At 43.9% G+C, this 144,179-nt stretch overlaps 4 protein-coding genes, 2 long non-coding RNA genes and 1 pseudogene across 9 annotated transcripts; 4 read left to right on the forward strand and 3 right to left on the reverse strand.

Moving 5' to 3' along the window:
* Window positions 1-1,180: 1,180 nt before the first annotated feature.
* LOC119918168 (deoxyribonuclease-2-alpha-like) lies at window positions 1,181-6,183 on the reverse strand. The gene is made up of 6 exons (XM_038738756.1): window positions 6,022-6,183; window positions 5,746-5,923; window positions 4,543-4,621; window positions 3,618-3,782; window positions 3,338-3,523; window positions 1,181-3,121 (listed from the first exon to the last, which is right to left on the reverse strand). The coding sequence occupies exons 1-6, from the start codon at window positions 6,129-6,131 to the stop codon at window positions 2,610-2,612; spliced, it is 1,230 nt and encodes a 409-aa protein (XP_038594684.1). The 5' UTR covers window positions 6,132-6,183; the 3' UTR covers window positions 1,181-2,609.
* Window positions 6,184-29,115: 22,932 nt separating this feature from the next.
* LOC119896585 (DELTA-sagatoxin-Srs1a-like) lies at window positions 29,116-30,558 on the reverse strand. The gene is made up of 3 exons (XM_038710070.1): window positions 30,448-30,558; window positions 30,085-30,164; window positions 29,116-29,849 (listed from the first exon to the last, which is right to left on the reverse strand). The coding sequence occupies exons 2-3, from the start codon at window positions 30,150-30,152 to the stop codon at window positions 29,420-29,422; spliced, it is 498 nt and encodes a 165-aa protein (XP_038565998.1). The 5' UTR covers window positions 30,153-30,164; window positions 30,448-30,558; the 3' UTR covers window positions 29,116-29,419.
* A 10,393-nt stretch (window positions 30,559-40,951) lies between these two features.
* Window positions 40,952-63,330, forward strand: LOC119896586. Its single transcript, XM_038710072.1, has 9 exons — window positions 40,952-41,028; window positions 48,373-48,480; window positions 52,930-52,953; window positions 53,022-53,045; window positions 53,140-53,178; window positions 55,520-55,594; window positions 55,882-55,971; window positions 58,262-58,303; window positions 62,484-63,330. The coding sequence occupies exons 1-9, from the start codon at window positions 40,998-41,000 to the stop codon at window positions 62,699-62,701; spliced, it is 651 nt and encodes a 216-aa protein (XP_038566000.1). The 5' UTR covers window positions 40,952-40,997; the 3' UTR covers window positions 62,702-63,330.
* A 1,384-nt stretch (window positions 63,331-64,714) lies between these two features.
* LOC119918176 lies at window positions 64,715-69,586 on the reverse strand (annotated as a pseudogene).
* Window positions 69,587-72,829: 3,243 nt separating this feature from the next.
* LOC119896587 (Fc receptor-like A) lies at window positions 72,830-109,707 on the forward strand. Of its 4 annotated transcripts, none has more exons than XM_038710074.1 (11): window positions 72,830-72,872; window positions 74,525-74,566; window positions 74,667-74,909; window positions 75,647-75,895; window positions 85,074-85,316; window positions 85,424-85,563; window positions 103,773-103,836; window positions 104,067-104,102; window positions 104,676-104,699; window positions 104,780-104,818; window positions 108,861-109,707. In XM_038710074.1, the coding sequence occupies exons 1-11, from the start codon at window positions 72,842-72,844 to the stop codon at window positions 109,076-109,078; spliced, it is 1,329 nt and encodes a 442-aa protein (XP_038566002.1). In that variant the 5' UTR covers window positions 72,830-72,841; the 3' UTR covers window positions 109,079-109,707. The 4 variants fall into 4 exon arrangements, with proteins under 4 accessions (XP_038566002.1, XP_038566001.1, XP_038566004.1 ...); XM_038710073.1 differs by lacking the exon at window positions 85,424-85,563 and adding an exon at window positions 103,370-103,612 and having other exon boundaries at window positions 103,720-103,836; XM_038710076.1 differs by lacking the exon at window positions 85,074-85,316.
* LOC119896590 lies at window positions 99,933-103,289 on the forward strand. The gene is made up of 3 exons (XR_005443251.1): window positions 99,933-99,963; window positions 102,823-102,938; window positions 103,031-103,289. It is a non-coding gene; the product is annotated as an uncharacterized LOC119896590 (long non-coding RNA).
* Window positions 109,708-111,992: 2,285 nt separating the features above from the next.
* Window positions 111,993-112,528, forward strand: LOC119896589. Its single transcript, XR_005443250.1, has 3 exons — window positions 111,993-112,137; window positions 112,232-112,315; window positions 112,425-112,528. It is a non-coding gene; the product is annotated as an uncharacterized LOC119896589 (long non-coding RNA).
* Window positions 112,529-144,179: the final 31,651 nt, after the last annotated feature.

The following is a 144,179-nucleotide window of genomic DNA, read 5'->3' on the forward strand; positions in this document are numbered from 1 at the left end:
TAGCAGAACACTGGCGGAACCAAACGCCTCCTTGTCTTGTGCTCTTTGACCAAAAGAAACTACATATAAAGTAAATCAGTGAGTATTGTTCCAGTTAAGGGATGGTCACTGGATTCAATTCAATTTTAAAGTGCCCTTTAAAATTAAATTTGTGTCAAAACTCATCACAGAGCCTGAAACCCAGTAGAACAAGCCTTAGTGCAAAGGAAGCTCCCTTTACACAGAAAGAAACCGTGACAGAGCCAGGACTCTCTGCTTTAGGCTGGAGGTGGTGCAGATGAAGTTACACACACATCAGGATGGTGCATATTGGCATAGACACATTCACCACAGCTAGACGGTTACACACTGTGCTCATAGGGTTATTATTACAGGGATGGGTAGGAGGGAGAGGAAAACCCGGTCAGCAATGGCATCAGATTTTATTGCAGGTATACGGGTTTGCACGCAGGATGTAAATGTGCCAGACTGTATTTCAGTTGTTATCAGGATTTATATGTAAATTAAATGTAAATTAAAAAACTTGGATTTACTTACTCGTATTATCCCACGTGCATCAGATGCCGAGTCAGCGGTTACAACCTCGTAGACGCTCATGTTGGTGACGACACCTCTCCTGTGTCCAGCTGCACAGATCACCTGAGAGAAGCTGTTAAACAATTAAATAGTTGTTTCACAACATTCAAAGACTTGACGTGTGGCCATGGGCGCCGTATAGGGGGGGAAAGTTAGGACAATTGTATACTAATATCAAATTATATTATACATTATATTAACGATCACTGAGTATAAATATATTTCAAATATAATAATAAAATTAATGATTAATGAAGATGAGTCAGCAGCAGCCCAGCCTCCCTGTCCCAGTGAGGAAGGTGAGCAGCTCTGTGTTAATGAGTTAGCATCATTCCAGGGAGGCTGTGGGGATTTCTCTGGCTCTCTTGCTCTTTTTACCATAACAACAAAGAAAATGAACTACTTCTTAATGACAAACTATTTTTTCACATAATGATCATTATGGCTGTTAAATGATATCTATAGATGCAGATTTTATTATTCCCATCATGAAGGGCAATTTATTTGAGAAGCAAATAGTGAACTGCCTCCTGTATGCAGACTTGCACGTATCACCAGCAGTAAATATTGTGCTAGTACTAATATTGAACTGCAAGAAGCCAGACACTTTCAAGCCTTTAATTAGAGTTATGTAAAGCTTTTGATGGGACACTTAGGTCCTAGAGAAGTGGCGACAACAGCTGTGCAGAGGGGGTCCAATTTAGATTTTTTTTGTCATGGGGCCCAAAATTCCTGGCGGCCCCCCTGCATGTGGCACTTGGATTTTCTTATGCGGACATCTTGCCTGTGGGCTGTTCTTAAACTTTTTGTTTTGTCTTATCCACTGCTCCATCGCCACACCTCAAATCTAACCAAATTATTTTGGTTAGATTTAAAATAAGACATTACATTTAAGACATTGACTGGTTCAGCTATTTGTGAAAAACAGACTTATATCTTGTACCTGGAACATAATACATTCACAAAGACAAGTGGTCTAAAGAAAACACAAATACAGCATTTCCAAATAGAAATCAAACATTAGGCCTTTATCAAAGCATTTTATGGTCTGAAGAATAGTAAAACAAAGATACTGGTACTGATACCCCTCTCTAATTGGGTCATGTTCTATTATTCTGTCGTTTATTGTAGGCTAATTTAGTTTTGGCTGAGGATTTTCGTATGAAATGAACAATGAAAAAACAGCTGTATTGTCTCTCAGACGAGCATTTTTCTAGTTAAACACAATCTTATATTTAGGCTGCGTTGTTAACCTGTGAATGGTGAAATAGAAAGTGTTAGTGTAGTTTCTGAATTTAAAAGTTGACACGGAAATCAGATTTGAAAGAACGGAAAATAAATTCAGTCACCTTAGTTAGCTAACGCGACAAAGCTAATATTGCTAATGTAGCTAATGCTACTACGTAATTTCATCACCGAATCTTGTTTCACACGCGTTCTGCTCTTAACTTGAAAATAATAGTTGTGATATACTGAGAAATTTAATGTTGCCCAACTGAACCAGAAACTTGATACTGTGATTAGAGATATTGAGTTTACTGATGAAGTTTTGTGATGATCTAAAATCCTTTGTTCAAATCACATTAAGTATAATTTCTTTAATTCGTACTCTTTGGTTATTAATCATTAGAGATTAAAGATTCATATAGTCAAAATCAGTTTTAATTATAAAAAACATTGACTGTTGAGTAATATCTCCTTTAAATGACTGTTAAATTGATTATATAGAATATTTAGATTTAATATTTGTGACTTAGTTCCAGTAAATGTTTGGAAAAAGGTTTTAAACATGCTTAGCTAAGTAACGGCAGTCCAAACATGTTGATGTGATGGTTCATGGTGGTTCTGGACTCAGAGAGACCCGTGTACGATGTGATGCTGAATCTGTGTGAATATTATCTGGTCTCTGAGGGATCCAGACTTCTGGGGCGACGTGTCTCTGCTCTCTCAGCTCAGCATCACGTCTGTGTGTTGCTGTGAGTCCACCTGTTTTTATCAGCCCGTAGATTCAGAAAAGCAGGACAGGATTCACCTCAGCTTTGAAAAAGATAAATCAGCACCACAGAAAACAGGACAGAGAAGAACCGGACTTCAGAGTCCGAGCCTGCCAGGTGAGCTCTGTTCAGGAAAGGAACAAAACCAAGACCGAATTTCTCCCTCTTCTCCAAAAGGAAACATTCTGACTCAGAGGAACTGATTTTCCTCTTCCTCTCTGTAGTGGAACAGTCCTCAATGCCCACAACAAACTTAAGAAACCTTTTCTGCACTTGTTCATTCTTAATGCACAGCGCCCCTCCACGCCTCTGGTACTGGGTTTTTGCCCTGTTCATATCAGCAACACAGCTCCAAGGTGTACTTGGATTTGTAGCTACACACCACTTTGAATGATCACATGTGCCCCAGGTACCCAGAGGAGTTTCTATATTTTTAATATTTAAAACTTTTTGGTCAAATCCACAATAGGAACGGTCATTCTGGCAGCTCCAGTGTTGGACATGCAGATCACTGCCGAGTCCTTTTGCAATAGTGACGTAAAGATCTCCAACTGCAAGAAGAAGAAGAAGCAGAAGCTCAGGTCAGGTTGCAGAGACTTTAAACCATCATTAGCCAACAGAAGCTGATTCAGTTCTAATTTTATCCCTGAGTTTGATTTCAGCTTTACTGGCACCAGAGTAACAAAGACAACAGGAAGAGAGGAAAAAGGTGGGATTCATAAAATCAACGAAAATTAACAACAAAAAATGTGTTACAAACGTCTCACCTCCTGGCTCGTCTGACTGTTGTTTAGCAAAGCTGCGAAAAATCTGTCCCTTTTCTGATCTCAGCTCCTGGAACGTTTTGGGCGGAGGACTTTGGACCTTGTCTGCAGCGTCCCTCAGTTCTGGATGAAAGTTGCCTGGAACCTGACTGTCAAATGGGAAAGCTCTGATGTACTGCAGGTGTTTACCTGAAAACAGAACAACGTGACACATTTACTGACACATTCAACTCAACTACCGCAGTGAATATCTTCCCATTCACTGTGTTTCACAGCTCTGTACCTATTTGCTCGAACTCTTTGTAGGGGAACGTCACACAGATAAACATCTGAGCATTTTTCGCTCCGCTGTCAGGCCAGAATGTCTTGGTGTTTCTACTGAAAGGGAACTGTGGTGTGCTGTGCAGCAGCCAGACTCCTGTCTTGTCTTTCTCCACCATCACAACTCCTGGGGAACAAGAACAGTTAGACAGCAGGTCAGGAAATGCTGTACAGTTTCGCCCTCCTTCACACCCACACACTGACAGGAGTGAGCTAACGTGCAGTGTTCTGCCTCAGGTCCTCTGAGGACGGACTCACTGAAGTTAGATTATAGCCAGCTCAATAACCAGAACGTCTTAACAGACCAATCAACACACAGATCATGTTCCTCTGTTACAGTGTGCTCCAATCAGAGGACTGAACTCACTCAGTCAGTCAGATCCTGACCCATCAGCTCTTCCACTAAAACACTGAATGAATCTAAATCATCTGGCTCATTAAACCTTTGCTGTGTGAACCTGGACTTTTCCCTGAAGGTCAGAGAAGTCTTCTGACGTGAGCGAGTGCTCTCTCTGTTTTAGGGACCTGTGCTTTAATACGCTGAATGATCCGTCTGCATGCTCATAAACCTGCAAACTGTGAATTCATTAGTCTGTCCAGCAGAGATCTTCTCTCAGATCCAAATGATTCAGGACAGACGTTTTGGTTCCTCTTCCAGTCTTTACTGCCACCAGCTGGTGAGGATGCTCGGTGCAGAGGCTCACTGACAGTAACGTGGAAGACGACGCTCTCCGGCAGCATCTCCATCACACCAGATGATAGAAATCTGTAGATTGTCTGACTGTCTCTGATGCTGTCTGTCTGCCTGGGTTTATATGTTTCCACTCCACCTGGTTCCGAATCTGTCCCATAAATAATGGCGACATGTTCTCAGTCTGTTTTCTTACCTTTACTGTGGCCATAGTCAGAACCAGCATTACTCCCTGGAGGCTGGTCGCTGTAGCTGATGAATCCAAAGTTTGATGACTACAAATAGTTCAGAAGGAGGAGAAGGAAAAGGATTCATTAACACAGCAAGTCTGAATTACTCACAATGTCCAACCACAACATTATTTAACCTTCTACTTCTCATATCACACAATATTTGCATTGTTGCTCTAATAAGCTTTGTGTTTTATTTAAGTTACAGGGGAAATTTCAGCAGCAGAAGACGACCGCTGTCTGAATACTCCTGTGGTGTCTGAACAATAATGCTGCGATGATGTGTTGAGAAGAAACCCACTTGACACTGTTCTTGATCATAAAGGTTTATTAAATCAAGGAGTTCAGCATCAATTACAAGCTCTGCAGCAGCTTGGAGAGAGACCCAGCCCGATGGCCACTCTGTCTCTCTGTACATCGAACACAGCTTATATAGGACATGTTTAGTATCTGTTAGGTACCATAGAAGGGTTTGAGTCTGCAAAGTAAAAGGTCAAACCCATAGGAGGGTACAGTACTATTCTGAGGTAACAAAACAAGGGGTCAGAGGTCAAATTCTATAGAAGGGTTCAATCCCTACATAACCACCAATCACTGCTCTCCCCTTAGGAGGTCACTGACCCTCTGTCCTGCTGCTATATTGCTATTTTGAACTGTTATGAGTCAAATGCACATATATTGAACACTACACTCCCTTTGTCTTTGGTGCAGTCTTCTGACTTTGACAGCCTACAGCAGAGAGGCAGGCAGGGTGTGGAGAGAGAGGGGCTGAGTCCAGCACCATGAGCCCCCATCAGACTCCCAGGATAAATAAACCTGACCTTTAACTCAGAACCTGCCAGTCCAGCAGTTAGCAGCACACTCTGCATTTATTACCTGCCATGTTCACCTCACTGCCCATGTCACACAGACAGAGGTGGATCATTGGCACGAGGAACACCTTTCACTTCATCTGTTTTATGAAAGCTATATTCTGTCAGACCATCTTTACCCTCAGCTGGTGGAGAGCTGGAAACTGGAGTCACTCTGGTTCAGTCCCTGCGGGTCTGTGTTACCATACAGTTCTAGAGCTTTAATGAAGCTCACTCAGGTGGTTTACAGCTGGACTCAGATGAACCTGTCTGTGTTAGGTTTACATTTTGCTCTCAGAGATCAGGTATTAGGAGGACCGGACCAACGACTCTCACCATTGAAGTAAAGAGAGGCTGCAGGGTGTTTGCCAGGACGCCTTCTGGATCCTTGATGTTCTCATAGACAGTTGCAGGCAGTTTTGTTGTTGAATCAATGTAAACATACCTCAGACCAGTTCGATTTTTAGTTATATTGGGTTCCTTGTATAAGATGAACCTGATGACAAACAGATGACAGACGGTCAGAAAGAATCAGACTCAGACTCAGAGGAAATGTTCCTTAGATCAACCAAGGTTCACTATGAGCTGCCTCACCAGTCCACTTCACCACTGGTGATATTTCTGCAGGTCACTCGGCCCTCAGATCTCCAGCAGAGCAGACTGACAGTCAGGACCAACCTCCACATGATTCCCTGAAACTTCATGTCAGCACCTTTCACAGCAGCCTGATGTCTGACCCACAATCAGCTTTCTGTAGAAACTGCAAAGGAACTAGAATTTCTAGGATCAAAGAAGAACTTTAAACCCACTTTGAACAACTAAACGAGTATGCATGGAAAAGAGTTCTTTATTTCAGTGGGGGTGGTGATGGGGCAGTGGATGAGACACATGCTTTGGTGTGAGAGACTAGGGTTCGATTCCCCACTGTGACACATCCACCAATGTGTTCCTGAGCAAGACACTTAACCCTTAGTTACTCCAGAGGCGTGCGACCTCTGACATGTATAGCAATTGTAAGTTGCTTTGGATAAAAGCGTCAGCTAAATGAATAAATGTAATGTGATGGTTTTCAGATGTACTGACTAAGCAGGATTCTTCCAGCTGGAGCTCTGTGTTGAATTATTTAGACAATGAGGCAAACCTGTATGCTAAAGATACTGAACCGTCCCTTAGTTATGCTGCTATAGGCCTAGACTGCCGGGGGATTTCCTATGATGCACTGAGCTCCTCTCTCCTCTACTTTCTCTCCCTCTGTATGCAACCTCATCCCATTATTGCATGTTACTAACACAACTTCTCCCCTTTCTGGTAGTCTTGTGCTTTCTCGTCCCTCTCCTCTCTCCTCCTATCACTTCCTGCAGGTTTTCTGGCTCTGGAGCTGTGGAGTCTGGATCTGTGGTTGCGGGTCACCTGCTGCCCCCGTGTTCCTGCTCGACACCCTCTGCTGCAACGACTATTGTTGCTAGTCTTATTGTTATTATTGTTATTATAATCATTAACATTACGATGGTTACCATTAACACTATTATAAATATCTGTACCATTTTTCATTTAGTCTGTAGCAACATCACCTTCACTGTCTGTACCTCTGTGTGGATATTGTGTAGGCTGCCCCCCCTCTTTCTATCTCTCTCCCTCAATTCAGTTCAGCTTTATTGTCAAACTATTGCCAAAACTAATCCAATCCAATCCACCTTTATTTATATAGCACCTTTCAACAACACTGTTGACCACAAATAAATAACAACATACAATAAAGGCACAACAAAGAAAATGAATTAAACAATAAATCACAAAAAATAAATACAATAATACAAAACTGAAAGGACAACCCTCAAACTGTATTAAAAGCCAAGGAAAATAAATGAGTTTTGAGACGAGATTTAAATGACTCAGTAAGTCTAATATGTAGAGGCAGCTCATTCCAGAGTCTCGGAGCTGCCACAGCAAACGTCACCTCTAGATTTACATTTAGATTTGGGGACTACCAGCAGTGCCTGATCAGCCGATCGGAGCGAACGAGATGGACTGTAGGGCACAAACAGATCAGACAAATACTGGGGGGCCAAGCCATGCACGCAATTAAAAACAAATAAAAGAATTTTAAAATCGGTACGAAAGTGCACTGGAAGCCAGTGTAAGGATTGGAGAATGGGTGAAATATAATAATAATCGTGCCATATGTGATTTGCTATGACCACTATAGAGTGCATTACAATAATCTAAACGAGTGGTGATAAAAGCATGGATTAAAATCTCAAAGTCATGTCGAGATAAAAACGGTTTTACCTTGGCCAGTTGCCTCAGCTGGAAAAAAGTGGTTTTCACCACTGCACCAATCTGGGCATCAAGTTTTAAACGACCATCCAACTTGACTCCCAGATTTGTGACCACAGAGCTAATTTCTCGGGTTAGCCAACCCAGATCAACAGGACCCGCAGCAGCTGAGTCAGTCGGAGTAAGTAACATGAGCTCAGTTTTACTCTCATTTAAATACAAAAAATTCATAGCCATCCATGCTTTCACTTCATTCAGACACTCTAAAAGGGTTTATGACTGACTTAGCAGCACATAAATTTGACAGTCAACAGCATATAGATGGAACAATACATTGTATCTTCTGAGGATTGACCCAAGAGGCAGTAAGTATATTGAAAAAAGTAACGGCCCAAGGACAGACTCTTGAGGAAGCAGAGAGCAAAAGTATCACCAGAGTCTGAAGCCAAAAAAATGTTATTGAGAACCCTCAGCAGAGCTGTCTCAGTACTGTGGGCTGACTTAAACCCTGACTGAAAAATTTAAGTTATACAATTGTCATTTAAAAATGTGCTCAGCTGCAAATAAATGGGCCAATAATTTGAGAGCTCAAGTTGGTCCAGAACAGGTTTCTTTAACAAGGGTTGAACAGCTGCATGTTTAAAACTCATAGGCACGACTCCAGTAATTAGACTGACATTAACAATATCAAGTATGCAGGCCACTGTAGAAACAACCTCTTTAAAAAGACGAGGGGGAATCACATCATTGGGCGACCCAGTGATCTTCATTTGACCAATAATTTGTTCTAAAACAGGCAAACTAACAGGCTGAAACTGATTCAAAACAGTAGAACTAGTTACAGAAATGCCATGGTCGTTCAAAGGTGGTCTCCACCTCACGGATAAAAAAAATGAAGGAACTCCTCAAACATTTGTTGGATTCCCCAACCACTGAAGTTGTGGGACATTAAGAATAGTTTTGAAGGTATTAAAAAGAACTTTAGAATTTTAGAAAAGTAATCTTTAATTATTTTAGTTTTAATTTAATAATATAAATTTTTTGATAGGAACACCATCTCTCTCTAAGTAACTGAAATGACACTTGGATTTTATCCCTCTTCCAACATTCTTTTCGCCCTTCTACACGCGCGAGTGACATCGTTCAGCCAGGGATCAGTTCTCGGTTTAGACAATCTGGTTTTTACAGTGGCTATAGTGTGCTTGACAAGCAGCATTAAAACTAACACACAGATCTTCAACAGTTGTATTTGGACAGAGAGAGACACCATTTATATAAAAAAAACAGAGGAAAATTGAGCAGCAGTGGAAGGGTTAAGCTTAACTGTTTCTAATCTTGAAGTGATGCTTTTTTCTCTTAAAACCAGATCGAGAGTGTGACCACGTTCCTGCGTTGGGCCAGATACACACTGTCCAAGATCAAAACACTCAACGACATTTAGAAAGGCTCTTGCCATTGGTTTGCCAAAGCTACAAAGAAATTACAAAAGATTTAATTAAATAAAGCTAATTGCCTGTTTGTGTTGTGTGTAAAAAAATGAAATAAAAAAAAGGACATTAAAAATAATCTCTCTCTCTCTCTCTCTCTCTCTCTCTCTCTCTCTCTCAGGATGTGATTAAAGACAGTTTGTTGGCATCCCATTATCTTCAGTGTTCTTGTTTTACGCCAAATGTCATGTGTATTTTACAGACTCTTCATTTATGTGTAATATCATTAAGATGTAAAGGTACAACTGCGCATTATGTCCATTGTAATAAAAACAATCGGAGCAAGAGGAGCGAGGGAAAGAATTTCCATGATTAATGTGGCAGATTTAGAGAAACTAATATTCACAAATCTACAAGTTAAAACTTGTAGATTCTGACATTTATATAATAATAAATTCCTCTATGTGAACACTTACCTGGCAAATAAAACTGATTCTGATACAGTCAACAAAGCACAACAATAAATATACAGAACAGAACACTTACAGCACATCGCTTTCCCAAAAGAATAAAAGCAGCTTTCCCAATAGCCCAGTGCAACAAGGGGCCTAAAACGTGTGTCCTGTTAAAGTATCTTTGTATTTTCCATGAAGATAAATGGCTCAGTAATAAATAAGGACTTTAAATTAAGAAGGAAAAAAATGGGGGAAAAAACAATTTTGACCCTCATTAGAATGATAATTTGAAATATGATGTATGTTATCATTTCAAATCATATGACACCATATTTACATTTATTACCGTAAGTTGTTAAAATCGTTTGTATTTATTTATAATTATATATATAAAAAAATATTTTCCTTTATAATTTCATCCTGTTGTTTTATCTTAAGTTGCTTACGCTGAAATCCTTTTTCTTAATAAAATCTTTATATTGCATTTGTTTGGATGGGTTGCCATTTATGTTATATTTGAGTAAAAAGAATCCTTTAGCCGTTATTCTGTTGTCTATTAGAGGTTTACGTGAATTCCTTCTAAAGCTGTCTGAGTGATGACCAGTCTATTCTTTGGCTGTAGTTAACTTTTATTGACAGCCCAAATTCTGCCCTGTTTCAGCCTAGACGTCTGTTAAAGGTAACATTGCTTGCTGGGCAGCTTCTCACCTCTGTTCTACGGTTCCCTCCTGCTCTGCAGTCTCCCAGTCTGCCTGGCTCTTCCCCGGCTCAGCTTCAGGTCCCTTCAACCCTGCGCTAACTGTTCCTCTTTTATCTAAGTCCAGTCTCCTCCCTCTCTTAGCCCTGCACTTGGGACTACTAGCCCAGAAACGTTAAACACAACCTTTTGGTAATAATGAGGTGCTGTTGTAGTCAGCCTGCACTGTGTACATAACCATTGCCTTCCGTTGTTCTGCTTTAATCTGTGAAATGCATTGCCGTATCTGCTGAAATGACTGCTTACTAGAAATCTCTAGCGTTACATGTCAAAAGTTTTAAATCACATTCCTGTGACTTCTTACAGGCATCAGCTAACACCAGAGCCTTCAGGTGAGGTTGTTCCAGAGTTTCGCTTAATTTGAGAAAGAATTGGTCCATTAAAAGCATTTACATTTATTCATTTAGCTGACGCTTTTATCCAAAGCAACTTACAGCTGCTATACATGTCAGAGGTCACACGCCTCTGGAGCAACAAGGGGTTAAGTGTCTTGCTCAGGGGCACAATGGTGGATCGGTCACAGTGGGGTTGAACTCAGGTCTCTGACACCAAAGGCATGACATTCACAGGCATCTTATCCATTGCACCATCACCACCCCACCCATTTAGGTTAAACTGATGACCTATTCCATAAGATTTTAAATGCACCTCGTCAAACTGACTTGCGTAGGTGTCTGTGTCTTACAGATGACTTTCTTGAGAGCATGGCAAAAAAGAAACACAGAATTGAATCATCTTCTGCAAGATTCAGTGATGACAACCTGCCGGGCATTAAGAAAAGTTCTGACAGTAACCGTTACTCAGAATAAACACGACGTTTATTCAGCTTGCTCACTTTTATTCTCTGCACGGCAGGGACTCCATGTCCACATGTTACGCCGCCAGCAACAACAACAAGAAGACCAAGCGCTACACCTGGAAGCACCTTGTGCCGTAGTGAATAGAGTAGAGGAGAAACAACACTGACATTAACAATCTTGCTATACTTTAAACAGAGAAACAAAGAACACATAAATAAAGTGCTATATGAAAAATGTATACAACACAGGCCATAGTTATCTCAACAAAGAGTTGTTACATATGCAGTTAAGAGTGTTAGGTGCTTTCAGTTTTGTGTCCACATGAACTGAACTGAGTGTTTTCAGTAGCACCAGAGCAGATGCTTTTTGGTAAGGCAGTCAGCGAGTTGAGTTTCAGCGTCCGACCACAGAACCTTTTTTATCCTTTTACTATGGACGGACTCCAAAGACGTTTCTCAGTGAGCATTCAGTTCAGCATTTCCAGTTGTGAGCTCAGAAAAGAGAGTAGCAAGAAAAACAGCATTATCTATTCCATCTGACGGGGCCAGAGCTTCCCCTGCCAGCGCACTCCTCACCGCATGTCTGATTCTCTTTGATAGCCAACAGAGAGGAGAAAACTTCCCTCCTAATCCCGTGAGGCCAATCATTGTCCCTCCTTGTGTGCCCCCATCAGCGAGATTTCTGCCGGAAGCATCAGTGAAAATTATAAAGTCCAGAGCACCACTGTTCCCCAGATGCTGAAACCTGAAAGTCACCTTTTCAGATTTAAGCTTTCTAATTACCTTATTTGTCTCAGGCAGGTCTCCCACTCTATCCCCCTTTAGTTACTTAGGGACTCTAAACCTGAGGGGCTCTTCTTTTATGTGTAATATGATTAAGATGTAAAGGTACAACTGCACATAAGGTCCATTCTAATAGAAAAAATATATAGACTATTGTGAGGGGAAAAATTAATTTCCAAGATTAATCTCCAGGTAAAGAACTTGAATAGTCTCTGACGTTATAGTCACACGTTTATGAGAGAAACGTCACTTTGCAAGGCAGCAACATCACATGTTGTGTTTAACTTCACAATCAGATTTAGCAGTTAGGAAATACTCGTGAGTTTAGTCCATACACCTCAGAGACTTTGTAGTGGATTGGACGTATTCAGAAAGAAACAGCAGAGTGATTTAGATTTTGTGTCTTTAATTTCAGGAAATTTCTGTTTTTTGGGTCTGGAAAATTTGGTAAATGTGGTGTGTATTAATACTTCTCCTCAGTAACGCCGAGTACAGATGGTGTGTATTAATACTTCTCCTCAGTAACGCCGAGTACAGATGGTGCGTATTAATACTTCTCCTCAGTAAGGCCGAGTACAGATGGTGCGTATTAATACTTCTCCTCAGTAAGGCCGAGTACAGATGGTGCGTATTAATACTTCTCCTCAGTAACGCCGAGTACAGATGGTGCGTATTAATACTTCTCCTCAGTAAGGCCGAGTGCAGATGGTGCGTATTAATACTTCTCCTCAGTAAGGCCGAGTACAGATGGTGCGTATTAATACTTCTCCTCAGTAAGGCCGAGTGCAGATGGTGCGTATTAATACTTCTCCTCAGTAAGGCCGAGTGCAGATGGTGCGTATTAATACTTCTCCTCAGTAAGGCCGAGTACAGATGGTGCGTATTAATACTTCTCCTCAGTAAGGCCGAGTACAGATGGTGCGTATTAATACTTCTCCTCAGTAACGCTGAGTACAGATGGTGTGTATTAATACTTCTCCTCAGTAAGGCCGAGTACAGATGGTGCGTATTAATACTTCTCCTCAGTAAGGCCGAGTACAGATGTGGTGTGTATTAATACTTCTCCTCAGTAACGCCGAGTACAGATGGTGCGTATTAATACTTCTCCTCAGTAACGCCGAGTACAGATGGTGTGTATTAATACTTCTCCTCAGTAAGGCCGAGTACAGATGGTGTGTATTAATACTTCTCCTCAGTAAGGCCGAGTACAGATGTGGTGTGTATTAATACTTCTCCTCAGTAACGCCGAGTACAGATGGTGTGTATTAATACTTCTCCTCAGTAAGGCCGAGTACAGATGGTGTGTATTAATACTTCTCCTCAGTAAGGCCGAGTACAGATGGTGTGTATTAATACTTCTCCTCAGTAACGCCGAGTACAGATGGTGTGTATTAATACTTCTCCTCAGTAACGCCGAGTACAGATGGGGTGTATTAATACTTACTCCGCCTTTTGGTAGTACAGGTTAATCAGGAAGTTACACCTGAACTTACCTGGATAAAGTACTTCTCTTCGGAGTTCAGGCCTCTGGACTGAAGTTTTTGTTTGTGTTGTCAGTAAGCTGGTCACACCGTGTGTTGTGACTTCCTTCCCTGTTTGTCTCTGTTAGCTTTGCTTCCTGTTGTAGTTTGTAGTTTACGCTGCTCCTGCTGTGTGCTGTCATGTTTTAAGATAAGATAATTAATCCCCCGTAGTGGAAAGTTTGGTCGACAAAGCAGAACAAAGGAATGTAAAAGAACAGCTGCAGTGCTGTAGACGCATTAACACACTGTTTACACTAATCAATAAAAATGATTTACAGCAGTTTACAACCAGATAAATTAGATATTATCAGGTCAGTTGGTTGCTGTGCTGTTGCGGAGCCTCCAGAACCCTTTGAGGCTCGGGGCTGGATGAGTCTGTGGCTGAAGGGGCTCCTGAGCTGCCTCAGCTCAGCATAGAGAGGATGAGAGGGGTCGTCCATGATGGCTTTCAGCTTCCCGCTCAGTCACCGCCTTCCTCACCGGCTCGCCCAGTTTGTTGGCGCCTCATGTTCCGATGCCCCTTCCTCAGCACACCACAGCAGAGGAGAGGACACTGGCCCCTACAGACTGGTAGAACATCCATTTACTTCCTGTGCTTCTCTGATTGCTTTAGTGGATTCACCTGGGTCTCATCAGTTGCTTCCTCACCTGTGTATTTAAGTGGTTGCCAGTTTGTCATTTCTTGCCAGTTCCTTGTTGATTTGCATGCCTGAGTCCTCCAGTGTTTCTCATGCTTCTGTGGATGTTTATTCCCTTTTGGATTTATGGATTTGTTTTGTGTTGGACTTTGGATTTACTCCCCCTTTGTGTTTTTAGGACTGCCCACATCACCTGTAAGTTTCCCCATGTTGTAATAAACGCTCTACCTGTTCCACCTCCAGGTCTGCATTTTGGGTCCAAAACCTCTGTTTCCTGCGTCCAGCTCAACGTAACAGAAGTCTCACCACAGATCCAGCCACATGTTCACTTCAGCATCCTGGAGCAGATACAGAGCCACAGCTGCGTCATCTTATTCTCTCGCTAATTTTCAGCTGACTAGCAAATAAAGTGACTAGAGACTGAGGGACAGCAGAGAGAGCTGTAATGCTTTGCTGAAAATTATTGCCAGGGCAGCCCTGAAGCTCTCTCCTTTCTCTCTTTAAATGCTGTGCAACGTTCAACCTGCTGCTTGGACAGACATCAGATTATTTTCAAGGGCTTGAATGCATGATCAGAACGATAAATAAACAGATCAGGGGCTATTTAGGGCCCGGGCACGAACGGTGCGAGGTCCCCATTGAAACTGAAGGGATTATTTTTCCTTTTTCTGCAAAGTAACCTAAATTTTGGGGGCCTAAACATACTCAAAAAACTCACCAAACTTCAGACGCAGCGAAAACATTTCGTATTTTATGGGTTTCGCGCATGGGCGTGGAAAAACGGTTCACTAGCGCCCCCTACAGAGCAGCTCCCGGACTAAGTTTCACCTACGTGTACGAAATTTCTGTGGTATGTGTATCATGTCCAGACGCACAGAAAAGCCTCTTGGAGCCATTGCCTAATCCCAACAGGAAAACAGTCCGATCAACTTAAAATTTTCACTGTGTACTCTAAACCCATTGACGATTAAAAGCGGTTATTACCAGTCGACCAGTTTGCCCGTGGCGGGCTGTCAAAAATCGATGATTCGTCATGAAACAGGAAGTTGTTATAACTTCTGTATACATGCTGACATCTGGACCAAATTTGATCAAAGTCATAGCGCCACCTGCTGGCAACTGGAATGACATAATTTACGCTGTAATACTACTACAAATACTACTAACAGACATATCAACTTCAACTGTCCCAGAAAACCTTTAACACATTTATGAGGCCGTGATGTAAAACTTGGCATGGCGTGGCGTCCAAAATAGATGATTCGCCATGAAAGAGGACGTTGTTGTAACTTCAGTGTACATGCAGACATCTGCGCCAAACTTTGTGCTTGATAACAGTCCCGCCCCGAACACATCTACATGCAAATATTCAGTTATAGTTATAGCGCCAAGTGTTATGCAGCGCCACAAACTGAACGCAGGAAATGATGCACAACAATCTTTGTGCAGTGTATGAAGCACAACGCAGCCGCCTCACACCTTGACGCGCTGCACGTGCGAGGGCCCGCCTAACGCTGCTTGCAGCTTTAATTTGATTTTATTTTTTAAAATCTGTTTGAGATAATGATGCCTCTACATATCACAAACATCTCCGCTTCCTTTCACAGCATCAAGTACACATCAGTCCTGGATGTGCTTAGCTGAGCTGATAACAGCTAATAACAGTCCTTTCATATTAACATTTAAAAAGACACACAGAGAGAAACCAAAGTCTGCTGCAGGATAAATGTAGTCAGAGTACTTGTTCTCAATCTCTAAGGTGCACTGACGAGATTCTGCAGATCCCATGATGTCTGGAACCCAAGAGGGTCCAACTGCAGACCTCGGTCGCTCTCGGGTCGGCTCCACTGTCAGGACAAGAAGAAGAATACAAAATAAAATCAAGCGATTTGACAGGAAATGCATTCAAAAATGATAAAACTTAATCATGTAGACTTATAGTTGAGGGGATTTTTTAATTAGTCAACATTGTAACTAGCAGGCTAATTCCTTAAATATAGCATATTGATTTGAGCCTATTCTGTCTACTTAGCACTTAACGTGCCCGTGTAGCAACAAAGCTGACTGGATATCGCTTCAATCATTCAACTAGTAACAGATCTTTGTTACAGGCACCATTTATTTATTCTGTCAAAATAGGACGTTAATATGGAAAACTTGTTTAATTTAGCCTGTTTATCTTATTAATGTAAATAATAATTTCAATGAAAATATATTTGTGATTAAAAATAATGGTTGTTGGTAAATTAATTAGGCGGCGTGGTCGTCGCACCGTCCAAAGACATGCAGCCTAAGTTGATTGGTGACCCTGAATTGTCCTTAGGTGTGGATGTGACTGGTTGTTTGTCTATGTGTGGCCCTGCGATGGACTGGCGACCTGTCCAGGATGTACCCCGCCTTGCGCCCGATGTCAGCTGGGATTGGCTCCAGCCCCCCTGGATGCAGGATAAGCGTTTGACGATGGATCCTAAATTTCCACTTTGTAAAAATGAATGCAGACACTTTTCCTTTACTGTAAGTAAAAAGTACTATTCCAGGGCTCAACGTTAAACTTTTTGGCAACTGGCCCCATCAGGCCAGTGGGTTTGAGACTTCCTGGCCCCATGACCCTCAGTGTTACAACAAAACCAAAGACTTCTAAGTTACGTAATCCTGTTAACATGTTTAATCAGTTATTAAATAGTCCTGGATATAAAAATAAACTAAAATTACGTTTAAAACAAAACATACTAACAAACACGACGTGTTCTCTCTCCTGCTGACAGCCATTTATTAAAAATGTACACAGAGCAGCGGTTACGAGATTGACAGGTCGCTACCATGGCGACCTGTCAATCACCTTCTAGCCCCGCCCTAAAGCCTCTGGGGAACGTTCAATCTCAAAACACCGGTTTGCAACGTTTTCGGGTTGAACGACATGTTTCCTTGAAACGTTCCGCAACGGGCTTCGGGGTTAAAAAGGCAGGAAAATGCAGTGCGCTTGCGTAAACAAGAGGGCTAGCATACTTTCCAAAGTATTAAAACGGATTCTTTGAGATGGGCTTCAAGAATACATAATAACCACCGATAATCAATTTGGTTTTAAAAGCAGGCACAGTACATTTATGTATCTATGCACCGAAGGAGGTCGTAAATACCTACAAAAGGCACAACACTACAATATTTGTGTTTTCTTGATGCGTCCAAAGCATTTGACCAAATTAATCATGGTATATTGTTTGATAAACTACAAGAGCAAGAGGTCCCTCCATACTTGATAAGGATTTTGCTTTTTTGGTACATGCATCAAACTGTGCAAGTTAAATGGGGAAAGAGTATTTCTGCAGCCTTTCTAGTGACTAATGGGGTCAGACAAGGTGGAATATTGTCACCTGTTCTATTTAATTAATATATGGATGACCTTTCTAACAAGTTAAAAGAATGTAAGACGGGTTGTATTGTGGGGAATAGTCTTATTAACCATCCGATGTACGCTGATGATCTGGTTGTCCTGTCTCCTTATAGTGCTGGCCTGCAGCAACTGCTGAGTCTGCTCAAAGTATGGTGTGCAGCATGACACAAAGTTTAACCCTATTATGATTGCCAAAACTAAGGAGGATCAGAAACAAACCTTTCCTACTTTTTATTTGGCAGACCAAGTGTTAAATGTGGTGAATAAAGAAAGATATCTGGGTCATATAACCAGGGATGATTTATGTAATGATGATGATGATGATGATAATATGCAGCGCCAGTGTTGCAAAAAGAATGCACAAGCCAACATGCTTGCACGGAAATTTCATATTTGTTCTGATGATGTTAAAATAGCTCTTTTTAAAGCTTACTGTACTCCGCTCTATACAGCCCACCTGTGGTGCAGTTATACTAAAGGGAAAATGAAAAAGCTGCAGGTGGCTTTTAATGATGCATTTAGAATCCTGCTTAAATTAATAAGTAATTATATTATATATATATATATATATATATATATATATATATATATATATATATATTATATAATTAATAAGTCATATGTTTGTGACGAGTAATGTTCCCGGCCTTCATGCTGCATTGCGGAAGTTTATGCATAAATTTATGTGTCGGCTGATTAATAAAAAAAAATTGGTAATTTTAGCTTTAACTGAACCTACAAAAAGTGATACAAGTTATACCTCGTGTTTTTGGAAACTCTGGATCAAATGTCTATGTGTTTTAATTATGGTGGTATGTTATGACATGAGGGTGTCTTTTGTATTTTATTTTACTGATATGGACCTATGTGTCTGGAATAAAGTTAATTGATATGCCCTCGCTAAATGGTTTAGAAAAAAACTTTTAATGAAGCCGGGAGCCAGGACCCCCCCTGCATCTTCTTGCTCAGGGGCATGCATGAGAAAAACGCCTCGGACATTTCCACAAGAGGCTGCATTATTTCATTGTTCTGATCACATTTTATTCAAAACCTGCATATGAATGTTACACAAAGGGTTGGATAAATATGTTTCAGTAGTGATGTATACGATGTGATTGATTTTCATTAATAAATAACAGAAATCTTTTTATTTAGTTAATGAAATTCTCTAGTTTATTTTTTCACTCATACTTCCGTTATAAGCACATTACATGCCTGCTTATGTAAGATTAGGATCTTTTGAATCCATAGATACCATCTCCATTACATATGGTTTATAAGCCCAAATGTATAACTAGAGGAAACAGACCAAAATGGGCTTAGTCCCCAGAGGGTTTCTCTACCATGTTTACAGGAGTCCAGGACTGCAGCCTGCTCATGCAAACACTGAGTAAATGTCATTTGTTAGTATCTGTGAATAGCTCTATGGTAGTGTGAGCCACCAGTGGTTTTTGTGCAGCACACCTGTTGGGGAGATGCAGCCAATAGAGAACAGAGAATTAAAGATTTGTATACGAGAATACTCGCGTCTCATTTTCACTACAGTAAACACTGATAACAGTATGTAGAGAACAGAAAAACAAAACGCCAAGAAATATGCTATTGTGCTCCCAACGGTCTCAAATGGGAATGTTAGTCATCTGGGAAAGGTATTTATCCACAACCTAAATAATATATCACAATGTCTCGAAACCAGCTGAGTACTTTAAATCGAGCCAAACTCTGTGAAGCACTTTAATTTGAGCCATCCATAAAAAATGGATGTTAGAAGAAGTTTATCCCAGCAGGTGATCTCTGATATTTTGCCTTTAATATAGATTTATTAATTTGACCTTATTCCAAAATTCAATACTTCTTAAGAATATATAGGAGCCCCCCTGTTGTTATAGTACCTACCTGGGACAGAGCTGAAATCCTAATAAATGCAGGTATCAGGTGTTTGGCAGTGTCACAGTAATACCGTTCAGCCAGTGCTAGAAGTGGAAAGAAGTAGGTGCCTGTACTCTGAACTAGTATCAATAACTGTGTAAATATTACAACATTAAATACAAAGTATAAAATCATGATAATATTAATATATTTACAGGTCAAACATAGTATTTGGAAAGTCTGCCTACAGATATTTAAACAGTTTAGAAGCTGAGATTCAACAATTTAACTATTTCACAAATAAAACTGTGTTCTGATTTTACACCTCTGTGGTTAAGGTTTGATTAGGCCTAATGTTAGTGGATTCGATATACACTGAACAAAATAATAAAGACAACCCTTTTGTTTTTGCCCCCATTCATCATGAGCTGAACTCAAAGGTCTAAGACTTTCTCTACGTACAAAAAAAAAAGACTATTTCTCTCAAATATTGTTCACAAATCTGCCTAAATCTGTGTTAGTGAGCACTTCTCCTTTGCGAAGATAATCCATCCAAGATCAAGATGCTGATCAGACAACATGGGTATTGCACAGGTGTGCCTTAGCCTGGCCACAATAAAAGGCCTTAGCCTGGCCACAATAAAAGGCCTTAGCCTGGCCACAATAAAAGGCCACTCCAAAATGTGCAGTTCCATCACACAGCTCAATGCCACAGATGTCTCAAGTTTTGAGTGAGCGTGCAGTTGGCATGCTGACTGCAGGAATGTCCACAGAGCTGTTGCTCATGAATTGAATGTTCATTTCTCTACCATAAGCCGTCTCCAAATGCGTTTCAAAGAATTTTAGTAGTACATCCAACCGGCCTCACAACCGCACACCACGTGAAACCACACCAGCCCAGGACCTCCACATCCAGCATCTTCACCTGCAAGATGGTCTGAGGCCAGCCACCTGGACAGCTGCTGCAACAATCGGTTTGCATAACCAAAGAATTTCTGCACAAACTGTCAGGAACCGTCTCAGGGAAGCTCATCTGCATGCGTTTTAGAGTCGGACTGTGTCACCTAGACTTCTGTATTTCCAAAGTCAAAAAGCACTCACAGCTGAGTGGAGAAGGTGTCCACTGTCCTGAAATGATGCAGACTTTTTCGGGCTTTTCAGTACAATAACCTCCCGAATCACGGCAACCACATTCCTCTTCAACAGAGAGGCGAGAGATTATGGTGAATAAGAAAGAAAAGCGACCTACTTAAAACACCATGTGCCCACCACCGGCCAGCTACGGCACACATGGTTTAATACCCACAAAAACATCCACAATATCTATATTCAAGGATGCGATTCCATCAGCTCTTCATTATCAAGTCACAAAGTAACGGAGGACTCCTATGCTAATTTCAGTCCCTCCCAAATCGATCATCTTGTTGATAGTGCTGCAGGCTCGCTGCGCATGACACTCTGTAGCCCCTCTAGAAAAGAGAATGCAATTCTTTAAGAATATATAAGGTAAAGAAGATCATATATAAAGGTAAAGAATCATCGGTGCTGCTCTCTGAGGTTACGTTCTCTGACTGGAGAGGGTTTTACTATGTGTACTCCTATGACTTAGAGCCAATCAGCTGACCCTGAGCAGCAGTTAGACAGAACTCTGTCTCAGAGAGGATTGTGGGTATTTGAGTCTTTTTATCTCGAGGCTTTTCAGTGTGTGTTCTGTAGCCTTTTTAAAGTAGAACTTCCCATAGTGATCAATGGCTGTGGTGCTGTTAGGTCGTTTATTAGAGGCGTGCGTGCATTAGCAGGGCGGCCGTGGTGGAGTATACAGCAACCCGTTCTGGTGGGTTGGTCTGGGTCAAAGTCCATTTTTTACTCCCAGTCTGTCCCTGCATTGAACTGTTTCCCAGGAATCCTCCAGAAAGTTGTAGCGTTAACCCCCAGAAACTCGGCTCTTTCGGGTCCCCACCCAAAGACCCCAGCACATTGTGTTCAACCCTACACAGGAAAGAGAGGCCCCTGATAACAAGCTTGTTATCAGGGGCCTCTGTTGGCCTACCTCCAGGTTTTCCTCCCCATATTCCTCAGGGAGTAGGGCATTTGAACACAATCTGGAATAGAGTTCTGTCAAAATACCAAAAACTGCAACTTACACACAAAACCAGACAGGATGTGACAGAATATCTCATCACCCCTGTTTGTTGAGCGAAACTAATGAAACTTGCTTAGTTTTGCAGGAATTTGGAGGAACGTGTAGCTCCTCCTCCACTGCAGAGCTCAGAGAGTAGAACCTGAGGTGTATGGGGTGAATATCCTGCCATGTATCAAAACTGAAAATAAAGTTCTCAAAGGTTGAAATTAAGTGTTTGAAAACTCTTACAAAAAATCTTTTGCAAGATCGAAAACTACGATTTACAGGCCTGCAAAATGTTAAAAACTAAAATCTCTAATAGTCTCCATTGATAGTCCAGGGAGCCGTGCTTCTGTCCACGTCTTTCATTGGTGGAACAGTCTGTCAATCTCTCTGTCCAGTAAATACGACTTGTGAGTGGACTGTACTTCAGAGAGCAGAAAGAAGAGTGTACTTCAGAGAGCAGAAGGCCCTGCCTCCAGGCTTTTTTTAAGTTGTGAGGTTGCAAAGCTTAATTTTCGCTCAATCTGAGTTTCAGAGCTTCAGAGCAGAGCTGAATGACAATGCTGCCAGACATTATGTGAGTCGCAAGCTTGCAACTGTGTGGGCGTAAAATGGTCTGCAATACGAGTGCAAATTTAATATAATGTAATAAAGTTTTGCCCTTTTGAACCTCAATTTTCAGAGTTTTAAAACTTTTTTGACACATTCACACACCATTTACAAGGTTTCAAACCTGGAAAACCGACTAATACTGTTAGGAATGTGGTTTTGTGTTCATGTTTTCCTGCTTAGTCTGCTTTCATAGTTTTGGTTTTTTGTTCTGTAAGCTTTATTTAAGCTTTATTCAGTTCTCGTGTGTCCTCTTCTAGCTTTGCTCTCTGTAAGCCCTCAGTTTTGTTTAGTCCTTGTTGTTTTATGTTGAGTGTTCTGCCCTGTCCCTGCGTTTCTGGATTACCCTGCTTTTGCTTGCCCTTGCTTACCTCAGTATGGATTTACTTTTGTTTGGACTTTGCCATGTACCCAGTGAGAGCCTGTTTAGTTTATTGTTGGTTAAAATAAAATAAACCACCTGCATTGGATCCTGCTTTTGTGTCTTGCATTTGGGTCCTAACTAGCCTCTTCACTTAGCCAACCCTGACAAATACACCATCATTTCAGATCACCATTTACAAGGTTTCAAACCTGGAAAACAAACTAATACTGCCCACTGACACTAATTCCAGTTGGACAAAACAGCCATTTAATTTTAGCTAAAGAGCAAAATGTGTTCAGCACAGTATTTTTAAAATCCCATTGTGTGATTTACTGATTTAGGCTATAAGAAACATGTTGATATGTTGGGTTACTAGTGAACAGCTTGGGCCCAAGTTTAATTCCTGTCAACTGTTTACTGGTGAACACAGCAAGAACTTAATCTGGTTGATTCTTCATTATGTCCACCTCAGGTTCTACTTCTCTGCATAGATGAGGTGCTTACAGAGCTGCAGTGCTACAGAAACAAATATGTGGACTCATTTATGATTTAGATCATTTATGATTAATACAATCACTATACAAAGGGAAACCTGCACCAGTCGAAGCTACAGATGTAGCATGAGCATAGCATTTATCACACAAATATTTAGTAGATCAGATTCAACTTTATTGACATCACACACAGTCAGAACCGGAACAAGGGAATGCAGTTCAGCATCTAATCAGACAGTGAAGGTGGCTCTAGATGTATAAAGATAAACTAACGTAGAGAATGTAAAGGAGACACCTGCACCTTGATGACAGGTGTGTAACTGTCTGACATGGTGACGGCTTCACCATGGTAAGTCAGACTGTCTTTAGCTTTACTCCTGGCAAACCCTTTCTCTGCCTTATTATACATCTCTTCATAAAGGCTTTTTATTAACGTCAAAGACTCCCACTCCGTACCAGTTACTGTAGAAGTCGAAGTTAGAAGGAACAGAGAACATCACATTTCTTTGTGGAGTCCTTCAGCAGATTGTAAGTGAGGACTCCAACAACTCCCCGCGCTCTGTCAGGAGTCTTGATGAACAGAGCGCTGCCAGATTCAGAGGGACCGAGAGATGGTGGCAAAGACTTCTCATAGGATCCACTGTAGGCGTACACCCTGAGGAGACAGACAGAGAAGCGACAACAAGACTTTGACCCTGTGTGAAAGTCACATGTCTCAGATGGATATCAGTTTCATTTCACAGCATCCAGACATCAGACCAGGATATATTTAGCCTGGTGTTGGAACTGAGCCAGCTCAACATCGTTAAGCTGAACGTATATTTTAAATCCGTGCAAGCGTCCCATTTAAGGTGAGGGACAAGAGACTCTGGTCTGAAGGGAACTTTTAGTTGTCTGGATAAGAAAAATAAATCCACGCTGTTATGGGAAAACAGGGAGAAAGATAGTACCAAGAAAGACTAGGACTGTCCCGAGTAGGGATTGGTATCGAGACCCGGTTCCAAAAGGACCCGGTTCCAAAATTTCTGAAAACCCAAAAATCAATAAGGTTCGAGCTTATCGAGACTTGCGGGTCCTATGATGTAACGTTATGTCTCGAGCGTCAAATCTGATTTAATTCGAATCATTTATCACCATCGATCTAGCCCAAAAAGGATATTATAGCGTTTAAAGGCAGTTTTTTGGATCTGTTTCCCAAAAAGCTTTCAACCGCCAACAACAAACTTAGCCTGTAGAGAGAAACTCGCATTACTTACAGTGAAGCGTCCGCTCGGCAGGAGACAGTGGCGTTAATCAACATTTTGTGTTTTGTAAAAGCGCTGAATACTTCTCTTATAAATACATGTGCAAAACAGTTTTATCTCAGACAGAGGCATTAAAAACGTTCTAGGTTTTGTAAAAATTACACTAATTTATGCTGTTCTGAATACGAGATTAGTTTAAATAGTCGGGAGAGACTTGCTTTGTCTTTTCTATTTCAGCCAGCGAGGTTATGAAATGTTATGTACTGTAAAAATCCTACTCATTGATGCTGTTAGGAATACGGGATCAGTTAAAATGTCGGGAGGGACCTGCTTTGTTTTTCATTATTTTTAAATAGCCTATATCCATAGCCTGTACGGTCCAGCATCCTGTGGTCTGAGAGGCTGCAGTGTTTTCAGTTCGGCTCCTCAGGTTCATTATTGTTCCAGTAAAGTGGATTCACTTCTAAAATGTGCTGCTGAACAGGTTTTCCCGTCACTTTTAAGGTTGGGGTGGTTCAAAGTAATTGTAACGGAATGAGTAACGCGACTATTTACTTTTTAAGTGAGTAATAAGTAAAAAGTAACTCATCACAATTTCTGAGTAATTTACCCAGCCTTGCAGCTAGATATGCCAGGGGGAGAAAGCAGAGTGCTGCTTCCTGGTTGCGCGTGCATTTAGGTGATGACGTTGCACATAAACCCATCTATAGAATAAAATGATCTAATATTTTTTATTTCTCTACGTCTTCTTTTATTACGGCTGTGTCTCCTTCTCGCAACGATAACAGCAGCCATCTCTGCAGCACTTGGCGGTTTGCACCTTCCTTTCAAACGTAATAAACACAGAGGCTGTTGCACTCACGTGAAATTGCGTTTAGGCTTGGTACATCACATTGCGTGTAGTGAATAAACGTTTTTGCATATTACCCTCCCATTACTTTGCACAATAAAATTGAAACGCCCCAAAGATTTGAGTTGGTGTCAAGCCCTTGTAAGGAAATAAGGAAACTGGATGATTGTGTTTGCAGCCTCTCAGATCCGCTAGCCCTATATTAGAAGCAGAGGGAGGAGGAGTTTTCAGACTTGTCGCTGGTCCGTCAGAAGGTAACTTGTCTGGTTTCAGAATAGGCTAAATTCTTTAATTTTCCAAAAGCTCAATACTTCCAAATGAACATTGATTTACTGTTGTTATGATTTGGCTTCAGTCATCATCTCACAACCTTTATTGGTAAATATTTGTTATATTTGATGTTTTGTAAATGATATTCATATGTATCCTTTTGATATCAGTCCTCTGATACAAACATTTAAAAGATTAACTAAAAACAGAAACCCAGAAAGAAACTAAAGCAGACTCACTGCGGATCAGACAGGATGTACTCATTGCACTTGTTCTCAATCTCCACGGTGCACTGACGAGCGTATGCAGATCCCATGATGTCTTCAACCCGCAGAGCCCTATATGCTGCTGATAGTTTCTTAAATACAACTGCAGCTCACCAGTTTCTACTGCAGAGCATTTACTGGAGCTGTTCTCACAGCCCCGACACACAGTCCTGATGCTCTGTTCTGAACCCTGTCAAGTCTTTGGAACATTGTTTTGCTTGCATAATATACAGCCATAGTCAATAGTGGAACTTTTTAATATTAATAATAGTTAACAGCATATATTTAACAGATATTTTATCAGCCCCTCAGTCTAACCACGTACATTCCTCATTAGGTTTAATGCTTTCATACATTTTGTTTTTAGGTGCTTTATATCAGAATTCAGTTCTTTTCATCAAACCATAACCGTAGATATTTAAATTCTCACTCACTCTAAAGTTTGTCTATCTAGACTAATGTTTATTGGCACTTTCTGCTGTCTGTTGCTCTTCTTTTATTGACTGTCCAAAGTGAAAGAGACCTAGACAACGCCCCCATTTCCCCCCTCACAGTTACATCCTTTACATTTATTCATTTAGCTGACGCTTTTATCCAAAGTGACTTACAGCTGCTGTACATGTCAGAGGTCGCACGCCTCTGGAGCAACGAGGGGTTAAGTGTCTTGCTCAGGGACACATTGGTGTCTCACAGTGGATTCAAAGCCATGATTCTCACTCCAAAGGCATGTGTCTATCCACTGCTCCATCACCACCCACTGCTCCATTCACTAATTCAGCAGAGGTATGTTCCAAAGTCCTGTCCAGGTCCCTAAAGCAGGACCTGAGATCATAAAAACCCTTCCAGTGAGGACGAAAGAAAAATAAGCTGGGGAAATGTGTCAATGAAAGACGACCCAGGTGAAGCGCTGGAAGCCTTTAATCAGCTATTGGTCAAATAGATAAACATGCATCTGTGGAAAACAGAAGAAATATTAGTTCCACGTGGTGATGATGGATTCAAGGACTGTAGGAAACAGAGAGATCAAGCGAACGAAACGGCAATCGAGTCAAACTACATATCAGATTGGCAAATTTATGGCAAGCTAAGGAATTATGTAACTAAGTTAAATAGAGTTTTGATAAATAATATAAAGCATCAAAATAAAAAGCTGTTGAATACTTTTAATGATATCATGGGCCGAACAAGCAAACCGACTTCATCATCTCTGAAATCAGAAGGAAATTTTATGACTAAACCACCTTGATGTTGCTAATGACTTTAACAATGATTTAATTTGTACTGTAAATAAACCAAATAGATGGACCAAACAAACAATAAGCAATCATGTGACCTGATCAAAGATCACATTAAATAGATCACACAGATAAAAGTGGGAAAGGTCTTATCTGGATGTAAAGACAAACTTTCTGGTGTCGATAACTTGGATGGGACAGGATGACCATGTGTTGAACTTGAGTTTGAAAAAATGTGTTTGTCTGCCAGCTTGGGAAACTGCAAAGATTATATCATTGTCTAAGAACTTAAATGTACCATTTATATATTCCTGCTCATTCCCTCGTCAGCATAATCCCACTCTCATTGGCTCTTATTTAGCATCTGGCAGCGTAGTCCAGGAGGACATCGCAGCAAATACCAGGAGAGAAATCTCTGACAGTGGAGGAAATGTGTGGACGATAATGACTGCAGCTGGGACTGATATGGAGGCTTGACCTTTGTGTGCACTTTCCACGGCAGCAGGGCCCTCCTTTCTGTCCCCGGTCCCGCTGGAGCATGGAGAATGTGTGATATTCTACTATGCCACGTCATCATCGGGCACGGGTGATACTGATCAGGGACAGCTTTAATAGAGTTCTGGGCAGGTGGGTCTGTGCTTGGTGGTATTTTATGGGCCTCTAACCCACTAGCAATGGCTCTATGATTATAGACTTCACCTCCTAAACTATAGGCCTTTGCTCTGGGGTGAATATCCTGCCATGTATCAAAACTGAAAATAAAGTTCTCAAAGGTTGAAACTAAACGTTTGAAAACTCAAAATCTCTGCAAACATGTTGGTTTTGAGTAAAAACTGGTGTACAAATGTGTGAAAAAAGGTTTTGAAACTCTGAAAATTGAGGTTCAAAACAGCGAAACTTTATTACTTTACATTCCATTTGCACTCGTATCGCAGAATATTTTTTCAGAGTTTACAAACCCACTTTGCGAAGATACCCACACAGTTGCGAGCTTGCGACTCACCTGATTTGTGGCAGCGTTGTCACGCAGCTCTGCTCTGAAACTCTGAGGCTTCACAACCTTCTGCTCTTGGCCAATGCTTGGCTTTCTGCTGAAGTACAGTCCAATCACAAGTCATATTTACTGGATAGAGGGATTGACAGACTGCTCCGCCAATGACAGACGGACAGGATACGCGTTCAGGAAGCACGGTTCCCTGGACGGGCTACAGAGCGAGAGGCGTCCTTTAAGTGTAGCAGTGGTCCAGTGTGTTAGAATTTATTACAATCGACTAATGGAGAAAATAATCAGCTGATTAACGCATAATAAAATGAATCATTAATTGCCGTCTGATACAAAATAGTTCAACCAACTACATTAATGCATGAGGATTAATAATCTAACAGTATAACAGTCATACGGGCTGATTTAAACAGACATGTTAGTCTTGTATTTTACATTTAAATGTACAATATTTATTTTAATGGACTCGCCCGAAAACCCCCCCAATTCATTAAAAATATCGAGCCAGTGCACCTGCTCAGTTTGGATCAGCACTCATCCCTGATACTCATGCACATCCAGGTCACTATCATGCTGCAGAGAGAGAAAGAATATATGGAGGAACAGGATGCAGCTCCTGGTTTAGCTGCTAACTCTAAACTTGGAGCCACTGAGGGCTGAACAGACAGGTATCTAACTGAGGAGCTCGCTGTACTGCCAGACTAACTAGTGTCTAATGAAGGAACCACGGTTTTGTTCAGATTTATTGTTCAGTATTAATGTTCTGCAGCTAAATGCAGTAATCCATAACCCAGTCCATAAAGATCCACTGAGTCAACAACAGCTCGCCCAGCACAGTGTGTCTCGTGGTCCAGTAGGGCCAAAAATGTTACCTCGATAAAAGGTTTCATATCTTTCGATATCGATAATTATCACGATAAGCATGAAATCGTTATTTCTTTCGAGTTTGAAGGCTGATTTTTGCCCCTGAGTGAAAGCTGAAGAAACCTGATGGGAGACTGGAGTTCACACTTAAACAGTGGATCACTTCACAAACCTGAGGTAGAACACTGAAAACAATTATGATAAAACTTCGTCAACAAATATGTAAAAAGGAAATTAAGTAAACAACTTTTGAGTGAAGGGTCCGACTTAAACTGTGTTTGACACAAAGCAGAACGGGGACACCTGCTGGACCCCCGAGTGTCCTGCAGACCAAACAAACCCTACATGGCTCTGACGGCGTCCTCTGTCCATCAGTCAGCTGGCGTCCTGTCTCTGGGACAGGAAGTTTTCCTGCTTAATATCTGAGAACACTACACATTTTTTATTTGATGCAGTTTTTATTATTTGGATAGATAAACAGGCACACTTTGACAAAAGAACCCAGATCATGTAATGTTCGTGTTACAGAAAGAAAGCTGCCGACATTTAACCAACTGTTTCTGTTGTTTTATTGTGTATCCAGAGTTTTAAGATGTTTTATCACACAAATATTTAGTAGATCAGATTCAACTTTACTGTCAGAACCAGAACAAAGAAACACAATTCAGCATCTAAGCAGACAGCAGATATCTGAAGAGAAACTAATGTAGAGAATGAAAAGTGGCAGGATGAAACAGAACCAGCTGGGATTACTGGTGCTTGGCAGAAGCTGGGAACACCTGCACCTTGATGAGAGAGATCGTTCTGTCTGTCATGGTGGCTTTGATGGTAACATCTTTGCCTGTGTAAGTCAGTTTGTCTTTAGCGTTCCCTCTGGCAAACCCTCTCTCTGCCCCATAATACATCTCGTGATAAAGACTGTAGTCACAGTCTGTGTTCACGTCAAAGACTCCCACTGCAAACCAGTTATAGTACACGTTGTAGTCATAAGGAACAGAGTACATGACGGCCAATTTGCCATCACATTTCTCCGTGGAGTCATTCTGCAGATCATAAGTGAGGACGCCAACTGCTCCACACGCTGTGTTCGCAGTCTTGATGAACCGACCGCTGCCAGATTCAGAGGGGCCGAGAGACGGTGGCAAAGACTTCTCATAGATTCCACTGACAATGAACACCCTGAGGAGACGGACAGAGGAGACGTCAGGACTTTCACACTGGGAGAAATCCCCCGAGTCACATGCTTCACATCACATTCAGCATGTGTTTAGCCTAGCTTAGCACAAACACTGGAAGCAGGGGGAAACTGTTAGCTCTATGAAAAGGGAAGCATACAGCTGATAGCAGCTGATCTTAGTCCTCTCATGGAAACATTTAACTAAAGACACTCAGAGAGAAACTAAAGCAGACTTACTTCGGGTTACACAGGGTGTACACAGAGCACTTATTCTCAATCTCAACGGTGCACTGGCGGTTTCCCATGATGTCTTCTGCCTGCACAGGTACAGAGCATTACATGAGTCCAGGATGCAGCCAGCTCGTGGTGGACTGCATCAATCAGACTAGTTAGTTAGTGACCTGTGAAGCTCAAAAGAAGCCCTGAAGGAAAATGAGCGATATTTAAGTCTCCGTGCTGCTGAACAGCCTCGCAGTGCGGAAGAGGATTAGGGAGGTTCTGAGATTAAACTCAGAATTCTGACTTTAATCTCAGAACTCAAAAAAGAATTCACATGTGGCCCTAAACCTCTTCCGCATCTCAGAGAGGAGAACGTCCTACCTGCTGTGGAGCCTCAGAGTCTCTTGTTGATCTTCATCAGTGATCCGACTGAGTCCAGGACCGAGCTGTGAAGTGATGCTGATCAGCTGTCTGCTGGCTGATATTTACCGCTGGTCAAAGTGAAAGAGGAACTCTGGTGACCTTAAATCGCCCTGATTTCCCAATAACACAGGAGCTATTTTTTATCAGACTCCCAAACAGCACAGAAATCAAGTCTCTCAGAGGACTCGTCAGTATTTCCTCGCTTAAAGAGTTTAGTTAAAAGTAATAATACTTTCAGGAAACATGGCCGACAGTCTTCTTCATACCTGTCGCAGTTTTAGGTTTTTTGGTTAAAGGAGACCTGTCAGGCTTTTCTGTGTTTGATCATATCTGTAATGTTCCACTTTTACATGTTCATGTTAAACTTGGCCAAAGATTCAGATAATGAGCTGAAAGTCTTTAAGGCAATGCAAGTTTATTTGTATAGCACATTTTAACAACAAGGTCATTAAAAGTGCTTTACATAAAACATAAAAGCAACAGAAAATATAATAAAAGTTACAGTGTTACAATCAGGGTTAAAAGAGTTAAGTGGAAAATAATAAAAAGCTAAAAACAAAGAAAAACAAAACAGGACAGTAAAAGTTATCAATAAAAAGAAAAATCTTAAATATTTAATTAAAAGCAATGGTAACAAGAAAAGTCTTCAGTCTTAATTTAAAAGAACTGACTGTTTCAGCAGACCTGCAGTTATCTGGGAGTTTGTTCCAGATATATGGAGCATAATAACTGAACGCTGCTTCACCTTGTTTAGTTTTTAACATTAACTGAACTCATATAACCCCAGACGCATAAATCCTCCACCTGCCCCCCACCAACAAATTATTTTATCAGATTTAGAGACCAGCATCTGCATGGACGTTTTCCCCCCACCTCCACCGGCCCCTGTAGCTTTCCAGGTGATTTCTTTCCCGCGTGTTATATTGATGTACGAGTGTTTTCTGTAACGATTCATTTTGTGATTGGTAGGGCTGACCCCCAATTCGACTGTCAGTCTCACAGTCGAAGCTTCGCAGCGGAACAAAAATCCCGCCTCAGTGTCTGATTTTACATACAACTACCAGTGATTAGAGAGGCTGCTGTCAGTCATTTAAACGTTTCCATCCGTGCAGTAATGTCACAGCAAACAGAGACAAAACAGAAAAAAGCTGCAGTAATAAACTTGACAGGACAGAGAGAGGAAACAGAAGGAAACTTTCAGCCTCTATGATCCACGTTTAGCCTCTGATGGAGTTCAGCGTTGATCAGGAGGACGGCTGCTTCACTCCAAACAGGTTCCCTGGATGAACCTGGACTGAGTGCAGAAGAACACAGAACATGAATTAACACCAGATCCTGACCGAACCGACCCTGGCGGCGTGTCGGGAGATTTCTTATTAGTAATTTATGTTGCTGTGGCTCGTGTGTAAATGCGCACGGTGTCTCTGGGGATATCAAAGTGAAATGACATTAAGGAATGCGGTTAGAACAGCGCTTTATGAGGCGCTACACAAACGATGAAGGGCAGAAAGTTCGATCGCGCATTAGATTCTGTTTAATAGGTTTAACTGATGCAACTTGTGAATACAACAGGAACCCTGCAGGGTCCTGCTCCGGCTCCGGGTCGGTCCAGCTGCTGTAAACAACACAGCGGCTGAAAAGACTTCCGCAAAGGATACACCGATGTATCCTCGCTTATAGCTCCTCCAGCAAGCCTCCTCCACCCTCGATGTGCATTTTAAGAATTGCGATGTCCTTCGTGAGGGCGTGCTGAGATCGATTTCCGGGTCACACGCTCGAGGATCGAGGAGGCAGAAATTTGGGAAATGAGAAAGGCCCCTTGTCTGTGTGTCTTGTGCTGCTTTTACTTCCTGTCTTGTCCTTGATTGTTGCACCTGTTTTGTTTTGCTGACTGTGAACACCTACCAGCTCAACAGTAAAATGCCCCAGAACAAAGAAATATGACCACATTACTCCTATTTTAGCTTCATTACACTGGCTCCCAGTATGTTTTAGAATTGACTTTAAAATTCTATTGATCACTTTTAAAGCTCTTCATGGCCTCTCGCCTTGTTATATTTCTGACCTTTTAGTCCCATACGCACCAGCACGTACCTTGAGATCCTCGGGCAGAGGTCTGCTGTCTGTTCCAGAGTCTCGACTGAAAACTAAAGGGGACAGAGCGTTTTCTGTCAGGGCCCCGAGGCTCTGGAACAGCCTGCCCGAGGAAATCAGGTCGGCTGAGTCAGTGAACTCTTTTAAGTCCCTTCTTAAAACATACTTTTATAGGAGAGCCTTTCCCGATCTTATTTGACTTTATTTTATCCCTTTTATTTTATTCTATTTTACTAATTTTATATTAATCTGTATTTTAGTCTTTTCAATGTTTTCATGCTTTTATCTTGTATTGTTTTTGTGTGTTTTATTGTTTTTACACTTGTTAAAGTAAGTAGTAAAGTTTTTGAAAAGTGCTCTACAACAACAGATTATTATTATTATTATCATTATTATTCTTATTGTAGAAGTGAACATAATACAGGGAAGCAGTCACTGGCAATGAAATTCAACAATGCTCACACAGATATGTATAAAAAAAAAACACGTGTGTAGAAATACTTCATCACGTGTATTAAAATCTAGTTAGAATCCAAGATTCAAAGACATAAAGTAGTGCAGACAGCTTAGACAGCACACTTAAAACAACCTGCTTCACTGGTTAAAATACAACAACAAGACACTACTCACACAGTAAAAGTACAGCAATAAAACATTATAATGGACAGTACACGATATACAGTGATATTAAAATTGCCAGGAATAATAACAGACTTAACTGGAAGGAAATGCCAAAGAAAAGAGATGTGTTTTTTAAAACACTCCAGAGTTGGGGCGGTTCTGATCTGGACCACAGGTTAGGGGGGCAGCTACACTAAAGGCTCGATCGCCTCTGGTTTTAATACTTTATTGATCCATGAGACAAAATTCTTAGTTACAGATTCCGGGGATCAATACATATTTCAGGCCTTTTTTGTTTTAATCTTTGTGATTACGGCTGACAGCTCGTGGAAATCACAAATCCAGATCTCAAAGTATTAGAATAAAGAATGTCTAATACAGAAATGTGGGACTGAGAAGAGCCTGAAAATGTCAGTCTGGTTCAGACTGGTGAGAGACAGCGTCAGAAGAGTCTTACCTGGGCTAAGGAGAACCAGAACTGGACTCAGGCCTTTCAGATGAAGGGAAATTCTGCATTTCCATCCTCCGTTCTTGTTCAGCTAAAACCGGAGCGCGAGAGGCTGCCCTCCAGACCGCAACGCCTTTTGACAGGGAAATTTAAAGAGTTTAAGATTACTTCTGTATTGTAACAATGACTCTGGGCAGTAAATCTTATCCCATTGGAAAGCCTGCTAATGTCCCTTGTAAATGGGGCCACATTTGTAAGGAACATCCCGAGTGTTGGTGACAGCCATGAAAATAACTGACAGAGAACCAGAAGACATGTGAATAAACTCCTGGCATTTTATTAGGACTTTAAATCTATTTTATTTACTTTATTTTAAAGGAAGTGATTATTCTATGTTGTATTTCTGTCCACACAATCATATTCTTGGAAATCTGATCAACGTAAGCAAAACATCTGGTGAAGATGAAACTCCCTCAGAATCCATCCTGTTTTTCCATCAGCCAGGAAGACTGGAATATAATAAAACAGTCTTTTCAAAAGGACTGAGACTAAAACTCTTCATTCTTAATCATATAAACTATTTTATCAGTTATGAACACACGGCATCGTTTATTTAAATACAAAGTGACCTCGGACTCCACGAAGCATACGAGGAATACACTAAAAGACACAAAGGCCTGAGAACTTAAAAGACAGGAATGAATGAACTTTACAGATAATTTCTATAATTAAGTTCTCTGGTTGTGTGATTTCTTTCTCAGAACATGACACAGGACGAAAGACTCCCAAAGAGTTTTCAGAAGAAAGCTTTGCACAGTCCTTGATCACTCGTGGTTGATATTCTTGATACAAATAAATAAATAATTAAGTCAGATATGAACTAAACTTGAGAGCATCTGTGGACTTTACATGTAACACAAGTTTATGGCAAAACTATTGATCTGACTCGCCTTTTAAAAGAAGTCATCTCTAACACTTTAAATCTAACAAAGCACACAGTCCTCCTGTGCTTTATTTGGCCAGTTACACACAGTGTCAGGTAGAGGGCGCACTTGTTCTGTGACCAGTCAGATCCACAGAACCTGATGTTTAAACACTGCAGAATTAACAGTTAATCTGTGTTGTATTAATAACAGATCTGAATCCCTCCGTGCTGTCATCATGAGACCAGCGGAGATGGTCAGACATCTGCATGATAACAAATCAGCAAATGGAAAGAATTAAAATAATCAAATGCACATATTTTCTACCAGTTTGCCACGCTGACGTCTCAAAGGATGCAACAGAGAAAAAAGGCCTTTGAATCCAAAGTTGAATATAATGAATTAGTGACTGTTGAAATTGGACCAACTATAAATGATAGTTTTTCATTAATGCTGATTTCTGGCTAATAGTGTTTTCTATGATGTGCAATCTCTCTCTCTTTGTCTGTATTTGCTCCACAACTGCTTCCACTGTTACAGATATTCAGTGATGGCTAAAAAATGTAAAAACATTTAATTCACCAGTTGGGCTCCAGAAAAGAGACTGAAATCTTTTTCTGAATTTTTTTTGATTCATCACAAATATAAAATTTCAAAGCACATTTTCAGCATCAGTCTGTTTCCTCTTGTGGAAAAAAGTGACATGTGTTTAAAAACTGTTTTAACAGAAGAAAGTTTTTCTGTTGATGCTAACTGAAGCATGATGGTGGTCTTCCACGCCCCCTTTACACACAAACACTCCTCTGCCACATAACTCTGAAGAGTAGCTAGCTCTGGTACATTTATTCATTTAGCTGACGCTTTTATCCAAAGCAACTTAGAGGTGAGGTGGCACTTCTCTCTCGCTGGTGTGCTGTCACCAGTTATGTGTTCATATGTTTTGAGGGTGCGCTGTCTCTTGCCAGGGGCTGCCGTTGGCTCTCCTCGGTCTTAGTTAGCGCTCCAGTTGGACTGCCACAATGCGTGACAACCGTCCTTACTGTCCCCTCAACATAAGCCCGCAGTGTGCGTCTGTGCGTGCTCTCGTGCACGTTTTCTCCACACGCACAGCCCGTTGCCGTGATGTGTGTGTGTGTGTGTGTGTGTGTGTGTGTGTGTGTGTGTGTGTGTGTGTTGTCCCTCTCTCACACCTGCTCTGCTCGTTTTTGGGACTGGTTACAATGCATGACTCTCGCTCACAGCAGCAGGTGTAAGGAATGTGAGTGACGTGTTATCTGTTTTAAACACTTGCTGCGTGTTGCATTTTCTGCAGTTTAATATATTAGGCGCTCGTCTTTCGTACTGAAGGTCCCTGGTTAGAAACCAGCCGGAAACACTGACCTATATTTTGGTCTCTTATCATGGATTGTATGCTGGTTAATGCTTATGACAGCTGGGGGTCCAGGGGGCATTGACTCCATCTGGCTTCGCCCTCATCCCAATAGCGACAGCTCTCTGAGGGCGAGGCCTATACGAAATAGAACGTTGGTTACGTATTGTAACCCCAGATTCTATGAGTATAGGTGTGGCCCTCTAAACTGCGGCCCGACTGGTCCCACGTCGGCAGAAGAAAAAGAGCTGACCTATTGGTAGCGAATCTCTGGTCTGGCCGGTATTATATAGCCGAATTGCGGACCTGAGAGAGGCCCGTGCACGGCACATGGGCGCGAAAGAAATCTTTAGGACTGCGTATGCGTGCGGGGATGAACCCAATAGCGACAGCTCTTAGAGGCCTAGATGCCTCTCTCTCTCTCTCCCCTGAGCTTCCTGCAGCTGATAACACACACGTCTCCCACACACAAGCAAGCTCCACACACACTGCGTCAGTCGCTGAGCTGCTGTTGTCCCTACGAGAGGCATAGTGGGAAGCCCTCCTCTGTCCTCTGCTTCTCTGTCAGATAATCATATTCGCTCATTTTACAAATGTGCCACATTCACTGCCACTAAATGTCACACTAGAGCAGCAGCATCTCAGACCAGAATAAATGAGCGCTAGGTCCGGGATCAGATCAGATGCATGATGAACATCAACAGTGACAACGAGCTGACGAGCGATGGATCGAGCTGCAGCTGAAGAACTCCACGGTGAGGGACGGGCATTATTCTAGCTAGAATAAAACTGTCTTATGGGACAGGGAGTCTGGCGCATACTCTGCTGCGACAACACAGTCTGTCCACTCCACGTCGACGTTTTCTGTGAGTCTATTCACCATCATGGCTAACATGAACTACTTTCGAAAAGTGCTGTGGATTATGGTGATCCTTCTACTGATCACCCGTGATCTCAGAAGTGCAGCGTTACACCCGGATGGGTTGAGTGGCAACAAACTCACCTACTCCCGCCAAGATCTTCTCGCTCTCCGGGCTCCATCTCTCGGCCTAAAACCATTGGATATAATCCCAGCTGACATCCTACTCAACCCAACGAAACCAGGAAGCCGAGGAGGGGTACGCACCAGGTTACGGAGGCGCCCTTTCAATCCCTCCTTTCCCTCTGTTGTGATGGCAAATGTGCAATCTCTCCGGAATAAAATGGACATCCTACATGCCAGATGCCGAGTGGAGAAATCCTTTAGGGAGGCCAATGATTCCGGTAAGGAGAGGGGCGGAGGGGTCTGTGTTTACATTAACAACCGGTGCAATAACATCAAGATCCACAATAGGGTCTGCACACCTGACATTGAAATGCTGACTCTTTCGCTTCGCCCCTACTACCTCCCTCTGGAAACGCTGCACCTTTATTGTGGCGTTAACTAATTATGTAGTGCTGGGTAGACGTGGGTAAAATAAGAGCACGGGGACAACTTCTTCAGGAGAACTACATCCACTTGTTTAATGATCCATCACACGACCGCGACTGCAGAACACACACAACAACCACGGTCAGATCACCTCCTCATATCACTCCGCCAACCTTGGCCGGTTCTAACTTCTCAGGCAAGGTGTACCATGAAATGTAGTTCCGGTTAAAGCTCAGAAACAAAATACAACATATGTGTATAGTTAACATTAATTAAATTATGCAACTTATTTCCGTAAATGGAGTCATCTATAAAATAAATCTTAACAAAATAAATCTCATCTTACATTAGTAGCTTTCTTAAAGTCTATCACAGAGACTGGTCATGTTCCGCCCCACCTTTTGCGATGTGGGCGCAGGTAATGAAGGGAGTTTTCAGCAGCCTAGATGTTGAGATTCAGTCTTTCAACCACTATTTGGGCACATTTTATGGCATTATGAAGTTAATTTAGAACAATGTTGGGAAAACTTTTGAGTGTGTTATTTAAATTAATCTCATTTTTCCAGTTAGGAGAAGTTTTTTAAAGGGAGGTAGAACGACCACGTATTCAGTGCTCGAGTCTTTTAATGTGGAAACGCCGACACACAGCCGAGCTGAAAGGATAAGGCTGTTATTTTTATACAGCTCATAAGAACACATCAAATCAACGCATTCTTATATAGCCTACTTCGCCTGTTTTAGACATTCACACTGTCTGCGATTTTCTGTCTCTCTGCATGTGTCAGCTGCAGCCGTGCTACTGTCGTATTTCTGTAGTGTTACAGTTTAATCTTCGTTGGTAAAAATGACGCTCTGCTGCCAGTGGACTTGTTCATATCTGTGATTGGTCATCTGCTGCTAACTCCGCCTCTTTTGTGTGAATGCGCTCACGGCTGGATTGGGAAACCCTGGGTTAATTTACCGAGTTGATAACCAGCTTCGTGGTACCGCTTATCCCGATCGCGATTGTTAGGGTTAGTGAAGCCAGATTACATCAGAAAAGCTCTACAGGTACCATGATCACCTGAATACCACTCCAGGGGGCGGAGTCCACTGAGTCCATGATGGTCAGATTGTTCTGTTACGTTTTGTCAGACAGGACTCAGTCAGAGGTTAGTGAAGAATAAAGTCTTTATTCAGAACAGGGGAGTGGAAGCCAGGGTTGTAGATCCGAAGCTGGCAAGATGACGTGGGCAGAGGGGATTGGAGGGAAGCGTGGCTGGCAGACTGACAGGAAGTGAACTGGAGGCACGCAGAGCAAGCTGAGAGTTAATCCAGCGGAGGCTGAACAACAATCTGGCTGTGACTGAATGGAGGACATATACTGCAGGTAGGTGGGGGGGTGAGAGGCAGGTGAGTAGACTGGGCAGGATGATTGGGTGATGAAGACCAGGTGTGGATGCTGTGCAGCCAGGAGAGAGAGAGGGATGGAAGCCATGCCAACAGACTCACAGACAAACAAACAGAGAGGACAGACAAGGAAAAACTGACTGGCTAGAACTAAAGTGTCTTCTGGGACAGTCCAGTCAGTAAGTAGCTTCTCATTAGTTTTAGTTTTTGTAAGAAAGAGCCCCAACATTATAACAGATAGAAAACCGTTGAAAAGCGTTGTGTGGTCTCACATAGTAACAGTACTGTTGCTGTGTTGCATTGTTAAGATCAGTGTTATTGTACCAGCTCAGGGTCCTGATGTTGTTTTGAGGGTGAGAATGTGGTTAAAACCAGATGAAGACGTGCAGTAAAGACATGAAAGCAGAAGTGAGTCAGAGAAATATTTTCACACTCATGCTGTGGTTCGGCTGTTCAAACACGTTGTCACGGTTTCAAAAGTCAGATCATATTATCAATAACTGCAGTCAAAGTGAAGCTGCTGCTGATACAACTAATACTACAGTTAGTAGCATCAGCAGCATCAGCTCAGCATCAGAACACTTGATGTTGTCTTTGCTCTTCTCACTGATCACACTCTGTCTCTTCCTGTTTGGATCATTTGACCAGTAAAGCTTATTTTGGATCTGCCACCAAAAAGGACAGGAGCAGACTACAACGGACAGTCAAGACTGCAGAAAAGATCATCGGTGCCAACCTGCCCTCCATTCAGGACTTATACATGTCCAGAGTCAGGAAACGGGCAGGAAACATTGTGCATCACACCCTGGCCACAACCTGTTCCAGCTCCTCCCTCTGGCAGACGCTACAGAGCACTGTACGCCAAAACCAACAGACTCACAAACATCACTCTGATGAACAGCTGACACACAACTTCAGGAGTAATCCCTGTATAATAACTTATATATATAAGTATATAACTTTGTAATAAAGTAACGTAGTAACTTAATGTGTATATCCACCTGGATACTGTTACCACCTTATTATTTATTTGTCACTTTCGTAACTCAGTACTGTTCATATTGTATATACTGTCTATACCATATCCATCTCATAATGTACATAATAACCCCTGCACAAAAAAATCCTTTGCACTATACTCTCAGTTCACTGTTGGCTTACTGTCTTGCTGCCTACAAATGTTGTTGTTGTTGAGTGTATGTGTGTCTGCTCTGTGCTGAGCATTTTGTTACGCTGTCCTGTGAAGTCCAGAGTCAAATTCCTAGTATGAGCAAAAAGCCATTAAAGCTGATTCTGATTCTATAATGTTTCCTGTAGTTCTTCAGTCTTTTGCTGTATGTTTCAATTCGGATACCTGCGTTAATGTGCTAACATGCAGTACACTGTGTACACACTATTTACACACCACATCTTTATAAAATTAAACATGCTAGCGTTATCTCAAACCAAACACAGATGTGGTACATTTACAACATTTGACCGCTTCTTCTTCTTTTTAAAGTCTTCTTCTAAAAAACAGCAAAAACCAGGCAGATCGTTATCAGCCGCTGCAGCTTCCTCTGCTGCCATTTTCAAGTCTGAAAATATGTTGGTGGTCCCTCATCTTCTGCTACGTAGCCAAGATGGCGTAGTGCTTTGTGCCATACTTGTCAGTGTGAATGCACTAATGCAGTCACAGTAGTAAGTGTAAGTCTGGAAGGGCCGAATTGAAACACACATTCTAATATACAGAATGTTAGCAGCATGTTAGCATGATGTTTAGTCTCAGTACAGCCTCACAGGGCTGCTAGCATGACTGCAGACTCTCAGTCAGGTTTGCAGTGATTCACTTTCAAAGGTTTAATTTACTTACCTGTTTATCACTTATAATTATCCTTTTAAATATTTTCTAAATAGTTTTTTTATTTTAGCGCTTAAGCAGTGTCCTCATCTGACCACACCCATCAGTGATGTCATGGTGTCCTGGAGTACACCTGTACATCACTGCAGTGTTAAGTAACTCTCAAGCCCCCATTCCTGTTTGTCATTGAATGGCTCCTGCTATTTAACATTAACATAAACAGGCCGAGCATGTAGCAGTCACCTGACATGTGACTCTTTCTGCTGTGGGGATTGGTTGGTGGTGTTGAAGGTGGGGCTCCCAGGTTCAGTGGAGAGCAGCTTAAACTGAATCTCTAACTGTGTTAAAGAGGAAGTGAAGCTGAAGGCGTCACTCTGCTGTTCAGACTGACTGACAGTCGACATCCAGACAACATGAATTCTTCATCTGTGTCTCTGCTGCTCGGTGAGTCCAACACATCCATCCATCCATCCATCCATCCATCCATCCATCCATCACAGCTCCAACACACTTCAGTGTCTGCACTCATACAGAGGAACCAGAACTGAGTCTGAGACCTGATCCAGACCTGGACTGAAAGGTGGATAGGCTTTACCTGAAGTCTGCTCTCGTGACAATTTACGCTGCATCTCTAAACTGCTCCGAGCAGGTTATCTTTGTGGATAACTCGACGTTACCCTGTATACGTGGACTACACACCACATCTGTACTCTGTTAATGAGAACTATTTGTACACACCACTTGATCAAATATTTCCTGACTTGTTCCACTGGGTTTGCAGCTGACATGAAATTATTCTTAATCTTACATTCATACAGGCAGCCCTGCAGCCCCGGTGATTTAGGGAGATCTTGATTCATTAACCGGCCAATTTCTAAGATGTAGACCATCTGTATAGGCTAATTGAATTATTCTGAATGTTTTATATATTTAGATTTACTATTTTATATGTCCAAAAAATATGGAGCCAGGGTGGGGGTTAATGTTTCAAGGAAAAGATTTCCTAGATCAAAGTAGCAAGAACCAGATTCTGAATTTCCTGAAATTAAGGTCACAAAAAATCCACATCACTCTGGTGTTTTCTTCTGAAGATGCCCAACTCACAGAAAAGTCTCTAAAATCCCAATGTATGATAATATGGCGATGTGGGCTGAAATCACAAGTATTTCCTCACTGCTAAATCCACTTGCAAAGTATAACTTTCCACTGCATGTATAATACACAGCATAGGTGTGTGTGTGTGTGTGTGATGTTGCAGCCTTGCAAAGTGAAGTAATGTGGTTCTAAAAAAATCTACTTTTAGAGTGTTTCTGTCATGAATGTATGACTATAATGTTTTTAACTTGTAGCTTAAGATTTGTGATTATTAAATCTACCATAGTCATCAGATCTTAGTAGATTTCATAGATTTCCTCTCCACTGGCTCTATTTTTTTTTACAATAAACTTAATCTGCAATTGTATGTTACATCTTAATCATATTACACATAAAAGAAGAGTCCATGAAATACAAAATAGAGAATTAGCCTACAATAAGAACACGGCCGGCACGGGGTTAGATAGCCGTTAATGTTTCTTTAAACTCCTCAAATTCTGACCAATCAGTGTGTACTCTGCTAGGAACGCGCTGCAACTCCTATTAAGTTAACACAGACTCAACAAACTAACTAACATCTTATTCACTGCCGTAGTACCGTGAAACACCAGTGTAGGTGGTCAGAGCTGGTTGAATTGAAGAACAGAGAAGGCACAGGAGACATCAAGCCTAATCCGGCTGCTGGCTATCATGCTGGAGGTTGGCTGACAAGTGAGCAGGTTCAGGTGCAGGCTGAGAATCAGGGGTGTTATGGAAGTTATAAGCTCACTCTGCTAAACTCATCCTCAGCCAAGGTTTAGCTGACACTTCCCTCTGTGCCACAGTCAGAGCTTCCTCTTCATACCCTCTGCTAGGAGCACTCCTCCAACTACCATGGAGACACGAGAGAGTAATGTCGTGGGAATTGCGGTCAAATGTTGGCAACAATCATCCTCCCGATTGCAATTCGCCATTAAAAAGAAGAAGAAAAAGCAGACAAATGTTGCGATTGTCATTTGTGGAAAGCGTGTGTGGCGGCACAACGGCCGTGTTTGATTTGAGACAACCCTACCCTGTTAAAATGAACGTACACAAGTAGGTACATAGTGTACACAGTGTATTTCATGTTAGTACACTAGAAGAAGTATCCGAATTGACAGCCTCAGAGAGTGTTTAGCATGTGAATATTTCCGGTAGGCTGTATGTGTATCAGCGTAGACCTGTACGGATCAAACTCGTAGAAGAATCCTTACGAAGGATCAGTTTGTTGACTTTTGCAGCACAACAGACTCCTGTTAGCATCAGATGTGTTGTGCAGTGTGACCACGGATTTCTTAACATTGACGGATATCTGAGTTAACAGACTTTTAAAAGCAGATAGTGACTAAAATTAAAAAGATTTGTCCTTTTTCAGACTCCCCAAGTTTGTAGATACGATCAGAGGTGTTTTCAGCACCACTAAACTGAAGTGTGCTAAACACAGAGACTTATCTTGCTTTCATGTGTCACTTCCTGTGACATTTCCATGGTTATTAATGTGGACACTGAGTTTCACCAAACCTGATGAAGAATCAGAAAAACACTGACATCTCTCCGTGTGCTCCGGCTTCCTCCCCCCGTCCAAAGAAAATTGCCCTTAGGTGTGAATGTGAGTGTGACTGGTTGTTTGTCTATGTGTGGCCCTGCGATGGACTGGCGACCTGTGCGTGGGGTGTGTGTTCGTGTGCAGAATCGACACAGAGCAGCAGAAGCCGCAGCCTGATAATAAACGTACTGTCTTCAGCCCTGGGCCCATTTAACACAGTGTTTCAGTGCCATCTTCTATCTGATTATTACGTTCCATTACGATTATTATGCCTGTTCTGTTCTGTACAGCCGTTCTTTCCTGCTGCCCTCTGCCTCGGGCTTTCATGTATGCACATGGATGGGCAGGGAGACACCAGAACAGAGCCACACTGCCAATCATAACTACAATGCCGCAATTTCAGTTCTTTGATGAAAGTTGTCCTGACTGAACTGTGGATCCTGTTCTAACCTCCATGAATTCCTGATGTCTCTACTCACCTCTGTTTTTGGGTTCTCCTGGTGCGTTCTCTATAAAAGGGCCATCCGAAACCAGTTAGTGTGGATTGGAAATGGCCAACAAAATCCTCCTCAGTATCACGTATGTGGAGTGTAGACACTGGAACACAAGGGAGTTAAATAACAAAAGCGATTCACACTGTGTAGAAGAAGGCAAGTCCAAAAAAGGCTAACAAATTCAAACAGATGCAGGCAGTATCTAAAGTCCAGAAATCCACAGTATAAATCCAAACAGGCAGAAAAAGCTCTAGAGAGGCCAAATCCAAAATCCAGAACATAAGCACAGAAAAACAGCAGGGAGGCTCAGCAGAAGATGTAGACGACTTGGAAGTCAGCAGTCATTTTGTATTTCCTGTGTCAGTTTTTAAACAAATGTTTGAGGCCTTTAGTATGCTCAAGAAGTCACGAAACTTCGCACCCGCACATGAACCGGTAAATATTTCGATTTGATGGCTCTATAGTGCTTGATGCTTGAAACCTCACAAACGTGTTGCGCACTTCTGGAGGGGGGTACTTTGCTGTCTGATATGGTTGTGGGCATGGTTGTAGAAGAATGGCTCAATAGCACCTCTTACAATATTTTAGGGTGCCGCCGGGGACCTACGCATAACACCGGCCACCAGCCCTGAGGGGCTGGCCAGATTCAACGGTGTGGTCTGGACTGCGGTGCACTCGGAGCAGAGCCAGGTGTTGGGACAAGAAGTTCCCTCTCTGCTGGAGAAAGGGGCCATAGAACTCATTTCCCGGCCAGTCACGGAGTCCGGGTTCTACAGCCGGTACTTCATAGTTCCCAAAAAGGACAGAGGATTGCCTCCGATTTTAGATCTGCGGTCCCTGAACCAATCTCTGAGGAGATTCAGGTTCAAGATGCTCACCATCCCCGCCATCGTCAGCCACATCCAATCCGAGGATTGGTTCCTCACAGGAAGTTCCTGAGGTTCGCTTCAGGGGCGCGGCGTACCAGTATCAGGTTCTTCCTTTCGGCCTAGCACTCTCTCCTCGCACGTTCACCAAATTCATGGATGCAGCTCTGGCCCCGCTGAGGCTCCAAGGCGTCCGCATACTGAACTACATCGATGACTGGCTCATTTTGGCTCAGTCTCCTCGTCCTCGCCCACCTTCAGCGTTTGGGGCTGCAGCTCAAGAAGAGCGTGCTGACGCCCGCATAACGGACTACGTTCCTAGGGGTGGTGTGGGACTCAATGACGATGCGGGCCCACCTGTCGCCTGCACGCGTCGGGTCCAATTTGTCCTTAGTGACCAGAGTGAAGCTAGGCCGCACCATCACTGTGTAACACTTTCAGAGGGTGTTGGGTCTCATGGCGGCAGCGTCTGGCCTGCTGCACATGAGAGCCCTGCAGTGGTGGTTAAAATCCAAGGGATTCTCCCCGAGGGGAGATCCGCTCTGTCTGATACGGGTTATGACCAGGTGCCTTCGTTCCCTGTCTGTATGGAGGAAACCTTGGTTCCTGTCCCAAGGTCCCGTGTTGGGAGCGTCATGTCGCCGGACAATAATTTCGACAGACGCCTTGCGCGCTTTGCGAGAGGGTGGAGGATCAGGAGCATCATTTTTCTTGGCACATAAATTGCCTGGAAATGTTGGCGGTTTTCAGAGCTCTGAGGAGTTTTCTGCCCGCTCTCCGCGGCCGCCACGTCCTTGTCAGGACCGACAACACGGCGGTGGTGGCCTAATTGAGTCACTAGGGGGGTCTGTGCTCGCACCCATTATGCAAGCTGGCACATCAGATCCTCCTGTAGTCCCAGCAGAGACTGCTGTCTCTCAGAGTGACATATATCCCGGGGACCCAGCAACAGGGAGCAGATCTGCTGTCGAGACAGGGGCTGAGGCCCAGGGAATGGAGACTCCACCCCGAGGTGGTGGAGTTACTGTGCGAAAGGTTCGGCCCTACCTGTTTGCGTCTCAAGAGACTACCCACTGTCTACTGTGGTTCTCCCTCTCGCCCCCAGCCCCGCTAGGGCTGGATGCCATGGTGCAGACGTGGCCAAGGCGGCTTCTGTATGCTTTTCACCCAGTCGCTCTGCTCCCGGGGGTTCTGGAGCGGTTCCGTCAGGACGGTGTCAGCATACTGCTATTACCCCCATTTTGGCCGGCCCGAGTGTGGTTCTCGGACATAATATCGCTCCTCGAGGGCCCTGCTGTCTCAGGCGGAGGGCCAGGTCTTTCACCATTGCCCCGCCCTGTGAAGACTGTGGGTCTGGCTGTGGGCCCAGTTCCTTGAGGCGGGCCTGACGCCGGGAACAGTCGAGACGCTGCTCAGCTCCAGAGCCCCGTCCATGAGAAGGAAGTACGGCCTGAAGTGGAAAGTGTTTGCCACGTGGTGTAGAGAACGGGCGGTGGACCCATTTACCTGCCCGGTGACTATGGTACTGGAGTTCCTCCAGGACCGTTTCTCTACTGGCCTTTCCCCATCCACACTCAAGGTGCACGCCCCTCTGAGGGATGGGCCTCTGGGGAGGCTTCCACTGGTCGTGCACTTCCGCCGTGGTGCCCGGAGGATGAGACCCGTGACTCATTCCAGGGTTCCCACTTGGGACCTGGCGGTGGTTCTCGAAGCGCTAGCTGAGGCCCCCTTCAAACCCCTGGAGTCGGCTGAGGCCAAGCACCTGACCCTTAAGATGGCCTTTCTCCTCGCTATCACCTCTCTGAGGAGGGTGGGGGATTTCAGAGCCATCCTGCACACCTGTCCGGGCTATGTTCCTAAGGTTCCGTCCAGGTTGGCAGGGTCTACAGTGCTGCAGGCGTTTCATCCCCCACCTCATGTGACGGTGGAGGACGGGAGACTTCATCTGCTCTGCCCGGTCAGAGTGCTGAGTATTTAGACTCTGAGGTCCTCCCGGTGGAGGAAAGCAGACTAGTTGCTGTTGTTGTGACGTCATGAGAGGTTTCCCGAGCGGGGTACCCAGTGGCAGTGTCTCTGAAGGTGAACAAAAACGGTCGGCTTCCAAACATAAACACAGGCTTTATTGTCCGTTAGGAAAACAAACATAGGTTACACGTCCTCTTCTTTTACCCAAAAAGTCCAACGTAAAGTGTCCCGGTGGGGAAAATAACAGAGTTCAGATTTAACCAATCTCACTTCAGTCAACACACAAAGTTCAAACTTCCTTTGCCGAGTTGGTCTCTGAGCAGCCGATCTGGTAGCTTTCACTCCTCCAACCCACCTCCCCAGGCTTCATCAGGGATTGGACACACCTGCGGCTTCCTACGGTGTACGGCCTTCTGGGGTATGTAGTGTAAGTGGCGGCCATTTTGGGGTCACGAGGCTGCTGCATCCTGGGAGATGTAGTGGGGATGGCGGCAGCCATCTTGAAGCCTGACATCCGCCCACAGACTGGAATGTAACGCCCCCCTACCACCTCCCCTGGTGATGCCACAGTTTGTTTTGGGTACCCCAAGTCTGGGCTGGCATCAGTCAGCAACTGGATCGTTCAGTCGTCGGTCCGCCACACCTCACCCCGCCTGGAGTGCCTTGCTTCATAGCAAAGAGCTAATGTGTCTGGTGTGCCGGCGTGCTTATTTATGCCTCCAGTTACGCCGTCACACGCTACCGTTCTAGCAACGCCAATAGGATTGGTGTAGTTTCATTGATGATTTCAGTCCTGCCACGCCCAGAGGCGTTCCCATAGTGTCGTCACCGACGCAGTGTCTCGTTCCCTTTCTCGGGGAACAAGGGTTACATACGTAACCTGAGATGTTCTGTAGACGAGGACAGAACACGTATAAAAATATATATATAGAACACATTGAAGCTCTGGCAAAAAAACATAAATTTACCCTGGCCTTTTTATATTATACATTTTTTAAATCTACACATAAAAAACTGGTTGCAGGATTATTCCTGTCTTAGTTAGACTACAGTGATAACATCTGTTGATTTGCATGTCCATCTGCATTGTCGAAGCTAGACATTCTTTATCATGTGGCTCTCAGGTTCATTACAAATGCTGCACCCTGTATGACATGGTAAACTGTCATCTCTTAAAACGCGTAAGATGCTACACTGGTACTTACTCCCTCGTCCTGGAATGAATTGCAGTCTAAGATTAAGATTTGCATACCAATCACTTTAGCTGCAAAAAAAGAACATCAGACATTCTAACAGGCTTATGCACTTGTATTTAAATTTTTGAGCATTTGTAGTTAGATATCTACATTTAGGCTCTGCTTTTACTTTTGTTTATGTATTAATAACTCATTTATTTTGCCTATACAAATATTTGAACAAATTATTAGTCACTTCTTACTATATTTTAATTTTTGAATTGTTAAATGTATTGCATTTCAACTCATGGTTTAAAAAGTGTTGTTTTTATTTGTGATATACAGGACTGCCTTGCAAAAGAGACTTTTCTGTTAAAATAAAGGTTAAAGAGAAAAGCATTTGATTTTCTTCTATTTATCTTTATTTATATTTTATATTTTAATATGGATTTCAGTCTCTTAAGTGTTTTCTTGCTTTTACTGATTTGTTTTTATGTTTTATTGCCTTTGCACTTGTTAAAGCACTTTGTAACTTGTTTTTGAAAAGTGCTCTACAAATAAAGATTATTATTATTATTATAAAGAGGTCGTTCAAGGTCATATGAAGGTGTTTGTGTTTTCTGTTACAGCCATTCAACATCGAAACATATTGATTGGTGGGTTGATCTTTATCTTCCTGTTGGTGGCTGTCATCCCACCCATCAAATATTTAGGATACATCAGGTGTAACAGAAAAGGTATGTGTGTGTGTGTGTGTGTGTGTGTGTGTGTGTGTGTGTGTGTACGTCAATCCTCATGCAGCACAGCAAAAAAAAATGTGACCAGCACCGAATTGGATATGTGACACTGATAGGAATGCTCACTAGCCGATCGATCAGTGCATCCAGAGCTGGACTGTCCAATAGGCTCATTACTCTCAAATGGTCCAAATGAAGCAAGGCCCCACCTCACCTTGTGGCGATGGGCGGACAACGTCTTCTGAAGCTTTTGAGGCTTCTTCCTGATTGTACAGAAGCTTCAAAGACAGACACAGCACAGTGACATCTAGTGGTTTGCTGAAATTATAGCAGCCATGAACCCGACACTGTGGAGAAATAATGGATACAACACCTTGTTGTACATGTACATTAAAAGCCTGAGAACATTGTGTTAATTTTGATCTTTGCATCATTAAAGTCCTGCAACATATGTAACCTACATGTTGCTACCAGCGACAAATTATTATTTAAATTATGTTTAAAAAAAGTTTCCTTAAGTTATAATTATCTGCCATGACAGCAGTCGGTATGAAGGACGTCTTAGCTGCAGTCACCATTAACTCAGGGTGGGCACGTTATGCCGTGTTTCCATCACCAGTACCAGCTCACCTTGACTCGACTCTTCTCGACTCGGTTCGGCCCTGCTCCGTTTTCCACTGCAGATAGTACCCAGGAAAAAAACGAAAAAACGTACCTGGGAGCAGGTACAGGTCCAACTTTTCCTCAGTGGAAAACCAAAAAAGCGCGACTAGAGTCGAGCTGGACCGTGCAGTGGAAAAGGGGCTTTAAATTCAGTGTTGTCCCCTCAGAAAACCGTTGCGACCCATAAGTTTATCCATGACTTTATAACTACAGGGTTTACATGTCAAGATGGCTCTCAGAAAGAGTCTGCTGTTGAGAAGGAATATGTTACTGTTAATGTTGGAAGCAGAAAATCTTTTTTAAGGACATGATTCTACAACTCTTTATGGAAACAGCAAACAAGTGAGTTGATGATCTTGTTAAAGACATCACAGAATACAAATGAAGCGCAGGTGGATAATCAGGAAAAGACCAGCGATGAGATTTAAAATGTGCCGAGGAGCACGCGGGGACATAAACAAAGCAAATCAGCGCTATTACTGGATGGGAAATCTTGAGGTGAGGTCAAAAAGCAATAACGTTATTATTATTATAGAATTCTGAATACCAATGTCAGAGCGGGTAAGAAACTGAGAACAAGGTCCGCCGCATACTAGCTGAAAAGTTAGAAATGAAAGAAGAAAGAAGATTCTTACTAAAACCGGGGCCTATAATCTGGTTCAGGTTATTAATTAATAAGACAGAAACTGTATCAGCCACATGTATAGATATACATGTACACTGATGTTGCTGAACTCTGTTCTGAAGCCGCCACATAAATTTCTATCGGCTTTAGTGATCACAATCTAGTGGGCTTATCCAGGAAGACTAAAGTTTCAAAGGCGGGGCCAAAAATTGTATATAAAAGAATGTACAAGGGTTTTTGTTGTGATTCATATGTGGATGATGATATTAGAAATATCTGATGTCATTCACCAGAGAGCCCCAGATAGTATACCTAATGTGTTATGGAATTACTGGCCCTAGTTATGGATAAACATGCTCCTGTTAGGAGGCTGACTGTCAGAGCTGCTAGGGCTCCTCAGGTTGATGATGAATTAAAAGGATACATGGTTCAAAGAGATGGTGCAAGAGGAGTGGCAAAGGGATTCCTATCTGACTGACAAATATATTGGAAATTGAGGAACTATGTTGCTAAATTGAATAAAAAGAAGCAACTGTACTATGAATCCAGGAATAATTATATAAAACATGATGGAAAAAAGTTCTGGAGCACTTTAAATGATATCATGGGCAGACCTGGCCTATGTTTTATTGCCCTGTTAAATGCTTTATAACACCAGATGTGAACAGCACAGCCCCATAGATAATGTTAGATAGATAATATAAACAGCTTTAAAGGCTAATAGCTTAAATTGAATAAGACCCTAGTGCTATTAAAATTATTAACTTAATCATTGACCTTATTAATACAGTTTAAGAGTATACTATGGTATAATACTAGTACTTATGTAGTTTGTAAAAGTTGACCAGCACGGCTAAGGCTGATGTAAAGCTGATGATTATGTTTTGAACGGATTGCGGTGGTGCGGGGCAGGTGGCGAAGTGGTGGGGGAAGGGGATTACGGTAGTAATCTTTACTCATTACCACTGATGGTAACGTTGCCCAGCACGGTTGCTCTAAAAGTTGCTCCGTGTATCATCAGCTTAAGACTGTAATGTTAGACGTTTAGTGCAGACATTGGAAAATGGAGCCAGTTGACTTACATACCTTTATCTTTATAGCATCTCTTCTTCGAGCCTCTTCTTTGGTCTATGTCCAGACAAATATTCACGTCTCCTCAGACATCAGAGCCTCTGACTGACCCAGCATAAGGAGTGACATCACAGGGTCAGTCGGGGTCAGGAGTCGCGGGGATGTCCAAGCAAGCTGAACCATCCGGGCAGCTGATTTCCCATAATGAATAACTAAATTAATAACCGCTGTGCTGATTATGATAACTAACAGAGAGCTTTATTTCATTTTATTTAAAAAAACGTTCCTTATTTCAGTGAAGTTTTTCCACCCCTAGCTGGCAGTGACTGTAAGGGGCCCTCTGCTGGCCACGGGGCCCTATGCCACCGCAAAGGTCACTTATTGCTTACAGGCAACAGGGTTTATAATCTGCTGCTCAGAAAATATAACCACGCGTGAACTAGGGGGCCCGAATACTTGATCGTTGGGTACGCATTAAATTTTCAATCTTAGGATTCGAACATTGGGAGCATTTTCAAGTTAATCAGTAAGCTGTAGGCTACAGAAAAGAAACAAAAAGATTGTAGAAGAACGTTTAGTAGTTAAAAGTGAATTTAGCACAATAACGTGCTGTTTAGTTAGCGTTCAACCCGTCTGCTGTCCCTGGCTCAGCTCAGCCTCTCTCACAGACTGGACTCTCAGCTACGAGTCCCCCCGGCTCTGCACAGAATTTACTTTAAAATGACTTACAATCACTAATTATGTCAGAGGCCGCACGCCTCTGAAGCAACAAGGGGGAAAGTGTCTTGCTCAGGGACACATTGGTGGATGTGTCACTGTGGAGAATAGAACCCGGGTCTCCATTATCCACTGCAGCATCACCACCCCCCAACCCGGTTCTGCACGCATAGCCTTCCAGTCTCTGGAACAGACAACAGACCTCTGCCCGAGGATCTCAAGGTACGTGCTGGTGCGTATGGGACTAAAAGGTCAGAAATATAACAAGGCCAGAGGCCATGAAGAGCTTTAAAAGTGATCAATAGAATTTTAAAGTCAATTCTAAAACATACTGGGAGCCAGTGTAATGAAGCTAAAATAGGAGTAATGTGGTCATATTTCTTTGTTCTGGTTAAAAGCCTGGCAGCTGAGTTCTGGACAGTCTGGAGTCGATCAATAGATTTTTGGGTTAAACAGGTGAAAAGGCTGTTGCAATAATCCAGGCGTGATGACATGAAGGCGTGTAAAATGGTCTCGGTGTCCTTAAAAGTTAACATAGATCGAATTTTTGCTATATTTCTAAGTTGATAAAAACATGATTGAACAAGCTTTGTGGTGTGCTGCTCGAAATTTAAATTACTATCAAACCAAACACCAAGGTTCTTTGCCACAGGCTTAATGTGATTTACTAGGGAAGCAGCAGATGGCAGTATTTGATTTGCCATCTGCTGAGACCCGATGACCAGGATTTCTGTTTTGTCTGAGTTCAGCTGGAGGAAATTATTTGACATCCATTTTTTAACTTCACAAAGGCAGTTGTTAAGTGAACTCAGCCTTCCAGGGTCTGTGGATCTGACGGGCAAGTATATTTGTGTGTCATCAGCATAAATAATTCGCTCTCTCTTTTTCTCTCTGTGATGGCACTCCTAACAGGCACAAATCATTTAAAATAAGTTTTGACTAATGCAAGATGGAAACCAGTGCATTGACATTAAATATTACAGTGTTGATTAGTGGGGCACACTGGGCAATATGGATGCACATCTCAGTAATAACCGTCAACAGAAGCTCAAAACAAGAGTCAAAAGCAACAGCAAAGAAAAGCTGTTTGGTATTGTCAGAGAAGATCTGGCAGATTTTTCATGGGTGCAACCGACATACTGAGCTCTGCTGCTCATCCCACAAATGCATGTTCCTTATAAATGTGCACCATTTAAAAGGGAAATAATCAGGCTTTCCAATAGTTTAAGATTTATTGCCAAGAAGCATTGTTACAACAAAGAAATAATCTACACAACACAAATTTCCTTACTTTTTGTGCGTAATTATATATTTGAATACAAAGTTAACCTGCTGACCTCTGACCTTTAGTAAACCTTGTTCTCCTTTTGTAGGTCTGGCTGTGCTGACTGCTGCAGGTGAGCTGATGGAAGTCTGTCTGTCTGTTGACCTCTGACCTTCAGTAAACCTTGTTCTCCTTTTGTAGGTCTGGCTGTGCTGACTGCTGCAGGTGAGCTGATGGTCTGTCTGTCTGTCTGTCTGTCTGTTGACCTCTGACCTTTAGTGACCTCTGACCTTTATTGACCTCTGTCCACCTGTTGCAGGTGTGGCTGTGTTGCTGATTGGACTGGTTGTTTCTGCAGGTGAGCTGATGGAAGTTATTTATTAAGTTAAAACTCAGACTTTATTGATGGTTTTAAAGGAGACCTATTATACTGCTTTTCCAGTCCTATATTGTAGTTCTGTGTTTAAACATTTTCTGTCTTATTCTGACTCTTCATGAAGGCCTTCACTTCAGCCTCTGTCTGAAACAAGCTGTAGATGCTCCTGTCTCTTTAAGCCCCCTCCCCCCGCTCAAAGCCCACTGTCTTCTGATTGGCCAAGACCTGAAGCATGTTACCAGGCTGTTGTTGCCGCTGAGCGGTACAGACAGACTTAGCATTACGGAGCCAGTGACCCTCAATCTGCATTCTTGTCTGTACTTGTGTACTTCTGAAACGTCATCAGTGGCAGCTGTTAGGTGTTTGTATACTGGACCCAAAAGCACGACAGAGGCAGAAAACCATCTGCAGTTCCAAAGGGAGATTTATTGTGGGCAACACAAACACAATTCACAGAAGGCAAGGGGGAAATGGTCCTGATCCAGATGGGGTGGACAGAGCGGAGGCCGTGGCTTAGCAGGGAGCGGAGCATGGAGGGCAGGCAAGTCCGGTCACAGAAGATAGGTAGACGATATGTCAAATACTTGCGTGCTGGACCGGGTTTGATATGTGGCAGTTGACTGGAACGAGATCCACGCCCGTCTGCAAACAGACAGGCAACCAGAGAGTGGGGGTAAAACAGCTGAGAACAAGAGGGAAACAGAGCAAAGGGAATGCTGGATGTGACAGCAGCCCAAGTACTGTTCCAATTCAGAAGTCCACATCTAGCCAAGTACAGTCCAATACCCGGATGTGTTCTCGCGCCGCCCGTTTTACACAGCATGGTGGTGACTTGTGTGGATTTCGGATAGCCAAGTATCCCAGAATGCATTTCACGCCAACAAGTGGAAATGGCAGAGTAGAAGACACACAACTGTAAGTTATAATACTGCTGTTATTGTGTCACGGAATTAAGTTTTAAGAGATTTTTTTATATAGTTTAATATAGTTGTTTAAACTCCAACTGTGTGGTCGATTTCTCGAGACAGAGCTGATTTGAAAATTTGCTACGACGTTTTTGGAGATGTGAGGTCCGTCCGTCATCAAGTCCGCTGCTGTTCAAATTGCAGAATGAGGGACCATCTGAAGTTCTCTTGGGGGTTTCCGCAAGTCCGCCGACTAAGAGACGGCGCCCCCACTCAGAGTCTCGACTCCACCGGTTCCTCGTACGCCTTCTCGCCAGCAGACACCGTTCTGCTCTTCACTCCCACATCCATCCGCATCACCTGTCTTCCCCTCAACACTTCATCCCTCAAACCCCTACCCCTCATCCCTTGACCCTCTCTCCCATCCCTGCATCCTTCAGCCCACCTCCGGGCACTCGTTCCGTACTTCCTATACAGTCTCAGCCAGCAGACACAGGTCTGCTCTTCATTCCCACATTTATCGGCACGGATCCGACTCCCTTCTGATCATTTGTGCACGATAGTAACGATCTCTCTGAAAAGGCAGATCGTGGAGACATTTTAATCGTCCACAATTTAATATCGTAATATTGCCCACCCCTAATAAGTAATAAGATTTATACTCTTATATTTTAATTTCCGATTTCCATCTATTAACACATCAAAGACAATCGGATAACGAGATTGTTGTTGTTGGTTTTTCATATCAAAACAAAAAACGAAAAATGGGTTGTTTTTCAGTTTTTTGTTTCCCTATTTACTATTGGTAATTCTTTTTTGGTTTTGTTTTAGTTTTTTTTTCGTTTCAAAACGAAAAACCTGTTGACACAAACCGTCTCCTTTAAACTGACAAACATACACTATCGTTCAAAAGTTTGGGGTCACTTAGAAAATTCCTTTTCTAATTTTTGTCCAGTAAAATAACTTACAGAAATTAACAGAAAACTAACAGAAATACAGTGTAGACATTGTTAATGTTGTAAATGACTGTTGCTGCAAACGGCTGATTTGTAATGGAATATCTACACACATACAGACACCCATCATCATCAACCATCAGCCCTGTGTTCCAGTGGCAAGTTGAATTAGCTAATCCAAGTTTATCATTTAAAGGACTAACTGATCATTAGAAAACTTTTTCAATTATGGTAGCACAGCTTAAAAACTGTTGAGCTGTTTAAAGAAGCAATAAAACGGTCTTCTTCAGACTAGTTTAGCAATTTTGGGTTTGATTAGAGCTATAAAAAAAAAAGAAAAGATCTTTCTTGAAAGTCATCAGTTTGTTCTTGTTCTGAGAAATGAAGCTATCCCATAGAGGAGTGGGAGGAGCCACATCATCTGCAAGGAAACATTTTTGGTTTTATGGTTCTTTTAAATAGATGGTGGACAGCTGAACCAGAGACTTGTACACAGGCAGTTCACCAGCAGGAGAGAAGTGGAACTCCAACAGCAAGGTGGGTTCTGTAGACGAGGACAGAACACGAATGTTAGAGGTCACATGTCCACAGGTTGCACCAACAGACTGCAGAAGGTCGATCACATGACCTGTACCAACATGTGGATGAAGTGATGTCGCTTCATCCTCATTTAAAAACTCCTGAATCTGGTCTGGAATCAGTCACGCTGATGGTTTTTGCTGTCAAACATGTTCTGGATTCTGTTCTGGATTCAACAAACATGAAGTGGAGCTTTAAGGAGTTCGTTCAAGGTCATATGAACGCGTTTGTGTTTTCTGTTACAGCCATTCAACACCGAAACATGCTGACCGGTGCGTTGATCTTTCATTTCCTTTTGGTGGCTGTTGTCATGGGACTTGGACTTAACAGAACAGGTGTGTGTGTGTGTGTGTGTGTGTGTGTGTGTGTGTGTGTGTGTGTGTGTGTGTGTGTGTGTGTGTATGTGTAACTGCCATAACAGTCAGTTACTCTCTGTGTCGCTGTGCATTGCAGGACGTGAACCCATATGCGGCGCATCATTAATGTAAATGTAACCAGCACAGAATTGGATATGTGAGACTGATCGGCCCAGGTGATCGGTGCATCTCTAATTGTCCACTAAATCAAGCATAGCATTACTTCGGACATTTACATTTACTCATTTGGCATTGACACTTTTATCCAAAGCGACTTACATTTGAGGAACAACATACAATCATCAACAGAGCATCAAATACAGATCTACAACTGACAATAAATACTAGTAAGAGCTCACAGTACATATCACATCAATGGGGTAAATACCTAGGGAAGGAAGTAAGAGTTAACAAAAAGTGCAATCAATCACAGGAGTGCTTTACCCGAGATGCCCATTGCTGAGAGAGCGGATAGCAGGATCCTGTGGTTGACTGTGTCAAAGGCAGCTGATAGGTCAAGCAGGATAAGAACTGAGGATTGGGCTGCAGCTTTAGCTGACCTTAGGACTTCTGTTACAGACAGAAGAGCCGTTTCAGTAGAGTGGGCACTCTTAAAACCAGACTGATATGGATCTAGGAGGTCATTCCCTCAGAGGAATTCTGAGACCTGTTTGAATACTGCCCGTTCAATAGTTTTGGATAAATGATAAATGATAAATGTAGAAGAGACACTGGTCGATAGTTCTCAACTTGTGTTGGGTCAAGTGAGGGCTTTTTGAGCAAGGGTGTAACCCGAGCCCTTTTGAAAGTGGTCGGGAAGGTTCCTGAAGCCAGAGAAGTATTTATTACACGAGTGATTGTCGGGACCACAGTAGAACATATGGCTTGGTGGACAGCACTGCGGGGGTAGCAGAGTTTTCTGGTTTGATCCAGGTCTCAGTGAGCGCCAGTAGCCCGAGAGATAGCATAAGCAGTGATAAAGTCAGCAGACTGGCAGTTCCATGACCCAACAGACAAGTAAACAGATGTGGGTGGTGCCTGTTTTAAAGGCTTGAGGAGTGCCTGGTTTCTGTGCTTGATGGCATGATACCTCTTGCGTGGACCGGAGACAATAGGAATAGTGTGGTAGCACATGGCCTGAGTGTATTTGTAGCTGGCAGCTTTAGGTGAGTGGGTGTGCCTCGGAAAGGGAAAAAGCTTCTCTTGTAGGCGGCCTTGCTCAGTGGACTCGCACAGGTAGACTCGTTGGTCTTTACTCAAGTAGGTCTTCACACAAGGAGCCCACGCTGACGCTTCAGTGGTAGGTTTCACTGAAGTACTGTGAGTCTATTTGCACACAGGTGTTGGGCATTAAGAAAGATTGCACCCAGCTGAGATCGCCCTCCGGATTTACAAGACAAAAGCTTGGTTTCAGTGGGTGGGACACACACCCAGTTGTTTGATCTCGCTCAGCCGGCCTTCAGATTCTAGTGGATTGCTCAGTAAAAGTGCAAAGAAATAGCACCTCAAGAGTAGGAAAGATAGAGTAAAGTATTACCTCACTGCTGCAAACTCTTATTTGCCCCACGATTCTTGTCCAGACAGGCAACGAAGTCAAGCTCATCTCAGCTCATAGCAGCCATCTTAAGTCAGCCACATCAGCTGACAGCTCAGTTGACTAATATCTTAGCCTTCTATGCCAAATTCCATACAAGGTGCCTTATTTAAACTGTTCTAGCCTGCCTGTCCTCGCTGCTTCCTCTGCAAACAGCTCATAACTCGCCGCCATCCGGGCTCCGCCTTACTTATCGGATTTATTAATCCGGATTTATTAATCCGATAAGTACAAAAATTGTTCATTTTTCATTATCGGAATCATATCAGGATTTTGGCAAATCAAATAATGCTAACATGTGCCGTTGCTGTTGTTGTCGCGCTCTGGATGTCATATTGCTGCTCATCAATAGAGCCACACAGACACAGTTCACTGCTGACAGGGCCCGGGCCCATTTAACACAATGTTTCAGTGCCATCTAGTATCTGTTTAATCCTGTTATTCAGCACTCCTGCTCTGTTCTGTACGAGGGTTCATTACTGCTGCTCTCTGCCTCTGGCTTTCCACGTGGCATGTGGAAGGGCAGGGAGATCCCAGAACGGAGCCATACCGCCAAACATAACTATAATGTCGCAAATATCAGTTTTTTGATGAAAGTTGTCCTGACTGAACTGTTGAATACAAAGTTAACCTGCTGACCTCTGACCTTTAGTAAACCTTGTTCTCCTTTTGTAGGTCTGGCTGTGCTGACTGCTTTAGCTGTGCTGACTGCTGCAGGTGAGCTGATGAAAGTCTGTCTCTATTTGTCTGTCTGTTGACCTCTGACCTTTAGTGACCACTGTCCACCTGTTTCAGTGGCTGCTGTGTTGCTGAGTGGACTGCTTGTTTCTGCAGGTGAGCTAGAAGTTAATTATTACTAAAAAGATCCAGAACAAGTTGAACAGCAGCAGAATAAATCAGTGAAGACAGGTGGAGAGTCCAGGAGGATTTCATAAACAGCTTGTGTTGACTATAGAAAGACAAACATGAACCATAATGATATCATTAGCAAGGACCACACCACAACCATATGTTATTTAGAGGTTTAATGCAAATGGGGAATGTATAGATTATAGAGGACAGATTGATGCATACACAGAAGAAGGGGAAGGGTGATGATGGAAGAAGGATGTCGTCTGATAGGCTGGTCTGGGAGGTTGTACACAAGACCAGGTGTAGAAGGTGTGGGGGTTCTGTCTCGGAAGTGTGTTCATCCAAGGTTGTTTCAAGCACCCAAAAAGAGTCGGATTAAGAGTGGGTTCAAGTTTCTGCAAGCCTCAGTTCGCATGGTAACTTGAGAATGGACAATAGAAGGACAATAGAGGCCGGAGACTAGTTTGATGGAGAAGTTGATTTTTGCCAACTAGTGGAGGACCAGATATGGATTGAAAAAGCATATGTGATGAAATAGTGTTGGACATGAGGTCCTGATAGGGAAATGACAGCTGAAAGTTGACATGATGCCTTGAATTGATTCCAGACAGTTACAGTAGGTATGCTGCTGAGAGAGTACTCGGGCCGAGGTTGTCGAGGATGGGTTTGTGTCCAGTGTTAGAGAGGGTTCCCAGTTCTGGAGCTAGTTGAATGATATGGCTGAAAACAGGAGACTGGTATGGATGAAAATCTGATTCTGGGGCCAAGTGACTGAATTTTCAAACGAGAGACGAGGCGATGAATCACTAATGGTGTTGTAGTGGCCAGGGATGTGAGCTGCCCTGAGGATTAACTGGAGTTGAGCTGAGATTCATGTGAGTCTGCGAAGGAGCTGGGGGCTGACTGGAGAACGGGATCCACCTTGTAGAATCTTTACGACTATATTGTTAGCAGAGTGGGTGAGAATGGACTTCCTAGACCAGTGGTCGGCAATAGGAGGCCAGATTACTTTGATAGCAGCAAAAAATATGAAATAAATTAATTGATAGTGGCTGCTGCTAAAATAGACTCAACAAGCTGAGCAACAGCAATAAACAGCAGACATAAGAAAACAGCTGATGGAGAAAGAAAAGGAGAAAAAGTCAAGCAAAATAAATGTGCAACACAGCAGAGTGATGGAGAAACTGGGACCAGGTATCTTAGCCAAATGGATAAGTCTTAACATATCTTCTGCCAGGTGCACATAGCCACATGGCATGCATGTCACTATCCAAGATGTTACCTGAACAGTTCAAGCATATGTTTGACTGCATAAGACCCATTCTAAACATCCTTTGTCCTGTATGGTGTGTTCTGTGGAGAGTGTTCTGAGAGAGAGTTGGATATTGTGATTTTTAGTCATTCTAAAAGTATTTAAATATATTTGTGTCCAAAAGCTTTGGACAGGACTAATGGATAGATCTGTCTCCAACTTTAAGAACTGGAGAGAGACTGAACCATATGTTTTCAACAGTAACATGTTCATCTCTGATAACAGTTTTGGGGGCGAGAGTTTAAGAAAGTCTGTTATCATTCGCCTGTTGCCTAGTGCTTGCTCTTGGTGGTCTGTGGTCTAGACCTGCTCTTTTACGAAAAGTGCTATGAGATAACTGTTGTTGTGATGTGGCGCTATGTAAATAAAATTGAATTGAAGGTAAAAGTGAAAACAGAAAACAGAAAGAGAAGTTTGAGTTTAGGAGGAATAGTAATACATCATCTGCATAAATACTTGTAGTGTACATTTTGTGTTATGAATAGTGGCGTAGACTATTAAATTAAGTAGCCTGAGTGTATTGTAGGTGGAGTGCCTGCCCTTAAGAAATCCTATTTGGTCTGGATGTATTAAACAAGGAGTGACCTTCTCTAGTTTTCTGGCTAGGGCTTTGCAGATGATTTTAAGATATGCGTTTATAAGTGATATAAGCTGTGTCTGAGTGAGCAGAGAGTGAGGTGAAGAAAGCATGAAAAAGGAGTGTCGTCAACAATCGGACAATAAATATTAGCAATGCATAAATGTTAATTATAATAAATTGACCTTATGGATTTATACAGTGGGTACGGAAAGTATTCAGACCCCTTTAAATTTTTCACTCTTTGTTTCATTGCAGCCATTTTCCAAAAATCAAAAAAGTTCATTTTATTTCTCAGTAATGTACACTCAGCACCCCATCTTGACAGAAAAAAACAGGAATGTAGAAATTTTTGCAAATGTATTAAAAAAGAAAAACTGAAATATCACATGGTCATAAGTATTCAGACCCTTTGCCGTGACACTCATATTTAACTCAGGTGCTGTCTATTTCTTCTGATCATCCTTGAGATGGTTCTACACCTTCATTTGAGTCCAGCTGTGTTTGATTATACTGATTGGACTTGATTAGGAAAGCCACACACCTGTCTATATAAGACCTTACAGCTCACAGTGCATGTCAGAGCAAATGAGAATCATGAGGTCAAAGGAACTGCCTGAAGAGCTCAGAGACAGAATTGTGGCAAGGCACAGATCTGGCCAAGGTTACAAAAAAATCCAGAACCAGAACCCTTCCTAGAGCTGGCCGTCCGGCCAAACTGAGCTATCGGGGGAGAAGAGCCTTGGTGAGAGAGGTAAAGAAGAACCCAAAGGTCACTGTGGCTGAGCTCCAGAGATGCAGTCGGGAGATGGGAGAAAGTTGTAGTAAGTCAACCATCACTGCAGCAATCCACCAGTCGGGGCTTTATGGCAGAGCGGCCCGACGGAAGCCTCTCCTCAGTGCAAGACACATGAAAGCCCGCATGGAGTTTGCTAAAAAACACCTGAAGGACTCCAAGATGGTGATAAATAAGATCCTCTGGTCTGATGAGACCAAGATAGAACTTTTTGGCCTTAATTCTAAGCGGTATGTGTGGAGAACACCAGGCACTGCTCATCACCTGTCCAATACAGTCTCAACAGTGAAGCATGGTGGTGACAGCATCATGCTGTGGGGGTGTTTTTCAGCTGCAGGGACAGGACGACTGGTTGCAATCGAGGGAAAGATGAAGTACAGGGATATCCTGGACGAAAACCTTTTCCAGAGTGCTCTGGACCTCAGACTGGGCCGAAGGTTTACCTTCCAACAAGACAATGACCCTAAGCACACCGCTAAAATAACGAAGGAGTGGCTTCACAACAACTCTGTGGCTGTTCTTGAATGGCCCAGCCAGAGCCCTGACTTAAACCCAATTGAGCGTCTCTGGAGAGACCTGAAAATGGCTGTCCACCAACGTTTACCATCCAACCTGACAGAACTGGAGAGGATCTGCAAGGAGGAATGGCAGAGGATACCCAAATCCAGATGTGAAAAACTTGTTGCATCTTTCCCAAAACGACTCATGGCTGTATTAGATCAAAAGGGTGCTTCTACTAAATACTGAGCAAAGGGTCTGAATACTTATGACCATGTGATATTTCAGTTTTTCTTTTTTAAAAATTTGCAAAAATTTCTACATTCCTGTTTTTTTTCTGTCAAGATGGGGTGCTGAGTGTACATTACTGAGAAATAAAATGAACTTTTTTGATTTTTGGAAAATGGCTGCAATGAAACAAAGAGTGAAAAATTTAAAGGGGTCTGAATACTTTCCGTACCCACTGTAGTAGTGGTATTATGATTGATATTTCTGTGTGAAATTCTTATTATCGACGGTATACGAATATATTATTAAAAGCCCAACTAATAAGTAAGCATAATAATGTCACTTAATATCGGTCACATCCGACCTATTTAGGCAGAATATGACACCGTTTGGTGAGTTTCCTGCTGTGAAAAACTGACGAACACATCTGGAAACATGTTAGTTTGAGCTATGTTGGTATGTTGGTCAAACTAAGTTAGTTGAAACCATGGTGGTACCAACAAGGTACGACAGTTTTGGGAAACGGTCGTACTTCAGATGTCGGTTAGTCTAATGATGCATTGTACCAAGATAGTTCAATGCTACCTTCCGTGCACACACACCACTGACTGTGATTCTTGTTCTCCTCCGTCAGACTCCTCTCTGTCTGTGCTCAGACTCTGCTGCCATCTAGTGGTCTTCTGTCCATACTGCGTCTCTACTGGTCTGATGCTGTCCATCTGCTGCAGCAGGAAGACAGGAAACAAACCAGCCGTCTCCATGGAGATGACCCAGCGGGTTGGAGGAAGTGACGAATTGGATGGCGATTATGATGACATCACTGCTGATGTCACCACTGAGCACGCCTTCTGAGCTGTGAACAGAGTGACAGCAGCTGTCTTTAACATGGACTCTGATCAATAACATGATGGATCTGAAGATGAGAGTTTCTATCATCTGCTCTTATGGAGATGCTGCTGGAGAGCATTGTCTTACACGTTGCTCCAGAATCTTCCACAGGTGTGAAACCGGGTTGAGATCTGGTGACTGTAAAGGCCGCAGCATTTTATTCACATCATTTTCATCCTCACCAAAGCGTTCAGTGACCCTGCTGCACGAAGCATCTGCATCTGATGTTCCTCCTCTCTTTGATTCAGCTTCTTCCTTTCATTTGTCCCCGTCTGTTTGTTGTAGAAGCCCTGCTTTTTGGTAGATTTGCTAAAACCCCCTCAGCTCCATTGTAGAAAAGGAGGAGTTCTGAGGGAAGTCAGATCTTTGAAGACCTTTTGGACCTTCTAGGTCTTTCAGAGCTCTTTTCCTTTTTGCTCAGACCTTTTGTCAGCTTTTACATTTCTGCAGCCTTTTCAGACTCAGGAATTCTGTTTGGTTTCTTTCCTCTTTTTATTCTCTTCTATCTCAAAGTGTTTCTGGACGTAGGCTTTGTATGTTTTTAAGCTTTGCTAAATAAAACCAGGTAGATCATTTTGATCTATTGAAAGGTTGATGATTCTCTGGACCTGATCCTTTCATCCTCTCATCCAAGGCTTCCTTCACAACATTTCAGTAAGGCCCCTTGTTTTCTAACAAGTCTCTAAAATGTCAGGAATGCTAATCTCTGTTCCTCAAGAGAGGGAGCAGCTGTAGAGGTGTTAGGACAGGAACCTGAGGCAGAGGAGAAGCCTAGTGCGAGGGGGAAGCCCTATTCTGTCCTCTGCTTCTCTGTCAGATAATCATATTCTCTTATTTGACAAATATGCAACATTCACTGCCACTAAATGTTGCACTAGAGCAGCAGCATCTCAGACCAGAACAGATGGGCGCTACGGCTCCGAGGTCTGGGATCAGATCTACGAGTGTCTGAAGAGATGCATGATGAACATCAACAATGACAACGAGCAGACGAGCGACATCAAACGGATCGAGCTACAGCTGAAGAACTCCACGGTGAGGGACGGCACATGTCGTCTCAGGCTCTGAAGGTCTGGGTGAACGGGGCGGCCTTCAACATCCAGATGCTGATCCACCTGGTGAGACTCAGAGGGATTAAATCCTTTAGTAGTTTGCCGGTCTGGGCCAAAAATGCCAGGGACGATTTTTGTCCCGGTCCAGCCCACCCCTCCAGAGTCAAAAACAGCCAAGTCCAATTAAAGCAGTTTTTGTATGTAGTTTGGTTCTAGCTAGAACAAAAGTGTCTTCTGGGACAGTCCAGTCAGTAAGTAGCTTCTCATTAGTTTTAGTTTTTGTAAGAAAGAGCTGCAACAGTATAACAGATAGAAAACATGCAGCAGCCTTGTGTGGTCTCACATAGTAACAGAACTATTTGTTAACCAGCTGATCGTTGTGGCACACGTGTCCCAACCAAAGCAGTTCTGTAACTGTCCACTTGATGTCAGATGTTAGTTGGTAAAATGCACAGACTTAATTCCACACATGTCCACAAATTTTCTTTCTGGATAATATCAGTTACAACTCAGGACACGGTATAAAAACCATGTGACTCCGCAGCTAGTCTCTTCCTCCTTCTCTGGTTCAACAGCTAACAACAAAAACTGAGAGCCTCTCTGAAAGTAACGGTACTCAATTACCAGAACAAGCGTCAATGTAAGAGCCTGCTCTACACCAATAACAGTAAACTTAAATAACTAAGTCAAGTGCAATGCAAACAATGTTTATCCATTATGATTAATTAACTGTTCTTCAAAGTTCTAAGTCAAAATACATCTCGCGTAGTAAAACAAACAACTATGAGAACAATAATAAGCTCACTTGCCGCATACATTATTATTGTGTTGCATTGTTGATTGTTACATACACCTTGTGATGCACTCTTGGACACATCATCAGTGATAGTAGCTGGGGTCATAGGGGGTTTGGGGTCTTTCAACTTCAGACCCCCTCACCCAGGCAACCCGACCGGGCATGATCACTTCCCGGCCGGTGTCCATAAGCGTTCACCCACTGTTCATCCCTCCTGATCCACAGCCAGGGTGAGGCTTTTTCCTGCAGCCTCTGAAGCTGCACTAATGGCTCTTCTCTTGCGTGCTCCTGTGATTCCCAGGAGTCTGTAGGCTCTGCAGAGTGACTTTCCTGCAAGGCCCCTTCCACCAACCTCCATGGGCAAGCACTGTGCACGCCACCCCACCCACACTCCTCCACCAGCTCCGCATATTTCTCCCTTTTCCTTTCACTCGCTTCCTCCATCCTCTCCTCCCAGGGCACTGTTAGCTCCAACAAGATAACTTGCTTCAATGTTGCTGAAAACAGAACCATGTCGGGTCTAGAGCTGGTCTCTACGATGTCTCGGGGGAACTTGAATTGGTCTCCCAGGTCCACCCGTAGCTGCCAGTCATTCGCTGTTCCCAGCAGGCCTGTCTGAACTGTTGGTCGGGAAGGCGGGGGTTCTCCTGCTCTTAAGAATGAGATTTTCCGCCTTGGTGGTTGTAAACGCATTCTCTGCTTGATGGCAGTAGTGATGGACTCAGCAACCACCTTCAGCACTTGTTCATGGCGCCAACGGTAGCGGCCTTCCCCAAGTGCTTCAGGACAGCTGCTGAGGATGTGTTCCAGCGATCCTCTTCCCTGGAACAGGGTACATGCCGGCGTCTCATCCTTGCCCCAACAAAAGAGATTGGATGGACTGGGCAGGGTGTCATAGACAGAATGAGAAATTTGATGCGATAGGGCTCAGCCCTCCACAGCTCTGCCCATGAAATCTTCCTCTCCATGGCATCTTCCATCTGGTCCATGCACCCGTTGCCTCATTCCCACCATCTGGCTTGCACGCTGCTCCTTAATCCCAGCCCTCACTTCTTTTTGGACCAGGTCCCGTCTTTCCTTACCCTTCAGTTTGTTGTAATGGGTTGTTGGAGTACTACCCATTCCTGTACGGCCAATAGCCACGGGACCCACCAGTTCCTTATGACGCAGCCGTGATTCTGCCTGTCTCACCGCCTCATGTGCTCTCCACTTCCTGCCAGTCCTGACCTCAATGCCAGCTTGAGATACTCTTGGGTCCTTGGAATCCCTGTACTGAAGCACCTCCCTTGCTCTGGTAACCATGAACTCCTCGCTAAGCTGTTAAGCTCAGTGTTATTGTTCTAGTTCCAGCAGAGTAACATAACTGTGATTGCACCCCCCCTCCTCCCCAAAAAAATGCCCTCTCATGAAACCTCAATGTAAGAACACACAATGATGCAGCTCAGTGTCAAAGCTGAGAATGTGATTAAAACCAGATGAATGCGTGCAGTGAAGACATGAAAAGCAGAAGTGAGTCAGAGAAATATTTTCACACTCATGCTTTGGTTCAGCTGTTCAAACACGTTGTCACGGTTTCAAAAGTCAGATCATATTATCAATAACTGCAGTCAAAGTGAAGCTGCTGCTGATACAACTAATCCTACAGTTAGTAGCATCAGCAGCATCAGCTCAGCATCAGAACACTTGATGTTGTCTTTGCTCTTCTCACTGATCACACTCTGTCTCTTCCTGTTTGGATCATTTGACCAATAAAGCTTATTTTGGATGTTGCATGTAGTTTTTCAGTCAGAACTTCTCGGCCTTTTGCTCTGCAGCTGTGCCTCACTCAGATCACTGTGTACATTAAGTACGTGTGCAGTGCGTTCTCAAATCGAACACAGATGTGGTGCACTTACTGGAAATGAGGATCGCAACTTTTGACCACTTCTTCTTCTTCTTTTGCAAAACGGCAACAAAGGCAGATCATTATCGCCGTCTTTGACCACAGTTGTCACCCACCAAAACATATGCAGCTTTCTCGGCTGCCATTTTCACAAGTTTAAAAACATGTTGGTCGTCCCTGGGGAAGTACACCATCCAGGTACTCTGCTTTGTACTATACTTGTCAGTGTGAATGCACTTATGCACTCGCAATAGCTAGTGTAAGTACGGAAGGGCTGAATTGAGACACAGCATTTGTTTCTGAGTCATTCTGGGAGGGTGCAGTTGATTTTGATCACTGTTCAAACATTAACATAGCTGTCCTTATTAGCTAGGCTACTTGTAATAATACATTTTTGAATGTGGGTCTCCGACATTGACATTGTGTTGGACAGATTTGTGCAGCAGTGTTTATGATTCTAAGCATTCAATGCACACGTTGTCAATATATTTGTACAAGAAAGAGAGAGAGAGGTGCTGAGCAAATATATGCTCTGTTGAAAACAGGCCCCTTTTTCCAGAAAAAAACCTACAATTACATACCCAAAATGAATCAGGAATAACTCCTCAACCATTTGGCCTAGATGCATAATTCTGGTATCCTTTGAAAAAAAAAATCGGATATTTTTATCCTTGCCTGGTAAAAAAAAAAAAGCTATATTTTAATGCAATAAACCATCAAAACCATCATTAGGAAGCTTGTAATGCAACTGAATATCTTCTAATACACCTAGAATGCAATTGTAATAAACTAAAATACAACAGTTATTATACAATATTTTCAAATATACCAGGCAAATTTCCATATTTTGGCAATATTTATTGTTAAAATGCAGATTTTTATTGATAGATATCTTTAAAACACTTCTTCAGTCCATACAACCTATTTCCAAATGACAAAACATTGAAATATTGATAAAAACAGGAGTATTCAACAACATTCCTGTCACCAAAAGCACTCCCATGCTTTACAGGCCCACAGTGATGGGGAGGGCATCTCCAACGGATCGGTCACAAAATGGCAAAAAAACACCTTATGTTCCCAAGAGGCATGTTTCCTCTCTGCAGAAAAGACGACAGCAGGAAGGCAGCTTGCAGATATTGCGCAATAGTCAAGATGGTGCCCGCTTAGACTCGGAGCAACAACATCGCCGGGTTTCGGAGTTAAAACGGCGAAAAACAATTTTTCAATCATTCCTGTTTGGATCATTTGACCAATAAAGCTTATTTTGGATGTTGCATGTAGTTTTTCAGTCAGAACTTCTCGGCCTTTTGCTCTGCAGCTGTGCCTCACTTCAGATACTCCTGGTAGTACACATACACGCAGTATGACCTGTATTTTATTTTCCATTTTATTATTGTATTTATATTTTACTCTGCACTGTAACTTTTACTGTCCTACGTTCAGCAAAGACTGCAACTCAACAACTCTTCACACCTGGCTCCATCCACAAGGACCTGACAGCTAACAGCTAGCAACACCACAGCGACTCTCTTCCTTTATGGACTGCTGACGTACTGGACATTGCATAGCTTCACATAGCTTAACTGTAGCATTAACTTGGCAAAGCACAGGACTGGAATGTTTTTATTTTAAATTTTATTTTTGTGGTCATTGTTAACGTGACATTATGAACCCACAGTTCTCAGCCACTGCAACATAGGTTAGAGATGTTATTCACACAGTCAGTCTTTGCATGCTGACTGACTCCTTTTAACTTTGCACCATTACACAGAATCACAAATAGACTTAAACAACCACAGATATGCAGGAGGAAACTTACAGCTTCCCCTGAACCTTTGTTCTTTGACCACATGTGCTGATGTTCACACACACAGACACTTCTCAGAAACGCAGATCTCTTTCTCTTAGTATCATCTTGTGTCTTTTTGCTTTATTTTGTTTTAAAATAAATGCTTGTGTATAAACATGCTTGTTTCTTATAATATTGCACAAGAATAAAAATATTGCCAACCTCTTCCACGTTGAACTCCAAATCCTTAAACTCTCTATTTATTAAAGGGGCATTATGGAGTTTCCAGCGGCCACTAGCGGTGCAGTTTGCTACCACATGTGTGCTCGTACGCGTGCTCGCTTGAACTCACGAGCATCATCCAAAACACGACCGCTTTCATACAGAAATCCTGCAATAAACGCAGGAACACCAGCATGCAGGCTGTGGCTTTTCACTCAGACATGTTCAGGCTCTGTTACTTCCACGTTCCCGTCTCAGAGGCAGATCAACACCGGCTCCGTACCTTCCATTCAGCGCAGAGAGCCGCATATCAGCGCAATACTCCCGGAAAATTGGCAGAGTGAGAGCGGCTATAGACAGGCAGGGAGACAGCTTCACACGACATGCTGGAAACTCAGGTAAACCCCCGCTGCAACGTTGTAGTAGCAGTTTTATCAGCTGCAGGTTGAAGTTGTGGGAGATAAAAACCCTCAGATCAGGCCAGAGGCCTTATGGGCCTTCACTCTCACACTCAGTTCTCTTGAATGTATCTTAGACTCAATATAAATAATATTCTCTTCAGTGAGAGATTATAAAAAGGCCGAGCATGTATCAGTGGTCAGTCAGTCTGACTGATGCACTGTCTAACAATCGAACCAGTCAGTATCTGTGAGTGAGTGAGGACGCTGGCGTGTGTGTTTTTCACAAAACCTGAGTCACTCAGCTTCTTTGAGTTTAATGTCCAGACAACTAGGATAAGGTGCGTTTGGATCTGCAAACATCTGTGTTGCCGACTGTTGCTCGGTACAACTGCGGCTCTGTAGACTAACGTTACTCACCCATGCCAGCTAGCCGTCAGGTGTCTGCCCCGGCTAGACAGGGGCCCCTGTCTTCGGTAGCTAGCTAGCTGTTGCTTCCTCGTACCATCATGTCGCTAATTAAATACTCTTCCCCGGAGCTCCTGAACCTCTTCTGTCACATCATACCAAATTGTCTTGATACCATCAAATCTCTCAAACTCCTGCATCGCCCCCGCTATGTACATAGGGGTTCCCGACGTAAGTTTGTGTACGCGGACCACGCTATTCCCACGTCGGACAGATGCTCTGTCGCAGTGAGACGACATCATCACAACAAACCACACGTGTGTTCTGTCAATCTGAGGCCCCTGGTCTGTGTTGATGCCTCAGCACCTACTAACAGGACTGCAATGTTCATGTTATTGAACACTCGCTCCCTAAATAATCTCCATCCACACTCCTGCTCGGGGACTTCAATATCCATGTGGACTCTGAATTCCTGCCTCAGCATCATTCAGCACGTCAAAGGTCCCACTCACACCAAACGTCACACACTGGATCTGGGGTGCTCCACTGGTACTACTCCCTCCCAGCTGCAATGCATCGACCTAGCTGTATCTGACCACAGTGCCATCCTTTCATGTTGCGGTCCTTCTGCCCAGGCAACAACTCAAATGCACCATCACATTCAGGAACATCAAGTCTGTTAATGCATCATCCCTAGCCAGCACTGTAGGGACCCACCTGGCCTCAGAACCCCCGGACCCCGGGGTGGGTGGCCTTGTCGCCCACTATAATACAGCTTTGTCTCTCAGCCTGGACTCTTTTGCTCCCCTCAAGACCCGGATTATCAAGCAACTGAAAGTGTCCTCAAATGACTTGGAGAACATCTAACCACCATCATGTAGTGACCCTAAATTAAGTTAAAATAACTGTCCACAAATGTGGACACCATGCATGAAAGGGTTAAATATCTTACAACTGAATTGCTGGTATACTCCACGCACAGACTAACTAGCTACCGTTAAGTGGAGGAGGTTTACTCTTCAGAATGAACGCTAGGATCAACACAAGGAGAAAAAACACGGTATCAACATCTGTAGCATTGGTTGTCCTCAGTTTCCATGTGAACTGGAGTTTCAAGGCCACTGTTGTGAGAGAACAGTCTGCTTACTTTAAATGCTATGTTTCTCCTCTGCTCGTGGCCAGACACTCGAAGCTGTCCTAGACAGTAGACGTCTGACTCAGCTGTTTTCTATGAAGTACTTCCCTGTTTCTTTTCTTCCTTTAATAAATGGCAAAAGACAAGTGTTTGTTGTAACTTCTTTATTTGTTCAATTCTACACCAGTCATAGCCAGCACCATCAATGAGACTTGTTTTAGGTAAACTAACAAATGCTACATTACTAACAAAAGGGCTGCTAACATATACCCACTGAGAGTAACGGTAGACGTCACAGCTCCACGGTGCATTTAATATGATCTTGCATCACCGTAGCGCTGCCGTGAAATGTCAACTCCTGCCTTACAGTGTTTGCACTGAACTTGTTTTTTTTTTTGTTGTATTTTTTAACCCTGTCCTGCTCAGCAGCCTAGTATAGAGTATGATGACCTGGATATTGTGCCTGACAGATTTAACTTTAACAAGAGAGTATTAATATACTCCTTTGTCTGGGAAACACCAATTGCAGAAAGCAACGAAACCTGCAGCAGAACAGAGAGGGGGGAGGAGAAAAACAACAACAAACAAACACAAACAAAAACAAACAATAAAAATAATAATAATAGTAAAAGACAACCAGCCGAACAGCAGCAATAAACAGCTGACATAGTAAGACAACTAAGAGAAAAATGAAAACAAGAAACAGTCACACACACTAAATAAGCAACACAACACAGCCACGAGAGCTGGAATAATAATTAATTTAAATAAGTAACTGAAAGAAAAGCATCAGGAATAATTCTACCAGGGACAACCTAAGTTTGTTTGTGTCTGTGTGTGTCTGTGTGCGTGTGGGTGAATGTGTCTGTATGTGTGTGTATGTACATGTGTGTGCGCATAAGCCTGTTAAAGAATGTAGTTGTTAGTGAGAGTAGGACGCCACGACTGTAACAGGCAGGCAAGAACCCCAGTAGCCAATAGGGGTGGGAGAAAGAAAAAGGATAAATCAATCAAAAAAAAACAAAGACTCCCAGATGCACCGCGATGCAAACGCAGAAGACCCCGACCCAAATGCCAGTTGACAATGTAATGCAGACGGAACGCAAAAAGCGTAACCCGCGGAAGAGCAGCGCCCGGACCGACCACGGCGCAGCCGACATCCCCAATGCCCAGCGTGTCCCCCAGCCGCCGTGCAACACCAGTCACACCAGCAACGAGGCAAAATCAACCAGCTCAGCTGCATGCCACCAACAACCCACCCACCCGTCAAGGGCCGAGAACTCCAGGCACAAACCCAGAACAAACCGGAACACAGCCCTGCCCACACTGCACATCCCGAAAACTAACTATACCTCAGTATCCAGAGAGGTCCAACAACTGGCCGACAGAGAAATGGGGAAGCATGGATCCGAGGCCAACGAAGCAAGACAGGGACGCAAACTGGTCCCTCCAAGCCAACAAGGAAATGCCTCCCCCGAACTCCAATGCACAAACTAAACGCCCAGCAGCCATTCAGAGACCCTGCAGAGGGAAAAAGCACAATGCATCAAGATGCATCGACAATCGCCCCACAATCCCAACGCAGCCCTCCAAACCGCAATCAGATCAACCCGCGCAGAGACCCCCACCCCCAGAAGCCAGGGCACCCTGCGACCCCCCAAAGCGCAAAGGACCGCAGACCACATGTCCCGGGGGAAGCTGTACCCCGCCCCAAGGAAGAACAGCAGAAAGCCGTGCCGGGAAGCTCCCTGCCGCCAGGGAGCGATAACGCGGGAGAACCAGGCCAACTGTCCCCCAGCCCAGTCAGAGGCATCCCTCCCTGATTTTATCCTTCCTTGGAAGTCACCTGACATGTGACCCTTTCTGCAGTAATGATTGGTTGGTATTGTTGAGGTGGATTTTCACCTACACTCCCAATCTCCACCCTAAAGCCTGGGCCAATATTGATCATTTCAAAATTAGCTGTGGACAAGAGGAAGAGAAATTTTACCCGTTTTATTTAAAACAGCATCTCACACTGACATGTACACTTCATGTTTGTTTACCTTTTTGTTTTGTTTTTTAACGCCGGCTTCCTGTGTTAACATCACAGTGCTATGAACTGTGGGTAATTCCCTCAAGCAAAGTCTGCGAGAGAGCCTTTATGCACTTGACGATTTGACAGTGGAACAGCCCAAAGACCTCACGGACTTTATGCTGCGTTCCCCGTGACTGCGTGTGTCCGGAGATTGGGATTCACCCCTACACGACACTGCATCCCATTAGAGCAGGAAGCCCCGCCCTCGCTGTCAAGCACCAATCATGAGCAGCAGGGCAACACGCAGCGCAGCCAATGACACGCTGAATGTGTTAAAGAGGAAGTGAAGCTGAAGGCGTCACTCTGCTGTTCAGACTGACTGACAGTCGACATCCAGACGACATGAAGGCTTCATCTGTGTCTCTGCTGCTCGGTGAGTCCAACACATCCATCCATCCATCCATCCATCCATCCATCCATCCATCCATCCATCCATCACAGCTCCAACACACTTCAGAGTCTGCACTCATACAGAGGAACCAGAACTGAGTCTGAGACCTGATCCAGACTGAGACCTGGACTCTCCTCACTGTCAGACTGCTGTCACATGACTTTGACACATCTGAGGTTTAACTGTGAAACATGTTTGTCTTCTTTTAACTTCTGAACTACAAAATGATTGAAGATGAAACTATTGGAATGTTTTCCTCTTTAATAGAAGTGATAGAAAAAGCTTTTTGCTGAACGCTGCAGTCACATGGTTCATTTCTTCCACCATGAAGCCACGAGGACATCTCAAGTGATAAAGAAGCTTTCTGTGTTTTGATCAGTTTGTTTGACAGGGAACAGGCTCACTGATCAGCAGCTGATAACAACTGCCAATGACTTTCACTGCATTTCTGTCCTCCCTGTTAAAAAGATATTATTTCATAATTCATATATACAACATAATAAATATGCACATGATGTTACTGTGCAGCAATAAATAATGCTACGTGCCAACACATGCTAGTTAGCTACAATCCAAAGTAAATAAATAAAACAACATGCAAAGAAAGGAAAAGCCGAGGATGAAGACAGATAATTAATGAGGTCTATTAAAAGTCTCTGCAGCTGTTAGAGCCGTCTGCACAGACAGACTTTGCTTCATGGGACACTTGGCTCATTTTTCTATATTATATTTCTGTATATCTCATATTTCCCAGTTTCCTCTAGTGATTTTTGTCTTTCCCTGCGTCCCCGCTGGGAGGGACAAAGACTCGAGAAAAGATGCAAGCGAGAGAAACGAGGATCCAGTTAAGAGACTTGGGATGAGTTTGTAACTCTGTTACTCTGAGATCAGAGGCGTTTTCAGCACCACCTTTCACACAGGAAAGCTCAGCTGAGACATTCTAATCTTATCTGGCTTTCATGTGTCACTTCCTCTCTAACTGTGACATTTCCATGGTTATTAATGTGGACACTGAGTTTCACCAAACCTGATGAAGAATCAGAAAAACAATCAAACTGCTGATTCCTGAAACACTGAATACTGGAGACACCAGTTCCAGTCAGGTTTCCCTCACACTTCTCTCTTTATTATTTCTGATCAGACTTCAGCTTTAGACTCAGATGGACTTTTGTATTTTCATCCTGTCGACCATGTGACGTTTGTCCTCCCAGGTCAAAATCCACCCGGGCTGTTTTCACTGTTTATGAAGCAGGAAGGAAAAATTAGCACCCAAATCTGTGTTACCCTTTTTAGACAACTTTATTCCAACGTCTGACCTTCAGTGACCTCTGACCTTCAGTGACCCCTGACCTTCAGCTACCTCTGACCTTCAGTGACCTCTGACCTTCAGTGACCCCTGACCTTCAGTGACCTCTGACCTTCAGTGACCCCTGACCTTCAGTGACCCCTGACCTTCAGCTACCTCTGACCTTCAGTGACCTCTGACCTTCAGGGACCCCTGACCTTGAGTGACCTCTGACCTTCAGTGACCCCTGACCTTCAGTGACCTCTGACCTTCAGTGACCTCTGACCTTCAGTGACCTCTAACCTTCAGTGACCCCTGACCTTCAGTGACCCCTGTCTTCCTGTTGCAGGTGTGTCTGTGCTGCTGCTGTCTGGACTGACTGATTCTGCAGGTGAGCTGATGGAAGAGAAAACCAGCACTGACTCTCTCTCTGTTGAAGATGGACAGATGGTTCTGGTCTGATGGACTAACTCTGTTTTCTTCTCCTTCAGATTCTCATGTTATTCTGGAGATTTCTGCACTTCCTGTGGTGGCAGGAAATGATGTCACTCTGCGCTGTAGAAGCAAAGATCAGGTTGCACTCGAAGCCTTTTTCTTTAGGGATGGTTCTAAACTTGGATCTGGACCTAAAGGACAGTTTACCATCAGGAACTTCCAACAGTCTGATGAAGGTCTCTACTGGTGTTATTTTGATCAGACTGCTGAATCTCCTCGGATATGGCTGAGTGTCAGAGGTCAGGACACTGACATCACTTCCTGTTTATACTGTGTGTGTTAGCGGTAGGAGAGGTGGTGGTTATGGCAGCGTGAAGTCTGCCTCCTGTATGAGGTCAGGATCTAACTGTCTGTTTATGACTCTGGGGCCTCATTTATTAAACTTTACGTAGGATTAAAGTCAGACGTTTGCGTACAGATCAAAACAGAAAGGGTTTAAATCTTCAGATGTTTAACAGTCCATACGTCCCGCGCTGATTTCCCTTTATGAATACAATCAGTTCAAAATGTGGCCCAGGTGAGCAGCTCCTTGTCCCGCCCTTTTAACGGCCATAGCTGCCTAGAAATAATAATTAATATTAATACATGCTGACTGCATGAAGATAAAGACGGCAAATTGGGAGAGAAAAGCTAAAGCTCCGCTGAACCTCCTGCTCAAGGGGCCGTGCAGATGAAGTCCTGAACGCAGAGACTCCATCGACTGAATTAACGAGGCTGCCGAGGACTTAAAGGAAATAAGACTTGTCTTGTGTGACAGAAGCTGGACTCTGAAAGATCTGTCACTCAAATGTTTTCTATTCATTTAAGAGTTACCGTGGAGGACCGCACGTTTTTTAGAAATCTCAAAGTTTGCTTAGAAAGTGGAGAACGCCGTCTTTTATCTGCACGCTACGTTTAGAAATGAGGCCCTGGTCTGACAGGTCTAACTCTGAATATGGTTCTGGTCTGATGGACTAACTCTGTTTTCTTTCTTCAGATGATGATGCTCAGGTTACTCTGGATATTTATGCTCTTCCTGTGATGGCAGGAAGTGATGTCACTCTGCGCTGTAGAAGCAAAGATCAGGTCGCACTCGAAGCCTTTTTCTTCAGGGATGGTTCTAAACTTGGATCTGGACCTGAAGGACAGTTTACCATCAGGAACATCAATCAGTCTGATGAAGGTCTCTACTGGTGTTATTTTGATCAGACTGAAGAATCTCCTCGGAGATGGCTGAGTGTCACAGGTCAGGACACTGACATCACTTCCTGTTTATATAACATGACAGTTGTGTGTGTCTGATTCTCTCTCTCTGAGTGGAAGCTGAGGGAGGTTCCAGACTTTGTGTTTGAGTCAGTCATTGGTCGTTGTGGTTGTGTTTGGTGGCGGTGCTTCCAGCTTGGCTGGGCAGCGTGCCCATGTGGACTTTGTGAAGCTGCTGCCGGCTGCCAGCAGCTCGGTGGAGGAGGCGAGTTTAACGGTGGAGAGGTGGTGGGTTACAGCAGCGTGAAGTCTGCCTCCTGTTTGAACGGAGCCATCGTCATATTCTGGGATCACACTGACAAAGTGAACGATGTGGTAGAAAAAGGGCTCATAATTAAAGATACCTTCACCCTTGTTCTCCCTCTGGTCAACACAGCCAGGAAAATCTCCACCTCCAACGCCCCCCCGTTCTTCAGAAATGGCTTATTGTGTACGGACAGGTACCTGGACAGCTGGGCAGGAAGTCTCCACTGTTAAAACATGTTGTTAGTCACAGATAGCAGGTTTTCATGGTGTTAAAGAAAAACTCAGCAGAACTGAACTTGTCTTTTAATTTCAATGTGGATGGATTCAATTATATGGTTTTTGCAGCTTTGGAAACCATGAAATGTTTTGGCTGTGGTGTGGAGGGACATTTGATTAAAGAATAAAAGGACACTGGGAGTCTCAGGCTGGTGAAGGTTGAGATTTTTTCCCAGACCTGAAGCTTTTTGTCAGTTCAGCTCAGCCTCTTACCAGAAGTTCTGGTGGTTTTGGTGATGAAGGCCTCACAGAGCAGGAGATTTATCATTTATCATCATTTATTTATTTATTTCTTCTCTCTTCGTGGGTCGCTTTAAAATTGCCACATTAAAGTTAAATGGAGCGAGAGACGACACAAAAAGAGCTGCTCAGCTGGACGTACTGATGGTTCAGGAAACACAGTAACTGTGAAAACGAAGTCAGCGGAGGAGAGAGTGGCCAGGGCAGCTTGTTCTGAGCCATACGTCCAGCTGCAGTTGGGCTCTTAGAAACACACGAGCTGCTGTACACATGGAGAATGTTTTATTTTTTACTGTTTTAAGCATCACATCAATGTTTTTAAAGGTTGTTTTATTGATCCTGGGGGTTTTACTGATCACTGTCTCGTTTACTGTTCTGTTAAACGGTGCTTCTTGGTATTTTATACCTTTGATCTAAAAAGTTGGCTTTGGCCAGCCTGCTGGGTGTGACTGCTCAGGGGGCTTTGGTGAGGTCTCGGTTCCTGGACGCCACACAGATGGACGCTCCGTCACATTTCTTCTTCACTGCATTCGATCCAGAGACGGAGTTTCCATCTCCGATTCCTCTGAGATCAGAAAACATGCAGCCAGTTTCTACAAAGACCTGTACAGGAGCGAGCTGACAGACCATCCAGAGGTAGACGAGCTCTTCTACGCTGATCTTCCTCAGGTCAGTGATGAAAACAATGTAGAGCTGGAAGCAGTTTGACAGTTTCCCTCTGAGCTGCAGGAGGGCAGTGATCACTCTGCTACCAAAGAAGGGTGATTTCAGGAGCTGAAAAACTGGAGCCTGTGTCACGACTCTGCTCGGACTACAAAATCCTGTCTAAAGTCCTGGCTTACAGACTCAGACAGGAGATGGGGTCTGTCATTCACAGTGACCAGACCTACTGTGAACCCAGCAGGTTTATCAGTGACACTATCACTCTGTTTCGAGACGTTTTGGAAGTCTCTATAATATAATAATCCTTATTTTGTAGAGCACTTTTCAAAAACAAGTTACAAAGTGCTTTAACAAGTGTAAAGAATAATACAAAAAAACAAGATAAGAGCATGAAAAATTAATATAAAATTAGTAAAATAGAATAAAATAAAAGGGATAAAATAAAGTCAAATAAGATCGGGAAAGGCTCTCCTATAAAAGTATGTTTTAAGAAGGGACTTAAGAGAGTTCACTGACTCAGCCGACCTGATTTCCTCGGGCAGGCTGTTCCAGAGCCTCGGGGCCCTGACAGCAAACGCTCTGTCCCCTTTAGTTTTCAGTCGAGACTCTGGAACAGACAACAGACCTCTGCCCGAGGATCTCAAGGTACGTGCTGGTGCGTATGGGACTAAAAGTTCAGAAATATAACGAGGCGAGAGGCCATGAAGAGCTTTAAAAGTGATCAATAGAATTTTAAAGTCAATTCTAAAACATACTGGGAGCCAGTGTAATGAAGCTAAAATAGGAGTAATGTGGTCATATTTCTTTGTTCTGGTTAAAAGCCTGGCAGCTGAGTTCTGGACAGTCTGGAGTCGATCAATAGATTTTTGGGTTAAACAGGTGAAAAGGCTGTTGCAATAATCCAGGCGTGATGAGATGAAGGCGTGTAAAATGGTCTCGGTGTCCTTAAAAGTTAACAAAGATCGAATTTTTGCTATATTTCTAAGTTGATAAAAACATGATTGAACAAGCTTTGTGGTGTGCTGCTCGAAATTTAAATTACTATCAAACCAAACACCAAGGTTCTTTGCAACAGGCTTAATGTGATTTACTAGGGAACCAGCAGATGGCAGTATTTGATTTGCCATCTGCTGAGACCCGATGACCAGGATTTCTGTTTTGTCTGAGTTCTGCTGGAGGAAATTATTTGACATCTATTTTTTAACTTCACAAAGGCAGTTGTTAAGTGAACTCAGCATTCCAGGGTCTGTGGATCTGACGGGCAAGTATATTTGTGTGTCATCAGCATAATTATGAAAAGAAATGCCATGTTTATGGATAATATGTCCAAGGGGAAGCAGATACAAGGAAAACAAAATGGGTCCTAAGACCGACCCCTGAGACACACCATATTTAACTGGACAGAATGAGGAGACTCTCGTTCATTGGCTGCAGATACTGGTCTGATTCCAATAGACCAGGAACAGGCTTTTGATCGGGCTGAACTCCAGTATCTGTGGCGGACTCTGACTGCCTTTGGTTTCAACCCACGTTTCATAGCCAAGATCCAGGTTTTGTACTGTGACACTGCAAGTGTTCTGAAGACCAATGGAGGCCTGAGCGCTCCCTTTAGTGTACAGAGGCGGGTGAGGCAGGGCTGCTCTCTGTCTGGCATGTTATATTCTCTGGCCATTGAACCTCTGCTTCACAGACTAAGGTCTGCTCTCTCTCTGGTGTCTGTTTTCCTAAATGTAACGTTCTTCTTAAACTGTCTGCATATGCAGATGATATCATTGTCCTGCTAAACAAGCAGAGAGATACTGATGTGTTGGAGAAAACCTTAAAATCTGTATGGCCTGATATCATCTGCTAAAGTGAACTGGGTGAAGAGTGAGGCTGTGATGGTGGGAGAGAGGCTGAGGAGTCAGCTCAGTCTGCCTGGAGGCCTCTTCTGGAAAACAGGAGGTCTGAAATATTTAGGAGTTTTGTCTGGGAAATCAAGTGTCAACTCGTTCTCACTCTCTGACTCATCACGTATGGACGCATTGCCAGGACCCGTGTTAACAGACCTACGTAGTTATTTTAACCCAAACCATGAGCAAGTACTTTTTGTGCCTAAACCTAAACTGCAACGTTTCTAGAATTTAAAAACATGCTGTTTCAAAATGGCGATGTTTCGAAACATAAGCGTGTTATTTTCAAAGTCTTACCGGACGTTGCCTATTTATTGTTGCTGATGGTGTTGATCATGACGCTACAGGGGTACCCAGGGCAGTAAAAAGCGACCAAAGCGTCAATATGTGAGGAGTCGGGAGTGAGAACGTGTTGGAATAAGTGGAAATGGCTGCTGCCTTAAATGTCAGCTGTGTCTCTGAGGGATGCCTCTGTTGGTAAAAACGCTCAACAAAAAGACACTTAACGGACGTAGCGACACCCTGGAGGACTCATTTGGGTTTAAGTGCTGGAGGTCTCTGTATAAACCCCCCCTGACAAAGAGACATGCAGACCTACAGTGGAGCGTCCTTCATGGAATACTGGCTGTAAAGTCTTTTGTGTCTGTGCTGAATGGGAACGTACAGGACCATTGTCCTTTCTGTCTGCAGAGGGAGACCGTGTGTTCTGTCCTCTTCACACGCCTTGCATGAATTGACAGGCAGATGAACTCCATCCCCAATTACTACACTGACAAAGATGTTCCAACTTGACTTTCTTTTAATGTAGCAACTGGCAGTAGGGTAAAACTGACAAAAAGAAAAACAAAACATATATCAGAGGTCTCAGAATTGCCACTGTAGAGAGCACAGGAAATAAACTCAAATTGTACACAGTATTTACAGATACTAAATCAAAAGGATAAGCTACTGGTAAGCATAATGTAGCTAAATGCAATTTATATACACTTTTCTCACTGGTAGTTAGCTAGCACATGTGGCCAACATAGACACCTACCCACTGTTCTGTGAAAATATATATACAAACATATCAACAAATGATCTCTTAAGTTTATTTTACATACCAACGATGCTTTCAAAGACCCAAATGTCAGGATGATGACTGATGAAAGACTGAGCTTTTCCTAGGCTCTTACATGGAGAACTTCCTTGATGCTTACTGATGATGTCATCAAGTAGAGACACAGATCACCTAACCCTAAATGGCTGCTATACAAAACCCACCAGCAGGGGGAGTTCTAAGTAACTTAAAATGTCTATCATAATAAAACAGCACACTCCCCGCCTGATATCACTAGATACCACAATTTGCCACCTTTACAGTTTAAGTTACTTGTTCTTAGTCCTCAGGGAGGAGCAGCAGGACCACTTCCGTAACAGGCCTGAGAAACAGTTTTGTTCCATCCCGTCTGTTAGTCTTCACCTCTACCTTACGAACTCTTCCATCCTTGCTGGGAAATACTCGCGTTATGAGTCCTAAAGGCCAGTCATTTCTCTTGGACTGACAGTCTCTCAAGAGCACAACAGAGCCTGGAGTGATGTTTGGCCTATTGGATGTCCATTTCCTTCGTGACTGTAGGGTAGAAAGGACTGTTTGCGCCATCTGTCCCAGAAGGTGCTGGAAAGGCTTTGCACTTGCCGCCACTGTTTTTTGTACAGGTCCTTGCTGTTGAACTCTCCTTGAGGAATGGGAGGAGGGCCACTTTTCTGTGTGAGCAGCGTGGCAGGAGTGAGGATAAATGGATCTTCTGCATCTGTAGACACTGGCACTAGTGGTCTGTTGTTCACAATGGCCATCACCTCGGCCATAAAGGTTGTGAGCACCTCATGAGTGAGTCTAATACGTCCTGATAGGAGAAGCATGGAGTCCAGGATTTTGCGGGTGATGCCAATCATTCTCTCCCATGCCCCTCCCATATGGGAGGAATGAGGTGGATTGAATGTCCAGGTACAGCCAACATTGGAGGAGATTCCCAGATCTTTGCATGCTCCAACGAAGTTCGTTCCCCGGTCAGACCGGATTTGCCTGACTGGCCCACGGATCGCCAGGAACCTTCTCAGGGCATTTATAAAACTTGAACTGTCCATGGACTCTATGACCTCAAGGTGGATGGCTCTAACGCTTAGACAGGTAAATATGACTGCCCACCTTTTACTTTCGGCATGACCACCCCTTGTCCGGCGTGTGGAGATGGTCCAGGGTCCAAACACGTCAACACCAACATACGTGAAGGGCGGTTCCATGCTGAGTCTGTCTGGAGGTAAGTCAGCCATTTTCTGGACTTCACAAGACCCCCGAAGCTTATGGCAGGGGACGCGTTTGAAGATGGAGCTGTTTACACACCTTTTGGCTCCCACAATCCAGTAGCCAGCTGAGCGGACAGCGCCCTCCGTAAAATGGCGTCCTTGATGTTGTGACTCCACATGGAAATGTTGCGAAGGAGAGATGTAACATGATGCCGTCCAGGAATGATCAGTGGCCTTTTCTCTTCATGTCCCAACTGTGATTCCACTATGCGTCCTCCTACTCTTAATAACCCATCCCCATCAATAAATGGGTCTAGCATCCTCAGAGGGCTTTCCTTGGGAATCTCCCGTTGGGTTCTATTTCGTCAGCATAAGTGTCCTGTTGCACAGATCGAATGATGATGTTTTTACTCTGACTGACATCCTCGACTGTGTATGGTGTCTCACAATGATGCCATCCTTTGCAACTTCCTGTAGAACCCTTTGAGGTTTCCTTGAAAAGGCATGTGATATGTCTGAGACAGCATATGGCCCGATTAAGAGCCTTCCAAGTAGAAAAGCGCTGAAAGCGCTGAGATCCAAGTCGACTGTCACAGGTGGTGGTGGTAGAGAGCACTGTCACTTGAGTGCGAATTTCTTTATCATGATCTGGATCCACCAGTTCAAAGACAGCTGTCTTGAGAGAAGTTTTCTCTGGCTGAGATAAGAATGCAGGTCCAGTAAGCCAGGTAGTGCCCTTCAGACAGGCTGCAGGGATGGACCTTGTAGCATGGTCCGCAGGGTTGTGTTCAGTGGACACATACTGCCATTGTTGTGGCTGTGTGCTCCTCCTGATCCTCTGGATCCTGTTGTTGACATAAACATAGAATCGTTTCATTGTAAATGTAGCCAAGAACTACCTTGCTGTCTGTGTAGAAAGTCACTGCATCACACTCAATATCGATCTCAGAAGTAATGAGCTCCGCCATTTCCACAGCCATCACTGCAGCGCACAACTCTAACCGAGGTATGGTTTGTCCTTGACGTGGAGCTAACTTTGCCTTGCCTAATATAAAGCCTGTGTGGCAGTTCCCGTCTGCGTCTGAGATCTTTAGATAGGCAACGGCTGCTATTGCCTTATCTGAAGCATCCGAAAAGATACAGAGTTCCTTGTGCTGGGCCTCTGTAGGAGACACATTTGTATATGGCCTTGGGATCTTCAGGTGATGAAGCTCTTTCAAGGACCCTCTCCACTGCTCCCATAGCTGTTCTTTGTCTGGAGGTAATGGACTATCCCAGTCATTCTTTTCCATTGAGAGTTCTCGAAGTAAGGCCTTACCTCGTACGGTGACAGGTGCTACGAAACCCAACCTGTCAAACAAGCTGTTTACTGTTGACAGTACTCCTCGGCGAGTGAAGGGCTTCCTTTCCTCTGCCACCTGAAAAATGAAAGTGTCAATCTTCAAATCCCAACAGAGTCCAAGGCTGCGCTGTATGGGAAGAGAGTCGAGACCGAGATCCAGATCTTTCAGGTCATTGGCGTGATCTTCAGTGGGGAATGCCTCCATGACCTCTCTGCTGTTTGAGGCTATTTTATGTAGCCTCAGGTTAGAACAAGCCAGCATGCTCTGCGTTCTTCCGAGCAAGTCAATAGCAGCCTCTGTTGTGGGTAGGGACTTAAGTCCATCATCGACATAAAAGTCTCTCTGCACAAAGTCCTTTGCATCCTTGCCAAACTCCTTCTCCCCGTCCTCAGCAGCTCGTCTGAGACAGTGAATGGCAACTGCTGGCGATGTGGTGTTTCCAAAAACATGCACTTTCATGCAATACTCCTTGATGTCATTTTCCAGGTTGTTGTCTGCATACCAAAGACATCTCAGGAAGTTTCTGTCTTCTGGCCTGACGACAAAACAGTGGAACATCTGTTGTATGTCCACCGTGACTGCAATGGTGTCTTTACGAAAACGGGTAAGTACCCCAAGAAGACACCGTGTTTCACTGGTTTTTAGAGTGCACGCTTCTCGTGTCGCTGTTTGTTCTGCTGGAAAACATCTTTCGGGGTTTACTGACTTTTTTACTAAACAGGTTTTGATTTGTGGTTTTAAATACACTCGACATCAGAAGGACAAATGTCAGCAGCTAAACTTTGTCCTGGGTCAGGCTAAGATGGCCGTGTATGTGAGCAGGAGAAAGAAGGTGGAGACAGATCAAGCAGTCAATGTGAAGCTGCTGTTTGTAAAACTGGTGAAGTCCAGGTTGTTGTTGGACTTGCTGGGTCGGAAATAAGGACAGGCCGGGCCAGTGGAAGGCCTGGTCCCTACCCCAACTTATTAAACTCAGTAAAAATGACTCAATTAGCTTTCTTCTGTAGTCAAAGACTTCACTGGAGACAGTCAAGAGTCGGTGCAAAAGAGTTTATTCCAAAAAGGACAAGTAAACCCGAGTAACATCCCTGCAGGTCTCAGGATGGAACTGAGCTGGTGGTCAGAGAACCTCGCCTTATATTCACCTTAAACTACACTTGGTCTACAGTGTTTGCTGACCACTCCCTTCCACTGGTGAATTTCTTGGTGCCCGTTTGTACGTACTGTTTTACCAATTTAATCCTTTCACTAATATCGACCACTTTTTAGCTGTTATTCAGCATAATGTTTGTTACAATTTATCCTTCTTTATATTTTTTAAATAACTGGACTAAAAATTCACCAATATGTTTCAACTTCAGTCCCACCATATTTTTTAAAAAGTTATACAGGCTTAATTTGACACCATTAAAACTCAAACACTTACAATTGTATTTTTTAAAAGAATTAAAAAGGAATAACATACTTGATAAACGCATACCATGATTCAACATATCAAACATGAATATGCCGTGTCTCATACAAAGCCTAGCTTCTAGCTGTACCAGTACCAGTCGACATTAATCAGTGTGTCATGATCTCATTCGTGGCGTACGGGACTCGCAGCAGGTGCCTTACTACCATTGTGTATGTTACGGTTGGCTAGGTTTTGCCTGTGCTGCCTGAACGGCTGCTCTGCTCATGTAGACACATTGAAAAGGCACAGGTTCATGAATAACACACACAATGTAATCCTTCTTAAGTCTTAAGAATAAAATACTAGGAAACAGTAGTCAAACCTTACATTGAAAGAATAACAGCAGTGGTCAACACCTTTACCCAGCGAGACCACAGTCATTCTCCCAATGGCTACACTACAAACAGTAATACGTAATAGTAATAAAGTTTTAGATAAGATACAGCAAACCAACACAGTAAACAAAGGAATTATTCAACAGATTTCTGTCAGTGTGGGCTCATGGCAGGGCGCTGTGTTCTGTACTGGCTGATCAGTTGCTGTATGCTGATGTGTTGATGCTATAAATGTGTGGTGTTTTTGTGGAGTGAGTACTGACTAATGAGAGTGTGTTTTGAAAAATCAAAAAAAATCTCTCTCTCTCTCTCTCTCTCTCTCTCTGTCCTCAGTCCTTTATAGAAGAGGCGTCTCTCTGAGTTGTGTTGAAGATGGACAGATGGTTCTGGTCTGATGGACTAACTCTGTTTTCTTCTTCTTCAGATTCTCATGTTATTCTGGAGATTCCTGAACTTCCTGTGGTGGCAGGAAGTGATGTCACTCTGCGCTGTAGAAGCAAAGATCAGGTCGCACTCGAAGCCTTTTTCATCAGGGATGGTTCTAAACTTGGATCTGGACCTGAAGGACAGTTTACCTTCAGGAACATCAGTCAGTCTGATGAAGGTCTCTACTGGTGTTATTTTGATCAGACTGCTGAATCTCCTCGGAGATGGCTGAGTGTCAGAGGTCAGGACACTGACATCACTTCCTGTTTATATGACATGAACTAACCTGCTGACCTGATAATAAACTGATCACTGCATTGATCCAGGTTCTACTGATTCTCCTTCCAGGTCCTACTGCCCCTCCTCCTTCCAGTACTTCTCCTCCTTTTCTTAGCTCTCCGTCTCCTTCTCCTCCTTTTTCTCCTCCTTCAGCCTCCCCCCCTCTCTCCTCTCCCCTCCTAACAGTTGGACTACCTGTGGGTTCTCTGGTTCTTCTGGTTCTGGTCCTGGTCGGAGTTCTGTTGCTCCGCAGGAATCAAACAGGTATGAAAGCTGTCAGACTCACCTGATGTGAACAGACTGGAACCAGACTGTGTCTGATCCAGTCAGCAGGTCTGTACTGAACTACAACCTGGGACTGGTTGGACTCCTGTCCAATCAGTGACGTCCTCAGGACACCTGGGACCCGTCTGTCACACAGCTCCGTGAGAAATGCTCTCTGATCTCCATTTCCAGTAACCTGACTGATCTGTGTTTGTTTCCTGCTGATCCAGATGCTGTCAGATCTGCTCAAAGGAAACACACTGCAGGTACACACACACCTGTTCTACACCTGAGCAGTGATGGTGAAGCATGAGTGAAGCAGCTGCTGCTTGATGTCTGAACTGAAACTCTGCTTCATCAACAGGACTTTTAATTTCCACTGGTGTTCAGTTTCAGGATGGAAATGTTCTCCTTACTTTAAACCTTCCTGACTTTGATTCTCTGACAAGTTTCTTTTCTCTACAGAGAGTTTGTTGTTTCAAGCAGTTGCTGACCTCTGACCTTTAGTAAACCTTGTTCTCCTGTTGTAGGTCTGGCTGTGCTGACTGCTGCAGGTGAGCTGATGGAAGTCTGTCTGTCTGTCTGTTGACCTCTGACCTTTAGTGACCTCTGACCTTTAGTGACCTCTGACCTTTAGTGACCTCTGTCCACCTGTTGCAGGTGCGGCTGTGTTGCTGTGTGGACTGCTTGTTTCTGCAGGTGAGCTGATGGAAGTGAATTATTACTAAAAAGATCCAGAACAAGTTGAACAGCAGCAGAATAAATCAGTGAACACAGGTGGAGAGTCCAGGAGGAGAAAGAAAGAAATAGGAGGATTTCATCAACAGCTTGTGTTGACTATAGAAATACAAACATGAACCATAATGATATCAAGATAAGATCAACTGAGACAAACAATAAACATTAACTAGAATGTGCATTTGGCAGCTGTTATTTATCAAATCCTGTAGTGCCACCTAAATCCACAGACTTGCTCAGCAAATCATAGAAGGGCCCTCGATGACCACAAATAACTGGCGCCACACTGTTGTGGTTGTAAATGTAATTTCTGTTGTTCCACTGTTGGAGAATAAAATAAATAAACAGCAAACAAGTAATCTTAAGAAACACTGATGTCAATGGAAACTATGATTACATTGATGGAGACAGACAGAATACAAATTTAACACTAATTACTAAAGTTAGTAGTATGCGGAAGAGGATTAAGTTCACATTTGAAATTTGTATTTGAGTTAGAATTCTGACTTAAATCTCAGAATTCTGAACTTTGTGTTGGACGTCATGATGTTCAAACACCACACAGGTGTGTGAAAGTTTAAAGCTGTGACCATTGAACACTCTCGCCCAAGCTGGGGATCAAACTAACAACCACTTGTTGATGAAAAAGTGCATTCACCTTAAAAATGAAGCTTTTCAGCTGTAATTTTTAGCTTGAGTAGCTGAGCATGTTTCCACACTCCAAACATGAAGGTGAAGATTGATGTGAAGATTTTAAGTTTAAGAATTGGGAAGGTGAGGAGAAGTCGGTCTGCAGTTTGTATTGGAGTGAATGAGACCTTGACTGTGGGCTACATATTAATTAAGGTTAAAATCTAGAATACATTTGCAGAGAAATGTATGTGAACACTTTAGAATTAGCTGGATTTCTGCATAAATTGGTCATAAAATGTGTTCTGAGCTTCATCTTAGTACAACAATAGACAAACAGTCTGCTTAAAATAAAACCACTCAAACAATTGTAGGATTTTATGTTTTTGACCGACCCAGCTTTACAGGAACAGTAAAGGGGCATTATGGAGTTTCCAGCGGTCACTAGCGGTGCGGTTTTAAGATTGCAACCAGGCGTGTGCTCGTACGCGTGCTCGCTTGAACTCATGAGCGAGCAGAATCCGAAACACGACCGCTTTCATACAGAAATCCTGCAATAAACGCAGGAACACCAGCATGCAGGCTGTGGCTTTTCTCCAGACATGTTCAGGCTCTGTTACTTCAACGTTCCCGTCTCAGAGGCGGATCAACACCGGCTCCGTAACGTTACTTCATTCAATCCTCCCGAGTGACAGCGGCTATAGACAGGCAGGGAGACGGCTTCACACAACATGCTGGAAACTCAGGTAAACCCCTTCTGCAACGTTACAGTAATAGTTTTGTCAGCTGCAGGTTGAACTAATCCACGCTCGTTACATGATCACGGTACATTTACTGCATTTAGCCGACGTGCTACATCGTTAGCTCGCCTGCTGCTTTCGGTAACCATCTTTACTATCTGTGTATCTTTCACCGGAGGCTCAGCAGTGTCAGCGCAGCTACATGTTTTGGATGATAACGAAAGGGGTAGTGAGCTGGGCTGAATATGATAACGAGATCGTGTCACACTTTATAATAATAAGACAGCAGTAAGTAACTTTACTGTAGTGTCAGTGGACGGCTCTTCCTCTGGGTTGTATATTATGTGGGACATGTTAGTTACAGCGACTGAGAGGTGGAGAAGCTGTGTACCTGAGCATCGGTAAAAGGCAATAAATCAGAAATTGAACGTTACGAAGCAAACAGCGGCAGGTCCGAGCTAATGTAGCGTTAGCTGGCTGCTCCTGGCTGCATCGCTATAGGACAGTAAACAAATCGTTCCACATTTGCTTTTTTTCGTTACATCATTTCTTGCAGGCCTTGACACTTTGACATAATACCAGAGGTACACAGGAAAGTAACATGGGTCGCGTTAGTTGGTGAATTAATGTGGAAAGCGATCGGATAACATTAGCAACTGCTCGGAGTTAGCCGGTGAGCTAACGTGACTTTCTGTGTGTTTCTCCGGCTTTACTAATGCTCACTTTGTTCTTACGCGACATCATCTGAACCTGTTTGGTCTGATGGGCTTCAGCACATGAACCTTTATTGTAGTTTTGGATCCTTACGTGGACCCTGTGTTTTGCTGTGAGCCGGTTGTTTTATGGTGTTGGTGGACTGCATGTCGTGAGCTGCCGTGTTGTCGCAGTAGTCTGAGAGGCTGGGGAGGCGCACAGGTCTGAATCCGACCCGGAGACCTCTCATTAAAAGCAGAATAGTGTCTGATGCAAGCACCGGAGAAAACAGGCGTGTGCTTCATTTCTAAGTGAGTTTTAAGCCCATTGATAATAAGGCAATGAAAATTTGATTGATTAAAATCAAAAACTTACATATAGCCCCTTTAATGTTGTTGTCCTTTGTCTCAATCATCAGGTGATTCGGTGGTCAACTTTTACTGTGTGATTTGTCAGCTTTAGCTTCTGTCTTTATTCGTTTCAGACTGAATCCAACCTTCAAATGGATAATGCAAACCTTTCTGTCTCCTCTCTGAAATTGCTATTTTAATTTTTCCAAATATTAGACTATATTTCTCCAGGCAGCGCCGTGATAAATCCGACAGGATCCGACTGCACTAATGACATCATCTCAATCAGCTGTGTGCCCCTCCTACATTCTGAGGTTGCCATGGTGATGGTAAAAGCTGTCTGCCTCCATGGACAGTTCATTAAACAGTGAATTTAGCTGAAGCACACCCTCCATGTTCCATCTCCCACCAAACAGGCCGTAACTTTCATTGCCAAAGTAAACATACTGTAAGAGAGAAAAGATCCTCCTGAAGATGGTGTGTGTGATTTGTGTCTGTAGTGTGAGAAACGTGTCCATAACAGAAATGTACAAATGTGCACCTTTGCCTTCCTCCTGAAAGTTCAGGTCTCATTTCATTTGGGAGTTTATGCAGCAGTTGGCTGGACTGCTGTCACTTTCAAGCTGACTGTGCTCGCTGTGCAAATCTGTTTGCTTTCAAAGAGTCCGCAGTACATGTCAGCACCAAAAAACAGATTGGCTACAACTTGGTGTAAAAATGATGTATGTAGAGTGAAAGTTGTGGGAAATGGAGCGACTTGAAGACAAAACGTGAAGAAGATTTTGAAGAGAATTGCCACTCTGTCAGTTGGTCCTCCCACTCTAGCTGCAAACAATCCGCCTCATAGAAACTCATTATAAAGGCTGATGTAGAAAAGTTGAATTAACTTAGGGAAGTCTTGTGAAGAATTGTGAACATTTTAAAGACTGAATGTCATTTCTTGGTGAATGTCTGAATCAGTGGGAAGAGGTTGAAGATGAGTGAGTTGGAAGGATTTTCTCATTGACTTTCATTATAACAAAGTTTCAAAGAAGGTGAATATCTAGAAGAGTTTGAAGAGGGTTTGAAAGTAGAAAATATATCACGAAATAAGGAAAGATGTGGAACATTTTCATATTTGAATGGAGTTTATAGCTGAAAGTATGAATGACTAGATAGTAGTTGAAAAACCTTTTAAAAAACTGTGAATATCGGTACATTTTGAACATTCAATCAATTATGATTCTTGACTTTTACAGTCCTTGTTTTTTATTTTCTCTCACTATGTTTATTGTTCTGCACCAAAAAGACAAATTCCTTGGATGTTGAAAACGTCTCGGGTTACGTATGTAACCCTGGTTCCCCGAGAAGGGGAACGAGAGACTGCGTCGGTTACGACACTATGGGAACGCCTCTAGGCGAAGCAGGTCTGAACGTGAATGAAATCACTCCAATCCTATTGGCTTGTTGCTAGAACGGTAAGGTGTGACGGAATAACCGGAGGAGTATAAAGCACACCTGTACACACTCATCATTAGCTTAAACTATGAAGCAGGCGCTTCAGGCGGGGAGAGAGGTGCGGCGGGCCGACACAGTGTCTCGTTCCCCTTCTCGGGGAACCAGGGTTACATACGTAACCCGAGACGTTCCCCTTCGAGGGAACTCGAACTGCGTCGGTTACGACACTATGGGAACGAGATACCCACTAAACCGTGCCGAAAACCCCGCCTGCCCCTGTGTGCAATAAAGTGGCACGACTAAGAGGAGAGCGCACGAGTGCCAGGTGCCGAAGGAAGGTCAAGACTGTAAAACCGAATGAATGTGTGCGGAGTGGCCCAGCCAGCCGCTAAACAAACATCCTGCAAAGAGGCCCCGGAAAGGAGGGCTCGAGAGGCCGCCATGCCTCTGGTAGAATGAGCCCTCACAGCCACAGGTGAAGGCAAACCGCGCACCTGATAGGCCAGGGAAATAGTCTGAACAATCCAGTTGCTAATCGTATGTTTGGATGCAGGGAGCCCAGCCCTGGGGGACCCAAAACATACTAGCAGCTGGTCAGCCTTCCTCCAACGGGAGGACCTCAGAGTGTAAATACTCAGTGCTCTGACCGGGCAGAGCAGATGAAGCCTCCCGTCCTCCGCCGTCACATGAGGTGGAGGATGAAATGCCTGCAGCACCGTGGACCCTGCCGCACAAGAAGGCACTTTAGGGATGTATCCTGGACGAGGGTGCAGGATAGCCCTAATATTCCCCGGGGCAAACTCCAGGCTTTGCGGGGAAACCGAAAGCGCTTGGAGATCCCCCACCCTCCTCAGAGAGGTGATAGCAAGGAGAAAGGCCATCTTGAGGGTCAAGTGCTTAGCCTCAGCTGACTCTAGGGGTTCGAAGGGGGCCTCAGCCAACGCCCCAAGAACCACCGCCAGATCCCAAGGGGGAACCTTGGACCGAGTCGCAGGTCTCATCCTCCGGGCACCACGGAGGAAACGTACAACCAAGGGAAGTTTCCCCAAGGACCCCTCCCTCAGAGGGGTGTGGAAAGACGAAATAGCTGCCACGTACACCTTGAGGGTGGAAGGGGAAAGACCAGCAGAGAACCGGTCCTGGAGGAACTCAAGTACCTGAACCACCGGGCAGGTAACAGGGTCCACCGACCGCTCCCTACACCAAGTGGAGAAAACACTCCACTTCAGGCCGTACATCCTCCGTGTGGATGGGGCCCTGGAGCTCAGGAGGGTCTCGACCGCTCCGGCTGTCAGACCCGCCTCTAGGTACTGTGCCCCCTCAGGGGCCAGACCCATAGTCGCCATATGGCGGGGCAAGGGTGAAGAACCCGGCCCTGCTCCTGGGACAGCAGGTCTCTCCTCAGAGGGACCTGCCACGGCGGGCCGTCCAGGAGCGACATGATGTCCGAGAACCACACCCGGGTTGGCCAGAACGGGGCTACGAGCAGTAGGCCGACATTGTCCTGGCGGACCCGCTCCAGAACCCCCGGGAGCAGAGCAACTGGGGGAAAAGCGTACAGACGTAGCCTCGGCCACGAATGTACCATGGCGTCCAGACCCAACGGGGCTGGAGGAACGAGAGAAAACCATAGCGGGCAGTGCGTAGTCTCTTGAGACGCAAACAGATCCACGTCTATGGGGCCGAACTCTTCGCACAAGAGCTCCACCACTTCGGGGTGAAGTCTCCATTCCCCGGGCCTCAGCCCCTGCCTCGACAGCAGGTCTGCTCCCTGATTCTGCGTCCCCAGGAGATACATCGCCCTGAGCGACAGTAACCTCTGCTGGGACCACAGGAGGATCTGACGCGCCAGTCTGTCCAGAGGGCGCGAGCGCAGACCGCCCTGGTGATTCAGATAGGCCACCACCGCAGTGTTGTCGGAACGAACCAGGACGTGGTGGCCTTGGAGATCGGGCAGGAAACTCCTTAGAGCCTGGAACACTGCCAACATCTCGAGACAGTTGATATGCCACTCGGATCGATGCACCTGCCAGGATCCCCTTGCAAAGCGGCCGTCCATGACCGCGCCCCAGCCCGTGAGGGAGGCGTCTGTCGAAATAACCAGCCGGCGACAAGACCCTCCCAGCACGGGCCCCTGGGACAGGAACCAAGTTTCCTTCCAAACTGATAGGGAACGAAGACACTTGCGCTTAACCCAAATCAGATGGAGAGGATTTCCCCTCGGGGAAAAACCCTTGTTCCTTAGCCACCACTGCAGGGGTCTCATGTGCAGTAGTCCAGATGGTATTACGCTGGACGCAGCTGCCAGGAGACCCAACACTCGTTGAAATTGTTTCATAGTGACGGCGTGGCCTAACTTCACCCCTCTCACGGCGGCCAATATGGTGTCGACACGTGCCGGAGACAATTGTGCCCGCATCGTTGTCGAATCCCATATAACCCCTAGGAACGTAGTCCGTTGGGTGGGCGCCAGCACGCTCTTCTTTGCGTTGAGCCTCAGCCCTAAACGCCGCAGATGAGCCAGAACGACATCTCGATGCCGAACCGCCAACTCTCGAGACTGGGCCAGGATGAGCCAGTCGTCGATGTAGTTGAGAATCCGGATGCCCCGGAGCCTCAGCGGGGCCAGTGCTGCATCCATACACTTGGTGAATGTGCGAGGGGAAAGTGCCAGGCCGAATGGAAGAACCCGATACTGGTAAGCCACACCCCCGAAGGCGAACCTCAGGAACTTCCTGTGAGAAAGACGTGGAAATAGGCGTCCTGTAGATCTATCGTGACGAACCAATCCTCGGATTGGATGTGCGACACGATGGCGGGGATGGTGAGCATCTTGAACCTGAATCTCCTCAGAGACCGGTTTAGAACCCGTAGATCCAAAATAGGGCGCAGCCCTCCGTCCTTCTTGGGGACTATGAAGTACCGACTGTAGAAGCCGGCGTCTCTGTCTGGGGGGGAGACACATTCCACGGCCCCTTTCCTCAGCAGAGTCTGAACTTCCTGTCCCAACACCGGACCTTGCTCCGGGCGGACCACAGTCCAAACCACCCCGTTGAATTTTGGAGGGCGGGTTCTGAACTGTAGTCGATACCCATCTATGGCAGTGCGCAGGACCCACGGAGAAAAAACTCCCCTACCCTGGTCTTCAGGACCTCTTCCCCGAGCTCCGTCGGGACTGGATGACGGTCCTCAGATCGCGTCTCACAGAAGGCTGAGGTTGAGAGCGTCGCCTCGCTGCCCCAGCCCCTCGGGGGGGCCCCCGAGAAGCGACACTCTGCTTCCTCTCCTCTCGGTAGGAGCTCGTAGAGGGAAGGGATCTACGCCCGCCTCAGCTGCCTGGGGTGCAGACCGGCGAGGGAGGTACTGGCAGAACGCTTCGCCTTGCGTCTTAACGTGCTGGAACCGATCCACCACCGAGTCCACCGCGTCACCGAAGAGGCCCGCCGTGCTCACCGGTGCATCGAGGAGGCAGCTCTTATCCCTCTTTGACATGCCCGCGAGGTTGAGCCATAGGTGACGCTCCGTGGCCACCAGAACCGACATGGATCGACCAATAGAGCGGGCCGTTTCCTTGGTGGCCCGGAGAGACAGGTCTGTGGTTCTGCGAAGTTCCGCCAGATCTTCCTCAGAGGGACCCCCCCTCTGAACCATCTCCTGAAGCAGGTCGGCTTGGTAGGCTTGAAGCACCGCCATGGTGTGCAAGCTCGCACCTGCCTGGCCCGCTGCCATGTATGCCTTCCCCACGAGCATGGATGTGGTGCGACATGGCTTGGAGGGTAACGCCGGCTTCTCCAGGGAGGACGCAAGTCGAGGGGAGAGATAGCTCGCAAGCGCATCCTCCACCCGAGGCATCCTCCCATAACCACGGTCCCTAACCCCCATCACATTGCTGTAATTAAGTGAGAGAAGGGTCTGCCCCATGATTTACTCAGTTCATCATGTAAATCAGGAAAAAAAGGCAGAGATCGGCGTGGAGGTGGTGCGTGGTGCTTAAGAAACCTTTCATCAAGCTTCCCACTGGCCTGTGGTGTCTGCTCCTCCTGTGGCCAGTCGATGTCGAGCTTAGCCACGGCTCTAGTCACCACCTCCAGCAGCTCGTCATAGTCGGGCGCAGCCTGATGACGTTGCCCCGACACCCGGAAGTCATCGTCCATTACGCCGAGCACGTCCACCTCCTCGGAGTCGGATTGCTGCAGCGTCTCCGGATCCAACCCGCGAGCGGGAGAAGCCGAGAAACGGGCTCCCGAACGAGGGAAGGAAGCGTCGGAGCCAGCGGGCGAAGGTCGGGAAAAAGCCTCAGCCGTCCCGAAATCCTCCGACAGATCGCGCTGTGAGCCCCATGAGTGAAGCCGCCGGGCCGCCTCAGCGGCCGCCGGGCCCGCACCACGGGGAGAACACATCCGGCCGTCCTCAGAAAAGAGAGCCATGCGGGACCTCAGTACCCGCACGGAAAGGGTTTCGCAATGGCCGCAGGCAGCCCCCTCGAGAGCTGCCCGGGCGTGCTCCATCCCCAAACATGAGACACACATCTCATGTGAATCTCCATCCGTGATGTACCGAGGGCAAGAAAAAACACACTTTCTGTACCTCTGATTGCCGGACATGCTGGTGGACTTCTTCCTCTGGTAAGACATTTCGCTGCTTGTAGGACTGGAGCTTTCTTCGACAACATACAGAGCGCCTGCTGAATAGAAAAAAGCTAATGATGAGTGTGTACAGGTGTGCTTTATACTCCTCCGGTTATTCCGTCACACCTTACCGTTCTAGCAACAAGCCAATAGGATTGGAGTGATTTCATTCACGTTCAGACCTGCTTCGCCTAGAGGCGTTCCCATAGTGTCGTAACCGACGCAGTTCGAGTTCCCTCGAAGGGGAACCTACTTGGCAAAAAACCTGACTGTGATTCTTGTTCTCCTCCGTCAGACTCCTCTCTGTCTGTGCTCAGACTCTGCTGCCATCTAGTGGTCTTCTGTCCATACTGCGTCTCTACTGGTCTGATGCTGTCCATCTGCTGCAGCAGGAAGACAGGAAACAAACCAGCCGTCTCCATGGAGATGACCCAGCGGGTTGGAGGAAGTGATAAATTGGATGGCGAGTGTGATGACATCACTGCTGATGTCACCACTGAGCACGCCTTCTGAGCTGTGAACAGAGTGACAGCAGCTGTCTTTAACATGGACTCTGATCAATAACATGATGGATCTGAAGATGAGAGTTTCTATCATCTGCTCTTATGGAGATGCTGCTGGAGAGCATTGTCTTACACGTTGCTCCAGAATCTTCCACAGGTGTGAAACCGGGTTGAGATCTGGTGACTGTAAAGGCCGCAGCATTTTATTCACATCATTTTCATCCTCACCAAAGCGTTCAGTGACCCTGCTGCACGAAGCATCTGCATCTGATGTTCCTCCTCTCTTTGATTCAGCTTCTTCCTTTCATTTGTATGTTTTTAAGCTTTGCTAAATAAAACCAGGTAGATCATTTTGATCTGTTGAAAGGTTGATGATTCTCTGGACCTGATCCTTTCATCCCCTCATCCAAGACTTCCTTCACAACATTTCAGTAAGGCCCCTTGTTTTCTAACAAGTGTCTAAAATGTCAGGAATGCTAATCTCTGTTCCTCAAGAGAGGGAGCAGCTGTAGAGGTGTTAGGACAGGAACCTGAGGCAGAGGAGAAGCCTAGTGCGAGGGGGAAGCCCTCTTCTGTCCTCTGCTTCTCTGTCAGATAATCATATTCTCTTATTTGACAAATATGCAACATTCACTGCCACTAAATGTCGCACTAGAGCAGCAGCATCTCAGACCAGAACAGATGGGCGCTACGGCTCCGAGGTCTGGGATCAGATCTACAAGTGTCTGAAGAGATGCATGATGAACGTCAACAATGACAACGAGCTGACGAGCGACATCAAACGGATCGAGCTACAGCTGAAGAACTCCACGGTGAGGGACGGCACATGTCGTCTCAGGCTCTGAAGGCCTGGGTGAACGGGGCGGCCTTCCACATCCAGATGCTGATCCACCTGGTGAGACTCAGAGGGATTAAATCCTGAGACCCTGTACAGAGACTCCTCTCTGCTTACCTGAGAGACCTGGACCTGCTGTTCAACAAGCACAGAGAGGTGATAGAAGGAAAGTGCAGGATGAGATGGAGGATATCTCCTACTCTACAACAAGTTACAGAATGTGCCTGCGTATTCTGCAGAAAGTAGTAAACAGAACTACTACATGTCCGTGGAGTCCGCAGCTGGTCATGTAGTATTCGTCTGCTTAGACCTTCAGGGAGGAAACAGAGAGGTAGTGTGTGTGCCATGAGGATGATGATGATGATTATAACACTATCATAAAGTGAGACAGTCAGCTAGTGCTGACTTTTTAGCTGTCTTGCAAGCGCAGACATTATCATTAACACTACTATAAATATCTGTGCCATTTTTCATTTAGTCTATAGCAACATCACCTTACATTGTCTGTACCTCTGTGTGGATATTGTGTAGGCTGCCTCCCCCCTGTTCCTCTCCCTCTCACTCTCTCTCTCTCTCTCCCTCTCTCTCTCTCTCCTTCACCCCAACCGGTCGAGGCAGATGGCCGCCCACCCTGAGTCATGGTTCTGCTCGAGGTTTCTGCCTCTTAAAGGAAGTTTTTCCTTGCCTCTGTCTCCTAGTGCTTGCTCTTGGTGGGAACTGTTGGGCTTCTGTAAATAGCATCATAGAGTACGGTCTAGACCTGTTCTTTTATGAAAAGCGCTGTGAGATAACTGTTGTTGTGATTTGGCACTATATAAATAAAATTGAATTGAATTACAAAGACCACAGTACTAAAAGCGGAACAGCTAATACCCAGTTGCTCTGCACAAGCAGCAGAGCTAATAGTACTAACTGAGGCATGTAAACTAATGAAAGGAAAGACGGCCACTATATACACAGACAGCCAGTATGCATATGCTACTGTGCATGTGTTTGCCCAGTACTGGAAAAATCGAGGCATGATAACCTCTACAGGGAAGCCGGTAACACATGCCAAAATTCTGACTGAACTGCTTGATGCCGTACAGCTCCCAAAGACAGCAGCCATCTGCAAATGTGCAGCACATACATCTGGAACGGATGAGGTGTCTGTAGGAAACGCTTTTGCAGACAGAATGGCTAAAGCAGCAGCTACAGCGAAGCACAATGTTCTTGCAGTAATAGAACACGACGTATTAGACCATTTGATTCTTAAAGACATGCAACAACAAAGTCCCCAGACTGAAAAGACGTCTGGTTACGTCATGGCACAGTTGAAAGGTGACCTCTATGTCTGAACAGCTAATAAACCCGTACTTCCTAAGAACTTATACAAATGGGCGGCGATATTGAGCCATGGAGTAACTCATGTCTCAACAGGAGGGATGGTAACTCAAGTACAACAATACTACACTACGTTTGGTTTCAATACCTTTTCAAAAAATTTCTGTAGAGCATGCCTGACCTGCGCTAAATATAACCCACAAGGTAATTTACGCCCAAAGAGAGGTCGGTTTCCTGAACCCCAATATCTGTTCCAAATAATACATATGGACTTCATAGAGCTGAGCAAGAGCGAAGGTAAAAAGTACTGTCTAGTGATAATAGACGCCTTCTCCAAATGGATAGAACTGTTTCCCACCCAACATCCTGATGCACTAACAGTTGTGAAAGCATTATGCAAAGATATCATTCCAAGATATGGTATCCCAGAAAGAATCTATAGTGATAATGGAACACACTTTGTCAATCAATTAATCAAAAAAATAGGAACAATGTTCCACATGAAGTTAAAACACCATTGCGCGTACCATCCACAAAGTGCAGGGCTGGAAGAGCGCATGAATGGCACTATAAAAAATAGATTGAAAAAGTGCATGGAAGAAACAAGAAGACCATGGACTAAATGCTTGGATCTTGTGAAAATGTATATAAATATCACGAGCACAACGAGACTCTCTTCGGGCGACCATATAGACTACCACAGTTTAAAAATCAATGGGCGACAGATGAGGAGTCATGTCTGGCTGATTGTATAGAGAAAAACAACAACAAAAGAATGTTAATGGTGTATCTTCTGTCTCCCACCAGGCACTTGAATTAGTAGAGCCAGGTGATTGGGTATTAGTAAGAAGAAGAAGTATAAGAACTATAAAGAAGAAGCACTGGCACTCGCCAAAGTGGGAAGGACCTTTTCAGGTACTGTTGACCACCCCCACAGCAATTAAAATAGCTGAGAGGTCTACCTGGATTCACCTCACTCACTGTAAAAAGGTAATTTCTGCTGTTACAAGCTCCAACAAGGAAGGCAAGCCAAAGTCTGATAATAGGGTGGATTCAGGCGTTTAGAACCTGGATAGGCCCGAAAGTCAGTGAAGAAAACCACGGGCTGCCAACCTTAGTAGGTGAGCAAAGCGGGAGGAATGGCCCATAAGGCGTGGGTGGTAATGCTGCTGACTTACCTGGGGGTTTGGCCTCTACCTGTATCAGAGACAGGGTTTTGCCAAAAGAACAATCATTACACACATGGACTACAAGTGTGCATTCCAACCAATACCAGCGTGTCAGTTGTGATCCCCTTTTCTAGTCTCACTAGTAAGGGCATAAAAGGCAGTGAGTACACCACCTATACGTGGTATATGACAAATGATCAGAAAGACACGTCATGGTGACCTCAGCCCTAACATCGCTAACAGTTCTTGTTGTGGTTCTGACCTTATGCGGATGTTGTTTTATCCCCTGTTTGCGGACATTGTTGCATCAACTCAACCTGTTGAACACAGAATGTCTCAGTTGTATCCACTCTTAGGTGATATGGATCACTGATGAGGGTAATAATCCAATAGAGCAAGTGCCTGATCTATTCCCTGATCCTGGAGATTATGAGCGTCTCCTTTGTATAAAATACAACATAACTCTGAGTGTAAACATATTTGGGCTCATAAAAATTATCTTGCAGTCAAAAATCTTGAAACGAAGTGACTGAGCTTAAGTGAAATGAGAATGTGAGCAAATATGTGATAAACAGGAGGGAAATGTTGGAACCAGTATGTATATAAGTTATCTCATATTTACTCTCGGCAATGCAATCTGAAACAATATGGATATATATATATATATCAAGACGTGTACTAATGCAAGTGTGTAAGTCTGTCTGCAGAAATGTACTGACAGGAAGTCTACAGCGGATGGTGTGACTGAAGGAAATGACACACGGAGCAGACAACAACAACAACAACAACAAAATAACAGCAACCGAGTCCTGGCCCTGAGGAGCGACTGAGCTTAACGTACATAGTTCCAGGAACAGTACTGTACAATAATGTATGTCACGTTGATCACGTTTCATGTTGCTGCTGCACCCCCTTTCCCCTTAGAGCAGCAACATGCATGTAACTAGCGAACTGAATATAATAAAAAGAGAGTGCATCTCTGAGTGCATCTCTGTCCGTTCTCCTCGCGAGTAAAAAGGCACTAACTCTCTTGTCTTTCTTCCTTGTCTGATATTATAGGTGTCTGCACCTGACAACTTCCTGTTGAGGAGGATTTTCAGCTTCCTACACAACACTGCATCTCATTAAAGCAGGAAGCCCCGCCCTCACTGTCAAGCACCAATCATGAGCAGCAGGGTGACATGCAGCGCTGACTGTGTTAAAAAGGAAGTGAAGCTGAAGGCGTCACTCTGCTGTTCAGACTGACTGACAGTCGACATCCAGACAACATGAAGGCTTCATCTGTGTCTCTGCTGCTCGGTGAGTCCAACACATCCATCCATCCATCCATCCATCCATCCATCCATCCATTCATCCATCCATCCATCCATCCATCCATCCATCCATCCATCACAGCTCCAACACACTTCAGAGTCTGCACTCATACAGAGGAAAAGATGATGAAACCATTGGAATGTTTTACTATTTAATAGAAGTGATAGAAAAGGCTTTTTGCTAAAATCAGCCTTGTATCATCAGGCCCTAAATGTTCAAGTTCAAGTCCTTTATTGTATGTATTGTATTTATATATATATATATATGTGTGTATATATATAAACACCAAAACATGTAGAAACCAGTAGTACAGATGGTATAATGATATGGTTGGATAAGGTGTGAGCAAAGTGACAGTAATGAGCTTAGTGGTTCATTATTCTTGTCTGAGGGACGAAGCCGTCCCTGAGCCTGACCAGTTTGGGTCGGGGTGGTTGGGGTCTCTGGTTGGCCTTCTTCTTGAACCGCTGGGTGTAGAGGTCCTCCATGGATGGCGGCTCCGTCCTGGTGATTTGCTGAGCAGTTTTCACCACCCTCTGTAAAGCCTTGTGGTCGAGGGCAGCTGCCTTAGACAGTTTGTAGCTGTGGTCAGAGACATTTTCAGCACCACTGAACGGAACTGTCCTTTCACACAGGAAAGCTCAGCTGAGACATTCTGATCTTATCTGGGTTTCATGTGTCACTTGCTCTCTGACTGTGACATTTCCATGGTTATTAAATTCGACACACATACTTCTTTTTTGAGTAAAATAAGCAGAAATGGTCTGTTATTTTAGATTACTGACTGTCTTGCTTTAATGTCAAATATTTGCCAGGATATTCCCAAGATGCCAGTTGCCATCTTAAAGGACTGTCCTACTCCTTGAGGTCCCTTCCGTCAGAGCCCAGGGACCATATTTAAAACTGTATTTACAGCCACGCCCCAGCACAAGGGAGAACAGCAGGAGATCCAGGGCCCCTCAGCCCAGCCAGAGCTAATCCTAAAGATTCTAAGATTCTAAACTAGACTTCAGGTCGGGATGGTGCTGAGCTGCCTTTGTGGTGTGTGGTGGCCTGTTTGTTAGGGGCTTTAGGCCCCCAGGTCTGACATGGGATCTGTTGTCGCCTCTCCTTGCGGGGGCCCTCTTTGGCGTGGGTGGTGTTCCCGCCACTGTCCCCTGCTGGCTCTCTCACGAGGGGGGCATGCGGTTCTTCCAGTGTGCGTGGTTGGTGCTGTCGCAACGTGGGTCTTGGCCCGCTCCCTTGGGGGTAGCTATCCGGGGGGGCTGGGCCCTCGTCTGGGTTCGGGGCAGGCCTTGGGTTCGTTGGGCATGCAAATCGACTCTAACAGTGGCTGCTGTCAGATACAGGATCTACAGATGCTACAGCAGTTACTGATAGCTACCGTTAGCTACAGCAGCAGAAGTCTTCAATCAACTGGGCCGCGTGAAGCCCCTGGAAAATGTAACAAAACATTTTCAAATGGAAAAGGTGGTGCCTTGAACACCCTGTTGTGTACTCAAACGCACTGCCTTTTAATTCAGTGTTATAAATTGTCGCTGCTGATTGGGAAACACCTCTGACACACTCAACAAACAAAAGAGTAAACATACTTCATACCCATACTGAGCAGCTCCTCTGCTTGTGCTGAAAAGGCCAAAGTTAGCAGGTACAGGAAGTGTCGAGGGCAGTGCGTACAAGAGCCAGGTTGAGTCGAGTCGAGTCTAAAGGTTTGTAGTAGTATATGGTCTCAGCAGCGAGTGCATACAGCTAGGGAAGCCCAGAGTATCAGTTCAACGTGCCCAGATAACCTCCAATGGACGGCCCCAGGAGGATCCTGATCAGATACCCAGACCAACTCATCTGGCTCCTTTCGGCTCCACCTCATATTTCTAAGGCTGATCCCAACCACCTTATGGAGGAAACTCGTTTTGGCCACTTGTATCCGCGATCTCATTCTTTCAGTCGCAACATAGAGCTTTTGACCATAGGTGAGGCTTGGAACGCAAAACGACTAGTGAATCGAAAGCTTTGTCTTCCGACTCAGCTCGCTCTTCCCCACAATGGTCTGCCTTACTGCTGACGCTACATCAATCTGCTTCCTTCTCCATTTAGCTATCACTCGTGAACAAGATCCCAAGATACTTAAACTCCTTCACTAAGGGCAGCAATTCACTCCCAACCCAGAGGGAGCAATCCATCATTTTCAAGCAGACAACCGTGGCCTCGAATTGAGAGTCGGTTGACACTCGACTGCAAAGAGCCCCAGCGTGTGCTGCCAAGAAAACGGACACAGCTCTCACTTTGGTAATACGAGGGCCGGATAGCAGTTCTCCCCGGCTGAGCACACCCTGAGCCAAGCAATAAACTCTCTTCCTCAGTTGACAAATGGTTTGCCTGATCTTCCTTGAGGCCAACCAAAAGTCCTTCAGTGGACGGCTCTGCCCCTCTTTTTGTCTTTGGTCTAGGATGTTCTGGTACCGTATAGGAAAGCTCAGCTAAAGCAACACGGATACAATTCTGATCTTATCTGGGTTTCATGTGATTCAACTGTCATTGACATTTCCATGGTTACTATTGGTGACACCAAACCTGACAAAGACTCAGAAAGACATTGACATCACTCATAGAATCAAACTTCATCTTCTGATTTTGGCTTCAGGGAGATGTGAAATTCCAAATTTGAAAAATTAAAACTTAGTTTCCAGACATTTGATGGAATAACTTAAAAGTTTCTGTAGCTCATTTCATTGGCCACTTTAGTGACCTTTAACCCTCAGTGACCTCTGACCTTCAGTGACCCCTGACCTTCAGTGACCCCTGACCTTCAGTGACCTCTAACCTTCAGTGACCTCTGACCTTCAGTGACTTCTGACCTTCAGTGACCCCTGACCTTCAGTGACCCCTGACCTTCAGTGACCCCTGTCTTCCTGTTGCAGGTGTGTCTGTGCTGCTGCTGTCTGGACTGACTGATTCTGCAGGTGAGCTGATGGAAGAGAAAACCAGCACTGTCTGTCTAATCACATGTCTATGTGATCATCTGTATCTGTACCCCTCTCTGTCTGCCCTACAGTCTCTCTGGATGTCCGTCCAAACCGTCCTCAGTTCTTCACAGAAGAGTCGGTCTCTCTGAGTTGTGTTGAAGATGGACAAACAGTTGATGGATGGACGGTGAAGAGGAGAGCAGGGGGACACAATGAGAACTTTGGGAGGTTTGATGGTTCCTCCTGTATCGTCTCAAATCTCTCCCAATCAGACACTGGAGTTTACTGGTGTGAAACCAGTTCTGGACAGACGAGTGACCAGATCAACATCACTGTGACTCATACAAAAAGCAAGTTGATCCATCCTGTGTTCATGTCTGTATAGGATTCTGTTCTGAGAGGTCTAACTCTGTTTTCTTCTTCTTCAGATTCTCAGGTTATTCTGGAGATTTATGCACTTCCTGTGATGGAAGGAAGTGATGTCACTCTGCGTTGTAGAACCAAAGACAAGGTCACAAATAAAGCCTTTTTCATCAGGGATGGTTCTAACATTGGATCTGGACCTGAAGGACAGTTTACCATCAGGAACATCCAACGGTCTGATGAAGGTCTCTACTGGTGTTATTTTGATCAGTCTGCTGAATCTCCTCGGAGATGGCTGAGTGTCAGAGGTCAGGACACTGACATCACTTCCTGTTTACATGATATGAACTAACCTGCTGACCTGATTATAAACTGATCACTGCATTGATCCAGGTTCTACTGATTTTCCTTCCAGCATCTCCTCTCTTTTCTCTCTTCTTCCGATTAAGAATAACTGTGGGTTCTCTGGTTCTTCTGGTTCTTCTGGTTCTGGTCCTGGTCGGAGTTCTGTTGCTCCGCAGGAATCAAACAGGTATGAAAGCTGTCAGACTCACCTGATGTGAACAGACTGGAACCAGACTGTGTCTGATCCAGTCAGCAGGTCTGTACTGAACTACAACCTGGGACTGGTTGGACTCCTGTCCAATCAGTGACGTCCTCAGGACACCTGGGACCCGTCTGTCACACAGCTCCGTGAGAAATGCTCTCTGATCTCCATTTCCAATAACCTGACTGATCTGTGTTTGTTTCCTGCTGATCCAGATGCTGTCAGATCTGCTCAAAGGAAACACACTGCAGGTACACACACACCTGTTCTACACCTGAGCAGTGATGGTGAAGCATGAGTGAAGCAGCTGCTGCTTGATGTCTGAACTGAAACTCTGCTTCATCAACTGGACTTTTAATTTCCACTGGTGTTCAGTTTCAGGATGGAAATGTTCTCCTTACTTTAAACCTTCCTGACTTTGATTCTCTTACAAGTTTCTTTTCTCTACAGAGAGTTTGTTGATTTAGAGGCGGACAATATAATCTTAACTCAGTGCCCACTTAGAGCTTTTCCAGAGCTTTCAGCCACATCTCATGGTCTTCATCAGCTCATGGCGTTTGCTTGGTAGTTCTGGAGATGCTTCAGGTGTGGTCATGTGAGGTACAGACCCTCAGTCCCATGGTAACAGCTGCTTGTATATGGGGGGAGATGTGATGTACCTGTAGGTCACATGATGACCCCTGAGCCAACTCCATTTACTGATGAACACCATGAGATGCTGCTGAAAGCTCAGTTAGATATTTTCCACTAACTGTTTATATATTTGAATACAAAGTTAACCTGCTGACCTCTGACCTTTAGTAAACCTTGTTCTCCTGTTGTAGGTCTGCCTTTGCTGACTGCTGCAGGTGAGTTGATGGAAGTCTGTCTGTCTGTCTGTCTGTCTGTTGACCTCTGACCTTTAGTGACCTCTGTCTACCTGTTGCAGGTGCGGCTGTGTTGCTGAGTGGACTGCTTGTTTCTGCAGGTGAGCTGATGAAAGTTTATTATTTATAAAAAAATACAGAAGAAGTTTACATTTATCAAAGCGACTTAGATGCTACATATGTCAGAGGTCACACGCCTCTGGAGCAACTATTCAATTCATCCAAGGTCAACTGCTTATCCTGCGTACAAGGTCGCAGGGGGGTACAGTCTGGACAGGTCACCAGTCCATTGCAGAGCCACACATAGACAAACAACCACTCACGCCTAAGGACAATTTTAGAGACTCCAATTAACCTAGCCTGCTTGTCTTTGGATGGTGGGAAGAAGCTGGAGCACCTGAAGAGAACTCATGTGGACACGGGAAGAACATGCAAACTCCACACAGAAAGGCCAGGGCAACTGGGGATTGAACTCACGACCTTCTTCGCTATGAGAAGACAGTGCTAACCACTGTACCACGCGTGGCCCTCCCTAAAGTGTGAAATCGCAACAACAGTTATCTCAGAGCACGTTTTCCAAAAAGAGCAGGTCTAGACCGTACTCTGTGATGTTATTTACAGAAACCCAACAGTTCCCACCAAGAGCAGCACTAGGCGACAGAGGCAAGGAAAAACTTCCTTTTAAGAGGCAGAAACCTCGAGCAGAACCATGGCTCAGGGTGGGCGGCCATCTGCCTCCACCGGTTGGGGTGAAGAAGAGAGAGAGAGAGAGAGAGAGAGAGAGAGAGAGAGAGAAAAATGGATGGGGATGGAAGGAGAGAGGGAGGGGAGGGAGGCAGCCTACACAATATACACACAGAGGTACAGACAGTAAAGGTGATGTTGCTATAGACTAAATGAAAAATGGTACAGATATTTATAGTAGTGTTAATGATAACAATTGTAATGTTAATTATTATAATAACAATAATAACAATAAGACTAGTAACAATAGTCGTTGCAGCAGAGGGTGTCGAGCAGGAACACGGGGGCAGCAGGTGACCCGCAACCACAGATCCAGACTCCACAGCTCCAGAGCCAGAAAACCTGCAGGAAGTGACAGGAGGAGAGAGGAGAGGGACAAGAAAGCACAAGACTACTGGAAAGGGGAGAAGTTGTGTTAGTAACATGCAATAATGGGATGAGGTTGCATACAGAGAGAGAGAAAGTAGAGGAGAGAGGAGCTCAGTGCATCATGGGAAATCCCCCGGCAGTCTAGGCCTATAGCAGCATAACTAAGGGATGGTTCAGGACTCACCTGAGCCAGCCCTAACTATAAGCTTTATCAAAGAGGAAAGTCTTAAGCCTACTCTTAAATGTGGAGATGTTGTCTGCCTCCTGAACCCAAACTGGAACCTGGTTCCACAGGAGAGGAGCTTGATAGCTGAACGCTCTGGATCCCAGTCTCTTTTGGAGACTCTAGGAACCACAAGTAACTCTGCATTCTGGGAGCGCAGTGCTCTGGTGGGGTAGTAAGGTACTATGAGCTCTTTAAGATAAGATGGTGTCTGACCATTAAGAGCTTTGTAGGTAAGAAGAATGATTTTAAATTCTATTCTGTATTTTACTGGAAGCCAATGCAAAGAAGCTAAGACAGGAGAAATATGATCTCTTTTCCTGGTTCCTGTCAGAACACGTGCTGCAGCATTCTGGATCAGCTGAAGAGTCTTAACGGACTTTTTTGAGCAGCCTGATAATAAGGAATTGCAGTAATCCAGCCTAGAAGTAACAAATGCATGGACTAGTTTTTCTGCATCATATTCCTGATTTTCACAATATTAGGAAGGTGAAAAAAGGCGGCCCTTGAAATTTGCTTAATGTGAGACTTAAACGACATGTCCTGATCAAAGATCACTTCAAGATTCCTCACAGTGGTGCTGGAGGCCATGGCGATGCCATCCAGGGAAACTATATCTTTAGATAATGCATCACGGAGGTGCTTAGGCCCCAGAACAATAACTTCAGTTTTATCTGAGTTTAACATTAGAAAATTACAGGTCATCCAGATTATAACATCCTGAAGGCACATTTGATATTTCATCTGGTTTGATCGATAGATATAACTGAGTATCATCTGCATAACAATGAAAGCTTATGGAATATTTCCTGATAATATTGCCTAAAGGAAGCATATATAAAGTGAAGAGGATTGGTCCGAGGACAGATCCTTGAGGAACTCCATGACTAACTTTGGCGCGCATGGAGGACTCATCGTTAACATGTACAAACTGAAATTGATCTGATGAATAAGACTTCAACCAGCTTAGAGCGGTTCCTTTAATGCCAATGAAATGTTCCAGTCTCTGCAATAGGATCTGAGGGTCAATGGTATCAAATGTAGCACTAAGATCTAATAAAACCAGTACAGAGACAAGTCCTTTGTCTGATGCAATAAGGAGGTCGTTAGTAATTTTCACCAGTGCTGTCTCTGTGCTATGATGAGCTCTAAATCCTGACTGAAAATCCTCAAATAAACTATTGCTCTGTAGAAAGTCACACAGCTGTTTAGCAACTGCTTTCTCCAGAACCTTAGAGAGAAATGGAAGGTTAGATATAGGTCTATAGTTGGCTAAAACATCTGGATCAAGTTTGGGCTTTTTCAGAAGAGGTTTAATTACAGCTACTTTAAAGTACTGTGGTACATAGCCTGTTGATAAAGATAGATTGATCATATCTAGCATAGAAGTTCTGACTAAGGGTAAAACATCTTTAAGCAACCTAGTCGGGATGGGGTCTAAGAGGCAGGTTGATGGTTTAGATGAAGAAATTACTGAAGTTAGTTGGTAAAGATTGAGAGAAGCAAAACAGTCAAAACATTTCCTCTCAAGTTTCCGCGATATTTGCTTTAATTTGCGAGTTTCAGTATTATACCATGGAGCTAACCGTCTTTGTTTTAGTATTTTCTTTTTTAGACGGGCTACAGAGTCGAGTGTCATTCCCCTACAATAATAACTTTGTCCGTTTTAAGGACTAAAGTTGACAAAAACTCTGCAAATTCAGATAAGAATTCAGAATACGGGCCAGGTGCTCGGTACACTATAACCAAGAGAATTGGTTGCAGTGATTTCCAACTTGGGTGCGAAAGACTAAGAACAAGACTTTCAAATGAGTTATAGTTTAGTTTAGGTTTAGAGCTGATTAGTAGGCTAGAGTGGATGATAGCTGCAACTCCACCTCCTCGGCCTGTGCCTCGAGGAATGTGAGTATTAATATGACTGGGAGGGGTGGATTCATTTAGGCTAACATATTCTCCATCGCCCAGCCAGGTTTCAGTAAGACAAAATAAATCAATATCATAATCTGATATTAGTTCATTTACTAGTTCACCTTTAGAAGAGAGAGATCTGATGTTTAAGAGTCCACATGAGGTTTTTATGCACAGCTCCTCTTCTGTTTACCTTTGATTTAAATCATTTCAATGGTGGGGGGGACAGACACCGTCACTATAGGATTTTCACTAAGTGTCTTGCTCAGGGACACATTGTGTCACAGTGAGGAATTGAACCCAAGTCTCTCACACCAAAGGCATGCATCTTACCCACTGTCCCATCACCACCCACAAGTTGAACAGCAGCAGAATAAATCAGTGAACACAGGTGGAGAGTCCAGGAGGAGAAAGAAAGAAATAGGAGGATTTCATCAACAGCTTGTGTTGACTATAGAAATACAAACATGAACCATAATGATATCAAGATAAGATCAACTGAGACAAACAATAAATATTAAGTATCTTACTGAAAGTCAGATTAGGATCATGAGACCACAATGAATGACATTTGGTTCTACATTTGTTTGTTGATCCTTCTGTGTGAAATGAACAGAAAATGAAGGTATAAATCAGTCTTGATGAAGTGATTCCACCAAACTGTCCAGACCCCCCTTCTTGTTAGAAACATGAGTTGTCCTCCTCAATATATCATTGTAAACACAGCTATGTAAATCTTTAACTTTCTATTCTATAATTATGATTCTTGACTTTTACAGTCCTTGTTTTTTATTTTCTCTCACTGTGTTTATTGTTCTGCACCAAAAAGACAAATTCCTTGGATGTTGAAAACCTACTTGGCAACAAACCTGACTGTGATTCTTGTTCTCCTCCGTCAGACTCCTCTCTGTCTGTGCTCAGACTCTGCTGCCATCTAGTGGTCTTCTGTCCATACTGCGTCTCTACTGGTCTGATGCTGTCCATCTGCTGCAGCAGGAAGACAGGAAACAAACCAGCCGTCTCCATGGAGATGACCCAGCGGGTTGGAGGAAGTGACGAATTGGATGGCGATTATGAAGACATCACCGCTGATGTCACCACTGAGCACGCCTTCTGAGCTGTGAACAGAGTGACAGCAGCTGTCTTTAACATGGACTCTGATCAATAACATGATGGATCTGAAGATGAGAGTTTCTATCATCTGCTCTTATGGAGATGCTGCTGGAGAGCATTGTCTTACACGTTGCTCCAGAATCTTCCACAGGTGTGAAACCGGGTTGAGATCTGGTGACTGTAAAGGCCGCAGCATTTTATTCACATCATTTTCATCCTCACCAAAGCGTTCAGTGACCCTGCTGCACGAAGCATCTGCATCTGATGTTCCTCCTCTCTTTGATTCAGCTTCTTCCTTTCATTTGTCCCCGTCTGTTTGTTGTAGAAGCCCTGCTTTTTGGTAGATTTGCTAAAACCCCCTCAGCTCCATTGTAGAAAAGGAGGAGGAGTTCTGAGGGAAGTCAGATCTTTGAAGACCTTTTGGACCTTCTAGGTCTTTCAGAGCTCTTTTCCTTTTTGCTCAGACCTTTTGTCAGCTTTTACATTTCTGCAGCCTTTTCAGACTCAGGAATTCTGTTTGGTTTCTTTCTTTTTATTCTCTTCTATCTCAAAGTGTTTCTGGACGTAGGCTTTGTATGTTTTTAAGCTTTGCTAAATAAAACCAGGTAGATCATTTTGATCTATTGAAAGGTTGATGATTCTCTGGACCTGATCCTTTCATCCCCTCATCCAAGGCTTCCTTCACAACATTTCAGTAAGGCCCCTTGTTTTCTAACAAGTCTCTAAAATGTCAGGAATGCTAATCTCTGTTCCTCAAGAGAGGGAGCAGCTGTAGAGGTGTTAGGACAGGAACCTGAGGCAGAGGAGAAGCCTAGTGCGAGGGGGAAGCCCTCTTCTGTCCTCTGCTTCTCTGTCAGATAATCATATTCTCTTATTTGACAAATATGCAACATTCACTGCCACTAAATGTCGCACTAGAGCAGCAGCATCTCAGACCAGAACAGATGGGCGCTACGGCTCCGAGGTCTGGGATCAGATCTACGAGTGTCTGAAGAGATGCATGATGAACGTCAACAATGACAACGAGCTGACGAGCGACATCAAACGGATCGAGCTACAGCTGAAGAACTCCACGGTGAGGGACGGCACATGTCGTCTCAGGCTCTGAAGGCCTGGGTGAACGGGGCGGCCTTCAACATCCAGATGCTGATTCACCTGGTGAGACTCAGAGGGATTAAATCCTGAGACCCTGTACAGAGACTCCTCAGAGAGAAGTATCAAATACATTCCATCAAACTCATTTTTGACAGCTATTTCCGGTCCCACCACCCCCACCGGATGTCTGTATGTAACTGATAAGAGGGGGTGCATCTTGTCCCGCCCCAACCGGAAATATGGCTGTATGTAACTGATAAGAGGGGGTGCATCCTGTCCCGCCCCAACCGGAAATATGTCTGTATGTAACTGATAAGAGGGGGTTCATCCTGTCCCGCCCCAACCGGAAATATGGCTGTATGTAACTGATAAGAGGGGGTGCATCCTGTCCCGCCCCAACCGGAAATATGTCTGTATGTAACTGATAAGAGGGGGTTCATCCTGTCCCGCCCCAACCGGAAATATGGCTGTATGTAACTGATAAGAGGGGGTGCATCCTGTCCCGCCCCAACCGGAAATATGTCTGTATGTAACTGATAAGAGGGTTGCGTACATCCTTCCATTGTGTGTTTTTCATTGATTTAAAGACTTTATTAAGTAATACAACTTGAATGAATTAACTAGGAGGTGTTTGTGACAATAAATTTATCATTAAAAAAGTATAGCAGTGAGTTATAAGTAAAAGGAGGAATCTCCGGGGCCAGCAAAGGATCAGTAGGAGGTTTCTTTGGAATCAAGTCAGTCTTTATTATTATTAAACAAGTGAAGAATAAATTGAAATAATGACAGCAAAGCAGTAAAATGGTATAACGGTGAGTAAAAATTACCTTCAACAGCATGCAGCAAAATAAGAGTGAGTTCCAAAATTAAACTTTGTAAAATCTTTGCTAAAGCTTTGTGTGACAAACTTACCATCATTTAAGAACTAAAGAATAAGATGAAATAATTACAGTAAAATAGTATAACAGTGAGTTAAAATTAAACAGCATTTTTTAATTACCTTCAAAATCTTTGCTAAAGCTTTGTGTGACAAACTTACCATCAGTAAACAAGTGAAGAATAAATTGAAATAATGACAGTAAAGCAGTAAAATGGTATAACGGTGAGTAAAAATTAAACAGCATTACAAATTACCTTCAACAGCATGCAGCAAAATAAGAGAGTGTTCCAAATTACTTTGCTATTGCTTTGTCTTACAAACTTGCCATCATTATCACTCCAAAGCTGTAGCCTAGTCTTAAACTTGTGAGTCTTAAAACTTTAATCCTTCTAGAGTCTGTGTCTCCTCTTCTCTGTCCTCTCTCATTCTGGTGTAGCATAGGCTGTGGGGTGAATTGAGGAATGTGCTCCACCCCCCCGCACCTCCCTCTGTTTTCTCAACGAGTCGTGTTGGGGAGTCGTGGAACACCTCCCTCTGTTTTCTCAACGAGTCGTGTTGGGGAGTCCTGGAACACCTCCCTCTGTTTTCTCAATGATGCGTGTTGTGTGTTTAGCTGCCATCCTCAGGTAATCTTGTAGACCAGTTATTAACTTTGGTTATCTATAACCCAGACTCCGGATGTTAAAAAAACGGTCTGGTTTTAGCAGACAGAGTTCGTGAGTTCGTTTTCGAAACAGGAAGCTATTTTTATCAGCCGGAGCCAAGAGTTTAAATAATAATCTGGTTGTACCAGAAGTAAGGGCCCCAACCCCACATGCAGAGCAGCACTCGTGTGTTTGTTTGTTTCTTTTTTTTTTTTTTTCTTACTTCTATAAGTACCCTACCAGAAATCCTGAGGTCTTCACACTAGTGACCTGAAACCAGAGCGATGACCCATCAAAGAGAACACGGTACGCATTCAGCCTTTCCTCCGTAACTTAAGAAATAGCAAAAATCGACACTTTGTATTTTCATTCCTGCGTGTTTTCAATTAACAGTTTTTGACTTGATCGACAATGGGCTTCATTCAACCGAATATCAACTTGAAGGTAAGAGGGCCTTCTATGTACTAGAGTGAAATAGAAATGTTCTAAATTTTAAAGTGTACTATCCTGATGTGTATTTTGTATATTGTTTTTACAGATTTGTACTCAGGCGAGGAAATAGGTTCTACAAGGGAGAATGGCATTCCATCAGAGCAGGTTGTAGATCTCACAGGAGAAGTCGGTAAGTAAGGTTACCTTAACTTTTAATCAGTGTGTAGGTTTTATTTATTTATTTACAAACTTTTACGCAGATGTGGTAACAGTACTCTTTTCTTTCATTACACCCGCAGATGGTGCGAGCGATTGTGAACGGTACTTTATGCAGGGTCTCTCCCCTACCATTTACGAGGAGAACGGTCCGGTTCCGGAATCGGATCAGCCCTCGGCTTCGGTACCGCAAGCGTACATAACACCGGGGTCCCCGGAACACGATGAGCCGGAATCACCCGTCGATGATGTAGACGCTCCAGTCAGGCCGCAGATGGGAGGTCACGTAACGGATCACCGGTAGAAGCGCGTGGACTGACAGCGGAGGAAATCATTCATCCGGACATCAACATTATCAGAATGAGTCAAACTTTCAAAATGGTATAACTGAAAATAGTGTAATTGAAAACGAGACCTCCTCCAGTCAGTTCTTAGATCCGTTACACGCTATAAATCAAGCTCTCGTTGATCTGGAACGCTTAGAAAATGAAATACCAACTGCTTTATTAGATGAAATCAACCAAATGAATGAACCCTTTCACCAAAACAACATCCCCTCTTTACCCGAACCCGAGCATATTCCTGTCTTAAACTCATCTGTGTCTCCAGACCTGTTGATTCAAATACAAAATGCTCTCTCCGAGCTTGAAAATAATGCAATCCCTGCCTTAAACCCCTCTACATCCTCGACCTACCAGACCCCCATTAACTCCCCCCTCATGGAGCAGGTAGCCAACACTCCTCCCTTGCAACAGCAAGGGGGCAGCGTGTCTCAAAATAATGACCCTGTGGCACCTCAAGCAAGAGTCATATCACGACATAGATTCTGTAATTATGAAATACGTCAGGTGTTGCGCTTTCCTTCTCCAACCAATGCAGAGGGTGTAGTGGATTATGCTCAGTTTTACAATGGTACACTGGAGCAGGTAGATGCGATTTTACAACAAGCCTTGTCACACAGGAGACCCCAAGATGTGGTGCAGTTGGAGCTAAGAGGTGAAAATCTCCGTAATAATGTATCAGTTATCTTACAGGATGGTGATGTTGACAATTTAGCGGGTTTTGAAAGACTTTTGCTTCGCATAGTACAATCCAATTGGACCATTATGACAGATGGTGATCTAGAACTGGTTCTCCAAGTGATCACCTGCCCTACAGGCGCGGGTAAAAGAGCAATGGTGGATAAAATGTTACAATGCGAAATCTTAAAAAAAAAACAACGCTTTCTGTACATTGTAGAAAAGGAGGGGAATCAGTTGTGTTTCGCCGTCTGTCTGGCTCATCTTCTACATCCCCTCCTCAACGATAGACAGGCTCTTGAATGCGGCAGAGAGATTCAAAACAAAGTGGGAATGGATGATCAGACACCTGTAGCCTTAAGCGACATCACGCGATTTGAACGTGCTTTGGACTGCAAAATTGTAGTGTTTTATAGAGGAGACGACGATAGGGCCCTCTGTAAATTCATGACCAAAAGCCCAAGACAGAGTAAAACCCTATTTTTGTTTCTCTTTCAGAACCACTACTATGGTATAAAAAATCTAAAGGCCTTTCTGGGTTCCCCATATCTGTGTGAGTACTGTTACACAGGGTACAACGGTGTGCTGAGTCACCGATGCCCTGCTCATTGTTCCGTTTGCTTTGACCCTACCTGTAATCAGAAGGGATTCCAGCCTATTGTGTGTAAAGAGTGTAACAGGACATGTCGTTTATTTTTTCCTGTTTTGCCATATAGAACTGCAGCTGGTAAACTTGTCTTCACACTCTGCCGAACGTGCGCTGAACTTAATTTTCAGGAGGGTCCATGTCAACACAGTGATGAGGACAGAGCGATGACAGGGGTCTGGGTCACTCCTGAATTTAACAAGGCCGTGGAGATGGGGTATCGGGTAGCTGAGATCACAGAGGTATGGCAATTTGATAGACAGAGCGACTCGATTTTTGTTCAGTACACGCACACTTTTCTGAAGGGTAAACAGGAAGCTTCAGGTTACCCCCCTGAAGCCAAAGATCAGGCAGCCCGAGAAAAGTACATCAAAGACTATCAGACCAATCAGGGTGTTTTGCTGGATGCGTCTAAAATTCATCCGAATCCTGCAAAAAGACAAGTCTCCAAATTATGTCTCAACACATTCTGGTTGAAATTTGCACAACGCTCGAATCAGACACAGACTAAACTAATCACTGACCCTGAAGAGTTTTTTAACTTTATGTTTTCTGGAAAATATAAAGTTAAATACTTTTCCTTTGTCAACGACAAAACAGCGTTGTTGCAGTGGAGTTATGGTGAGCAATGTATTGCCCCTCCAAACAAGGTAGACAACGTCTTTATAGCTGCTTTCACCACAGCTTATGGGCGTCTAAAGTTGTACAGTTATTTGGAGCAGCTGCAGGAGAGGGTCTTGTATTATGATACAGACAGTATTATCTATGTCACAAAAGAGGGGGAGAGACGGCTTGACCTGGGTAATTACATGGGAGATTTGACTGATGAGTTAGATGGTGATAGCATAAAAGAATTCGCGGCCGCGGGCCCTAAAAGTTATGCGTACCAGACTCGTAACAACAAAGTAGTACTTCGTGTAAAGGGTATCACTCAAACGCATGATTGTTGTGAACAAGTTAACTTTAACAGTGTCAAACAGTTGGTGGAGAATTATGTGTTAAACTCTGATGATGGGGGTGTAATTGAAACACCTCAGCACAATATTGTACGAGATAAAAGGGGGTTTTTCCTTAGAAACTCATCATTCCAGAAAAAGTTTAGAGTGGTGTATGACAAGAGACGGTTACTGAGCCAAGGTCAAACCCTGCCTTTTGGCTATTGAAGAAAAAAATATATATATTATTTTCATCCAATGAAATTGAGTTTGACCCTAGACTAAGAACACCTTTCTCCTGTCAAATTGTGGGTCCGGTAAAACTTATTTTGTAAAGTCTGTGTTGGAATCCTGTAATCATGTCATCGACAACATGCCTAGTAATATTGTTTGGATTTTTACTTCTTATCAACCGATGTACACTGAACTGCAGCAGAAGAATAAAAAGATCAAATTTGTTGAGGGATTGCCTGATTCTTTTGACGATGAAATTCTATTCCCACCTGATCAAGATCATCTTATAATTTTGGATGATGTCATTTTCCAGGCCTCTGATCACCCTGAAGTTGTGAAAATTTTCACACAGTACAGGCACCACAAAAAAATGAGTGTCATCATGTTGACTCAAAATGTATTTCACCGTGGAAAGCACAGTAGGACAATTAGTTTAAATAGTAACTATTTGGTTTTGTTTAAAAACCCTCGAGATAGATTACAGATGAGTATATTAGCTCAACAAATATTTCCTGGACGAAAAGCCTTTTTCTTAGAAAGTTTTGAAGATGCTACCAAAGATCCTCACGGGTATTTAATCTTGGACCTCACACCTAGTTGCCCAGAAACTTACAGACTAAGATCAGGAGTACTACCCCACCAGTGGCCCGTTGTCTATCTTCCCAAATCAAAGTCCTGATCCAACATGTCAGCACGTTTAAAAAGGAATGCGCCTTTACTGAGGGCTTTATGTCACGCCACGCCTCAAAAGCGTAAAGATATTCTCAACAATTGCTCATCGGACTTTCTTCAGTCTTTGTGTGAACTCTCTTTGAATCTTTTAAAAGGAAACATTCCTATGACCTCAGCTCAATATAACAAACTCAAAAAACAAAAGAAAATTATAAGGTTGCTGGCTAATAAAAAAACAAGTCTTAAAACCAAACATAAGGCTCTGACAAAACAGTCTGGAGGCTTTCTGTTACCTCTTCTTTCAACAATCCTTCCTGTCATTTTGGGAGGGTTAATTAATAGATAAATCATGAGTCAGAAAATGTTTTTGGTGACGCCTCAGCAACTAAACCGGCTGAATCATTCTGTACCATCTGCATCCAACGCTGAAATAATGAGACATACGGTAGAAAATGATTTGGATGAAAAAATGAGGGCAATACTAAACGAGGATGGTATGAACGCTTATGAAAAAATTAAGAAATACAATGCCCTGCTGCAAAGATACCTAGCTCTGGTCAAACAAGGAGAGAAGGAAGAACGCCACATTACTCTGACAGTAGCTAAAGATTCTGAGCACTGAAGCAGCGCGTAGAAGGAGGAGAAGAAGAAGAAGAAGAAGACAAGAAACTGGATGAAACAGCAAGGGAGGTTGTACAAAACTTGCCGGCTCGCTATCGTAACAATGCACAGTACATCATAAAGAAATTAACCAAGAGCCGAGGTGGGTGGACTCCCAGGGGAGAGTTTGTGTATAACGGAGATGTTGTGAAAGGTTCACACCTGCTTGACTTGTTTAAAAGTCTGACCGTCTCCCTTAAAAAATCCCAGCCTCCTAAGGGATGGACAGGTTTTTTGAATACTTTGTCAGAACTCAACATCCCTTTATCAATGATGAGCAACCCTCAAGCTCGAGAGCAATATAGGCAACTTCAAACGGTAGGACCCCGGGAAGATGAGGAGGAGGTGATGTCCCTGCCGATAAAGAGGGGAAGAAGGAAAAAGCAGACACCCCGTGCCCCTCGCAGGGATGGAGAGGATGATGAGACACAGCCCTTACTATTTAAGAAGGGAAGAAAACACAGACGAGCATCTTTAACCCCCCAGTGGGAAGAGGTGGACGCCTCGCCACCCTCAAGAAGAGAAAAAAGAAAGAAACTCACCCCCCTTGCTCCACGATGGCTTAATTTTAACCCATAATAAAACAATTCAAGCTAAAGTTATTTGTCTCAAGATTCATCTTTATTTATAACTTATAACAGTCTTTGAACATTTGTAAAGAACAAACTGTGTGGTGAAAAGATGCGGCTCTTTGTTGCCTCATACAACGTTGATATTTTTTCACAAAATTGGATACCATAGAATCATTTCTTGTAAAATCATCATGATACAAAGACAGCACATTCTCAAAAGATAGACCGCAGGCTCGATGACACAAATAGAACACACAATGCTGACCACATGTGGTAGACAGGTATGCTGAAACTGATGTGTATGATATGAAATGGTTTCACAGCGTTTTTTAAAAATTCCAAGATACTTTTGGGGTAATGTGAAAACTCTGGTGAGAATCCAAAAGAATCAAAAAAGCTAGCTTTCTGGCCTTCCTCAAGAGTGAGCGCCAGCCAGTGCTCCCCAGGCTCGTGTGCAGGGTGGGTGTTAACTATCATGTAAGCAGGTAGTCTAAAGGACTGTCTCAGTAAAGGTAACTGATCCGAAGCCCACACGCCACAAAAGGAATCTCCAAGTAAATGTCGCAATATTCCTTCCAATTCATGGTTGTTCATATTGCTTTAGTAATAGTCCACCAACACTTGTCGTTTTGAATTTATTTCCAGAATAGATTCGTAACACGCGTAAACAATGAGAGTTGTGGTATGAGGTAAGGGCACTCGGAATCTCATTTCAAGTCTTAAACTCCCGTTGGAAATGGTTGACAAAGCGTCGCTGTCTTCACTGGCATTGAGGTTGAAAACAAACAAAGAGTAACCTTGCTGAAATTCTTCCCGGTTGATGCTCAGAGGTAAATCTTTTAGATGTCTCCCTGTGGCGGTAAACATATTATAAAATTCTCGGACAGACAACCCGTGGTTAAATTGAGGCTGGAAAGCTTTGGCTGGGACTTGTCTCCCGTCCTGACACAGTGCCATGTATTCTACATCATTGTGATAAAATTGAAGGTGACAGGTCTCTCTTTCCTGTGAAGGCTTCGTGGTTTACCATGGCAATAACTAGATATTTAGGTAACGTTCCTAGGAAGAGATTTTCTTGGTTGCATATCCGTGAATTCGCGGGTATAGAATAGGTTTTGACATTCACACGGGATAAGGGGTAGAGGGCGTTGCCCCTCATTAAGGCCGATGCATGACCTAATCGCACTGCTGGGGATACAGTGACTTTCTTAACAAACAGAGAGGCCCCCAGTATTTTTAATCTGTAAGTACTGGCTGCCCCAGCCATGAGAGAAAAGGCATCGCTAGCCCTGGTTAGCTTAATTCTTAAATCCACAGAGTTCAGGAGAAGCCTCTCGCTGAAAAAAATGTCACTATGAAGAGGGCCCAACAGGTGTACCTCCTTCGATTCTTCACTGAATTGAGCTCTCTGTACTAATCCTTTGTTTGGCCCATCATCTATCACCACTGAGTCCATAGACCCCGCTGTGTCTTTGTAAAATAATCCGGCGGTGAACTGGCTTTTTAGAGTATCTTCAGAATAGTTGAGCAGGGTTTCGATCATTGCTCTGTAGGGGTGCGTAGCGCTGGACTGTGAAATCAGTCTATCTCCCAAAATAACGTCGCATTGGCTGAAGATTGTATTTAGGGGATAATTGATGAGACCCACAGAGGCATCGTCAGCCAGGTCTGATCCATCCGCATTCGTAATTTTCAAACGCAGGTGTAACAGGGTGTCGTTCAAATCCAAATATTTTTCCCCGTCACCGGGGATAAAGAATTCAACGGGACCTCCATCAGTAATGGCTGACAGAGGCATGACTTCTGTGTAAATCTTTTCATCGATAGAGAGCTGTGTCATAGGAGCTGAAAATAAATCCAATTCCCCCATAGTGCATTCGGACGATTTGTGATGTAAAAGAGCCATCTTTTCTAAAATATATCAGAGGCCCTTCTGCTAGTGTGCTTCCTCTTGGTCTTACTTTTTTCAACTGATCTTTTTCTTTTTATATGCCCTGCTTTTACACGCCGCCCTGGCGGTCTCTTCCTTGCTCTTCGAGCCAACACCATCATGCTGCCTGACCCTTCTTGAACACCTTGGGCCGAGCGATCACCTAATTTACCAACGGCGTGGGTTATCACCTCTGAGGCTATGTTTTTAGCGGCTGATTTAAGATGAGGCTTAGCAATGGCAAAACCTCTTTTCATCAGCGGTGCAACAAAACGAAATAATTTTGAGAATATAGACCCTATGCCTCTCCCGTACATCACGGGAGCCCCGCTAAAACCAGGGAGAGCACCCCCTACTTGATTTTCATAATAGCTCACAAAACGGTGAGGATCGCGGGTATGATGTATCATTTTGTCACAGAAGATGCAAAGTTTTTTGAAGGTCTAAAATGGAGTTTCACAATAGTCTTTCCAAAAGTAAACTTCACCGGTGTATTTTGATCCGTTTTAATCTCTATGTGAATGTTTTCAATGTGATTCTTGATCACTGGAAGGTAGCAGGGGGGATTAAAATTGTGTGATGACGTCCCCGTATGTTCCTTGTATATCGATCGTTCTCAAGAGCGGAGCGTATGTATCGCCAACCAGCTGATGTCGAACCAGATCACTGTAGACATATAGATGGGACATACCAGCTTTTATATCTGCTGGGTAGGGTGCCATCCTCTGATTGAACTGTAACCATTTCCCCGGTTCAAACCCCAACATGTAAGCAACAGGAGGATAAAAACGGAGGTGAAATTGCCCCCCTGCCTGAAATTCAAATCTCTTTTGAATGGTACTAAAGAGAAAATAAATATCGGAGCCAATTTTTCTAAGAAATGCATGCAGCTCGAGCCTGAGCTGCTCTATGTTGTGATAATATCCTCCCCTAAACCTCTGACGGTGGACCTCACTGTCTGACTCTCCTTCTGAGGGTTTATTCCTCCAATCAAAGTAGGCATCCCCATTAGATATGTTAAACCAGGTATGCGGATATGAAATCTCTGTCAAGGCCACTTGCCACCGTCCCTCTAAATTAAGATGCTGTGCTAAATCTACATGGTAGCTAGAGCTCGTATTATTTTTAAATACTTCGAGACTGGCGTTGGAAGGTAAAGTCACGTAAAACCCTCTCCGGAGGCTTGATCCATGTTGTAATGACTACAAATCAAATGTATCTGTTTTTTATATATTTTTTAGGTCTCTTGCTTTGACCCAGCTGTTAAACTTCTCAGGCCAGTTTTTCCAGCGCACCAGCATTTCTTTTCTCCCCCTGATACTACGTTCCTCTAAGATTTCTGCAACCGGAAATGCTTTGTCCTTAGAAATCAAAACTTTCTGCAATTCCGCTTCATAGAATGTACCCTGTATAGGTCTCCGTCATAATCATTCAGTTTATAAACGGGGGGTTGACGAGGAATGCATTCTGTCACTGTAAAAAGTTCATCTGTATAACTCTGTTGATATTTTTTATCAAACACTCCTCTCAGTTTTGATATTCTTACCAAATCCCCTACATTAAATTTCATCTTTAAATCATTTTTGCGCCGAATAGGAAATGTACCGTACAGGTTTTCAAACACTTGAGAGGTATTTTCTGACGTGACCTGCATAGGCGTCATTTTTATACTTTTATGATAGCTATTATTATAGCTTTCAAGCAATTTCTGTAAGACATCCAAGTATCTACGGGTGTTTGTAGCTGTAAAAAACCTCCACATTCGCGTTTTTAGCGTACGGTTAAACCTTTCAACCACTGACGCTTTTAAGTCACTGGCCGTTGCAAAATGATTAATACCTTGTTTTGTCATTAATCTTTCAAAAGTCTTGTTAAAGAATTCTTTACCCGCATCCGTTTGTAACTTTTCAGGGTTCCGGCTGTCTTTTAAAATAGACTCAAATGCCTTAGAGACCTCCACCCCTGTTTTTTTCTTCAAGGGTCTAGCATATGCCCGTTTGGAAAAAACATCAATTACTGTTAATAAATAATTAAAGCCATCATTGTGTTCAGCCAAAGCCTGCATATCGCAAAGATCCGCCTGAAACTGATTTAGGGGTCGTGGTACAAAAACTCTATTTCTTACAAAATGTATCCTGGCAGGTTTATGCAAAGTATATGAATCCTGCTCAGATAAAAAATCTTTGACGCATTCTACATTTACTTTTTTTCCCATTTCATCCTGTAACGCTCTATGGAGTCTGTCTACTCCGCCAAAACTAGCCGGATGTGATGGATTATAATACACTTTTTTCATAATTCGTTTTTCAGACATGTTTCCTGCTGCTCTCTTTGAGGGTATTTGAAAACAACAACGGGATACAAGAGTCTTTATGATTTTTTATTATTATTAGTTTTCACAAACATCATCCTCTCAACACAGTCAATGTTAATTTCAATACACTCCCTCCTACAATATGGTAAATATTATTATGCAATCTTATCACTTCAGTCAAGGTAATTTTTATTTATTTTTAAAATTTTTTTACACAATAACTCACAAAATCAACAATATGTAACATATTTTCTACAATAATCACCCATTTGAATTAATTTTTCCCTTCCAAAAGTCCGCAACTTCATTCATCTCCTTGATCTTGGCCTCATCTTCTCCGATCAACATGTCGTACAATTTGTCAATTTTCTCACCGATGCGTCGTGTCATTTTGAGGTTGTGAAGAAAGGCCTCGGTAGCACCATGGACCCTGTATACAGACACTTGGATGTTTCGCGCATGAAGCGCCCGTTGAATGGTAGCAATGAAACGATCCGTCCAGAGCCGCTTTAACACCTCATCATAATGCCGCCTGAGGAAGTAGTCAGGCATGTCAAACAGACACTCGTGTTGCATCTGGCTCGGGTGGTCCGTTATACAACCGTTACAAATAGAACTTCTATATCTAAATAGAACTTTCTTCAGCAGTCGAAGCACCACAGTTTTCACTGTGTTCACAAACACGGCGGAGAGCACCCCGTCAGGCTCATCTGTTCCTTTGGGAGAGTCTGGTGGTGAGACGCTCGGAACCGACGATGTTGAAGAAGGAGAAGAAGGCCAGAAGGGTGATGGAGGTGGTGAAAGAGGGGAGATGCAACCAGAGTCCGTGTCTAGCATGAAAGGGGTCCCTGGAAGCCCTGCTAGTGGTGGTGGTGAAGCAGAGGGACTAGAAGTGGTGCCCTGCGCCTGCTGTGTTGCTGCTGCTGATGCAGGATTAGTATCGAGGCTCTCATGCTCTCGATCCGTACACCACCAAGTAGGCATATTGCTCATGCTAAAATGGGTCATCACCAGATGTGTTGTAGAAGGGGTAGCTGTGTCCTCTGACCCTGGATGTGATAGAAGAGGTAGAGAGTTGCTTTTTCTATGAGTCTGCTGGCTCGAAGACATGGTATTTCAGATTTAGTCCTCCTTTAAATTGTGTTTTCTTAGGGGCAGGCTTAGGGGGCGTTGTTGGAGGAGGAGTCTTCTGTGAACGTTAGAGTCTTTTTCATTTGCAGAATCTCCCAGGAGGTCTGACTTTTTTTGAAGAGATCTTTTAGCTTTTCTGCTTTTTCAAACATCATTTCCATCCAATCCTCGACAGGTATCCTTAATGAAGTCTGAAACACGCCACATTCAGTATTGAAATACTGCAAGACAAATTCATCCAAGGCTTCATCTCCTTCACTCTTCTGATGGCTTGCACGGTAGAACCATCTACCAGAAGCTGAGCTTTTTGTCTCCCAAACACTACAGGAAACAATTTTTTTAGGAACAAACACGGGTGGAACTTCCTGCTTGATTCTCACAGTTGTTTGAGTCTCCTTGTCTTTTGTAGCAGGTTCCTCGGACGTCGCGGCTTTCAGATTGTTTAAAACCAACAGAGTCAGCACAGCCCAGTCCGTTGATGTGAGCGTTGCTTTTGCTGTGAGGGGTCCAAATGTTTCACCTTTCTCCAACTGGTAAAAACAAAGTTCGTTTACATCATAATTGAATGCATACCCCCAGACACGTCCTGAATCTAAATTCCATTCCTCATGAAGTGTATCGGGTGGCGGCGTCTGGATCCGACTCAAGTACAACACTCGTTTCTTTGGGGCTCCTCCTGGGGTTGAGTTTTGATAACTCGTTACAGGTGTCTGGCTGATCATCTTCGAATTGACTGCTCTCTTGCTCATGTTTAGGTTGTTTTGGAATAGTTTCGTTATATGTTTCTGAATGACTAAATGGACTCCTTTTATTTTCACAGACTCCCATCATTGGCCTATGGTAACCCCTCCTAGTCTCTTGTCATTGGCTCATGGAAACTCTAGGCTACAGCTTTGGAGTGATAATGATGGCAAGTTTGTAAGACAAAGCAATAGCAAAGTAATTTGGAACACTCTCTTATTTTGCTGCATGCTGTTGAAGGTAATTTGTAATGCTGTTTAATTTTTACTCACCGTTATACCATTTTACTGCTTTACTGTCATTATTTCAATTTATTCTTCACTTGTTTACTGATGGTAAGTTTGTCACACAAAGCTTTAGCAAAGATTTTGAAGGTAATTAAAAAATGCTGTTTAATTTTAACTCACTGTTATACTATTTTACTGTAATTATTTCATCTTATTCTTTAGTTCTTAAATGATGGTAAGTTTGTCACACAAAGCTTTAGCAAAGATTTTACAAAGTTTAATTTTGGAACTCACTCTTATTTTGCTGCATGCTGTTGAAGGTAATTTTTACTCACCGTTATACCATTTTACTGCTTTGCTGTCATTATTTCAATTTATTCTTCACTTGTTTAATAATAATAAAGACTGACTTGATTCCAAAGAAACCTCCTACTGATCCTTTGCTGGCCCCGGAGATTCCTCCTTTTACTTATAACTCACTGCTATACTTTTTTAATGATAAATTTATTGTCACAAACACCTCCTAGTTAATTCATTCAAGTTGTATTACTTAATAAAGTCTTTAAATCAATGAAAAACACACAATGGAAGGATGTACGCAACCCTCTTATCAGTTACATACAGACATATTTCCGGTTGGGGCGGGACAGGATGCACCCCCTCTTATCAGTTACATACAGACATCCGGTGGGGGTGGTGGGACCGGAAATAGCTGTCAAAAATGAGTTTGATGGAATGTATTTGATACTTCTCTCTCTCTCTCCTCTCTGCTTACCTGAGAGAACTGGACCTGCAAGAATTACAATACGCTGTGGGTGTTGGTGTGGATTGTAGTTTGCCGGTCTGGGCCAAAAATGCCAGGGACGATTTTTTGTCCCGGTCCAGCCCACCCCTCCAGAGTGAAAAACAGCCAAGTCCAATTAAAGCAGTTTTTGTATGTAGTTTGGTTCTAGCTAGAACAAAGTGTCTTCTGGGACAGTCCAGTCAGTAAGTAGCTTCTCATTAGTTTTAGTTTTTGTAAGAAAGAGCTGCAACAGTATAACAGATAGAAAACCTGCAGCAGCCTTGTGTGGTCTCACATAGTAACAGAACTATTTGTTTACCAGCTGATCGTCGTGGCACACGTGTCCCAACCAATGCAGTTCTGTAACTGTCCACTTGATGTCAGATGTTAGTTGGTAAAATGCACAGACTTAATTCCGCACATGTCCACAAATTTTCTTTCTGAATAATATCAGTTACAAGTCAGGACACGGTATAAAAACCATGTGACTCCACAGCTGGTCTCTTCCTCCTTCTCTGGTTCAACAGCTAACAACAAAAACTGAGAGCCTCTCTGAAAGTCACGGTAGGCTGTAGGCTCTGCAGAGTGACTTTCCTGCAAGGCCCCTTCCCCCAACCTCGATGCCTGTCTGGACTGTTGCTCTTAAGAATGAGATTTTCCTCCTTGGTGGTTGTAAACGCATTCTCTGCTTGATGGCAGTAGTGATGGACTCAGCAACCACCTTCAGCACTTGTTCATGGCGCCAACGGTAGCGGCCTTCCCCAAGTGCTTCAGGACAGCTGCTGAGGATGTGTTCCAGCGATCCTCTTCCCTGGCACAGGGTACATGCCGGCGTCTCATCCTTGCCCCAACAAAAGAGATTGGATGGACTGGGCAGGGTGTCATAGACAGAATGAGAAATTTGATGCGATAGGGCTCAGCCCTCCACAGCTCTGCCCATGAAATCTTCCTCTCCATGGCATCTTCCATCTGGTCCATGCACCCGTTGCCTCATTCCCACCATCTGGCTTGCACTTGCACTCACTTCTTTTTGGACCAGGTCCCGCCTTTCCTTACCCTTCAGTTTGTTGTAATGTGTTGTTGGAGTACTAGCCATTCCTGTACGGCCAATAGCCACGGGACCCACCAGTTCCTTATGACGCAGCCGTGATTCTGCCTGGCCCACCGCCTCATGTGCCCTCCACTTCCTGCCAGTCCTGACCTCAATGCCAGCTTGAGATACTCTTGGGTCCTTGGAATCCCTGTACTGAAGCACCTCCCTTGCTCTGGTAACCATGAACTCCTCGCTAAGCTGTTAAGCTCAGTGTTATTGTTCTAGTTCCAGCAGAGTAACATCAGTGTGATTGCAGTCCTGATGTCGTGTTGAGGGTGAGAATGTGGTTAAAACCAGATGAAGGCGTGAAGTGAAGACATGAAAGCAGAAATGAGTCAGAGAAACATTTTCACACTCATGCTGTGGTTCAGCTGTTCAAACAGGTTGTCACGGTTTCAAAAGTCAGATCATATTATCAATAACTGCAGTCAAAGTGAAGCTGCTGCTGATACAACTAATCCTACAGTTAGTAGCATCAGCAGCATCAGCTCAGCATCAGAACACTTGATGTTGTCTTTGCTCTTCTCACTGATCACACTCTGTCTCTTCCTGTTTGGATCATTTGACCAATAAAGCTTATTTTGGATGTTGCATGTAGTTTTTCAGTCAGAACTTCTCGGCCTTTTGCTCTGCAGCTGTGCCTCACTCAGATCACTGTGTACATTAAGTACGTGTGCAGTGCGTTCTCAAATCGAACACAGATGTGGTGCACTTACTGGAAATGAGGATCGCAACTTTTGACCACTTCTTCTTCTTCTTTTGCAAAACGGCAACAAAGGCAGATCATTATCGCCGTCTTTGACCACAGTTGTCACCCACCAAAACATATGCAGCTTTCTCGGCTGCCATTTTCACAAGTTTAAAAACATGTTGGTCGTCCCTGGGGAAGTACACCATCCAGGTACTCTGCTTTGTACTATACTTGTCAGTGTGAATGCACTTATGCACTCGCAATAGCTAGTGTAAGTATAGATATCTTTAAAACACTTCTTCAGTCCATACAACCTATTTCCAAATGACAAAACATTGAAATATTGATAAAAACAGGAGTATTCAACAACATTCCTGTCACCAAAAGCACTCCCATGCTTTACAGGCCCACAGTGATGGGGAGGGCATCTCCAACGGATCGGTCACAAAATGGCAAAAAAAAAACACCTTATGTTCCCAAGAGGCATGTTTCCTCTCTGCAGAAAAGACGACAGCAGGAAGGCAGCTTGCAGATATTGCGCAATAGTCAAGATGGTGCCCGCTTAGACTCGGAGCAACAACATCGCCGGGTTTCGGAGTTAAAACGGCGAAAAACAATTTTTCAATCATTCCTGTTTGGATCATTTGACCAATAAAGCTTATTTTGGATGTTGCATGTAGTTTTTCAGTCAGAACTTCTCGGCCTTTTGCTCTGCAGCTGTGCCTCACTTCAGATACTCCTGGTAGTACACATACACGCAGTATGACCTGTATTTTATTTTCCATTTTATTATTGTATTTATATTTTACTCTGCACTGTAACTTTTACTGTCCTACGTTCAGGGTCTAGAATAATTTATTCTTGTTTCTCCTCTCTCATTAGTCAGACCAAGTCCTCCCAGCTTGGCCTGCTCACACTGGAACCCAAGCAGAACTCTGAGATCTCACAGCTGCAACACAAGCTCAGTTAACTCTGAGGAGAACAGACAGAGCGAACGGACCCTCTCATCTGTATCAGGACACAGCAAAGACTGCAACTCAACAACTCTTCACACCTGGCTCCATCCACAAGGACCTGACAGCTAACAGCTAGCAACACCACAGCGACTCTCTTCCTTTATGGACTGCTGACGTACTGGACATTGCATAGCTTCACATAGCTTAACTGTAGCATTAACTTGGCAAAGCACAGGACTGGAATGTTTTTATTTTAAATTTTATTTTTGTGGTCATTGTTAACGTGACATTATGAACCCACAGTTCTCAGCCACTGCAACATTGGTTAGAGATGTTATTCACACAGTCAGTCTTTGCATGCTGACTGACTCCTTTTAACTTTGCACCATTACACAGAATCACAAATAGACTTAAACAACCACAGATATGCAGGAGGAAACTTACAGCTTCCCCTGAACCTTTGTTCTTTGACCACATGTGCTGATGTTCACACACACAGACACTTCTCAGAAACGCAGATCTCTTTCTCTTAGTATCATCTTGTGTCTTTTTGCTTTATTTTGTTTTAAAATAAATGCTTGTGTATAAACATGCTTGTTTCTTATAATATTGCATAAGAATAAATATATTGCCAACCTCTTCCACGTTGAACTCCAAATCCTTAAACTCTCTATTTATTAAAGGGGCATTATGGAGTTTCCAGCGGCCACTAGCGGTGCGGTTTGCTACCAGGCGTGTGCTCGTACACGTGCTCGCTTGAACTCACGAGCATCATCCAAAACACGACCGCTTTCATACAGAAATCCTGCAATAAACGCAGGAACACCAGCATGCAGGCTGTGGCTTTTCACTCAGACATGTTCAGGCTCTGTTACTTCCACGTTCCCGTCTCAGAGGCAGATCAACACCGGCTCCGTACCTTCCATTCAGCGCAGAGAGCCGCATATCAGCGCAATACTCCCGGAAAATTGGCAGAGTGAGAGCGGCTATAGACAGGCAGGGAGACAGCTTCACACGACATGCTGGAAACTCAGGTAAACCCCCGCTGCAACGTTGTAGTAGCAGTTTTATCAGCTGCAGGTTGAAGTTGTGGGAGATAAAAACCCTCAGATCAGGCCAGAGGCCTTATGGGCCTTCACTCTCACACTCAGTTCTCTTGAATGTATCTTAGACTCAATATAAATAATATTCTCTTCAGTGAGAGATTATAAAAAGGCCGAGCATGTATAAGTGGTCAGTCAGTCTGACTGATGCACTGTCTAACAATCGAACCAGTCAGTATCTGTGAGTGAGTGAGGACGCTGGCGTGTGTGTTTTTCACAAAACCTGAGTCACTCAGCTTCTTTGAGTTTAATGTCCAGACAACTAGGATAAGGTGCGTTTGGATCTGCAAATATCTGTGTTGCCGACTGTTGCTCGGTACAACTGCGGCTCTGTAGACTAACGTTACTCACCCATGCCAGCTAGCCGTCAGGTGTCTGCCCCGGCTAGACAGGGGCCCCTGTCTTCGGTAGCTAGCTAGCTGGTGCTTCCTCGTACCATCATGTCGCTAATTAAATACTCTTCCCCGGAGCTCCTGAACCTCTTCTGTCACATCATACCAAATTGTCTTGATACCATCAAATCTCTCAAACTCCTGCATCGCCCCCGCTATGTACATAGGGGTTCCCGACGTAAGTTTGTGTACGCGGACCACGCTATTCCCACGTCGGACAGATGCTCTGTCTCAGTGAGACGACATCATCACAACAAACCACACGTGTGTTCTGTCAATCTGAAGCCCCTGGTCTGTGTTGATGCCTCAGCACCTACTAACAGGACTGCAATGTTCATGTTATTGAACACTCGCTCCCTAAATAATCTCCATCCACACTCCTGCTCGGGGACTTCAATATCCATGTGGACTCTGAATTCCTGCCTCAGCATCATTCAGCACGTCAAAGGTCCCACTCACACCAAACGTCACACACTGGATCTGGGGTGCTCCACTGGTACTACTCCCTCCCAGCTGCAATGCATCGACCTAGCTGTATCTGACCACAGTGCCATCCTTTCATGTTGCAGTCCTTCTGCCCAGACAACAACTCAAATGCACCATCACATTCAGGAACATCAAGTCTGTTAATGCATCATCCCACCTGGCCTCAGAACCCCCGGACCCCGGGGTGGGTGGCCTTGTCGCCCACTATAATACAGCTTTGTCTCTCAGCCTGGACTCTTTTGCTCCCCTCAAGACCCGGATTATCAAGCAACTGAAAGTGTCCTCAAATGACTTGGAGAACATCTAACCACCATCATGTAGTGACCCAAAATTAAGTTAAAATAACTGTCCACAAATGTGGACACCATGCATGAAAGGGTTAAATATCTTACAACTGAATTGCTGGTATACTCCACGCACAGACTAACTAGCTACCGTTAAGTGGAGGAGGTTTACTCTTCAGAATGAACGCTAGGATCAACACAAGGAGAAAAAACACGGTATCAACATCTGTAGCATTGGTTGTCCTCAGTTTCCATGTGAACTGGAGTTTCAAGGCCACTGTTGTGAGAGAACAGTCTGCTTACTTTAAATGCTATGTTTCTCCTCTGCTCGTGGCCAGACACTCGAAGCTGCCCTAGACAGTAGACGTCTGACTCAGCTGTTTTCTATGAAGTACTTCCCTGTTTCTTTTCTTCCTTTAATAAATGGCAAAAGACAAGTGTTTGTTGTAACTTCTTTATTTGTTCAATTCTACACCAGTCATAGCCAGCACCATCAATGAGACTTGTTTTAGGTAAACTAACAAATGCTACATTACTAACAAAAGGGCTGCTAACATATACCCATTGAGAGTAACGGTACACAGCTCCACGGTGCATTTATTTTTATTTTTTTGTTTGTTTTGTTTTGTTTTTTTTTTGTTTTTTTTGTTTTTTTTTTGTTTTTAAACCTGTCCTGCCCAGCAGCCTGGTATAGAGTATAATGACCTGGATACCATATTGTGCCAGACAGATTTTACTTTAACAAGAGAGTATTAATATACTCCTTTGTCTGGGAAACACCAATTGCAGAAAGCAACGAAACCTGCAACAGAACAGAGAGGGGGGGGAGAAAAACAACAACAAACAAACACAAACAAAAACAAACAATAAAAATAATAATAATAGTAAAAGACAACCAGCCGAACAGCAGCAATAAACAGCTGACATAGTAAGACAACTAAGAGAACAATGAAAACAAGAAACAGTCACACACACTAAATAAGCAACACAACACAGCCACGAGAGCTGGAATAATAATTAATTTAAATAAGTAACTGAAAGAAAAGCATCAGGAATAATTCTACCAGGGACAACCTAAATTTGTTTGTGTCTGTGTGTGTGTGTGTACATATGTGTGCGCATAAGCCTGTTAAAGAATGTAGTTGTTAGTGAGAGTAGGACGCCACGACTGTAACAGGCAGGCAAGAACCCCAGTAGCCAATAGGGGTGGGAGAAAGAAAAAGGATAAATCAATCAAAAAAAAACAAAGACTCCCAGATGCACAGCGATGCAAACGCAGAAGACCCCGACCGAAATGCCAGTTGACAATGTAATGCAGACGGAACGCAAAAAGCGTAACCCGCGGAAGAGCAGCGCCCGGACCGACCGCGGCGCAGCCGACACCCCTCATGCACAGCATGTCCCCCAGCCGCCGTGCAACACCAGTCACACCAGCAACGAGGCAAAATCAACCAGCTCAGCTGCATGCCACCAACAACCCACCCACCCGTCAAGGGCCGAGAACTCCAGGCACAAACCCAGAACAAACCGGAACACAGCCCTGCCCACACTGCACATCCCGAAAACTAACTATATACCTCAGTATCCAGAGGGGTCCAACAACTGGCCGACAGAGAAATGGGGAAGCGTGGATCCGAGGCCAACGAAGCAAGACAGGGACGCAAACTGGTCCCTCCAAGCCAACGAGGAAATGCCTCCCCCGAACTCCAATGCACAAACCCAAACGCCCAGCAGCCATTCAGAGACTCTGCAGAGGGAAAAAGCACAATGCATCAAGATGCATCGACAATCGCCCCACAATCCCAACGCAGCCCTCCAAACCGCAATCGGATCAACCCACGCAGAGACCCCCACCACCAGAAGCCAGGACACCCTGCGGGAGAACCAGGCCAACGGTCCCCCAGCCCGGTCAGAGGCATCCCTCCCTGATACTAACCTTCCTTGGAAGTCACCTGACATGTGACCCTTTCTGCAGTAATGATTGGTTGGTATTGTTGAGGTGGATTTTCACCTACACTCCCAATCTCCACCCTAAAGCCTGGGCCAATATTGATCATTTCAAAATTAGCTGTGGACAAGAGGAAGAGAAATTTTACCCGTTTTATTAAAACAGCATCTCACACTGACATGTACACTTCATGTTTGTTTACCTTTTTGTTTTTTAACGCCGGCTTCCTGTGTTAACATCACAGTGCTATGAACTGTGGGTAATTCCCTCAAGCAAAGTCTGCGAGAGAGCCTTTATGCACTTGACGATTTGACAGTGGAACAGCCCAAAGACCTCACGGACTTTATGGTGCGTTCCCTGTGACTCCGTGTGTCCGGAGATTGGGATTCACCCCTACACGACACTGCATCCCATTAGAGCAGGAAGCCCCGCCCTCGCTGTCAAGCACCAATCATGAGCAGCAGGGCGACATGCAGCGCTGACTGTGTTAAAAAGAAAGTGAAGCTGAAGGCGTCACTCTGCTGTTCAGACTGACTGACAGTCGACATCCAGACAACATGAATTCTTCATCTGTGTCTCTGCTGCTCGGTGAGTCCAACACATCCATCCATCCATCCATCCATCCATCCATCCATCCATCCATCACACTTCAGAGTCTGCACTCATACAGAGGAACCAGAACTGAGTCTGAGACCTGATCCAGACTGAGACCTGGACTCTCCTCACTGTCAGACTGCTGTCACATGACTTTGACACATCTGAGGTTTAACTGTGAAACATGTTTGTCTTCTTTTAACTTCTGAACTACAAAATGATTGAAGATGAAACTATTGGAATGTTTTCCTCTTTAATAGAAGTGATAGAAAAAGCTTTTTGCTGAACGCTGCAGTCACATGGTTCATTTCTTCCACCATGAAGCCACGAGGACATCTCAAGTGATAAAGAAGCTTTCTGTGTTTTGATCAGTTTGTTTGACAGGGAACAGGCTCACTGATCAGCAGCTGATAACAACTGCCAATGACTTTCACTGCATTTCTGTCCTCCCTGTTAAAAAGATATTATTTCATAATTCATATATACAACATAATAAATATGCACATGATGTTACTGTGCAGCAATAAATAATGCTACGTGCCAACACATGCTAGTTAGCTACAATCCAAAGTAAATAAATAAAACAACATGCAAAGAGATGGCTGAGTGTCAGAGGTCAGGACACTGACATCACTTCCTGTTTACATGATATGACTGTTACTGTGTGTTAGCGGTAGGAGAGGTGGTGGTTATGGCAGCGTGAAGTCTGCCTCCTGTATGAGGTCAGGATCTAACTGTCTGTTTATCGACTGAATTAACGAGGCTGCCGAGGACTTAAAGGAAATAAGACTTGTCTTGTGTGACAGAAGCTGGACTCTGAAAGATCTGTCACTCAAATGTTTTCTATTCATTTAAGAGTTACCGTGGAGGACCGCACGTTTTTTAGAAATCCCAAAGTTTGCTTAGAAAGTGGAGAACGCCGTCTTTTATCTGCACGCTACGTTTAGAAATGAGGCCCTGGTCTGACAGGTCTAACTCTGAATATGGTTCTGGTCTGATGGACTAACTCTGTTTTCTTTCTTCAGATGATGATGCTCAGGTTACTCTGGAGATTCCTGCACTTCCTGTGGTGGCAGGAAGTGATGTCACTCTGCGCTGTAGAAGCAAAGATCAGGTCGCACTCGAAGCCTTTTTCATCAGGGATGGTTCTATACTTGGATCTGGACCTGAAGGACAGTTTACCATCAGGAACATCAGTCAGTCTGATGAAGGTCTCTACTGGTGTTATTTTGATCAGACTGCTGAATCTCCTCGGAGATGGCTGAGGGTCACAGGTCAGGACACTGACATCACTTCCTGTTTATATGACATGAACTAACCTGCTGACCTGATAATAAACTGATCACTGCATTGATCCAGGTTCTACTGATTTTCCTTCCAGGTCCTACTGCCCCTCCTCCTTCCAGTACTTCTCCTCCTTTTCTTAGCTCTCCGTCTCCTTCTCCTCCTTTTTCTCCTCCTTCAGCCTCCCCCCCTCTCTCCTCTCCCCTCCCAACAGTTGGAGCAGCTGTGGGTTCTCTGGTTCTTCTGGTTCTTCTGGTTCTGGTCCTGGTCGGAGTTCTGTTGCTCCGCAGGAATCAAACAGGTATGAAAGCTGTCAGACTCACCTGATGTGAACAGACTGGAACCAGACTGTGTCTGATCCAGTCAGCAGGTCTGTACTGAACTACAACTGGGACTGGTTGGACTCCTGACTCCCAGAGCTTTCAGCCACTTCTCATGGTCTTCATCAGCTCATGGCGTTTGCTTGGTAGTTCTGGAGATGCTTCAGGTGTGGTCATGTGAGGTACAGACCCTCAGTCCCATGGTAACAGCTGCTTGTATATGGGGGGAGATGTGATGTACCTGTAGGTCACATGATGACACCTGAGCCAACTCCATTTACTGATGAACACCATGAGATGCTGCTGAAAGCTCAGTTAGATATTTTCCACTAACTGTTTATATATTTGAATACAAAGTTAACCTGCTGACCTCTGACCTTTAGTAAACCTTGTTCTCCTGTTGTAGGTCTGGCTGTGCTGACTGCTGCAGGTGAGCTGATGGAAGTCTGTCTGTCTGTCTGTGTATTAGTGATGGACCGGCTGATTAATTGATACATTATCTGACCAATACATGCACTCACAAGCCAAGATATCACCCTGCATGACAGCAGATCTAATCTAACAGCGTTACTGGCTAGCGTTAAAAATACTGGTGCATCTCAGAAAATTGGTTTTATTTATTTTATTAATTTATTTCCGGAATTTATTTTGAAAAGTGAAACTTTCATATATTTTAAATTCATTACACATAAAGTGAATTATTTTTGTATTCTTGACGATTACTGTGTGAGAGAATGTGTATGTGCTGGATCAATATGCGTGGCATCGCTTCAGGGTGTTGGATCAGGACACTTTTGTGCTCAGATGTGAGTTTATAAAGAAAAGAGTTCGGGTCTACAGTTTAGACTGTTTATCTTTATACATTAAAGCAGATACAAGGTGTGAGTGTGGTTTTGTAACAACAGTACAGACTGATTAGGAGTTACAGTAAAAACAAACCTAAGCTACACATAGCCATCTACAGAATAGCTAGCATACTGAGCAACAGTAATGGCTAGTATCAGCTAGAAGGTAATGAGCTATCAATTAACGATTAGCAAACACAAATATGACCTTAACAATCACTAACAACAAAAATATGATTATAAACACCAGAGATATACAGAGCACAGAACCGTATCTAGTAGAATGCAGAAACAGTTAACAGACTATTGCAAACTAGCAGCTAGCACTGTGTCACGTCCTACAGAATACAACTACTGTCTAAAACAGTGCTTCTCAACCTGGTGGTCGGGACCCCCCTGGGGGTGAATCAGCTTCGTCTTAATGATGGTCGGTGTAAGTCTTATGTTAGGATGAGTCAGGGACAGTTTGTTGCAGTCTCTGGACAATTCAAGCAACTGTAAACTTCCGGCAGCACAACTGCCCATCAAAAAAACGCAAATGACATCAGGCACGAGTTGAATTTTTCTCAACTCCGTGCAAACAGAGCGCTCATTCAAAAACGCAGGGCGCAGCAGGCGGCCAAAATACGAGGCGCCCAGGGCGCATTAACAGCGCGCAGAACTGCCAAAAGAAAACAATTTAAAAAGGCGCCTCTCACGAAATATTTGCCACTTCAAAAAGGGGTCGGACTGCCAGAAAGGTTAAGAACCCCTGGTCTAAAACCACTCTCTGCTAAATATAAACATTAACGGTGTGTAACATAACATCAACAATAAAGTCACGTTTTCATTGACGCACACGCAAAAGAGAACTACTGTCCATAAGAATACAGTGAAGCCCAGGTGTCATCTGCTCCTCTGCATGACTGGCTGTTCACATAGTGCTGATCAAAGCATGTTCATGGAAAGTTGTCAAGCACAGCCGATTAAAGAAGTTGTGGGAGCTTTAAAAGAAGTGGACTGAGGCTGGAGTCAGTGCATCAAGAGGTACCAGGCACAGACGGGTCCAGGAAATGAGCTACAAGTGTGAAATTCCTAGTGTCAAGCCATTTCTGAACAAGAGACAGTGTCAGAAGAGTCTTACCTGGGCTGAGGAGAAAAAGAACTGGACCGTTGCTCAGTGCTCCAAAGTCCTCTTTTCTGATAAAAGTAAAATCTGCATTTAATTTGGAAATCCAGGTCCCAGAGTCTAGGGGACGTGTGGAGAGGACCAGAATCCACGTTGCTTGAAGTCCAGAGTGAAGTTTCCACAGTCAGTGATGATTTGGGGTGCCATGTCCTCTGCTGGTGTTGGACTGTGTTTTAGATAATGAGTTAATCCTGCTGAGGCTGTACAACTAGAACAAAAGTGTCTTCTGGGACAGTCCAGTCAGTAAGTAGCTTCTCACTTAGTTTAACCTGTGTAAGAAAGAGCTGCAACATTATAACAGATAGAAAACCTGCAGCAGCGTTGTGTGGTCTCACACAAAAACAGCACTGTTGTTGTGTCGCATTGTTGAGCTCAGTGTTATTGTACTTGCTCAGAGTCCTGATGTTGTGTTGAGAATGTGGTTAAATCCAGATGAAGGCGTGAAGTGAAGATATAAAAAGCCAAAGTGAGTCAGAGAAACATTTTCACACTAATGCTGTGGATCAGCTGTTCTAACATGTTGTCATGGTTTCAAAAGTCAGATCATATTATCAATAACTGCAGTCAAAGTGAAGCTGCTGCTGATACAACTCGGCCTTTTGCTCTGTATTTTTGTTCCGAATCAGATTTTTCTGTTAGTACACCGAGTAAACTAACACGCAGTATGCAGATGACCTGTTTTTTCTTTTCAATTTTATTATTTATATTTTACTCTGCACTGTCATTTTTACTGTCCTGTTTTCGGTGTCTAGAATCAGATATTCTTTGCTTTTGAAACTCAGTTGGTTTCTCCTCTCTTATAAGTAGTCAGGCCAGGTCTCAACAGGGCCGAGTAGAGCTGAAAGTTTTTTTGGACTGTTTTTACCAAGATTGTAGTGTAAACAATCTGGATCCAGTGACAATCGTTAATAAGAGGAAATAAATATTATACAAAATACCTGTCGCTGCAGCTTCCGCTACATAGCCAAAATGGTGACCATCGAGGGTTAAAAGTGTCCAGGGACCTCCCAAAGGTGAAGTTGTTCATTTGCACCTCTTCTGGAGGACACCAAGCAGAACTTTATGATAAGTCGTTGTCTAAAATCAGGACACTAACTAAACCAGCCAGCTAACATCTAGCAACACCAATGAAACTCTATTCCTTTCTGGACTGGTAATGTACTGGGCATTACATAGCTTCACATAGGTTATCTTCAAAGTTAACTTGGCTAAGCACAGGACTGATGTGTTATTCATTAACGTTTTGCCGTTGTGATCATTGTTAATGAGTTTCTAACCACAGTTCTCAGCCACTGTTAAATTGGTTACAGATGTTATGCTTCATACAGTCTTTGCACGCTAATTCCTTTTAACTTGGCAACGTTAGACACAATCACAAATTGCCGTAAACAACAACAGATATGCAGGAGGAAACTTTGACCACATGTGCTTATATTCTCACCCCCAACACTGTCCTTATCAGACATGCAGATCTTTTTTCTTCTTTTTGTCTTAGTTACATCTTGAGTGTTTTTGCTTTGTTTATCTTGTAAATAAATGCTTGTCTATATACACGCTGGTTTCTTTTAATATTGCATAAGAGTGAATATCTTGCCAACTTCCTCCACGTAGAACTCCAAATCCTTCAACCCATTATCTATTAATGGTAATTTTGTTATAGTTATAATTAACCAAAAGTCAAAATAGTTTAGTAGGCTACAATGAGAATGAATTAGATAATATGCTACAAATTGTCTCGTTTCCAGAGTGGTGTCCTGAATTGAATATAACTTTCTGCATACACTGAACAAAATTATAAATGCAACACTTTTGTTTTTGCCCCCATTAATCAAGAGCTGAACTCAAAGATCTAAGACTTTCTCTATGTACACAAAAGGCCTGTTTCTCTCAAATATTGTTCACAAATCTGTCAAAATCTGTGTTAGTGAGCACTTCTCCTTTGCCAAGATAATCCATCCACCTCACAGGTGTGGCATATCAAGATGTTGATCAGATAGCATGGCCACAATAAAAGGCCACTCTAAAATGTGCAGTTTCACTGTATTGGGTGGTCCGGAAACCAGTCAGTATCTGACCACCATTTGCCTCATGCAGTGCGACACATCTTCTTCACAGAGTGGATTGGGTTGTTGATTGTGGCCTGTGGAACGTTGGTCCACTCCTCTTCAATGGCTGTGCGAAGTTGCTGGATATTGGCAGGACTTGGAACACACTGTTGTATACGCCAATCCAGAGTATCCCAAACATGCTCAATGCTGGCCATGCAAGTACTGCGATGTTTTCAGCTTCCAGGAATTGTGTAAAGATCCTTGCAACATGGGGCCGTGCATTATCATGCTGCAACATGAGGTGATGGTCGTGGATGAATGGCACAACAACAAGCCTCAGAGTCGTCACGGTATCTGTGTGCATTCAAAATGCCATCAATAAAATGCACCTGTGTTCGTTGTCCATAACACACGCCTTCCCATACCATAACCCCACCGCCAGCCACTGGATCCACATCAGCAAAACGCTCACCCACATAACACACTCACAATCTGCCATCTGCCCTGTACAGTGAAAAACAGGATTCATCCATGAAGAGAATACTTCTCCAAAGTACCACACACCATTGAATGTGAGCATTAAGCCACCCAAGTCGGTTACGACAACGAACTGCAGTCAGGTCGAGACGCTGATGACGACAGCAAGCATGCAGATGAGCTTCCCTGAGTAGTAGTATGATCAAGAAGATGTTTTAATGTTTCATCCATCACAGGTCGCCTTCTGTGGCAGAACTGTGCTGATGTGATCCATCGTTTTTCTCCAGAGAAAGCAAACCCCTGAACATGGTGGCAGCGCTAACCTGCTGCTGCACTAACAGGTGAACCAGTCTGAACTTTGACCTTTTGTGTTGATGACCTTTCAAAGACATTTCCTTCCTGTTACCTGGGAGGGATGTGTGACGGGTCCTGGTACCTGTCTAGCTTCAGTCGACACCACAGAAAATGACGTGGCTGATTTGCATCACATGTCAGATCAGCAGCCTCCCCTCCACTGATGGTTGATGATGGGTTTGATGGTCGGGTGCAGAGTGTAGCTCAGGATAACATCCCCAACACCTGTAGAGAGAGAAACTCTGGGACATTTGAAAGACAAAGCACCAAACCTGTAGATGATGTATTTCAGTTTAACAAAGAAGGCAGAGCTGACACTCAATTCAATTCAGTTCAATTTTATTTATATAGCGCCAAATCACAACAACAGTTATCTCACAGCGCTTTTCATAAAAGAGCAGGTCTAGACCATACTCTATGATGATATTTACAGAAGCCCAACAGTTCCCACCAAGAGCAGCACTAGGAGACAGAGGCAAGGAAAAACTTCCTTTTAAGAGGCAGAAACCTCGAGCAGAACCATGGCTCAGGGTGGGCGACCATCTGCCTCCACCGGTTGGGGTGAGAGAGAGAGAGAGAGAGAGAGAGAGAGAGAGATGTAAGGAGAGAGAGATGTAAGGAGAGAGAGAGGGGAGGGAGGCAGCCTACACAATATCCACACAGAGGTACAGACAGTGAAGGTGATGTTGCTATAGACTAAATGAAAAATGGTACAGATATTTATAGTAGTGTTAATGGTAACCATCGTAATGTTAATGATTATAATAACAATAATAACAATAAGACTAGCAAAAATAGTCGTTGCAGCAGAGGGTGTCGAGCAGGAACACGGGGGCAGCAGGTGACCCGCAACCACAGATCCAGACTCCACAGCTCCAGAGCCAGAAAACCTGCAGGAAGTGATAGGAGGAGAGAGGAGAGAGACGAGAAAGCACAAGACTACCAGAAAGGGGAGAAGTCGAGTTAGTAACATGCATTAATGGGATGAGGTTGCATACAGAGGGAGAGAAAGTAGAGGAGAGAGGAGCTCAGTGCATCATGGGAAATCCCCCAGCAGTCTAGGCCTATAGCAGCATAACTAAGGGATGGTTCAGGACTCACCTGAGCCAGCCCTAACTATAAGCTTTATCAAAGAGGAAAGTCTTAAGCCTACTCTTAAATGTGGAGATGGTGTCTGCCTCCTGAACCCAAACTGGAACCTGGTTCCACAGGAGAGGAGCTTGATAGCTGAACGCTCTGGCTCCTAGTCTACTTTTGGAGACTCTAGGAACCACAAGTAACCCTGCATTCTGGGAGCGCAGTGCTCTGGTGGGGTAGTAAGGTACTATGAGCTCTTTAAGATAAGATGGTGCCTGACCATTAAGAGCTTTGTAGGTAAGAAGAATGATTTTAAATTCTATTCTGGATTTTACTGGAAGCCAATGCAAAGAAGCTAAAACAGGAGAAATGTGATCTCTTTTCCTGGTTCCTGTCAGAACACATGCTGCAGCATTCTGGATCAGCTGAAGAGTCTTAATGGACTTTTTCGAGCAGCCTGATAATAAAGAATTGCAGTAATCCAGCCTAGAAGTAACAAATGCATGGACTAGTTTTTCTGCATCATTTTTAGACAGGATGTTCCTGATTTTCGCAATATTACGTAGGTGAAAAAAGGCGGTCCTTGAAATTTGCTTAATGTGAGACTTAAACGACATGTCCTGATCAAAGATAACTCCAAGATTCCTCACAGTGGTGCTGGAGGCCAAGGCGATGCCATCCAGGGAAACTATATCTTTAGATAATGCGTCACGGAGGTGCTTAGGCCCCAGAGTAATAACTTCAGTTTTATCTGAGTTTAACATGAGAAAATTACAGGTCATCCAGGTTTTAACATCCTGAAGGCACATTTGAAGTTTAGCTAACTGATGAGTTTCATCTGGCTTGATCGATAGATATAACTGAGTATCATCTGCATAACAATGAAAGCTTATGGAATGTTTCCTGATAATATTGCCTAAAGGAAGCATATATAAAGTGAAGAGGATTGGTCCGAGGACAGATCCTTGAGGAACTCCATGAGTAACTTTGGCGTGCATGGAGGACTCATCGTTAACATGTACAAACTGAAATCGATCTGATAAATAGGACTTAAACCAGCTTAGAGCGGTTCCTTTAATGCCAATGAAATATTCCAGTCTCTGCAATAGGATCTGATGGTCAATGGTATCAAATGCAGCACTAAGATCTAATAAAACCAGTACAGAGACAAGTCCTTTGTCTGATGCAATAAGGAGGTCATTAGTAATTTTCACCAGTGCTGTCTCTGTGCTATGATGAGCTCTAAATCCTGACTGAAAATCCTCAAATAAACTATTGCTCTGTAGAAAGTCACACAGCTGTTTAGCAACTGCTTTCTCCAGAACCTTAGAGAGAAATGGAAGGTTAGATATAGGTCTATAGTTGGCTAAAACATCCGGATCAAGTTTGGGCTTTTTCAGAAGAGGTTTAATTACAGCTACTTTAAAGTACTGTGGTACATAGCCTGTTGATAAAGATAGATTGATCATATCTAGTATAGAAGTGCTGACTAAGGGTAAAACATCTTTAAGCAGCCTAGTCGGGATGGGGTCTAAGAGGCAGGTTGATGGTTTTAGATGAAGAAATTATTGAAGTTAGTTGGTAAAGATTGAGGGAAGCAAAACAGTCTAAACATATATCTGGTTCTACAGCTATTTCTAAGGTTCCTGAGTTAAGAGATAAGTCGGTGCCAATTGAGGGCAGGTCTTGGTGAATTTTGTCTCTAATAGCTAGAATTTTATCATTAAAGAAGCTCATGAAATCGTAACTACTGAGAGCTATGGGAATACTTGGCTCAATAGAGCTGTGACTCTCTGTCAGCCTGGCTACAGTGCTGAAAAGAAACTTTGGGTTGTTCCTATTTTCCTCTATTAATGACGAGTAGTACGCTGCTCTGGCATTACGGAGGGCCTTCCTATAAGTTTTAAGACTATCTTACCTAATTAAACGAGAATTTTCCACTTTGGTAGAACGCCAATTCCTCTCAAGTTTCTGTGATATTTGCTTTAATTTGCGAGTTTCAGTATTATACCATGGAGCTAACCGTCTTTGTTTTAGTATTTTCTTTTTTAGAGGGGCTACAGAGTCGAGTGTCATTCGCAGCGAGCCTGCAGCACTATCAACAAGATGATCGATTTGGGAGGGACTGAAATTAGCATACGAGTCCTCCGTTACTTTGTGACTTGATAATGTATTTAGAGCTGATGGAATCGCATCCTTAAATTTAGCTACAGCACTATCAGACAGACATCTTGTATAGAAATTTTTGCCCAGTGGCGAGTAGTTCAGCAATACAAACTCAAAAGTTATCAAACAGTGGTCGGACAAAGAGGGATTCTGTGGGAACACCACTAAATGTTCAATTTCAATACCATACACCAAAACAAGGTCGAGGGTGTGGTTAAAACAGTGAGTCGGTTCATGAACACTCTGAAAGAAGCCGATGGAATCTAACAGAGAGATAAACGCAGTACTGAAGCTGTCATTCTCAACATCCACATGAATATTAAAATCCCCTACAATAATAACTTTGTCCGTTTTAAGGACTAAAGTTGACAAAAACTCTGCAAATTCAGATAAGAATTCAGAGTACGGGCCAGGTGCTCGGTACACTATAACAAAAAGAATTGGTTGCAGTGATTTCCAACTTGGGTGCGAAAGACTAAGAACAAGACTTTCAAATGAGTTATAGTTTAGTTTAGGTTTAGAGCTGATTAGTAGGCTAGAGTGGAAGATAGCTGCAACTCCACCTCCTCGGCCTGTGCCTCGAGGAATGTGAGTATTAATATGACTGGGAGGGGTGGATTCATTTAGGCTAACATATTCTCCATCACCCAGCCAGGTTTCAGTAAGACCAAATAAATCAATATCATAATCTGATATTAGTTCATTTACTAGTACACCTTTAGAAGAGAGAGATCTGATGTTTAAGAGTCCACATTTAACTCTCCTATTCGTTTGCACTATTGCTCTTGTGGTTTTAATTTTTATGAGGTTTTTATGCACAGCTCCTCTTCTGTTTACCTTTTTAAATAATTTCGATGGTCGGGGGGCAGACACCGTCACTATAGGATTTTCACTAAGTAACTCCTGAAATGGAGGAGCAGAGAAGTGTGTTAGACTGCGACTCTGCGTAAGGTTTTGGGTGGGTAACTGCTGAAAAAGAAGGGCAGAGAAGTGTGTTAAACTGCGACTCTGCCTCCTGGTCTCAACTCTGGGTTGTCATGGATTTGGTCCACTAATAAACTTGGCCAGATTTCTAGAAATGAGAGCTGCTCCTTCCCAAGTGGGATGGATGCCGTCTCTCCGGATCAGACCAGGTCTTCCCCAGAAAGTCTGCCAATGATCAACAAAGCCCACATCGTTTGCTGGACACCACCTCGACAACCAGCGGCGGAATGACGACATGCGGCTATACATGTCATCACTGGTCAGATTTGGCAGGGGTCCAGAGAAAACTACGGTGTCCGACATTGTTTTTGCATATGTACACACCGATTCAACATTAATCTTAGTGACCTCCGATTGGCGTAACCGGGAGTCATTACCGCCGCCGTGAATAACAATCTTACTGTATTTACGTTTATCCTTAGCCAGCAGTTTCAAATAAGACTCAATGTCGCCCGCTCTGGCCCCAGGGATGCACTTAACTATGGCCGCTGGCTTCGCTAACTTCACATTTCTCAAAATGGAGCTGCCAATGATCAGAGTTGGTTTCTCAGCGGGTGTGTCGCTGAGTGGGGAAAATCTGTTAGAAACGTGAACAGGTTGATGATGCCCCGTGGACTTTGAATGCTTACTATTCCTCCTTCGGACAGTCACCCAGCCCCCCTTTCCTGGCTGCACAGGAGATGCCGGAGGACGGCTACCAGAGGCTAACTCAGGCCGTTCAGCACAGACTACCGGGGACTGGCTAGCTACAGTAGCTAAAGACTGATCTACCAAGGTGCGGAGCCGGACTTCTAACTCACTGAGCCTCGCCTCCATGTCTATAAATAAACTACACTTATTACACCATTACCGCTAAAGGAGGCAGAGGAGTAACTGAACATCTGACACACCGAGCGGGAGAAAGTAGGAGAGAGAGAGGGAGAAGGAGAAGCCATCGCTAGCTGCTAAGCTAAAGTCGCTAACGGCTAAGCTAAAGTACTGTAGCGTCAGCTACCAAAACTTTAGAACAACTATGAGATTGAACAGCAGTCACTAAAGGATGGAAAGAACTGTGAGTGCTTAGGCAAAATTACTGTAAAGAATAAGTGTTTAGTGAACAGTTGGCCGCTGTAATGACAAATCTAACAAATGTAACTGTTATTTAGCGAGAGCAGCACAACACGGTAGCAACACACAAGCACCGGAAACGGAAATGAGTCGACACGCTTACCGCAATACGTCAGCAGGAGCCTTGACCTTCCCTTCAGAGAACCAAATGCTGCACTGACGTGAAAGGAAGGAAGTGAAGCTGAAGGCGTCACTCTGCTGTTCAGACTGACTTAACAGTCGACATCCAGACAACATGAAGGCTTCATCTGTGTCTCTGCTCGGTGAGTCCAACACAGAGCTTCTACATCCATCCATCCATCCATCCATGGATATAAACTTGTTGGAAAATTATACACCTGAATAGAATCGAGAAATACTTCGGCGTCTCTGGCCAAGTGCTTAAGTGGTTGAGATCTTAATACAATAATAATACACATTTTCCGACCCTTCACCACTTCAGCACAGGGTTCAGTCCTTGGTCCACTGCTGTTTATTTTATACTTAGTGCCATTAGGTCAGATCATTCGTTCTTTTGGGATTGCTTTTCATTGCTATGCTGATGATTTACAAATCTATGTGCAAATTATGTTGCAGGAAATGCATCTGATTCAGTT

The sequence above is a fragment of the Micropterus salmoides genome, unplaced genomic scaffold (assembly GCF_014851395.1).
Source record: "Micropterus salmoides isolate LMB-PRFRI ecotype aquatic unplaced genomic scaffold, ASM1485139v1 Ms_hic_scaffold_10, whole genome shotgun sequence".
In the NCBI taxonomy this organism is placed as follows: domain Eukaryota; kingdom Metazoa; phylum Chordata; class Actinopteri; order Centrarchiformes; family Centrarchidae; genus Micropterus; species Micropterus salmoides.

Coding starts and splice junctions, on each gene's coding strand:
- LOC119896587 (XM_038710073.1), top strand. CDS start 72,842: ATGAAGGCTTCATCTGTGTCTCTGCTGCTCG. Junction 85,317..103,369: donor GAGATGGCTGAGTGTCAGAG/GTCAGGACACTG, acceptor CTTCTTCTTCAG/ATTCTCAGGTTATTCTGGAG. Junction 103,613..103,719: donor GAGATGGCTGAGTGTCAGAG/GTCAGGACACTG, acceptor TTTTCCTTCCAG/CATCTCCTCTCTTTTCTCTC.
- LOC119896586 (XM_038710072.1), top strand. CDS start 40,998: ATGAATTCTTCATCTGTGTCTCTGCTGCTCG. Junction 41,029..48,372: donor ATCTGTGTCTCTGCTGCTCG/GTGAGTCCAACA, acceptor TTTCTGTTACAG/CCATTCAACATCGAAACATA. Junction 52,954..53,021: donor GGCTGTGCTGACTGCTGCAG/GTGAGCTGATGG, acceptor CTCCTTTTGTAG/GTCTGGCTGTGCTGACTGCT.
- LOC119918168 (XM_038738756.1), bottom strand. CDS start 6,131: ATGAAGTTTCAGGGAATCATGTGGAGGTTGGTCCTGACTGTCAGTCTG. Junction 3,783..4,542: donor TGACTATGGCCACAGTAAAG/GTAAGAAAACAG, acceptor CTTGTTCCCCAG/GAGTTGTGATGGTGGAGAAA. Junction 3,524..3,617: donor CAAAGAGTTCGAGCAAATAG/GTACAGAGCTGT, acceptor TTCTGTTTTCAG/GTAAACACCTGCAGTACATC.
- LOC119896585 (XM_038710070.1), bottom strand. CDS start 30,152: ATGGGAAACCGCCAGTGCACCGTTGAGATTGAGAATAAGTGCTCTGTG. Junction 29,850..30,084: donor TACACCCTGTGTAACCCGAA/GTAAGTCTGCTT, acceptor CCGTCTCCTCAG/GGTGTTCATTGTCAGTGGAA.